The 144,179-nt window shown below is 41.0% G+C and overlaps 1 protein-coding gene across 1 annotated transcript; it reads right to left on the bottom strand.

Moving 5' to 3' along the window:
* Positions 1 to 55,168: 55,168 nt before the first annotated feature.
* On the bottom strand, positions 55,169 to 107,137 carry gfra3 (GDNF family receptor alpha 3). The gene is made up of 8 exons (XM_076739124.1): positions 106,602 to 107,137; positions 82,249 to 82,545; positions 76,337 to 76,408; positions 73,333 to 73,687; positions 72,587 to 72,696; positions 69,323 to 69,457; positions 67,334 to 67,470; positions 55,169 to 58,278 (listed from the first exon to the last, which is right to left on the bottom strand). Exons 1-8 carry the CDS (start codon positions 106,639 to 106,641, stop codon positions 58,063 to 58,065), a joined length of 1,362 nt encoding a protein of 453 aa, XP_076595239.1. The 5' UTR covers positions 106,642 to 107,137; the 3' UTR covers positions 55,169 to 58,062.
* Between the last annotated feature and the right edge of the window lie 37,042 nt (positions 107,138 to 144,179).

The raw sequence follows: 144,179 nt of genomic DNA, 5'->3' as shown, positions 1-144,179 counted from the left end.
GAAATCTTGTGCTCACAGATGAGTCCAGACCTGCTATATTTACCAGGGATGCCGCACTCCAGATTTCTTTTTTTTTTGGCTGTCGTCAAAGTCCTTTACTGCGGTTATAGAGCTGATACTTGTATTTACCTAATGTATATATATGACACATTCAAATAACAGCTGTAGATTCTAATTCTGACACATCTATTTTTTCACAGGCTTCATGATCAAAATGCTTGAGATCCTGATTAAAAAGTATTATAAGCTTTAAGTTTTTATATGATATGAATGAAAGAATGTGACTTCTCAAACTGCAATGCTTTGGAGGGAAGACATGTAATGGGCAGCTCAGGAGGTAGAGCTCAGAGGGTTGGCTGTTCGAACCCCGGCTCCTTAAATCTGCATGTCAAAGTGTCCTGGGGCAAGAGACAGAATGTACGCGGTGTTGTAAAGCTCACAGCCCTTTGAGTGGTTGGTATGTGAGAAACGCATGATATAAATGCAACCATCACTCTGTTGGAGTTGTTGGAACTACAGAAACACTCAGTCCACTCTGATTGTACAGTGGTGTTAGAAAGCAGAGCGTCTTCCCTCACAAATGATCTCTGACAAGTGCAAACACCGGCTGCAGAGAGCACACAAACCCGACAAGTTTAATTTCGCTCTGTTATCGAGTTACTCATGGAATTAAAATGAATTAGTGACAGCTGATATTACCTGCTGCAGGAAACGAGGCGGTCAGCGCCAGCTAAAAATGGGAAGCTGCTACCTGAATGTTCTTTTTGAGTTACTCAAAGATGGCCTCAAATAATTTTTCCCATTCACACAGTCATTTTCACTCACACACACAGCAGGATGCTGCAGTGTAGACCTGGCTGTGGTAGAGGAGAGCAGCACTGCAACACTATAGCAGGCTGAGGTGTACAGAACGCAGAGAGTAAAGACAGGCTTTATTTTAGTCGACATGATCTATCCCTGGATCAACCCAGAGAGCAATTTATCTCTAATATTTATCTGTTGTATCTTGCTAGCTAACAAGATAGTAAGTATGCAATTGCAAAAAACTGCAAAAACTCACAAAGTCACCTGGACTTTGTAGATGTTCTACAGAGGATTTTTCACTTTATGCAGTCACTGCTGAGTCAAGAAGTAGCTCCAACGCTTACCCAGTCTGCATTTCCTTAATACCTTGTCATGGATGAAAGTATTGGTCAGTTGGAATTTCAACCAGACACTGGTAAAGCTACACCAATCAATGTATTTTCATATGAACAATTGATCAAATTACGCGTAATGTGTCATTTTAAAGGTGTGACCTGAAGTGACAAACACAGAACAATCAGCAACTCTGCAGTTCTGCTCTGCTCAAGGGAGCGTTTTAGTGTCTTTCAGCTCATTGTTTTGGTTTCATGGCCTGCAGCTTTAATGTTTAGGTTCATTCTCACCACTCTCAGTTGAATGAATGAAAATACTTTCTGATTGGAGCTGCTCCATTTCAAGTGCTGCAAATGCTGTCCCGGAAGGGAGGATTTCTATAAGGCTTCAGATTCATCAGGTATCCTGTCAGGACCATGTCCAACTATAATCAGTGCGCTAGAGTTATCATCAATAAATATCAAACACTCTACATTTAATTGATGAAATGTGAAATTATGAGAAAACAGGGCTGCTTTACAACAGGACATGGCTTCAGTTTGTGTTGAACAAAGCTGTGTTTGCATGTGGATACAAGGTTGTGGCACTGCAGGCTAAGCTGTGCTGTTGCAGAGGTTATGGTGTAGATACAAGCCCGATGAAATAAACTGTTGCTAAAAACACAAACTATTGTCATCGTGTATTGTATGAGCTTATCTCCATGGACACTACTGTCTGTCTTTCTCTCTGTCTGTCTGCCTGTCATCCTTTAGCCAATCCCCTCCTCTGCTGCTCTTTTTTCATCTCTCCCTCTGTGTCTGTTTGGTGCTTGTTTGTGATGTCAGAGCTCGCCTTGCCTCCTAGTGTGAGGTTTGATTCTGACACAGAAAATGATGCAAGTGAAAGCAAGTAAATAAACCGGTTATATACATTATCTGCTCTCTATTTCACTTCCCCCTCTGTCCCTCTCTGTTTTGGTTGCACACACAGTGGAACAAAGCACGCGGAGACATAAACCCTATGCCTCAGCTTTCCACATAACAAAGTAAAATGAAATACAGAGAGGAGGAAGAGGTGGGAGAGTGTGAAAGATAGAGAGGCTCTTAGGTGAATTGTTTTGTTGGATTAATGTTGAGGATAAATAAAGAGAAATCCGAGGTGTCGGTGAGCTGTGATGAGCTCCATCACTCCGCTGACTTAATGAAATCACCCAGCTCTTCATATTTCACTCAGCTACACAATCTGATTAAGATCTCTTCCAAATATGGACATACATGCACACACACACACACACACACATACACACACACACACACACACACACACACACACACACACACGTGCAAGCAAGAACAACAGATGCATACACACACATTCACACATCAAATATAGAGACATATGGCCTGGAAAGAAGAACGAAGGGGAGGAGGGAGGAAGAGGAGGAGGGAGGAGGCTCGGAGGAGAGGAGCTGAGTGATGGGTTGATCTCCCAGGAAAACACATATGGACCCATCATGCAAACACAACCTTGATTCCAGCCTCCCTGTGATGTGTTTAGTGTACCTTCACAATGTTAGAACTGTGCTGAGAGCTATCACATTACAACAATACTCTTACTTTTGTCAAAGAAAAGTGCTGTTACAAATTTCAGATTGAGTGCTATTATTAGTTGTTAGTCAAGCAGAAAATAAGTCATTAGTTTTGTTTTTACTATCTCGCATCCTTCTCTGAGATCTATTTTGACTCGATTTTCACACTCTCTCAAAGTAAACAGCTGGCCCTTGGACACAGACATAGGTGCCTATTCCTAACTACAAGATAATACCCAACAAGACTGAGGGTTTACATCCATGCTAGTGTCTCTGTGAGGCTGTCTTCATGCACAGGAAGGTTTTGAACTCATTATCACCATCAACATCATTTATCAGCATCCTTGCATCTAACCGTGAAAATGATAAGATACAGATTTTTAAGGGGTAATATTTACAATGCTCATCCTTTGTTTCACATGCTAGCATTTGCTAATTAGCAGTAAACACAAAGTGCAGTTGAGGTTGATAGGAATCAGTCATTGGTCATTAGTTTTGCAGGAATTTGATCCAGAAACAGAAAAATTGGAATTCATCCTGTGGGGAACAACAATTTGGGTACCAAACTTAATGGCAATCCTTCCAATAGTTCTGGACACATATCACTCTGAACCAAAAAATACCAACCTACCACTGCTGCTGCAGGAAAAGTGGGGAGTCTCCAAAGTCATTGGGGAGCGTCATATACAATGCATCTACACAAATGTCTGCATCAGACTTTGTTCCAATCCAGTCACAGGCGCCAGAGGAAAGTATCTTGAGAGGCGTTTGGTTTTTATTGGTGTACCCTGACAAGCAAATATCATTTTGTTTTTGAACTTTTAATGCAACAACAGATTCATATTGAAAAGTTCAATATTATGTAGGTTTACATGTTAATGGAATTTTGTGCTTATTTACTGTATTAATGAGGACACTTAAAATCCAGTACAGTCAACATGAATTAATTATGATCTGAGAGTGCAGCCTGATATTTCTAAGAATGACCAAGTATGCCAAAGTCAAGCAATCTAACCCCACTGCTAAACCTTGCAATTCATACACAAACAGTCTGACGCCTAAGTCAGTTATCAGTGCAAAACAATGCACAGTCCCCAAACAGCTACATTGGAACAGTTGCATCAGTCCCATTTACAAGACTATGACAGCATTCAACTCAAGGGACATTTTATTCTACTTTCTCACATATCTGTGACTCAATATTGGCAAACATACACTGAAAAAGACTGAATATTTTTAACCACCTATAAGCTTGAAAACAATTCAGGAAAGCAACAAAAATGATATGACTTCCCAAAACAATGGAATCTCCTCAGGATACTGTCAACTGTATATGTGTGTGTGTGTGTGTGTGTGTGTGTGTGTGTATGTATATGAATATACACACACATATGTGTGTGTATATATATATACACACACACACATATATATATATATATATACATATATATACATATATATATGCATACATAACACGGGTCTGTACCATTTCATCTAGTAGAAAGCTAAGTGACAAATTTGATCTGAACAACTGAGCCTTTCAACGATGCCCCTTTCAACCATGATACTATCACCTGTTACCAATGAACCTGTTTACCTGGTGTTTAACAGGTGTTTTTGGAGCATTCCACATCTTTCCCAGACTTTTGTTGCTCCTGTCCCAACTTTTGATGAGGTAAATCATGAAATACATTGTCTTTGTACTGTTTTCAATTGAGTATATGTCAAAAAGGTTTAGCAAATTATCATATTTTGTGTTATTTATATTTTACAATGTTCCAACTTCTTTGGAATCGGGGTTGTAGGAGCTGTGGGATGTGGCTGGCGAAAAGAATGTCTGAGCTCCTTTGCTTAGCCTACTTCCACTATCACCCGCACACAGATAAGGAAAATGAATGAATGAATACAGTATTGAATTGCTTAATGAATCCGAATCCTTTGACATGCTTGAATCTAATTAGTGTGAGCTTTTCAAGTAACTAACTTTGCAAACCTCGTTTTTCAAAAGCTACTTCCTCCAAATGCTGGGGTTCTTAAACTATTGATATGATATGAACAAAACTTAAATGGAGGATTCTGCCTAAACTGATGTCACACTTTTAACTAGAGAAAACACTCTGATGGTCTTGCTGAACTACAAACACACACAATACTTTCAAAGAGTGATGGTAGGGTGCTTTCTTGTGACCCCTTTCTGTTTCTGTAAATTACTGTCAAATTGCCTGGAGCATTTTTCCAAGGAATACCCAAAATTAATTGAAGGCTTTTCTTGAGCCATTTGGAGTACATGTATGGTTTTCATCTCTTTTGAAATGTAACACTCTGAAGCTTTGTTCCCAGTGGTCAGAATCATTGCTAATGTTGCTAGCGATGAGTAATAGAAGTTTGAACACACACACACACACACACACACACACACACACACACACACACACAACCAGAACGTTTTTATTATTTTTTTGTAATAGATGCCTGCAGATGACTATGTCTGTGCCTTATTAGCTGGCAAACCTAATGGAACTACAGCAAGAAGCTTTTCCCCAGTTCAAGTTCAATTTAAATTAAAACAATAGCACAGAACATGGACATGAACATGAAATGTTGATAACAGTCACAAGAGGCTCTGTCTTAGGGGCCTGACCCTTTGGGCCTCAGGGCCTGTGCACCTGTTGGCCTATTTGATGATTCAGCCATGCTCTTTGTACATGTATTATCAATACTTAGATGAGAAATGATAGAAAAGCACAAGTTGAAATTTAAGGTTGTCCTCCACCAAGGATAATTCCTCTCCAACCAATCGATTGGTCAGTGAGAAGGAAAAGTCATTGCTGTGTTCTTATTTAACTCTGCATCGATCGCAGTGACTTTTGTGATATTTCTGTTGTATGTGATTCAGTTGAGACAGTTATTATTATTTACAATTATTCACCATAGTTTCTAAGCCACAGCACAAAGGGCAGAGAAAGAGTTACTGTTGATCAGTCCTAAAAATTTTGTAAAGCTCTGAATATAGCAGCTCTTGGTGGAGCCATGTATTTGTACTGCCACTGAAGAGGAATAAATGTCATTCATTTACAGTGTTCTTTTTCTGCACCGTTCATCAAGCTTGTTAATGCTAATGCAACCAGCAGCCAGCCTTTGTGTCAGATCCAAGCACACACACACACACACTCATTTTGAGCAGAAAAAAGTATTTATCACACACAATACGTGTTTTGTTGGATTAAAAAAAAAAAAAAAAAAAAATCACATGTATGATCATGACAACAAGATTGTGTGTGCGGTGGAACAAAATGAGAAAAGAAAATGTGTGGAGGTACTCTTCAAGAGCTGTATCAGGACAGTATTGTCCTCTTAAGCCTGTCCAAAGGACTGAAGTATTCAACAAACAGAGTGGGAGTGGTAGTGTGTGCATGTGTTTGGAAACCTCAAGCTATGGAAATCTTGGAAAATGGTGTCAAACTGCAGATGATGCATTCAAGACCTGTCTGCTGTTTTATTCAAAGGGATGAAATAGGTAAAGTGTGTTTTCCAAAAAAAAAAAAGTGAAAGGTGCTCGTAAAACATGCTTTCCACATTTGTCACTTTATGTTTTTAGATACAGATTTTTTAACAGCATCTCAATTACAGGTTGACTCTTTTTGCCCTTCAGCTCCACATGCTGATTTAGACTGAAAGGACAGGAACATCTGCAAATTAATACCTGCATAACGCAGCTCTAAGATGGAGACAAGTGCTTTCCTCGTGATATTGTTTATTTGTGAGTGTTGGCTCGGCCAGCCAGAAACTCATTACCTGTTTTCAAGTTTAATCCATCCAGTCCAGTCTAGCTGCAGTGCAGACTCCACAAAGCCATTAAAACAACAATAAAACTCATCAAAGAGCAGGATGGGGGGGTAAGCGTGGCGGGGGGTGTTGAAGAGCAGCTGATAGTGGATGGAAGAGGATGAAGACATTGAGATTCAGAAGATTTGCGATTTTTTTTTCTCGATAATTTAGACTTAAAGTATGAAAAAAAAATTAAAATTACCATAAACATCAGTCCTACTGACTGAGTTTTTATAAAATATTGACATCCTGCAATCTACCAGCTTCAGAATTAGTCGTGCAGACTTGAGATGAAGAGGCTGCTGACTGACTGTCCTATCGTAGACGACTGTTAGCTTCACTTAATGAGATGCTCGAGGGCAGAAAAAGACTGCACACAATCCATTTCTGACAGAATGCCATTCTCCATGAATACACGAAATTCCCATCAAAACCAATCCTCAAGATGTCATTCTGGTAAAAAAAAAAACAAGTCCCCAACCACAAAAACATAAGGATATTTTCACAATTTAATTTTGTAGAAATATAGAAATTACCACTCGATTACCAGAAAAAGCCCTTTTCAAAACTTCAAGCAGGTATTGGCTGGAGTGATGAATACATCACCAAAGAAAGAGAAAAAACTTAAAATTTAGTTTTAAATCCAGGTAATTCAAATTCCAAGCAATAAGTAATCTTGGTGGAATAAATGTCTGAAATTGCAATCAACAAGATTTCAGTTTCATTTCAGTTTTAGAACATAGCAAATAGTTCAGCGAGTCCTCATACCATAAATGAGTACTGGATTTTTACCAGGTGGTCAAAAACACGACTGTAAACGAATGCTCTGTGTCTGCTGAATGTGCGCTGAAATCAACAACTGTTAGCTAATATTTACTATATTAACTTTCTAGGTGATAATATGTCGATGCTGTGTTTACAGTTTGTTGCAGTCCCCCAAGGTGGCCAAAAAAAATAAACTGAAGCAGGTTTTTGGATTGTTTAAGTTGGGACAGGCAACTAAAATTACTTGGCTGAGGTTAAGTTAAGGTCATCACCGTTTAAAGAAACCCATATTGACTGTTGATAGGAGGCCATCTTGTGTGAAAAAGATCAGTAGATGAATAGATATAGACAATGGCACAAAGGCAGGATGTGAACTGCAGTTAGACACATACATACATATATTTTGTATGCCTGACCTTGACCTCCATAAAACATTTGAAGATATCAACTACTTGCACCTTTGCTTCTTAAATGTATTTATTTGCAAACTTCTAGAGGATAAAAACAAATAACATAATCACAGTAATCCACTCTGCAAAGTTTTGGCTGGTTCATCTCATGCTCCTGGTATTTAGGACAATTTTTTAGTCTTTTCATGCCTGCTGTGAAGGGACAATCTCCTTTGTTTTCACCAGGATGCGAATCCTGATGAAGATCAGCTAAGGTACCCAAGGAAGCTGAAGATCTGGGCCAAAATCAGGAGGAATTACCACAGCTGACAGAATGGGAGTTAAGTGATGGGCAAAGAAGAGATACAAGCTGTATCGCTGTGCCATCATGATAGGAAATGTGAGATCTCTATCTAATAAGATGGACAAGCTGACTGAATATCAGAATATCAGAAGTGCAACGTCATTCTTTTCACTGACACATGCCTACAAGGGGATATCCCAGAATCTAACGCCACTGTCACCACCTTAGAGACTACACGGGGGGAAAGAAATGGAAAGAAACGGCTTGCCATTTTCATTAGCAACCTCAATTTACTGTTAAAGAACATGTCTGTAGCCTGGACAGTGAACTTTTGGCACTAACTTCCTCCCTCTAGAGATCTCTGGAGACTTTAACCATGTAACCACCTGACACCCTGACACCTGACACCCCGACAAACTTCAAGCAGTGTGAAATGCCCCACCACAGACAATAAAACATACATTTACTGTATGCTAATTTCAAAGACGTGTACAGCTTCATAGTCCTTTTGGCAGGTCTGATCATAATCTGGTTCATCTCCTGCCACAATATAAGCCCCTTATCCAGAGCAACCTGCAACCACCAGAGCAGTCAGGAGATGCTTGCTAGAGACACGCAAGACTGCCTTATCGCAGTCTACTGTTAGCTTCACTTAATGAGATGCTGTAGGACACAAAAAGATTGTTCATAATCAATTTCTGACAGAGTGCCATGAAACTGCCATCAAAAGCAATCCCCAAGATGTCATTCAACATAAAAAAATCACATCCCCAACTACAAAAACATAAGGTAAATCTTCACAATTTAACTTTATAGAAACTGTCATACAGAAACTTGGGTCACAAATTGGTAAGTACTGACTGAATTACCTGGTTTGTACATCCAGCGGCTCATATATTGCATCACAGGACGAATAAATTCCTCATGAATTTATAGGCAGAGTACCATGAACTCTGCCAAGAGCATTCATGCTTCCAAGAAGATGAACCATTTTGAAACCTTATGTTTGTATTAAGATTGTGTTTTTTGGAGCACTGCCGCTATGTCTACAGGAAAACCATAAATAATCATCTCTCCGATGCTTTATATTAAAGGGTGTGGTTAAGTTTGCATCCTCTAGGGGTCGCTAGCCAAGCTCTAGACTTTTCGTCTTGTTTATTTATTATTATTGATCTCCTATTATGAACTGTAATGCATTTTGCGGGTATCAGTCAATTCCATTTCATTGCTTTTTGCAGAGTGGGTCTGAATTAGAATTGGGAAGAGATAGACGGGAAAGGTGGGGGATGAGTGAGTGAGGCTGATGGGGGTGTACAGCTCCATTAAGACAACAGTTAAAGTAGTGGTGACTACAGAGCAGAGAGGAGACAGCTCCGACCAAGAATTATTAGTCAGCAGCACACTACTCAGCACTGAGGACAGGGCCAGGGTCTCTTCGTACTATGCTCCAGTACACGTGACAACGTGCTCATCCCTGTGCCAGAACACCGCTGTAGTTGTTACTGGCAATCACACCTCTACCTGTGGCAGTGGCATTTTTCCAGGACTGATGATGATGACTCGTTTCAGCTGTGGTGAAGAAGCTTCTACCTGCAGTGACGACACTTCTGCCCAGGATGGAGAGGAGACACACTGTGAGAATTACATTTCCACCTGACTGACTCACAATACATGCTGTGTGCATTTAAAGCTTGCATTAACGTCCGTTTTCTTATCCAGATGATATATATTGCCTTACATAGATTACGTATTAATAGCAGGTTAAAAACATAACCTAGCAACTTTTCCCCACTCTCCTCCTAATATCACTTTTCTTTCTTTGTATCTCTTAGGGCTCAAACACAGTAGGCCATCAGCTCTTAATGATGAAAGACAAAACCTACTGCTGTGCACTTCAGCTACTGCTATATTGCTCTGATACTGTAATGAGACTGAACGAGCAGTTTGTTTGTGTGTGTTTGTGTGTGTTGTGTGTGTTGTGTTATCGTTGTCTAATGGTTAGACTTAAGGGCTCAGATGAAGATTCAATTACTGTGGCCTGTTGTTGTTCACAGCCCATGGCTACACACACACACACACACACACACACACACACACACACACACACACACAAAATCAGGCACGCATACACTCACACAAAAGCGTGGATCTATACACTGTCACAAGATTGCCCACACACACTTCATATAATGCCCATAGTTCACTGACTCAATGAAATTTGAATGCCCTCAACACGCAGATAAACAAGCACGCACGTACACACTCACAACACACTCGACAACAAAGTCATTTGAGAACCCTGAAGGAGCAATATCCAAATCTGCCAAAGAGAAAAGAATGATAATTCTATTGAGAGTCAATCTCGGGGCGTTTTGTGATTATGGTTATTTATTTGGAGCCGCGCGGTACAGTCAGCGTCAGAATGAACGCAAATATCGATCTCTTTTAGGATATGAAAACACCTGCAGGCCTCAAATCATTTCTTGCCGTCTCTCTCCACAACACTCATTCATTGGCTCCATCTCAACTTCTCTCACCCTCCTCCTCCACCACCACTTTAGTTTCACTTGGTCTTTACCGCCTTCTCATCTTCTTTTGAGACGGGTCATCTGAGGAAAAAAAGATTTGCCACCTGTGTATGGACAGTTGTTTGTGTGCTGTCTTTGTGGATCACTTTGGGAACTTGCTCTCCCTCCTACCTCCACAGAAAACAGCGACCAAATATGTAGTGTACAAATACCAATAAGTCAGAAGAGTGAACTGGGATGTTTGTCCTTTGTGGACACAGCAACAGAGAAGCCTAAGGACATAGGTCCATCAACCAACGCCAACACAACACATATGCATGTTCTCCAGAGGGTGATTCCCAAAATATTTGCTCACCCCTATAGATTTTTCTAACACCATCATCAGGCCAAAACATAACCTTTGTTCCAGCATGTGGAAAACTAATGAACAAATTACAAACATATTCATGGTCATGTCCTAGAAGATTGACATTTAATTTATCAATAATTCAGTATAAAAATGAATCAAATAAAGACCTGTAATGAAACAAACCCTAGAATTATCACTCAACACTCAACCCAATATCTCTGATAAACCCACTGGACACCACCTGCAGACAGACGCAGTTACCAAAATGCTGATGAACATGGTGGAACATTTAGCAGCCAAAGAGCCAGATAAAGGGACCAAAACGGAGCAAAAAGAGAATGAACTGGATGTTCAGAAACAGCATCTGACCTCTGAAACCTCAGAAAATCCACAATCATGTCCACTTCATGCAACAATTGGCCATGTGTCCAAAAAGGACAATCTATGCATGATTTGAGCTTCTCTCTCCAATCCTCTTTTTCAATTCTTCACACGAGTTCACCCAAATGCAACACCATGAAAATCACTGCGTGCACTGTTGCCACCATTTGACAGCTGATTGTGTTAGTTGTGACAGTTGTTTTTTCTTCTGCCTTTGAGTGTGGCCGTTCAGAACAGTAATATGTACATTGTACATAAAACACCTTTAGACATGCTTGGACTATATTTAGTTTGTCTCAAGCTCCCTGGCCTTAAATCTGCTGTGGATATTAACGGTCTCCAGAAGATGAACTCATTTATTTTGTCCTTTCATTTCGCACCCTCTTTCCACCAAAATTTCTGTTTGCACACAAAGTATTAAAATATACATCCTGATACCCATGTTACCATGGAATTTCTTGAGCACAATTATGCTACTCTCTAACAGCGAGTCTCTAAGAAAATCATCAATATACTGTCACTCTTAAAGCTTGTATTCAACACTGAGGGGTCTATGGGGAGGTAGAGCTGCTTTTGGCTTTTAGCCTTCTTACTGTATAAATAAGATGAAAGTTCACATTTGTTTAGTCAAACCAGGCCAATTCAGTCCAAAATGGTTCTGTTTTTTTGAGATCAGTCTCCAGTTCATTCCTGGCCAACCCAGTCTGGTCCAGTCATGTCTAGTCTGTTCAAGCAGTAGTTTAACCATGTTTGGTCTTGCTGAGCCCAAAACAATAGAAATTCAAAGAGACATGCACAAGAGAAAAGCAGTACATATATAGATCAATAAAACAATAGCAATAAAGTGAGAGCAATAATGAGAGACAGAACTGACAAAGAGGACAGGGTGGGGGTGTGGGGAGGAGGAGGAGGAGGAGGAGGAAGATGTTTGTTGAACAAAAGTGTATTTGTGCTAAACTAAGTTCAGGAGTCAAGTAGATGATCTGTAGTGGACATGAGTGATAAAATAAAAGCGACCATCAGCATGGAAAGAAGTGTCTATGAATTATTTACAGGTTTGAGGGATTTACAGGATACGCCAGCTGACTTAGCTAAGGACCCGCTTCCTCTTCTCTCCATCTCATTATTTACTCATCCCATCTTCCACTCTGACCCACACATCTTTACACACACAATAGCTCTATGTATATAACATTGCTTTTATCTTCATATGGTTTCTGTGCCTTCCCCAATAATTTTTGTCTGGCTTCATCTCTTACTCATCTTTCATCTATCTGTTTGTCCTCCTGTATTTCTTTCTTCTTCCTTTTTTCTTCTGCTTTCTTTTTAATTACCTGTCATCTTTCTGTTTGATAGACTGTTCTCTTGGTCATGTTGGTAATAACAGAACAACCTTACTTCACTGAGAAAATTTGGCTTTTTTCCTCTATGTCTTGCTTTTGTAGTCACCCTACTTGCTTTAGGATTGGCAGTTTCAGTCAGTCCACTAGTTTTGGTCCAGAGTGAAATGTTTCAACAACTACGGTTGTTGACAGAAAGTCATGGTCCTCAGTGGATAAATCCTACAGGTGTTGGTGATCTCCTGACTTTTAGCACCACCATGAGGATGATATGTTTGGTTTTGAGGCCTTTTGATCAGTTTTTGACATTGTTGGAATTTTGTCAGGTCTTGACTGAAGGTGCACTGTTGTCCAGGAAGTAGCACTTTTCTCCAGGTTTCAGTGTTCAAACCATGGTACATTTAAAGTTGAATCAGTTCTTTGATTTTGGCCACTTGGGGGGAGCAGAACAAGATGGAACAGCATCACTGGCATATTACCATTTTACAAGGTTGATATAGCTAACGTGTTGGTAAATAATTTCGTATTTACACATTGAGCAGACAGTAGCATTAATTTGGAGTCATGTTTCTGCCCGGCTGATGAAGGTAAGTCCAAGATTCACTCTTCATCTGGCTTTGATTTGGTCTCCACCAACTCCTGAAAAAAAATATCTGACTCTTTATCTTCTAAATTCTCCTGTCTTCACCGGTTAGTTAAGAACATTGTGTGTCTGCTGTTTGGTATAGAGCAGCTAGTGTATAGTGGAATTAGCAGCTTTAAAGACACACATTGAATTTGAATTCATTGTAGTGCTCAATGGTGCCCACAAGAGTTAGGAATCATGAACAACTTTGCTGATTCAAATCACTTCATTAAGTGCAGTTCAAAGATTCATAGTAAGTGGACACATAACTGTAATGATAATGTCTTGTAGAGGTAGGCATGATTTAGGCAAGCAGAGAAAATGAGTGTCATACTGATGTCACACCTGAGGGGTGGTGGCTCTGAATTTACTGGTGACCAAAGGTTTCACCTGTGGCAGAGAGATTTTGGATATGCTACAAGGAAGACAGGCAAGACATTTGGAGACAAAGAGAGAGAAAACAGAGTTTGTCTGACACACTATCACAAACTGTGTGTAGGTCGAGCTTGCGGACTGTATCACTGGAGTGAGATATCGAGAGACATCACCTGGTTTGGGTGAGCTGGTCGTGATACAGTGATCTGACGTTGAGTTGACCACACACACAACCCCCTCATATAGGTTCCATTCACCTGGGGAACTTTAGATTATATTTTCATGCCTAATGCAGCACACAGGGAGAGGCGCTTGGTGACGGGGTTGCTAGCTTAAGATTTAAGACTTATCATGAGTCTACATTCGTGTAGTGACATTACTATTAATACTGCTGCAATGATCAGCTCTGATGTTTGTTCAAGCTGTCATTTTCAGAGTTATTACACTGATCGTTTCTATGGATTTCAGGGTCTTTTAATACACTTTTAATGAGCAAGTAATGTACGGAAGACCACGACTGAAATGACAAGAATGCTCTTAGAAACCAGTTAGGAGGTCTACTGCTAAAAGCTACTGATTCGATCAGTGTCAGTGGCAACTCAGTGCAAGTCAGTTCACATGTAGATTTGTAGATAAAATTTGTTTGTACATGACTGAACATCTCAAGTGCCCACAAATCCCAATCCCCAAATTCCTCCAAGCTCACTGCTGTCATGTTGGAACCCAACATAGTTAACAGTTGAGTCTCAAAACAGCAATTATGGGAAATGTTGGGTAATTTTATGATTTGGGGGCACAATTTGTACAATAACATAACAGGGGAGTGCTTCTCTAAAATGGATGACTTGCATCGCAGCAAGCAAACAAAGATAATAGAGTGCCAGAGTATGTCTGCTCTAAGCCCCCTGCCACAATGATCCCTTCACACTGCCTCATGATTTAAGACTGGGAGATAACACACCAGATGCTCTCCTGTGGGGGAAAACTCTGCCATGAGAAAGGAATGGCATCAAAGGAATCAGTGAAGTTTGGATTAAATAATGCATTCTGCATGTAACTTTAAATATGCTCAGTATGGTAGTTATTCACATTCAGAATTTAGATTCAGAGAAACTTAATTGTCCATCACAAAGTTGGTGCTTAATGTGACACATAGTACACACATCTTACCAAAACACTAATAGATGTAGAATAGAAGCACATTGAAGAAAATAGTAGCACAATGTAGCAATGAGTGTTCATGTGCTTTATAGTGCTGTTTATAATGCTAATGGAAGTTGAACTTTTTTTAAACAGCCTGACTGTCTTGCTTTGGTTCCTGATATGCTTAATTAGTCCTGTTAATTATTTTTTGTTTCCAAGCAACAGATTATACTTCATTGAGTTGGTATTTGAGTGCACAGCCCTCAGACAATTCTTGTGTGCTAAGATCATAAATTAGGTCTAACAGCCTAAGGTGTCAAACTCAGCTAAAGACAAATCCATGCAGTTTAACCAACCTTGTTCACCCATTCTTTGCCTTTGTCACCAGTAAGCTCAACTGCAAGTCCTCTACAACAATCATGAAGCCAAATTAAGTCTTAGTGATGAGACAACAGGGAATGGTCAAGACTTTTCAAGATGTGGCTGTTGTATACTCATCCTAAAAACACACTATTTTCAGAAACAGGAGCCAAATCTGTTATGTTTGCGGTAAGCTTTGGACCCAATAGTGGACACATAGATGGGAAGTAGGGGAAAATTTTGATTTTTTTTTTTTTTTTTTTAACACAAATAATAAACAATGATCACATGATCACTCACTGATCATGAGCAACTGGTGAGGCACGAGATACAGCAGTGGAGAGCTGATCCGAAGTGTGCTGTGGCATACGGAAAACAATCTGGCAACGAGTCCACTGCAGCCCACCGTCTTTATTCTGTCCAGGATTGTGATTAGCGCCAGCTGTGCTGGAGCCAGCTCCCAAACCACCTGGTGAGCCACGCCCAGCCTCTGCCACAAAACGACACACAGGAAATCAAGCCCCACACATCTCCACAGAAACCAGGAAAGCACAGGAGTATTTCATAAACACCACACAAATCAACGGCTTCAGTGAGAGGAATTGGCGTTGTCAGCATCAGGACTTCAGGTCTTTGGCCAGGCATGTTTTTTGACTAGGGTCAAATCTTTCTGACAGAGGAAAAGATCTATAACCATCGAGAAATATGAAAAATTTAATTCCTTACCACCCCCAACCCTTGCTGCTAACTGCGTGTGTATGGGGGGACTGGCTGTGGCTGAGTAACGTTCTCTAGCATGCAAGCTCAGTCAGTACATCTGCATTGATGCTTCTGCTTGGCTGTTGGGCTCACACAGCACAACTCTGTCTCCTAGAAATTGCATTTGTATATTACCATGTTTTCATAATTACATGGTGGCCACAGTGTAATTGTCTCTTGGATTATGTTCAGAGACAAAGTTTCTTTATTGAATGAAACACTACATTTTATGTACGGTGCTGTGACACCAGAACCCAGGGTTCACATTCAGACTCTTGTGTGTAGTTAGGTTAAGGCAACAAGAGCAACTTGGTTAAGGTTAGGGAAAGATCATGATTTTGGTGAAATGATCTCTATATAATCTACAATCTTTTTTTATATAATGTATTAAAATATTATGTCTCAAGTGACTACTGACTTACTGTGTATTAAGAAGGACCATGATCTTCCCTTAACCTTATCCAAGTACTGTCAATGCCTTAACATAATCATAACATAGCTGAATAATACTATTGTCACTATGAGTGAATAGTCTATTGCCCCAAGATTGCCCCTTTTGGCAGAAAAAATGAAACACATAGTAAGTGAACATTTTCGCATAGGTTCTGTATCAACATTTCTGTGACTTGCCTGGTATGTTAATTAACATCATTTCCTTATTATGTTAATAGAAAATCAAAGTTATATTCAGGAGACAAGGTTGCCCTGCACAAGTTAGGCTACAACATTAAACCAAAAATTTAAGGGACAAACAAAAGTCCCACCAGCAACCATGCTGCTCCCAGATTTGAGAACTACCACTTTATTGATTAATGTAGCTAAGCAAATCCAAAGTGTGATATCTGCTGCTGGTGCATTCTGACATTTTTGTTGGAGAATTGGGGAGTTGGGGATACAATTTGGAAGATGGCCAAAATACCTGATACTCCCTAAATGGTTGCACCTGCCCACTCACCAGATCACACACCTGAGATTCATTCCCAATCTGTCTAGAATTTAAGCTGCTCTCCCACACTCACTCAGGGCCTGTTTTTCGCTACATGCAAGATTCTCGAGCAATTATTGGGCTAATCCTTTGTTGCTGAACCAGCCTGACTTTCTTTTGAGTGCTGTGCACTTCCTGGATCTTTGTTTGCCTGTGACTATTTGGTGTGTGCTGCACCAAACACTTAAAGAGACTCTGAAATTTGATAATTTGATGTTACTTACTGGATCTTTGCCTGACTGTGACTATTTGATGTTTGCATCACCTCCAGTCCCCTGCCAGCTCCAGTTCCCGAGTGGGCTGGCCACCGGCCTGCTAGCTCCCTGCCAACACAAGTCTCTGAGTTGGTCAGCCACCGGCCTGCTAGCCCCCTGCCAGTTGCACTCCCTGAATCGGTTGGCCACATGTCTACTAGCTTCTTGCTAACTCCAGCCAATGAGTTAGCTAGCCAACAGCTAACTCACCCCCTGCTTCCAGTCCAGAGGGGACCCACCTACACAATTGGTCTCCAGTCCGACCTCCTGATTGGCTCAGCCTTCACTGCCAGTCTCGAGGCAGGCCTCTAGAGAGGTTCGACGCCAGCCTCCAGAAGGGTTTTGCTTTTGCCAACAGTCCCCAGAGAGGCTCTGCTTTCACTGCTGGCCTCCAGATGGGTCCCATCTTCTCTGCCGACCTCCAGAGGGGCTCCACTTTCAACGCCTTGCTCCGGAAGGGGCTTCGCCCTTGCCCACAGTCTCCAAAGGGGTTCCACGGCCTTTGCCGGCTTCCTGCCCATCCTCCTGAGAGGTTCAACCTTCACCAGAAGGTGGTCACCTGCCAGACCTCTGGAGGGACTTCACCTTCACCTTTGGCCACCTGCTACACCTCTGGAGGAGTTTTGTCTTTGTCGCCAACCTCCCACCTAACCTCCAGAGAGGATCTGCCTTCGTCTACAGCCACCTGCCAGACCTCCAGAGCAGTTTTGCCTCCGTTGCCAGCATTTGGTTAGATCTCCTGTGCCATCCCCCCATCAGCTCAGCTCTCATCTGCCTGAGGTCTCCTGCACTGTCTCCATTCTGTCCTCAGGCTGCTTGCCTGAGGTTACCTACTCCACCATTGCCCAATACCCAGGCTACGCACTTTAGGTTTCAGCGATATTCATGTTGTGGTGGCACTACATTTGGGTACAACATGTTTATATCACATAGTATTTCATTATTAGTTAAATGTTTATTATTAGCTGTTATTTTTACTGTCATTGCTGTGCACCTCTCTCTCACCTCTGCTTGAGGTTTCTGCCTGTCAAAAGGAAGTTTTTCCTCAACACTGTCATTACGTGTTTGGTCATGGGGGAATCACTGGGTCTCTGTAGATAAAGAGTATGGTCTTGCTCTACATGGAAAGTGTCCTGAGGTGATGTCTGTTGTGATTTGGTGCTATATAAACAAAATTAAATTGAACTAAATTGAATTAATTTGTACAGACGTCTTGCTGATAAACTGACTCACTTCAGATCTTTCATGAGACAAAACAGGCTGAATATACCTCCATCAAAACTTCAGAAAAAAATTCTTGATTGTGGATTACAGTCATCATTTTCCAATGTATACATTGTGTGATGTCTGTATCTGACGCGAGGAATGATGACAGGATGCCGTCATCTATTTCTGTGTTGGCATTTATTGAATGGATGGGCACTGAAAATAGGAACTTATCAGTTGTGCAGTTGGCCAGCCGTATTTGGCATGGACACAGAACCGAACAAAAGTTATTTTAGCACCACAGCTTGCATGTTTGACAAATGCACTATTTAGTATTATATGACCAATTTAGTACTGTAAATTGCATTATATCCACTTGTTACACTTCTTGAACATCTCAAAATGTCACAACGCTAACATGTTCATTTAGAGGACATGATTGATTAATTGATTGATATGAATTTGATACTTTTGTGCAGAGCTCTGAGCTAAACAACCACTGGTATAGCTGTCGTGAATTGGCCATGTTACACAACTACCAGTGGCATTTACCCAGTGAGAAAGGTGCATATGGGCCAGCAAACCTGTACTACTAACTTTATGGCAAATGGAATCACACACTTACTCTCTGAAACTAACGATCTGACAAGTATGTCAACCTCAAGCAGCCAGGACTGTGGAGGTAAATGTGTTCAGTTGACACAGTGGTTGCTTAAACCCTGCCAGCAGACTCTTGAGACATTTACACCAGTATCAAAGCCAAATATACGACAATTCTAGGATCCTTAATTAGTGGACTTAAAAATGCAACCTATTATTTTTCCTAAGGGTGGATTTGGGACCGAAAGAAATAAGAGAATCTCTATTTGGAGGACAGAATCTAAGATGGATTTAAGTTGTGAGAAAGTGATCCGATGTACTGACTCACTTCATGGCTCTAAACAGCTAAATGTAAATGCATCAAAGAAATATTCCAGAGAGATTGAAATTGGATCAAAGTGTTAGTCGAGTTAAGATATTCATATAAGACTGGTAACGACCTGCCAGAATGATGATGGTAAAAGGTACAAGGCCTGAGGTATTGATGAATGAGCGCTAATTGAAAGTTAAGGTGAAAAGGTGAGTTTTTAGTTTAGACTCAAAGGTGACTTTTTAGTTTAGACTCAAAGGCCTTAACAAGTTCAGACTGTCTGATGTCCACAGGAGGATTATTTCGAAGAAAAAGGTTATGAAAGGAAAAAGCCCTGCAGCCAGTTGACTTCTTTTTAACTGTGGACACTGACAGGGCCCTGTATTCTCAACGCATAGACCACTGGATGAGATATAAGGTTTAAAGAGATCAGACAGATGTGAAGGGGCGAGACATTTACAATTTTATAAGCCATGAGAAGCACCTTAAAATCGGATCTGATGTGGATAGGAAGCCATTGAAGTGAAGCTACAATTGGTGTAATGTGGTCAAAATTTTCTCGTAACAAGTTCAGTTCCTGGCTGCAGAATTCTGAACAATTTGAAGACTGGACAAACAAGACATGATTTTAGCTGTGTTGTGTTTGTGGAAGAAGGTGATCTTTTCTTTAATGTGCTGATCATAGGAGAGGGTTGGATCAAACATAACTCTCAAAGCAAGGCGAGGATACAGTAACCTGCATTTCCTTTTGGACATTCTCAGCTATATTCTTAGTCACCTCAATGTCCTGCACTGTGTTCCTTCTATCTTTGTGCTTGCCTTCTGTCCCTGTTTGTTTTTTCTCTGTATTTCACTTTCCTTTTTTATGGTGACATCTGTTTGAAGAGTCACAAATAAAGCATTATAATCCATCATAAATACATTGTGTGGCCCTTATAAGGATCATAATCATAATACATAAAGGAATACCAGTACAGTAAATAATGTAATACCAAATTAAATATAATTTTCTAATCTTTGTCTGATAATTACAGTGTAACGAAAGTCAGCCTGTTTCTAATGGGCCTTAATCTGCTGTTGTCACATCACAGAGCATTTGAGTAAAAGCACTATTTATTTCTTCTTTGAGAAAACAGGGAATCTGAGACAGCTAGTAAGGATACATGCAGCTGCAACATGTGGGGATCCCAGTTATATCTGAGATGAAAAGACAATCCAGCATGAAGATCACAGTAGCCATTTCTTTTGTGTTACTCCAGGCTAATAGAGCTCAGCACTCCTAACACTTGGCAGAGCTTGTAAAAGCACAGCTTGTTGTAAAGTCTTTTTAGACAGCTTTGGAGATGTTGGAAGGTATTTTATTCTCCTTTATCTTAGCTAGGTGAGCAATTTCCTGCTGTTTCCAGTCTCTGTGCTAAACTAAGCTAACCATCTCTGTGCAGTCTTTGGTATCATAAACTCAAGAATGTGAAACTGGGTTTCCTGGTTTGTTGTCCTTTCCCAATACCTGTATCAACATACCAGCACCAACACAGCATGCTAGCAGTGGGGCTTCAGGGACACGAAATGTGGCTGATGTGCGCTGATGTTATTGGGCGAAGGGCAAAGTTAATGTAGTCAATGCCCACTATGACCCCATGGTCCACAATCAAATAACATACACCAGTTCACAACCCTGTAAAAGGAAAGTATAATAAGACAGGGAGGCACCAGCAGCCGAGTGATATTAGACTCGCTCCACACAATAATGCCACTGCATAAAGGTGGGACATTGATTACATACCATTATGGTCTCCTATGCAGCCCGCTAATCTGAGATGATGGGATTAGAACCACAATGTTTGGCATGTGGGTAAAAGCAGTGGATCCAACAACGCATCATCTACCATTTAGCACATTTACAACTGAATTAATCAGGCATGACTCAAAAAAACATTGTGCAGATAAGAATGGATGAAAGGGCACAGAGTAGCCAATGATGCCACTGCACTGTGAATCAGAGGTGAATGGGTTTGTTATTAAGGTAGAAAAGCTCTATATGAATACATAACATAACATTTCCATAATGAACGGGGAGACTGCCATGATACCTTGTGCAGCTGTCCCTTGCCGGAGGATAAAACCTAATAACATTCAGGGCTGATGATTTTTCCTCCAGTGTCACCAGCAGGGGACATTTTTGTCTGGACGACTAATGGATGGGTTGATACAAAGTTAGATACAAATATTCATGTTAAGTTTTCGGTAATACCTCAGGACCCAAAAGTAGAACCAAGATGCAGAGACCATGTAAAGATTTAACCAAGAGCAATTCATTATAGGACAAGTTAGTGGTGATGCGATGATGAAATCTGGATGCGATAGAGTGGGCTGACTGAATTGTGCGTTGTGAATCAGAGGCAAATAGGGGAGCAGATCAAGCAGTGACTGGAACCTTCAAGAAGAACACTGGATGAGGGCGTACCAGACAAAACAGGAAGGCAGGAGACATTGGACCTGAAGCACAGGTAAAATAGGATTATCAGATGAATATCACATAATCTCATTGTTAGTATGCTAACATTATGAGATCTCTATTAGTTTATGTCATCATGCAGCATCAGGTACTGATTTTAGTGCTATGGGGAAAGGTGCAGCTCTCTCATTTTTAAAAATAAAGTCAGTTCTGCAGCGCAGAATTGGTGTTCTGCCATCTGATAATCACATATTCATGGTACATCACTTTGTACTGTAAATGCTGTATTTCTGTTTTTCTGTTTATCTCACAATCTTGACAATAAAAGATAAAATTGTTTTTTGCTGTGATAACCTCCCAGTTGTTAAAGTTGTTGTAGAATTGTAAAATCCTGTCTGTAAGTAATATGAACCATTGTGCTCTGTTTTGGCATCTGATACTGTAAGTCCTCAAATGCAGTAATCTGTTACTCCAATTAGACTTTTAGCATCATATCACCAATACCTCCAACAATGCGACCCACTAACACACCCCCAAGCACTGTTTTAATTCAGGGCTGTTTTCAGTCTGAATGGCCTTTAAAATGTGTTCCCATAATGTTAGACTGTTCCTTTAAGGCAGATTATGTAGCAGGCTTGGATGCAGAGACAAAGTTGAAGAGAAGAGAATGAAACTAATTAAAAGTCTCTGAACCTGACTGAATGGAAGGCAAGCATTTAAAAGTACAAGAGAACCTAAAAATATTCTCGAGGCAAAATAATATGAAACAAATCCAGCTGTGACATCAACCAATAACTATCGACTGCCTTCTAACTGCCCTTAGTGTGGTCTATTCACGAACATTTGATCCATGATGAGCAATCACATTATTATTTCCCGGAAAATAGATGAAAGGCTTTGGCTGTTTTAAGCCTTCATCCATCGGCATCACAGAAATTAAAGTTGTGTCACAGCTGCATTTTCACTCTGAATTTTCTTCACTTGTTTTAGGGGGAAAATGAAAAAAAGAATCTGGGATTGAATACAAGTAGTTCAATCTTTTTTTCTTTTTTTTTCTTTTTTTTTTTTGCAGTGCAGCTAAGATGTCAGGCACGTAGCCAGTCAGTCAGCCAAACAGTGTTATTAAGTTTTCTGCAATGCTTCAGTTCTTCATAAAACCATAATAAAGGATCTGCTTTATGGATTCTCGTCAGGATGCGAAGCCATATCCATATTACAGTTACAATTCAGCTCATTAATTTTTGGCCATTATAATAGTTGCTGCTGGTGTGTGTGAGTGAATGAGTGTGTGTGTGTCTGTGTGGGCATGTATTGCTCTCATTGTGGGGACATAAAGCTGTTTACACAGTCACATTGTGGGACTTGCCTTCCTTATGGGGACAAAATGCAAGTCCCCATAATGTAAATCATAAAATTTTAGGATGTAGACTTGGGTTAAAGTTAAGTTTAGGTTTAGGTTAAGGTTGGGGTAAGGTTAGGGTTAGGGTTAGGGTTAGGCAGGTCCTGGTTATGGTTATGGTTAGGGTAAGTCTCCAGAAATTAATCAATGTAATGTCAATGTAATGTCCTTGGAAGTGAGGCCAACGTGTGTGTGTGCGTGCGTGTATGTGCACATGTGTTCGTCAGGCTGACTGTCCCGTTTTCTTTCAGTGTACAGCTTTAGTTCTGTTCATTTATGATACTAGCTTTGTGTTGTTTGCTGTATCAATATGTAATTAGAAGCTAGGAGCCACTGCAGTCTCAACTGCCTGTGTGTGTGTGTGTGTGTGTGTGTGTGTGTGTGTGTGTGTGTGTGTGTGTGTGTGTGCATGTGTGGGTGTGTGTGTGTCTGTGCGGAATGCCATGAAGTTCCTTTATGTGCCATCATTATACTTATGAGGTACAGACAACAGCCCTGCAGCCACTGGAGTGCACAAACACACACATATCAGATGCACATACACGTGCCCATGCACACATACACACACGCACACACACGGACGGTTTGCTGTTTAATGGAGCTCTTCTCTTCTTTAATGAGCGTTGTAGTCGTTCTTCTCTCTGCTGTCCCCCTCATTACCTCTCTGTCTTCTCTCTCTCCTTCTTCCTCTGCTCTGTTCGTTGTACCTGTGCCTCCCCCTTTCTTCTTCTCTTCCTTCACTTCTTTATTCCATGTCATCTTCTTTCCTTACGTTCATACTTGCTCTTCATTCGTCTGTATGTGTCCTCTACTCTAACTGCTTTCTTGCCTTCTTTCCTTCCTCTCCTGTCTGGTTCCTTCTCTTTCTGCGTTCCCTGGCCTCCTCTCATTTCATCCATGTCTTCCTTCCTTCTTCTCCTCTCTTCTCTTCTTCCCTTCAGTCTTTCTTCTCGCCCCATTCTTCAACAGAACAAATGGCACAGTGTCACAATAACATCTTGTCTTGTCTTGTGATAAGCTGTGGACGACACTTAGCTGGAGGTAGTTTACCTCATATATCTTTGAAAGTACTAATTGACTGGAGCACACTGATTGATGTACAAACATTTATCACGACAACACATTAACAATGAAACGGCAATACACAACAGTCACAACAACACACATATCTAGACCACTGACAATGTGATTATGATTTGATTGGATAATAAATACAACAAGTGGGTGATCTCATTGGAAAATTCTGTGGAAAGTGTCAGTGTCTAGAAACCCCCAAAGAAGGAAAAAGCCAGTGGAGCTTTTACTCTTAAGTATGATAGCGGAACACTAAAGTAGTGAAATAGAGATAACATGAACCTTAAAGCTGCAGTAGGTAACTTGTATAAAAGTAATTTTTTGTCATATTTGCTAAAACTGTCCCTATGCCCAGACAGCAGTACATGAAACTTGTAATGTGTGAAAAAAAATGGCTCCATTGGTCCCACCTACTGCTCCTACTCCGATTTGCAAGAATCCACCGTGCCCTACACAAAACAACCAATCAGAGCCAGAAGAGCGTCTGAGGGAGTGTCTGACATCTGTCAATCACTACTCACATGCTGTGAACCGCCCCCTCCCTCCACTCATGCTGCCGGCTGCCGCTCAGTCAAACAGCTCTGTGAGCGGTGTCAGGAGGCTAGTGAAAGCTTTGGCGGAGCAACAGTCACCCGCAAAGGAGAAACTGCCCAAACCGCCGCTGACAACAGCATATACGGCTAAGACAACAAATAACCATAAGGCTAATATGGTGATTGTTACAGTAACACTCCACAGCACATACGGTATGTTAGCGACTGTGATGTAGCAGCTGGGCAGAGTTAGCTTGTTTCCGATGGTAAGGCTAACATTACTGGTTGTCACGGCAGCCGCACAGACGCCGCAGGGAGGAGGGGCTTGGAGGCAGGGCATGAGTGCAGCGGAGAGGGAGGGGGAGTGACGTGAACTTGTGTTGGTTCAAATTTTCAGGCTAAGTCTGCTCTCTTCTCCATCTTACCTACTGCAGCTTTAAAGGTTAAAGAATATCAATTATGATAACATTATATTACATCACTTCAACAAAGTCAGACAGGGTAAACAGTAAGGTGATCATATAGGATATAAAGAAGCCAACTGTTTAACCATATCATCTAAATCTCTTAATTTGGAAGTCAAAGCAAAAGTGAGCACATCTGAATTTTCATTAATAATCCTTCATTGCAGAGAAAACTGTGAATGCTCGTTTCTTGCCCCATTTGACTTCTTTTTAGGGATGTCAGCAATTAACTGGGTGAAACTATGTTATCATAACTAAACACACACACACACACACACACAAATACACACACTCATATTTAACAGCTTGAGTGTATAAACTGCTGAGGTAGTTCTCTTTGTCTGTTTTGTGGTGATTCAACATTTCAAGATGGCACCCCATGATTGATTCTTGATTGTTACTGCATGAGGTGCACTATGTGTGCTTCCCCATACACATGAATGGAAATGATTTAATAACAGACATATAGGGGGGGTTGTGATACTCACAAAATATATTCACTGTAATACACCTCACCTTTTTCAAATGAATGTGTTTGGGAAAAATTGTTTTTGTGCACATGTGTATCATGTGATGCTGTCAGAAGCTTTAATGCTGAGCATAGCCAACACTATTTCTGGTGGCTTGGGGCACCTATAGCAGTGCTTTAAGCTGCATGGTAACATCAGCCTGCTAATTTGCTCAAAATGACAAGGCTAACAAACTGATGGTTGGCAGATATGTGTACCATGTTCACAATCTTAGAAAGTCCAGCTGATGGGAATATCAGCAGGTATTTGATCACAAACCAAAGTACTGAACAAATTGACAAATTGAAGTCATCAGAATACAATGTCAAAGAAACACTACAATCATTTTAAAAAAGTTAAGATATTTCACTACATAAATGGCAACTGAAGAGTCAGCAGGAGTCATCCTCTGGGGATCATGAATGTCTCTGCAAACATACAGAAGGTAAACTTGATCTGTGATGGACCAACCAACAGATACATCTATCCCTACAGTCATGCCACCAGCATAGCTATAGAGATCATGAATGTGCTCTGTATATTAACAGCTCAACTAAATTATTAATGCATTCTGATTGTACACTCTGCCCCGTGTGTCTTAATTAGAATTACTTACAGTATACAGAAGTAAACCTAACACATGCTACTTGTTCTTTCAGGTCATGGATTAAACAAAATGGAGCACATGTAATGGTCACTGATGCAAAACAAAATTATGCCCACGTTATCACGTTGTTATGCTGTTGTGTATGCTGTATGTACTGTTAGTTTCTTTTTCTGTTTGACAGTCAGCTCTGTTTAAGTTTCAAGGAACTTTTAACAAAGCCATGCTTGCATGATAAAATTATCTCCAGGTTCGTGCTTTCATTTATATATCAAGAAATGATCAGATGAATCATGTGCAGCGTTAGCAAGTGAGAAGAACTCATCTGTGGTTTCTGTGAGGTAAGTTATCGCAGGTCTAGTTTGGGCTATTATGCTCACAGCAGTGACTGCACCCTCCTGCAGACAGGAAAGAAAAGCCTCTCTGAATGGACCCAGAGCACAATGAATAAAGTGATCTATACACAGGTTACAGTCATGTTAGTTTTATTTCAGCTACATGTGAGGACAAAGAAAGCAGCTGGAATGCTTATGTGCTGTTTAGTTGTTGTAATGGATACCATGGCAGTGCACATACATCTTTCCATCTTTACTTGACACATTTAGCTGCAAGGTGCCAAGCAAGAGCAGGTCATGTTGTGTACACTTCTCAGGTACAATTCGGAGCCACTGAGCCATTTTGAGATTGAGCACACTTCTTGTTTGTGTCTTTATTGCAGCTTTGTCCAAAGCAAAACGCTCTGCAATAACTAACCTTCATGTATTAATGCATGCAGTTTTAATCAGTACACGCTATTCACTGAACATTCCTCCTCTCCAAGGGCTTTTAACTTGGAATCCTGTAATGTTGCTTTTGGATTGCACCTCAAAACATACATGGTTTCGAATGTTGTAATGTGCTGAAGGGGATAAGCACAAATGTAAAATAGACCCATTTAACTTGCAACAGTTGTATTTTATCCTATAAACCAGTATAGATCAATACCATATAAGTCAGCTTCATCATGTCATAGCAAAATTGGAAAATCAAAATCCTGATCCACTTGCCAAACAAAGTTCGATACTGTTTAGCACTGTGAACTCCCCTATTTTGTTGACAATTGGCCAGCATGGTTTATGTCAGCGGTTTGATGGTGAGTCCATTGAGTAGAAATGACGGAGTAGCAAGATAATCCGATTCTGTAGAACAGGTGAGCAATGAATTACAAATTCTTTGGCTCATTGCCAGGGGTTGGCAAGCTAATTGGCGATCACTCTAAGGACGGATTGGACCACTGGTGAGTAACATTAGATGCATGCATTTTCTAAATTAATTAATAGCCTGTGAGTTGATGCCAGTTGACAATCACTGTATTGTATGTTTAGGAAACTAAAACTGCTTTTTTTGGTTGGTCTGACATTGGACTTAAGGTTGCAGTTTTCAGACAGGCTTATTGTCTTGGCACACTGAACACTGGCACTGAATATAAGCATGTGCTGCAGATATGAGCATAATTTCTATGAATAATGGGCTGCGAGCCCTCTTGGATAGCTAAAATTACAGATATTATTGAGACAGTGGAATCTGACACACTAAAAAACCCCAAGAGTCAAAAGTTGTGGGCCAAAGGTTTTAGTCTGTTTCTAATGGCATTGTTGAAATCTGCGTACAGGAAGGACCTATGTTTCTGCTGACTAATTGTGATCTTGATCAGGCAGAAGAATTCCGCAATACAGCTCGCTTCCTCTGTTGCCAGATCCATTGGCATGCCACAGCTGACCAGTTTAGGCATCCAAAAATGATTTCTTTCACATATGGTGAAGATTGGATCAAATACATCACAGAAGATGCAAACCGTTTCTTTTTGGCAAAATTCTGAACGACAGCTGAATGATTTGGCTGAAATTGACAATATATGTTGGACTCATCTTGACACAACTTTAGAGTTTTGGGACAAATGAAAGTTGAACATTGTTGAGAGTTTGGACTGATGGCGGAGATTTCTTGTGTTGGCATCAAATTTAGAATGGGACATGTTCTCCACCAGCGATGATGGCTTAGCCTCCTTTCCCTCCTCTCCTTTCTCCCACCACTTCCAGTGGGTTGAGGGGGCCCTCCAGGACATGGCCGATCTTCTTAACCAGTCTATTAAGTCTCCTCATGTCAGCAGTCAAGATGCCACTGCCCCAGCAGACTACTCCATAAAACAGCGGTGGGGAAACCCCAGCCTCCAGGCATGATACAACCCATGAGACCAAAAATAACATAAAATTGTATACTGCATATTCTAGGTCCCTGAATGCAACATGCACATAGTGGTTGATACACATCAATGTATCATGGCAACTGTCCAAAAGAAATGAACAGTTATTTTTTTAGAGAAGTAAAAGGCAAGCCAGTGGGCCTACTTTAGTTTGTGGGGATGCATTCACAGTGATGAAAAAAAGCCAATCTTGAGTGTCATTAGAGCTTGAAACATGCTATGATCACATTCTGACAGAGATAGCGTTATGCAGGCAAGTTTTGTGGTGAGTGAGCCAATAGCTAAGAAGCTTAAACCTCAAGGAGAATTCATGAAGGAGTGCCTTGTTGTGGAGCCTGTAGAGCCACTAGCACCAGCCTAAGTTAAACTGTTCCACAGGTTGCTAGAAAGATGAATGGAAAATCTGTCATGGAAACTTAGTGATGGCAAGTTGCTGTGTGATTTGGCCTTCATGTGGACATTACCAAGTAGAGCTGCTAAGATCACCCTGATAAAATTGCTTAACTCCAAGCAAGCACACCTCTCCTTTCCACCACATAATAAGCATCTCATGTGCTGCCCAATCATCAGAGGAAGGGAGCCAGGACTATTCCCTGCAGGACCCATGCTGCAGACAACCATGTCACACTCACAGTCCTGTATCCTCGTATACTGTGGTTGGTTGGTGAGGCAGTCCATGACCCATGCTGTTAGGTGGTGGTCCACACCTGCGTACTCCAACATGTCCTTCAGAAATGTGGTACCAAGGGCACTGGAGAAAAATAAGTGAGTCTCACAGTTCTCCCAACCTTTTCCAGGTGAGGGAGGATTCTATGTAGAAGGTGGATGTTGGGACTGGCATGGCATTAAGCTGATGCCATGCAAACCCACAGCTTTTCTTGCCTACATCCTCCTGCGTTCACTCCTCACATGGTTTGTTGTTGAGGGACAGATTTGGGGCAGAGGGTTGTGTGTTGAAGGTTGTGGGTGGGGAGATATGGCATTGGACAGGAACTGCAGTAGTTGTACAGGGTCACTGTGAGCTGAAAGTTGTAGGAAGGGGTGTGTAGGTGGTAATGGGGCAGTATACAGGGACTGTAGACTGTGTGTGTCACAGCAGGGAGGACTGAATAGTGGGAGGGGCAGATGACTGATCGAACCTATTGGAGAAAAAGTCCAGATCTTTCACCCACTGTCGGTCCCCCACAAGCTACGAGTTAAAGGTCCCTCCATAGTCCACTGATGTTTTCTGTTCCATCTAATTCTCAATCCTCCTTCTGTAGCTGTTTTTTCTCTCTCTTGTCCTTCTCCTCAGCTCACAGCACATTCTTCAGCTTCACTTTATTTCCTTACCTAAAGACCCTCTTCTTTCCTTGAGGAGAACCTTTATGCGAGGAGTAATTTTGAGTTTATTGGAGGAAAAACACCATATAGTCCTGGTGGGTAAGCATTCTCCACAAAAAAATTGATACAGTCCATTATACTGTGTGTGAAACTGTCAATGCCCCCAGGAGGTGCACCAGGTTGTGATCAGATCTTCCTTGGGGAGAGGGAGGTGATGAGGTATATGCCTCCTTGGTGTTGGCATAAAATAAATGCATTATTTTATTGTCTATAGTGTAGCATGTAACATATTCAGTGAATGTGAAGGTTAAAACCCCCTCCAGATGCCACTGCTGCTTGGTTCTTGTCTTACAGCTCTAAAAGACCATTTGGCCAGCTTTGACCAAACATCAAAACAAATATTGGCATTTATGTTTAAGCAACGAACACTCTCCTGGAGGTGGTAGAGGACAGGGCTGATTAAGTATGCAATCGTTACTAACATTATGCATTTTTTGAATGTCATTTGTTTTTTGGTTTGTTTTGGGTTTTTTGCCATATTGTGAAGTGTGTTTTCTATGAAAGGGGACTTTTGATTTGTTTGAGATAAACAGGACTCCCTGACCCCTGACCAGTTAGACCCCTGTCAGTCATCCAGGTTATTATCCAAGGTGCATTGAATCAAGGGCAACTGGACTTGACTGTAGAAACTTGAAAATGTTTCACCTCCCATCCAAAGGGCTTCTTCAGGTCTAACTGACTGGTGGAGTCAGTATGGGGTCAGCATAAGTATTAAACCTCTGTGGGGTTGTTATCAAGGTCATTGACACTACTTGGATCGCTAGTGCTCCTGGCTGTGCCAAATGTGAATAGTTCAAGATGAAAAGACAGCACAGAAGGAAAGGGATAAGTGGTGTCGTAGCCACCCTCCTCGGCTAAATAGCCTCCTTCACTCCTCTTTCAAAGCATCTTTCCACCCTATACTAAACATGTACATTGCTGTCCTCAAATGAGTGTCATGTATCTTTCAGAATAGTTTCTGTCTTATATTGTTGTTAGATGTGCTGTTTGTGTTCATTTCTGAGATACCCCAGACACGTAAGGAGTGACGATGCTGCATTTATGCTTCTTTCTCACCACCTGCAGTGTTAGCGTTCTTCCTTCTTGTGGTTGTTTTCACAAAGGTCCAGTTAGGGCATCCACAAGCTTTAATTGTATATTTCAGATATTTGTCATGTTTGTCTTGGGCCTGGACACTTGCTGGTATCAGCTCATTGTTGCAGCATTCTTATAACTGCTAACTTATTTTCCAGTGGCTGGTGAGAGTCAAAGAATAAAGTATTGGTTGATGTGTGTCTGTTTTTTGTGTTTCTGTATATTCCAATGTGGAGACTCCTGTTGTCTTTAAATCTGGGTCAGGTTTCAATTCTTGAACCTTGGTCGCAAGGTCTGTGGAGTTTTGAATGTGGTGAGGCATATTGCCAACCAAAGGGGCTAAGATGGTGCATATATGATTGGCGATGTCGCAAGTAATTGAGCAGGCCTGAGAGGGGGTCCTTTTTTGTGAATCTTGGGGAGCCCATACATACATTGGACGCCTTCTCCAGGACACAGGCAATGATAATGTTCACAATTGATGGTATTCTCCTTCTGTACTCCTTCTGTACTCTCAACTCCTGCCAGGCCTGGCTCTGAACACTCAGGACTTTTGTAATGTAATTTCTTGTACATTTCTTCTAATCACAAAATGGGATTAGATGGAAAATAATCCAATTTTACTGCTAGAACAGGATCAAAATGCAACTGAAGCACTACAGGTGTGTCTGACACACAACCTTTCAACCTCTCTGGTACTCCATCATTCTTCTCCTCCCAGACAATGCCACCATTCATGACCAAATGCGCAAGTTAAATGTATGGGAAATCATGTATGGATAACTGTTGTGGATGAGTACTTCATGTTTAGTGTCAGTGTACTACTCTGAGTATCAAAACTCTAGATCTTTACTCATTGTGACTGTCTGGTAATGAGGTACCGTTATTTAAGGAAATTGTCTTGAAAGTAAAATTTTAAAAAATGTGATTATCACCTCTCTGGGATGGCACTAAGGTGAGCCCTGCAAAACCCTCCCCAGGGACAAGCTGCCCTGAGATTAGACAGACACTTGTTGGATCTCCTTGCTGCAGTCTACCAGTATGAAGATCCCTTGTCTCCGCTCTGAACATGAACTCCAACTGCTGAATCTTCACATCAGCACCGCAGATGCTACAGCACCTCCTAGCCTACTCCTGGAGCTACTGAAACAGATATGCCGAAATAGAACAAAATTTTTCCTACACCACTGTCAAGACAATTTTATATTTGCTGACTCACTACTGCTAAGGCTCCAACAGTGATCTAGTGGAAGGTAAACACATATAAATGCTGTTTTGAAATAGCCTTTGAGCAGCCCTGGGATGTTTGCATGGGTAAGTGTGCTGTCTCACATTTTTTTTCTCTTGGGGCATCAACCCACAACCACCACCAAGTGGAGTAAAACAAATCTTCCGTGCAGTACAAGTAATGATTGCTGCTCAGCAAGAGCCCGACAGATAACAAAAATGAGATGGGGATCCATCAGCATTTAACAGTATATTGAACTGTAATTCATTAATTATAATGTATTGAATGAAAGTTCTTGTGTGCTGCTGGCATTTTCCTGATCCATGGTTTTACATACACACACACATATATAGTTTCAACCATTTATCTGCAGCTATTGTTGAGCCTGTTGCAGGTTTGCAGGCATGTTATTATTGTTAACCCCTAACTGCTGGAATTATTTCAATGCACATTTAATTTTGAGGTTATGAGCTTGGCTTTATTCAGTTTCGTTTATGAGTGCAGCTTTGGATCTATAGCTAAATTTGTTGGACGCCAAAACATTTCCAAGAATCACATGTGCACACAAGACAAAAAACACTGAGGTCAGTTAAAAATCACACATGGTTTTCAGCACGTGAGTTCCTTTATGTGTTGAAGACTTTAATCTACCATATTATTCCAAGGTACATGACATTCATGCTTTTCCTCACACCTGAAAATATTTTTTCCTTCTGCATTGTGCAGGTGAGGTGTATGTTTATCCGACCACAGCAATATACAAGATTAATACATTCTGTTGAGATGGAATATATTTGCTGTGCAGCAGGTAGCCATCCAGGAAATGTTCTTAAGCTTTCTGCATTGCCTCAGTTTATCGTAAAACAAGAATAAATGATTGACTTTATAGATTACACTCCAGATGCAGACCTCATATTCATATTATATTTGCAGTTCAGTTCTTTGGTTGGCTGGTTGGTTGAATGATTGGCTAGTTGGCTGGTTGGCTGTAAAAAGCTGCAGATCAGCAGTATTGAGTTAGTTGAATCTGGTAGAATCTATTAGTTCTGGAGAATTTCAAGTGAATGTGCAAATAGAGCCGACACTATCAGCTGGCTGCACACCTGGAGAGAGAGAAAGTGAGGGGGAGAGAGAGAAAGAGGAGAAAGGAGGAGAGAGAGCGGTGAGATGATGCCTAATGTGGTGTGTAATGCTGTTTTTCTGTCTGTGATTGGCTCCATTTAACCCTGAGTAACCCCCCTCCCCACACTCTCAACAGCCACCACCACCACTTCCACATACACTCAAACACACACACACACACACACACACACACATACACACATACACACACACACACCACCACCACCACCACCACCACCACCACCCCATCCCCTCTCCACCTCTCCACCTCTTCGCCAGCCAGCTGGATGACTGGCTGAGCTGCTGCCAAGCTATAGGCTGTACAGATCATATATGAGGAAGTGTACTTTTGCTGCTATCTCCACCTGCTTTTGGAAGGAATTTCGTCTTTATCTGTCCTGACCCAATCACTGTTACCTGGCCTTGCTGTCTCAGCCACATCTACTATGAATCAGCACAAACCAGAACCCATCACTGGTCACATGGAGAGAGATTTGGATAAGGGGAAACAAGTGGAGAAACTGGAGCAAGAGAAGAGGAAGGACCAGAAGAGAGAGATAGAACTTAAGAAATGATTCCAAATGAAGATAATGTGCAGGAAGTGACATATATTCTGATGCACTACATATCTCCAAACACATATATCTAATATTATAAACATGTCATGATCATTAAAATAAACAGTGAGGTGCTGGAGAGGGACTGTTGTGGTGCGGCTGCAGTTCTATTCACTACAGCCATGAGCAAAAAATAATAGTCTGATAAAGTGGATTTCTTCCTAAATGTAGAGTAGCCTACAGTGTCAGCTGTCGTATTCATAGAGGATTAATATTCTGGGGAATGTGGGTGATTAAACATTAGTCATGCTGAACTGATCATTCATCACTAAATTTTAACCGGTCCCAAAAAGAAAGGGATTCCTTTTTACTATCTATCGAGGATGTGTGCAGAGCCAGAGGGCAGAGAACAAATTGGTACCCTGTCAGATACAGTTCTACTTGTTGGAAAAACAATGAAGTGGCATGTTTAGAAGTACATTTCTGGGACACTCATGCCCTGCTTTCCATAGCCTTTTTTTTTAATCATATATATCACTCATTATTTGACAAGTGATGGCCCAGTATGAGGTAGGGAGATCCCTGATGGTGAAAGGCTTGTGCACAATCATGCATAAGAGAACATTTGCAGCCACATGCACTCACACATATATGACATATACAGTTGTCATTAAAATGTGATCGGTATCTCAATAGGGTATTTGGGTAAGACAAAGAGTGTTAATGCCAGCCGTAAACACACACAGAACGTATTAGGATCAGAATGCGATTAGAGCCAGGCCACATTTGGAGGTGGTCAGACTTATGTTGTGATCAGATTCATTCTTAACAAAAACATCCTTTGAAGTAACCCCACCCCTTCCTGCTAGCTTAATCAAGCCTGGCAAAAGCTACAAGTAGTAGCAGTAGTGCAGCGTATTTTATCTTGCCACTTTACAACGTCGCTTTGGGCATCAGGGTAATTTCAGCCACATTTCTCATTGTTTCAGATGCTTGCAAGTTGGAGAATTAACTGGTTAACAGAGAGAATAACCAGCTGATTGATTTATAATGGGAATATTGATTAGTGGATGACTCATGTTAAATGCAATTTGACAACATATGACTCAGCGCTGTCTCATTCCCAGGGTGTCAAATACCAAAGCTTTGTCATGTCTCTCGGTGTCTTATACGGACACAAAGGTACCATTTAATGTCCGTATGAGACACACCGGCCTTTCACCTAACTCCAGTGAAACCCCTTCCACAGCAATATTAAATGCTCAGAGCAAGGTGACGTAGCACAAAGAGCAAGGAAATCCACAGATGGAAAGTTAGGTGCATGGATGGGTCAAACAATACACACAAGGATTCACATTTGTGACAAACTAGTTTTGTTGCCTAAACCTAACCAAACTGTTACTTTGCACATTAACCACATGTTAGAAATGGTTTCTGGCAGGAAGGCTTTGTGCATTGGTGACATGAGAATGTGTTGGACAGCTCGAGCAGTTGGTCTCTAATATTGCCACAGACGTGTTTCCATTGGAGTGAGCTGACAGTCCAGTGTGTCTCATACAGATGGTCAGTGGTGGAAGTATCCTGGGACAAAATACTGAATCCCAAATTGCTCCCGATGCTGTGTCATCAGTGTGTGAGTGTGTGGAAAATGCAGGTGGCTTAGCTGCGGTATGAATGGCTAAATGCAATGTCATAAATACAGTCCATTTACCATTTATCCTTACATGGTTTTACCTAAGAAACACCCCTGATGCAAGAATTTTGCTGGTAATGGTTACTTCTCCAGCATGGTATTGGGTCTCTTATCAAAGACCAATGCCAAAAACCAAAGGTTTGAAATACTTCCTCCTCACGGGTAACACCAAAGGTTAAGGAATGGTTCAGCCAAGTTAACAACATTGAAATTTGTTTCAAGAGTTTTCTTTGGGAGTGGGAGTTAATTACTGAAGCCTTTGAATGCAAAACAAATTCATTGTATTTCTCTTGAGCAAATTGATTAGAAGTTTCTAATGCAAAACATTTTTTATTATTTAAAATTTTTAAAGCAATTTCACAATTACTGAAGTAGTTTGGTGTCAGGACTGATCTGTGTGAGCAGGTCATACATTAATAAAAGGGCTTAGGCTCTCCCCCCAGTAGCCACTCAGCATTCCCGTGTTCATCCTCCATGAATCTTGCCGGTCTCTTCCTTGACCCAGAGGCCATGTGGATGACAACTTCAGGGAGGGTAAATTCATTTATTGATAAAAGATACCAAATGTTCATCAGCATCATTGTTGATTTATGCTACAGTAGCTAGCAAGTTGTATCTCACAAAAAGTAATTGACACTGCTTCCCTTGACTTACAACGCAATATGAAATAGATGTGCAAAGTGTTCTTCTTGACTTCCGAAAGGTTTACTTACTAGTCTTCTTTTCTTGCAGGGCTTTTTTCCGTGTCTCACAGCCTTCTTCAGTGAATTGAACTCATTTGGGTGCCATGTGGGACCTAAGTATGGAACTTAAGTCACATGTTAACAGGTGGTTGTATAATCTGTACACAGGTCACACAACACCTGAGCAAGTTCCATTCTTTGAAGAAGACTATTAGATATGTTGAAAAGCACCAGAAAAATGCAAGTGAACCATTTTAGAATATTGTATTACAGATATGTGTGTGTTTTTCCAAGGTGAGCCTGCATAAATATGTGGGTTCAAATTATTATGACAAAATTTCCACTAAATTGCCATTAAGTGTTTATGTAAATCACACAAGCTGGCCACCATTACTTTTCACATCATTATTGCAAATAAATATTGATAAAATGCAACAAAAATAGACTACAATTATTGATAATGTGGAACTGGTTTATAAGGAGTTCTTAATCTGCATAATAAATTAAGAAGTCAAGACAATAAAGAAAGGAAAAAAACTAACGTTGAAGGTGTTTCAATCAGGAAAGTCAACCAGTGTTCAGGTAAAGATGGAAACCTTCCCACTTTTTGTCCTTCATGAAACATGATTGAACACCACTGTTCTCACACTGCCATATTTAAAACTTATCACAAGGTATAACAGTATAAAACTAACCACAGGCTATTATCTAACTTAATAGCTATCTCAAAATTGTAGCTTGTAAAAACCTATTTTCAGCTGTGAATGTAGCGAGTCATGAATTTCAGTGAACACACTCTGTAAAATGAAAAAAAGAGAGACAGAGGGATGTGTTAAGGGAGAGTGTAATATACATTGTGGTATATTCTCTTTGACAGCAACACGCTGCAGTTTATTTGCACGTTGCAAGATGACTATTTTAAGAGCTAATATATTTTTCTTTGTCTTCTCCCCTTTCTGTCTCTATTTCTCACACTGTCACTCTGTATTCTCCCCTTAATTCCCAGCCTCTCCCCCTTCTATCTCACTCTTTCTCCCTATCCCTCGCTCTTCCGAGTAAAGCCCTATAACCAGCAGTGATTTGATTACTCTGCGCAGCTACGGTCTTTCTTTGTTATCAGCCCTCATAAATGTTTAAGGAGCATTAAGGAGACGCAAACAGAGCAGACAGACAGAGGGGATATCTTAATGCTTAAATGACCATTACCCTTCTCCATTTACAGATTAAAAGCTTTACTTTGTTTCCTCCGCCTACTACTCATCCTCCCCTCGCTCACCATCATCCCTCTCTCTGCATTTGTCCACTGGGGCTTTGGAGAATCATTTTCGTTTAGGTAGATGATGGCAATGAAGAAAGGATGAGACAGAGGAGGAGTAGAAGAAGGACAAAGGGGTGAAACAACACTGTACAATAGTGGAAGAACAAAAACAAAAGTTGTTATACATACCTGTCTGATTTAGTCATTTTATTGAAGGTCAGATCTGGACACATTTACAATTGGTGTGATAAGATACCACAGAAGTACCAATACACTTTGTACAAGTATTGTTTGTGATCGTATTGATTAGTAAAGGTAGTTAAAAGATCCTGGTTTTCAGTGATGAAGTTGTGTGTGTTGGCTGTGTAAATGCTGTTTCAGTTGTTATTTTTAAATCCATCCTGGTCTCTGAGGTGAGTTTAATTTGCAATCTGCAATCAAGTTTACTTTAATTAGCAATTAATCAGTGACAGCTGATATGACCATTCAGTGCAGTCTGGAAATGTGCACCCTTATCCGTATTTGCAGAATTCATCAAGTTGAGACAACAAAGATATTCAAAAGCCATTGAGTTCTTGGAGCAAGATCTGGAGGCAGAGTGATGGACCCAAAGGGAAGGCTAGGATGGCAGGCCTTTTTCCTTGCCTTCCAGTGTGGCCATTTAGAACAGGTATAACTTTTTTTGTCTTTAGTTGTGGCTGAATGACCTAGTGTGTTTCAATCCTTCTAAACTGAGGCCTCAGAATTGGAGTCCTCCACCCTCATCCCAACCTCTTTCCACTCCCTGACAACCACCCCCATGTGCACTGGAGATTACAGTTTGAATCCAGCAGGACTCTGTCATCATCAAAATGCAGAGATGAAATCATGCCACCAGCAAACTGGATGCCCCACACTCCTCCTCTGCAGATACTCTCTTCATACAAATCACAAGTTGATTTGGTGACAAGGCAGAGCCTTAGCAGAGCCAAACATCCATTAGCAATATGGTGGACTGACTGCCCAACCCAGTGTCCCCATGATTTATGTCCATATTGGATTATTCCACACCTCACAATTGCCATGACATCTGAAAACTGAAGATTGTGTCCTTTTCCAGACCTGTAACTAATATTAACTTCAAACTTCAAACTTTATTTATTTATATGGCACTTTTCATACTTAAAAAGCAACACAAAGTGCCTCACAGAGGCTAAAAATGACAGAGAAGAAGACCCAGCCCTCCCGCCCCCATAACCACATACAGAAACACACACACAGACACACACGCACCCATACGGATAAGATAAGTAGTAAGCCACCTGTGGGGGCCATCCACACTGAGAGGGCCCCCGGCTCATGACCGGGGGGCGCCGCCCGAGACCACCCCGACCCAGGCAGACAGAAGGCCCCACACCAGGGTGCGGAGGTCTCCAGCCATCCAGGCCAGAGCCGTCCCCTCAGCAGCGCCCCCATCAGTGGGCCAGAAGCATTTCCCAGTGAGGGGGGCCCCCATGAGGAAACGCTTGACCTAAAAACCAGGGACCCCCATGAGGAAACACTGGAGCTAAAAACCAAGGGACTAAGACATAAACATAAAATTAAATAAAATGAGTAAATGAAATAAATAGCAAATTAAACATGTTGTTAAAACATGCAACTAAAATAACAAAGATAGACATGCTAAGAAACGTGATTAAAGGAATAAGATAAATCAAACAAATCAATTGAAAGCCTGATTAAAAAGGTGGGTCTTGAGCCTCTTTTTAAAAACATCAACAGTCTCTGCGACACTGAGGCTCTCCGGCAGGCTGTTCCACAATCGGGGTCCATAATAACTAAAGGCCGCCTCCCCGTGTGTTTTAGTTCTTACTTTTGGTATGGTTAAGAGGCCAGTACCGGAGGACCTCAGGGTCCGCGAGGGTTGGTAGGGTAACAGTAGGTCAGATAAATAAGAAGGCGCAAGACCATTAAGACATTTAAAAACTAATAAAAGAACCTTAAAATCTATCCTGAAATGCACGGGGAGCCAATGCAGCGATTTTAAAACTGGCGTAATGTGCTCCCGCCCTCTGGTCCTCGTCAGCACTCGTGCGGCTGAATTCTGTAGCAATTGAAGGTTGGAGATACTCTTTTTAGGAAGACCAGAAAGCAGGGCATTACAGTAATCTAAGCGACAGGAGATAAAAGCATGCATCAGCACCTCCGTGCTGGCCTGAGAGAGAAACGGGCGAACTCTGGCTATATTCTTGAGATGGTAAAAACCTATCTTTGTTATGTTTTTGATGTGTGGAATAAAAGTAAACTCAGAGTCAAAAATCACGCCCAGATTTTTTACACAATGTGTTGGTTTAAGATCTTGTAGTTTAGGTAAAAGTTTCTCTCTCTGGCCTTCAGGACCAATGACTAAGACCTCTGTTTTGTCCTGGTTTAGCTGAAGGAAATTTTCTGCCATCCATGACTTTATGTCTAAAATGCAGTTAAAAAGGGCATCAATTGGCCCTGTGTCATCAGGAGACACGGCAATGTACAGTTGCGTATCATCAGCATAACTATGGAAGCTGATGCCGTGCCTCCTGATGACGTCCCCTAGGGGTAGCATGTACAGATTAAAAAGAGTTGGACCTAAAATTGACCCCTGGGGAACCCCACACTTGATCTCATGGGTTCTTGAGGAACATGTATCCCAACTTACAAAGAAGTGTCGGTCAGTGAGGTATGAGACGAACCAGTTAAAAGCAGTACCTGAGAGGCCGACCAGGTGCCTCAGCCTGTCTAATAAAATGCGATGGTCTACTGTATCGAAGGCAGCGGTTAGATCCAGTAGTACCAAGACTGTGAGCTTGTGGTTATCCAAGTTGGACCTGATATCGTTTAAAATCTTTAAGAGGGCTGTCTCGGTACTGTGGTTCATCCTAAAACCAGACTGATGCCTTTCTAAAATGTTATTTTTGTTTAAAAAGTCATTTACTTGGTTAAAAACAAGTTTTTCTAAAATTTTACTTAAAAAAGGTAAGTTGGATACAGGTCGGTAGTTATTTAAAATGTTGGGGTCTGAATTGCTCTTCTTCAGAAGGGGCCTCACCACCGCTGTTTTAAAGGAGGTGGGGAAGACACCCGTCTGAAGAGAGCAATTCACCATGTATAACAGCTGTTCCTCAAAGAATCCATAGAGTGTTTTAAAAAACGGTGTGGGAATTGGATCTAAAAGGCAGGTTGTAGGGTTTACCTGGGAGAAAACTCGACCAAGTGTCCTCGCATCAACCAGGGCAAAACTCTCCAGTGTTTCCTCAGGTAGAACCTGTGATCCAGACATGTTGGTAGTTAAAACCTGTTGAGATAAAAGACTGGATCTGATGTTATCAATTTTGTACCTGAAGTGGTCTGCAAAGTCTTCGCACAGGGTATTTGTTATTGTCATATAAGATCTGTTACAATTAGTGTTTGTTAAAAAATCAATGGTGGAGAAGAGAAATTTGGGATTATTTTTGTGGTCGGAGATTAGTTTTGCGAAGTGAGAGATTCTTGCCTGTTTAATAGTGCTATTGTAAGTTTTGAGGTGTTGACGTAAAACTTCATAGTGGACTGTCAGTTTTGATTTTCTCCATTTCCTTTCAGCACTCCTGCAGTTTCTTTTCAGTTGCTTAATTTCCTCGTTTCTCCACGGAGGTATAGGTTTTTTCTTGATTGTTTTTGTTAAAAGGGGAGCCACTGAGTCCAGTGTTGACTTCAAATTGCTGTTAAAACTGTCAACAATAAAATCACAGGGTGCTGGTAAAATCTCTGCAGGAGTGCTCTGTAAAATCTGGATAAAATTTGCAGCCACTTCAGGAGTTAGGTAGCGTTTCCTCACTGTTCTCACTGGAGCCTCCCGCTGATTAAAACTGGTGATGTTAAAAAACACACAATAGTGGTCAGACACAGCCAGATCCACAACAGAGGACACACCCACGGACAGGCCATAAGTTATGACAAGGTCCAGGGTGTGTCCCCTGTCATGGGTCGGCTGCGTAACGTGCTGTTTAAAATCCAGACAGTTTAAGAGGTTTAAAAATTCTCTGGATACTGGGTCCGAGCTGTTGTCTATGTGTAGATTAAAATCACCAGCTATTAGAATCCTGTTGTAGGTGGTGTGAATGATTGATAAGAATTCGGAGAATTCACTGATAAAACAGGATGAATACTTGGGTGGTCTGTAGACCGTTATGCAGAGAATAGGAGGACTGCTAAAAACAAAGGCATGGTGCTCAAATGATGTAAAACTGTTAAAAGAGACTGCATTTGCACACATTGTAGTTGTTATGATGGATGCCGTTCCGCCTCCTTTTTTGCCCCCCCTAGTAGAGAATAAAAAGTTAAAATTTGGTGGGGAAGCCTCAGTGAGAACAACAGGTGCATCGGTGCCAAGCCATGTCTCTGTAAGGAGAATGCCATCTAGCTTTTTGTCTAAAATCAAATCATTTATGATAAAAGATTTGTTTAAAAGAGAGCGCACATTCAGCACAGCTAATTTAATATCTGTGCTGGACGTGCGCTTATCATGGTGTTTTAAAGGAATATTAAAAACAGTGCTGGATCTAAAAACATTCCTGGGTTTTAACTGTCTGTGAGAAGTGATGGTTCTAATGGAGTGAATGTCCTGGGTTTTTGGTGGTTGAGAGGTGGTTACTGGTGTAAAGGTGTGTGTGGTGTGGGTGAAACATGTGGTGGGCGAGGGCCCGTGTGCGTGAGTCGTACCATTTAGTCAGGAGGTGGCTGAAGTGCAGGACCGGACGGTGAGATCGATGTTGACTGATAAAAGCCGTGAACCCTCCTGGTTGGGGTGGAGACTGTCCCGTTTAAAAAGGCAAGGTCTGTTTAAAAACGCTATAAAATTGTCCACATACGGGATACTTTTACTCAGGCAGTATCCCTTCAGCCACAGGTGCAGCTGGCGAAGCCGGCTGGTGATGACGTCACCGTAGCGTGGTGGGGGAAGCGGGCCGGAGATAATTAGGCGCTTCCCCGTGTCCAACAGGCGGTCGATCAGAGACACGAAGTCCTCCTTCAGGACCTCAGACTAGCCTTTTTATTAACCCTCATCATTGACTGACCTTGACAAATTGTTTGAATTACCCAAGCCTGAACATAAGAATTAAAAAAGGTTTGGCATTGCAGGTCATTAACCCTTTAAACCCTAAGCCTTTTTCTGGATGTCTGGATTTTTTTCTTTTCTTTGGCTGTAGAATTGTCAAAAAAAAAAAAAAAAAAAAAAGTATCCTATATCCCATAGCAGAGAGCTCTCATTCTCTTCTTTCAGGAACGATGTGTATTTTTCCGATAACACCAACAGCCTAGGAGTTAGGGTAAAGAGAAGCGTGAATGCAAATGATGATTTATTCGGTAAACTTGTCTGTGATTGGATGGACACAACTCATGACCCCAAGCAGCTACCATATATGAGCACAAAGCTCTTGTTCTCTGCTCTCAGGAACTGTTGGAATTTTTTTGATAGCACAAAAGTTTGAGGAGTTATGGCAATGAGAAGAATGCATGCAAAATCCTGTCAGGACTGTTTTCAAAGGGTTAAGCAAATTCCAGGGTTTTCTGGAATCATCCAACATCAGTATTCTTATCTGTCACTAGGGTTGGACCAAATGAGTCAAAGAACTGTGTTTTACAACATGTCCTCATAGCTAAATGATTGATTAAGTCGATTGCCAATGATTCCCAAAATGGCATATATGACTGTTGGAAAGTACCAGCAATAGGCCTACAGCACCTTCACTGTCATGTTGGTAACATTGTGCAATGATCATCTTTGCTTTGCTTTTGGTCAAACTGGACCTTCGTGTTACTGAACCTTCATCATCATGTGATGAACATTGCGAAACAGTTGCAGTTTCCTGAGGCTTAGGCACCAAAACTACCTGGTAGGTTTAGGAAAAGACCTGACATCACCTAACTTCTTACTTTGCTTCCATCAAAATTACTACAGCCACCAGGGGTCACAGCCTAACAATGAACATAAATATGGTTCATAATAACCTACTTGCACAGATAACTTCTACAGTTGTTTCTCTGGCGAGGATGAGTTAGTATCTTCCCACAGTACTAGAAGGATGGACTTATTCCCCTGACCCCTACAGTAACTTTGCAAAGATGAAAAGACAGTCTACTGTTCCAAGATCAGGATGGTATCCACATTGCTCCTTCTGATCTTCAATTGGGCTACATCCAGCACCTTGTTTTGTGTTATTTTACATACATGAAAAGAAGCTATTTGCAGTTTCACTGTTCAAGCAACTGTCAAAATTAATATTATCAGTCAATGTAGAAGGAGAGGAGGAGTAAAGGAAAACAACGGAGTGGAAGAGTTTCAAAGTGTACGGTGAGAATGAGCAAGAGATGTCTGTGGGGGGGGGGGGGCGTTGGAGGTATGAGATCAAAGGAATGGAGGTGGATTTGGAGGTAAAGAGGAGCTGAGGCCTGCATTGAAACAGGGTCATTGGTGAGAGATGAGCCATGGAGGCTGAAAATACTCAGCGCTAATTCTGGAGATGCGCCTCAGAGACAGAATGGCAGCGCTGGAGGAGAGACACAGTACACACAGAATCATGCACACACACACACACACACGCACACACACACACACACACACACACAAAAATGACATGGATGTCTGTATTTGTGCATGCACACCTACACACTGACAGATAAAGAATCCTGCCTGCTTTTATAAATGGGGTCCCTCTCTTTCTATCACACACACACACAACACACACACAGCAGTTTGGTGAGGAGCAGCCGATTGGTTCTGATTTTTGCCAGTGGGGAAGAAACCCGTCTGATTATTTAATAGGCCTCAGAATGGACCTCACAGGGAGATCTGTGTGTATGTGCGTGTGCGTGTGTGTGTGTGTGTGTGTGTGTTTGTTCATGTACTTCTATCTTTTGATGATTGTTCATGTTTTAGATCCATGAAATGAGAACTTATTAGCCTGACGTTCAAAAGCTTGTTTGGCATTTGGACTTTAGGCTTTAAAGTTAAGTTAATAACCCATTACATATAAATAAATGTTCACTTTTATACTTTTCAGAACAATTTGCTACAACACGATAGTGATACAAACCAAAAACCCATTTTATGAAAGCTTTTATGTTTGCTCTTCCAAACACCTGGGGCTCTATCATTGTGAATCAATGGCGCACAGCACAAGAGCACAGGGTGTGGCGAGTGATTTGTGGTAATTTTTGTGGCCTGAGGTGCACAGCGTAACTGCAGCAGAGTTGCAAACAGCATGAGATTAGTCAGAATACATTAACAGCTGGTGTGGTGATGACCGATCATGTCATCCCTTTTCCTTCCCTGTAAAAGCAGAACTCTATTGGAGCAGAGTGGAGCCAACTGACAAAGTTGGACACCACCATCCTTGTGCAAAAGAGTATGTAGAATTATCACAGCATAAATTAATTATCTTTTGATGAGACAGAGCATTGAGTTGCTGTGTTGCTATAGTCATAAGACTACTGCTTCGTAATGTAAATGGGAATTAATAGAGGATGAGGTCACTATCGCTCTAGACACATGACTTGCTGGGGACATAGGGGTGATTTCAATGTAATTTTTCGATTAAAAGTCTTGACTGAAATGAAATTGCATGTTTTTTTTTTCTAGTACAGCATACATTTTGCATTGTGAATTACACAGTCCTGTGCTCTCCTTTGAGAGAAAAATGGGGGGGGGTATTAATGTTTTGCATACATGCACACAGATAAACACAGATATATAGGGCTACGCATAACATAGGTATTTGTTTCATAAATTGCCGCTTGAGATTTATTGTGCATTGCAAGTACAGCAGAATTGAAGCAGAGTAGTTATACACAGGTGCAAGGCAATGAGAAAACAACATAAACACCCAGAACACCCCAGTTTCTGCACATGAACTGGAGTGCTCTTCTCTTTTTCCTCTAACTTAATACATCTTTGAATGTGGATGATACAGATTCTGATATATGAGATGATGGATTTGACAGAATGTTTCTGCACTGAATATATGGCTGATATTTTGAAGCATTTTTTTTTTTTCATCTGTGGCTTTATCCATGTCCTCGATTGAACTGTTAATTGTTTTTGAGGTTTTTTTATTTTACCATCCTGATTGGTTTAGATGGTTAACCACATTTGTCGTCATATAAAAAATAAATACAATATGGGTTCATTTATCAAACATTCTGACTTGAGGAGGATCCAAGAGCCATCAAAACAGTGTCATTATTAACCTCTTTTTTGTGGCATGGAGTCCGTCCAAAGGCGTTACCTTTTTTCATTTAAGTATAGCAATACAACCATTTTTCTGCCAGTGTTTGCATGTGTGTGTGTGTGTGTGTGTGTGTGTGTGTGTGCGTGCGTGCGTGTGCGTGTGTGAGTTTGTGCGTGTGTTCTTGTTTTCCTTTGTGCCAACATCAAATGAGTTTTTAGATATCAGTGTGTTTTCATCAGTCCCACACTGACAGGCTCTATTAAAAACACCCTTGGACTCATTCTCATCACAGTTTGACAGGAGTAATTCCCATGGCAAGCAGGATGACAAGATGGAGAGCAGACAGAAGTTAACACATATCCAATTTTAATGTATTTTTATTGAACTTGATTTATTTACTACATCAGGCCAATATTAACATGAAGGTCATGCAGGTTCTCAGCCAGTAAAATAAAAAGCTACGACACAAGTCATTCACAGCAGTGGATTGAACCTGCGAGAACAGCTCGGTAACATCTTAGTTTCTGAGAAGCAGACTTTTTAGTGGGTTGAATGCAGGAATCAAGGTATTGTTACGGAGGCTTGGATCCTGCTGTATCAGGCCATTTGTGTGGGCTGCAATCTGTCCTGTACTTAAAACTACTGCCTGAAGGAAAATCAATCTGCCTGTAAAGTCGATTCAAATTATAGCGATCCCTGCTTGTAGTACGTGTGCATCATTATGTATGTGCATGCCTATTACTGTGGCCATATGTTGGAGCAAATGCCCTCCCCAGTGAGTGTGACTATCACTCTGTTGTTTGCAGACTTGATTAATGCAGACTTTTGCAGATGCATAGGATTCTTTACTGCTGGTCATTCATCTGCATGCACCATGTGCACCCTAAAATGTTCAAAGCAACAGTTAGAGTGGCTGTCAATATCATTATACCGCCGGTGTTATATGTCATCGTTCATCACTGAAATCTTTGTATATCCAAATTTCTCAGGAAGAAAATCAGCTTTACTGTGTAACACTCTGATGTAACACACTTCAGAGTTCAGAGCCATTTTCTCAACAATAGAGGAGCCACCTTTCCCTTCAGCTCACTATTGATACAGTAACAGGTGAATTTCAACAGCATGGGATAAATAAAGTCTTATCTTATCTTATCTTTATCTTTATTTGACATATATTGTTATAAACAAGATGACCATGGAATAATCACTTTTAGTGAAAAAAACACAAATAGAAAATGAACAAGACTTTACAGATAAACTTAAGAAATTACGAATTAAAAAAATGAAATGTTTTTGTCACTTTGTATATGCCGATTGTGCATTTTTAATAGCTGTTTTAGTAGCCAAGGTGTTTTGTTGCATGCTGAGACGTAGTTTTGATTTTTTTTTGTCTCAAAAAAGTATTTCTTAAGTCTTATTTTTGAACACCTGCATTAATTCATTTTTGGCAACACAATAACAAGCTGTAAACCCAAACATGACATAGTATCACCCTAACACGGTGAGCGAGTTAGCAAACATTAGTCTATGTAAACATCCTGCAGCCGCGCACTGACTTCGACATTCATTTGGAATCGTGTTTCTGATTGCAATAGTGCAATATTCACTTTCCTTTTAGCTCTGCTTTGTTCGCCAGCTAGCCTCTAGCTGTGTCTGCCTGTCGTTTGGTGCTGAGGAGGTAGTTTTCAATGGGGTTTTCACTGGAAACAGCTGCCGACAGCTGCTGAAAACAAGACTGATAAGAGCGGTGAGACCGAACTAGAAGAAGCTGTGACCAGAAAGATGTTAAAATGTCATTTCACTGGCCAAGCTCAAGTATAACAGTTTTATAGCAGGTGGCAGCCTTGACTAAACCTGCACAGCCAAAGCCGAAATGAAATTAAAGTAAATGAAAATTTGGATTTTTCTTGCAAAACCAAAATACAGCCAATAAATGTTTCCACAGTTACAGTTTTTGTTATGTTGGCTTTGTGCTCCAGCACTTTGGACCTGAAATGAAACTGCTACCCCTTTTACACCTTACATTAAAATTCACTTTGGGTGCTCTCGTTGCAATCGGATAGTGCTTCACCACATGAAAGTACAGGTGTAAATGGACCCAAGGCTGATTATGATCTGATTCGCAAAACCACCACCAGTGGTGGCCGGCGACACATTTGTAACCACATTGAACATAAGTAGAAATGCAATACTGTCCCGCCCCACCATTCTGACTGTGCTGCTGCATCCAGGTCATCCTCTGAACAGTGGCGGCTCTGAATTAAAAGTGGAAGATGCCTTCTTCCCCCGGTTTGAAAAGCCATCAAAAGTCCATACAATAGTGCCATGCAAATGAGGGGAGGGTGTAAGAAGAAAAAAGAAGAAGAACGATTAGCTGGACAGAGTGATCGGACATTGGACACATATTGATACCAGGTGTAAATGCAGTCAGGCTCAATCATATCTAGATACAATCTGGATGTGAGATACATTTGAATGTAAGAGACTGTGAAGTTAGTGTGTTGAGTCACCTGTAATCTGAAGGCGTTAATCACATTAGATGAACAGCGCAGGAATTGTAGACCTATTTCTACATAATCCCTCAATTTTAGTGGACATAAATGGACCAACTAAGATAAACTTCAGAATATAAATGTCATCATATTATTTTTTGTAGAATCCAATGAATAAAGTTTATGATCCTCATTATGATGTTTATGATGACATTAGCATGTGCCTCTCCTCCACCACACTGGAAATGGAGATTTCATAACTTGCATCAGTCTTGATTTCAGTACACAGAAGATGGAGAAAAGTTGTGTAAAAATGTGTCCATCTGATGTAGGTGTGAAGAGCCTCAAATGAAGCTAAAAGCGACACTTATAGTTACAGTTACTTTCAAATCCAATGCTGGAGTTCCATCGATGCCCCAGTGCAGAGTACAGAGCCGAAACAACAACAAAAAGATATGTAAATCTGCACTGCACGATCTAGAGTAGAGGAAGTCATTAGAGAAGAACAGACACACTGGAAGTCAAGATAAGGAAATGTCAGCTTGTACATTTATTTTATTATTCACAGGTGAACACAGCAGAGGCATGGAGTGTTTCACATCCCCTCGGGGGCACATTCAGCAGGGCGAAATGTCAACGATTGAATCAGAAATAGAAATATTTCATGCGGGGCTGCATATATGCCCCCCGGAGATACATCATGTTTCACCAACACAGTTTAAAACCAATCAACCACTGATCTCTATCGACTGGAGTCAATGTTTACTTCTTTTTTGTTGTTTTTTTTTTTTTATTTGTGTGCAGGACAGCCCAGTTGGAGATAAAAGTTTCACCAACAGTCCAACAGGCAGAAAGCACAGGACCAAAGGAGCGTTAAGATGAATCACACACTAAAATGAGAGAGAGTGGGGAAAGCCCTGTGGTGATATGCCTTCTTCACTCTAGTACTGTACACTGACATGCTTTAGACAGGAAGCAGAGGGGAAGGTGGGGGTGACGGGAGCGTTTTCAGCCTCGGCCAACGCTCTTTAAATGGAGTACATTTATCTCCACCTGCTTGTCTCCCGAGCCCGGGCTTTAGTTTGGAATTACCCAAAGGAAAGGTTTACATTTGACAGAATGAAAGAGAAAGAGGAATCCGTCCGTTTCCACACAGAGGGATGAAAGAGCAGAGCAGAGTTCCCTTCAAGTGACAGCTCAATCCGTGCGGCTGTCTTCCCTTTAGAGAGACAACTTTTCATCGAGTCAGACTGTGCAGCCGCTCGCTCATGAAAGCCAGTCTCATTTCCGAGTCCATGACTCTGTGTGTGTGTGTGTGTGCGTGTTTGTGTGTGTGTGTGCTTGCGTGTGCGAGTGTCATCGCCTCAATCTCCATGGCGATGATGTCCCATTCAGCCAAGCACCTGCCGGGATAAGAGGTGGGGGAGGAGGGGGGGTTTCAGTCAGTCAGTCAAGCAGGGGAAAAAAGCATTAAAATGGCTGCCGTGCCCTCGCCAGGTGTTGGTGTATTGAAAAGAATCAGACTTCCGAAGATCATTCAGCTCCATTTACCTTTTGGGATCACCTGGGGTGCAGCAACCAAGGTGAGACCGAGGTAACCATAGCAACGCATGACGACTACATCTGTGTCGGCTCAAAAAAACATTCAGCTAAAGACCAAAACACGTCGCAAAAACACATCTGAGATATTATTTCATGTGCAGTGCGGTACAGTGGTTCTCAAAGAGTCCAGGAAGTCCCAGGAGTCCATGAGGGGATACCTGCGGGGTCATAGAGGAAGCTCCAGGAAGTCCCAAACAATTCATTCACTAGATATTTAATTGTACAGAAATTTTCTCAGTCAGAGTGTACAAGGACAAGACAATTATACAACTGAATACTAAATCAACAGCATAAATATTGTCTCATGGGTCTGGAAATTCAGTGAAATTATACAAAGCAATGCTAATGAACTGTCAAATGAGAAGACATTGCACACAATTCCCTTATTACACACATTATGACAGTTTAATAAAAAGTGCAAGGCTGGTTGACAAACACTGCTGCCTCAAACTGAACACCACAGAGTTTCAAAAGAAATGAGAGGTTTTGTGCTTGTTGAGGGATTATTATTGTCCCTCATTATTTGGATCAAGTGATACTTTAAGTAGATCTTGGCCTGCAACTGTGGTCTACCTCCAAAATGACAGAGGTCCCTCTCTGACCACAAATGCTGAGTTTTCTTTTGGGGTGATGCCAGATGTCCAAACCTGCTTCATCTTTCCTTCAGGAGCTGATAACCCACTTAAAGTGAGACTGTGTTCCCTTTTAATAGATATTCTCCACATGCAAATAACAAGTTGAATTCCTAAGAAATAAAAAGCACCCTTGCTCAATTCAATGCACTCAAGGACATTCGCTGCTGCAGCCTTACTTGATCTGATATGAGCAGTAGCTTTAGGTGGCTAATGTTTGCTAAGGCTAATGTTTGCTAATGAATTGTTGTGTAACTAAAATTACTAATATAATTCCTCTCTATTTGTGCTACTGTGTTTTAGCACTTGTCCTTCTCCCATAAATGTTACCTTTGGCCAAAGTGACCACTGTTCAGCAAAAGTTACATCGTCTCATTTAAAGGAATGTGACTAGCATGGCTTTCAGTGGAGTCTTTCAGTGTCCCATGATAGTCGAAATGCTTTTTCAGAGGCATTAATATTCTGGTTCATCTTACAGGCCCAACATTTAGCAAAGCCCTCTTATTTACCATCTTACCCAGAGTCAGATGAGAAGATGGATGTCACTTTAATCTGTGCATGTAGTGCACAGATACAGTAGGTCCAGGAGTGTTTAGTCCGGCTTCGCACAAAGACTGGAAGCTGGGGGAAATACTAAATATAATCAGAAGTGTAAAACACCTTTCAACAGTTCCACAGTTGTCTTTTTAACATGCTGCATTTTGCTCATGCAACTCTAGTAACACTAATGACTGCTTACTAAACAGACCAGTATCTGAAATGCTCAGAGGGAACAGGTCAATAGAGATAGATAGTGTAGCACTTGAATTTTTAGAACAGAAAATTGGATAAACATTACAGTGAGCCATTATGTTCCATCCAACAATCTGGATGTGGTAACTCCACTCTGAGGACAGTAGGCTACTTATGAGAAGCTGCGTGCAATCACTTTGCTCAGCTGTTGTTGGTCAAGCGAGAGCTCCATTGCCAACTGCTCCTAAAACCACAATGTCTCACTTCCTCTGTTCAGTAAACAAAACATTTGATGATGAGTCAGCTGTGTGGTTATTCCAAGCTGTGTTTAAGATAGCATTTCCCCAGCTTTCAGTCTTTTTTACGAAGCTAGAATAAACATGTCAAAAGACACAAACATGAAATTTCTATTGTGTCCATGACAGCAAGAAAGTTAAGATAGATACAAAGTTAAGAAGATAAGATACAAACACTTCTAATCTGAAACATCAAGATTAATGTCTTTCAGGGTCAATCAACCCCCCCCCCCCAAAAAAAAAAAATAATAATAATAATAAAATAGTGCTACTGTTAGCAAAACATATCAACATTTTAAGAATAATGTGATGAAAAGCTTTTGTTTTATTTCCTCATGTTATAAGATATCTGTCACCCAGTCAAATGTTTTCATAACTATAGTTATAAATCTGAGGATTATCAGCACTTCATCTCTGAAAAGATACACTGCTGTTGCATTTTTAAGTGTAACTGTTCAATGTCACAGTGAAACATATATTCCCCTCCATGCTGCTGGAGTGAGGAGTCTCAGAGACGCATGTCTCAAAATATGGGCAAATAAAGCCAAAATTATCTGTATTCCACATAAATAGTTCAGGTGACTGGAGGTATTTTGAGGAAAAAAGCTAACCCCCACAGTCTTCTGTCAGCACATTCTGTTATACTGTGATGTTTTTTAATTAACTTTTTAGTTGTATCAGCTCTGCATCAGTCGAAGCATCTTTGACCTGACTTGTATCTGTGCTGCTCTTACAGATTTTTCACTGGATAGAGTTGGTCACTGGTGCGAAATAGCAGCTCTGGGAAGAAGCAACAAACTAAATGCTCCATGAAACATGACCAAAGCTGAAAAAAAAAAAAAAAACATTGAAATGTTTTAGAGGGGACTTTTCCTTTAATATTTCTTGAATCCAGTGTAATAGATTGAAAGCAGGCATCCAAGAAGCAGAGAGAGTCAAGGGCAAAAGCTGCAGGAATTTCCGTTTAGTGACTGTGACTGTGTGTTTGTGCATCTTTGTTTATCTGCGTGCATGACTGAGAAATGGCGGCGAACGAGTGTGTGTTTGTGAATTACAAATCGAAAAAAGAAGGACAGACCCCTGTGTGTCTATGTGTGTGACTGCGTGTGTGTATGTGTGTCTTTGAGCACCGATGCGTCTGGACCTACAGAGTGTGAAATGGAGCAGGGAGGTTCAGGCTTCAGCCACGACACACACACACACACACACACACACACACACACACACACACACACACACACACACACACGTCTCTCTCACTATGTTTCTATCTCTTGCTCTCTCGCCTATCCCACCAACCCTTCATCCTCCTCTTCTCTCTGCTTTCATTTTCCTCTCCTTCCCTGCTTTTCCCACCCCCACCCCCCTTTTCCTCCGACTCCTTTTCACACTCTTCCCTTCAACTTGCTCTATATCTCTCTGTCGCTGCTTTATTCCGCCTCTTTATCTCTCTGGATAAAGCTCTCCCTGCTGTGGAGTTTGTTTTTCCCCCTGCTCTGCCTTTATCTTCCGTTTGGATGCTGTGTATGTGTAGTAGCATAGAGAGAGAGAGAGAGAGACATAGACAGAGAGAGAAAGGAGAGAGACATGTCAGGCCAATGATGGATTAGAATACTAAAATACTGGAGAGAGAAAGCAGACACACTAGACTCTCAAATCTGACATGCTGTGTATGAGTGTGTGCGTGCGTGCGTGCGCTTCTGTACGTGTAAATCTACTGCACGGTAATAGAACAATAAAAAGAACGCTTCTTTCCAAGCACACACACACATCCTCCTTCTCTATTCCTCTCTCACCCTGGAGGCTCTCTTTCTCTATCGCTCTCTCTCCCTGAGTTGATTTAACGCATGGCTTCTCCGCTTGTTTATTTCAGTACATATTAATGTAAATCACCGATGTCCACTCCCTCCTCTCCCTCCCTCCGCTGTCTCTCTTTCTCCCTCTGTCCATCCCTCTTGTCGTCCTGCCACAGAGTGTCGGCCCTAATGACAAACAGCCGAGACAACAATTAAAACGAACAACGGGGCCTGGTAAAAGGCCGTCACTCTGGCCCCCGCCGGCCACGTCAATCAGACACCAGCCCACCCTTGCTGACCTCAATTAACCCCCACTATTGGGTGGTAGGAGGTGGGGGTGTTGGGGGGGGGTTCTGACCTCGCTATCTAATTCTGTGTAACGGAGGAGAGGATGGAGGGAGGGAGTGATTCTGAGGTCAGAGGAAGCTGCTCATCGCTTTTTGAGGTAATTTGCTGCACAGTATATGCTCACTTTTGTCAAATTTACAGAAGAATTGTCTTGTTGTTCCAGACAAAGCACAGTAGCCAGTAGATGGTCACACCAGAGAGCCGCACAGCCAAAATCATCTGTACATACATGTAAAGTGGGTGGCGCTAGAAGCTTGGTGACTCCTCGCAGGGCTAGTTAGCTAACACAGTAGCTAATGAGCCAGCCAGCCCAGAACATGCTAGCGCTAGCCATTCACAGTAGCTGTCCAAGATGGCTGGCTTGTTAACTTGAGTCAGCCTGTGAACAGGTACAGGCAAATCCATTCAGATGAATTTATATAGCTTGAAAATGTTGCAGCATTCTCAATGTTACTGTATATACTTCTACACTACTAAAACACCGTCTTTACACTAACTGGTGTGAGGCCACATGAAAAAGAAATGTCAGACGGAGCTTATTCTCTGGCTGAGCATGACCTCCAACAAGCAGCACTAGTTGAAATCTTAGCAAACTATCTCTAACAACTTTTCTAGACTACAGTGTGTGTGTGTGTGTGTGTGTTCGTGGTACTGAGGGGACACGTCACCCAGTGCAACAGTGTGGCTCACTGATGTGTTTCTAACAGAAGAAGATATATGAGGCTTTGATGCAAACACATACAACACTTGTTAGTAGGATACATTCGTTGTTGGCTTGGGTCTCTTCATGGGATTTACTTTGTTTTTCTTTAACCTTTCCAAAGCTGTCCTGACCTGCAGCTCTCTGATGATTCCCCGTAAAGCTGCTTAATGAAAACACTTCACAGAAACATTTGCAGTTATTACAATGAATGAATGTTTCATTGATCTGTTAGATTCCAGGGCCTGATCGCTGTTTATGACTCTTTATTCAGACTTTGGCAAACTGCTCTCAGAACATCAGGTTTTACTGTTCAGCCTGTTAAATGTTTACAGAAGTATCTCAGGTGAGCCAACGGAGCTTTACTGTCTCTCATCGCTGTCCGCTGACTGACAGACGCTTTGTCTGAGGGGTGTGTTCACACAGAAGGGCCTTTGTGATTGTGTGTTTGTGTGTGCGTGTGTGTGTGTGTATTTCTCAGCAAACACATGCAACAGCAGGGCCCAAGGAAAGAAAAGGAAAGGTTAAAGTGCACTGCAGCCCCGTCACCTCCCTCTGTCTCCCTCCTTTCACTCCCGGTGTGGTTTGTTTCCTCAGAGGCTTCACAAAGCACCGAGCACCTTTCTTCCTCTGTCATTCTTTTCTCCTCCTTTATTCTGCCCGTCCTCCCTTCTCTTTTTCTTCTTTTCTCTTTTTATTTTTGGTTATTCTCCTTTTCATCCTCATCTTCTGTCCATTTTAATCTTTGCTGTTCTTATTTTGTCCTTTGTCCCCCGAATCTCTGTCCATCTCGTCTTCCCTCTTTTCATTCTCTCAGTTCCATCCTTCCTTTTCTCTGATTTCTAAATATCTCCTCTTTCCCCTTCTTTGTTTCAGCCTCTCTTCTGTCAGTTTTCTTCTCCTCTTTTCCTCCTCTCCTTCCTTCCTCTTCCCATTCCTACTCTTTTCCTCTCCTTTCATCCCCTGCTCCCTTCTTCCACAACTTTTTCCTTGCTGCTTTCTTCAGTATCTTTTCTTTTTTCTTCATATCATCCATTCTTTCCTTCCTCTTTTTTCATCCTCTCCCTCCGATTTGTGTCCTCTTTTTTCTCCTCTCCTCTCCATGCTTTCCTTTCTCCTTGTTTTCCCTCCTTCCCCCTCTCACCAACCTCTTCCTCTCTCTTATTTCCTGTTTTTGTCCTCTCTTCACCATCTTCTTTCTATTTCTGTCTTCCCATTCCCTCTATCTCATCTTTTCCGTCCCTTCTCTTCCTTCCCTCCCTCTCTCCCTCCTTGCCCTCCACCATCACTGGTGCCCCTGCAGATGGAAGTTAATTTTACACACTCCCAAGAAATAGGAAAGGAACAAGGAAAAAAAAATTAGTGTCAGCAAAAGATTTATAAGACATAGAAAATCAAGAGCCGGCGATTCTCTCTGCTATGTTTGTGCTCCAGGGTCCTTTCTGTTCTCGCTATAGCACACTATTTCTATCACTATAACCCCCCCACACACACAACACACACGCACACAAAGAGACACAGACACTCCTCTCCCCCAGGAGCCTGTCAGATGATAAAGAGATGTTGTCAGGGACTGATTATCAGCCTCCCAACTAAAAACAAGTAACACATCAAACGCACAAAGACCACACAGGGACTTGGCCTTATTTTTTTTCTTAATTTCTCCTTCATACGCATCTCTCTCCCACTCGTTCTCCAACTCTTTTCATTTTGTCTCTGTGTCGGTGTCAGAAGTAGCGTGTGTTTTTCGCCTGCTGGGGAGCTATTTGATTTGTTCTGCCGTTTTAGAGCTCATATTGTTTCTGGTGTGTTGTTTTTATTATGACGGCTTTATTCATATCGGTGCCTGTGGCAGCTCAGGTCCCGGTCCTGAGTCACCGGGGAGGGAGATAGGGACGGGGATAGAGCAATAAAGCAAGAAAGAGCTGCATCGGCTCAAAACATGGCAGGCAGTATGAGTGCAAATGCATGTGTGTGTGTGTGTGAATCTATACAGGATGTGTGCCTATGCTGACGTGGGTGGGAACGATGAAGTACAGGACTCAAATTATAACAAAAAGCTTTACCCAATTTTCTTTGCAATCTCTCCGCCTGAACCCTGCACGAGCGCGCACAGACACACACATCACACACTTGGCACTTGATGTTCATTAAACAATGAGAGACAAGTGTGTAATTTGTCATTCACCATGGCTGCAGAATAGGGACAGTGGCAGGGAGAAGAGGATCGCTTCATTCATCACCATAATAAAGTTTGACTGATGCATCGTACATCAATGCCACTTCCCCCTTCAGTCATTGTTAGGATGACCCATAGACAGGTGAGTCACAACCAGTAGGACAAATCATAATCCATCAAAAAAAAAAAAAAAAGCAAAAAAATAACAAGGTCCAACTGCAGCCGCAGGGTATTTCTGTATGTGTGTGGTGTTCATTAACACCCAGCGTTTTCACTCCAAATTATCTGTCGGCCAAATGAAGGAGCTGTTCTAGAGCTACTGATTGATTCTCGAGTAGTAATGAATAAAAAAAAGTCTATATCATAAAAGTCATGTTTGTTTACACATTGTATCACGCTAAAACACTTGTTAGCAATATCACATGATCCAACCTTTTCACATTCTCATTGTCTATGTTGTAAAAAACCAAATGAAAGAGTTTGGAGCACACCACTGTGTATCTAATTGTGTTGTTAGCTAACTTGGTAACAGTAGCTAGTTCACTTGTCAGCTTAGGACTGAGCCCATTCACATAGAACCTAGTCACTGTTCTATTGATGAATAAATTAAATGAAATTACATTTTAAATAACAGATTCCAACCGTGCACAACATCATAGTTGTTGCGTTTGTGTAGTCTCAGCCTGAAATGCTAACAATTGTTTTATAAAATATGCATGCTACGGTAAAGTGATTCATGGATTGTACGCTACGCAGAATGGGAAGAATAGGAAAGTGTGCCATTGTTGGGACTTGGGAAAGTTTACACCTTATTCTAAAATGATCACCTCCTCTGCATCTTTGTAACCAGATAAATGGAAACACTACATTTATTGTGGTACATATAGCATCTTAATAACAAGTCAAATGAACTGTGTTCGCATTGCAGCTCCTTTTTAAATAGTTGCGTTGAGTTGAATCATTAATATTGTGTCACTTATTGTTGTTGAACTGCCAGCAATGGTGGCTTTGAAGTTTGTGGACACTTGGCTGTTTTTTTTTTTTCCACCAACTGAGAAATATCCTAGCTGTCAGAAATTCATATGTACTGTTGATGACTGAAAATTAGGAGGCTGACATGAACAGTCTCCTCAGCTGCTCTCAGATACTCAGTATGATATAAACCTATAAGCCAGTGTTTTATCGTGCTGACACACGTTGGCCTGCTAATATTTATACACTTTATACACAACTGAGACAAGCCCCTCAAACTAACAGAATTCATCTGGATTGGTTGATGGCAGTATGTGAACATGCTACCACGACTAGGTGTCCTGTGCTCCCAGCACATTAATACACTGCAGCTGCAGTCAGCCCATGTTGAACAAAGTGCCATTTTCAGTGGAGGAATGGAGGGAAGAAAGGACAGAAGTAAGGACTCAAGGGGATGCTACTGACAAAATGTGAAGTCCATTTCTTCACTATGCTTTCCATTCCTTTACAGCCATCAGTCCAGGTTTGCAGGTCCATTATATGTGAGTGTGTGCATGTGCATGTGTATGTGTGTGTGCGTGTGTGTCTACTCTGTATCCTTCGTTCTACCCCCAGCTGAGGGAGGCAGACAGAAGCAGGAGGAGCAGTAGTATGGCTTTAGGAGGGCCAGTGGGGATGGAAGCAGCCCCCCCTGTGCCGGAGGAGCCCAGGTTGGAGACAGTGGCCCTCTCTGAGTACAGCGGGATGACGTCAAACTGGCCACCATCATCAGCCTCTTCCTCTGTCTGTGTCAGTTCCTCCTCTTCTTCACTCTCCACCACCTGGCAGGAAAGAAACAGGGTAGGTAAAAATGTCTCAGCGTCTACATCCTCACATTTCAGAACGCTCCAAAGCCAGCAGCATTTAGTGAAGACCAAGCTTCATATCTCTGCATTCTTTGGCCACATGTTTGTGGAAGGGACTTCCAATCTGGTAATTCACCATTTGTTTGACATCATTTCAAACAGGATATTAAGTTTTATCACTTATGTTTCATCAGGCACATTTTTGTGCTAGTAAACACCAAAGAACAAATTAAGTCTTATTTTGTCTTAAAAAGCTAAGTCTTATTTCATATTTTATAATTTGAAATTGTATGTTGGGTTTTGAGATTGAATTTGATCAAACACAATTCATTTGTATTCCATAATCTGAATTTCAAATGGACTTTGATCCAAACACATAATCAAAACATTAATTAATTAAAGGTGGTGTATAGTCTTTCTGAAACACTGAGTTGAAGGACTTAAAAAGAACAGACAAGCACAGATTCAACCAATTCTAAATTCTTAATAATACATGAACTCAAAGTGGGTTGCATAGCGTGAAGCCATTTTCCAGAGCCGGTCACAACATTTTTTGGGGCCCTAAGCAGAAATGATTTCCCCCAACATACCCTCACTCCAATACTGAATCACTGATAGAAAGATAATAAATTATGCTAAAAACAAGCAATCAGTGCACTTTTTTGCATATCATTTGTAATTTTTTTGCATGTCATTTGTAATTTGCATGGAAAGTGCATTAAAAGAGAAAGGCATAAATTAATTTTTAAGGCAGCTGCTAAGGAATCTGAGCAGCTACAAGGATTCTGCTGAGAGATCTTAGTTAGAGCAACAATACCGAAACTTCATCACATTTAGGAGGGAGCTGCGGTGGGTGAGGGAGCCACAGCAATGAACAGCATTGGCAAAGTACCAGTTGAGTTCGTGTATAAAATCTTATAGACAGTAGGATTATCCAGATAATTGACCTTGTTTGCTTTTCTCACACGAAACGATTCCAAGTTTACAGTATAGTGTGAGATCACTTGCTAAACGAAGGCCAAATGGCAGATCTCCAAACCCTTTTTTTCAGTTGAGTTTGTGTTTCTGTTGGATGAATGAGAACGGACAGTTTGCTAATGGACCAGCTACAACCAGCTAGCTAAGCTGCCTGTTCACTCTTTGCATTATAGTTCATCAGATAATAATTTGCTTCATTTTGAGACCCCACTACAATTGGATTTTCATTTTTGAGGGATTCCAGGTCTTAATTCAGGGGTCAGAGGCCACCATATTTCACACACTGACTATCGTGAGAGAGGGATTCATCAGGCTATACTGGCCGTGCTGTACACCTGCATGAATAAGATTGGATGTTACTCATCAGCTAGTAGTCAAGCAGCTGATAAATCAAGCCTGAATGAAGCAGCTGATGCAACCCAGGAAATGCAAGCATGACGTTAGTGCCCTGCCTGTACTCATGCTATTGTCTATTAGGCCCTCTATTAGCAAAACAAAAAGAAGAGGTGATGGGGGTCGTGGAGTTGCGATATGTTGCACATTCAGCTTGTAAGCTGGAGGCTGAAGTTCTTGATCCCTCACGGACCACCAACAATGAACTCTGTGATTTGTAATAGTTCTTAAGGCACAGACAAATGATGTCATCCTGCTGTTATGGGCACCAGATAAGAATATGTAAACATATTTTGCAGTATGCAATTTGGATGACTTGTGTAGCTGCCATGCACAGATATTAGAAAGAACTCAATTAAAAAATGTAGGTTTGATTCTTAAAAACATCATCATGTAATTTTGGGGTTTTACACATTTGCCCAGAATCAATGATCTGTCTGATGAGGGTTGAGGTCTGAAATAACACAATCGGGATATGAAGAACTGAATTGTAAGGCAACACTGCAACACACATTATATGTTTTCAAACAGACAGACTGGCAGACTTTCAGAAGCATATAAAAGAGTCACAATACAGAATCCAGATTGTTGTTCAATATCTGCTTGTTCTAATGTGCCAACAGAAATCTAACGTCACGCAATTTATTACACATAAGTTTGGTTCATGCTTGAAATTATAATGTTTGTTTTGCAATTAAACAGGAAGTTAAATGTATCGTGTGTTCCATGTGTGAACGCCTTGATCAACAAGTCTTTACTTAAAACTTTAAAGCTGTTGATGAATATGATTCACTGCAGCGTAATGAGTGTTAAGTGTTGGGGACACCCAGCTGCTCATTCTCAATGATATGCACCAACATCTGGGGCTGCCCAAGGCTGATGCTAGGTTATTGTTTTTCTACTCATGATAATACACTCCTCTGTCATTTCGTTGAAATACTGTCTCTGATACCTGCTCATGTCATGGTGTTTAGAGCTTTTGACTGGCAATTTTTGATTCAACTTCATCATCTCGTCTGACAGTTGCAGAAGCTGTGAACAAGGCAGTCATTTAGGTCTGCTTCAGGCTGCAGAAAGGGATCATGGTGAGGTTCTTCTCACTTTTGTGGAGTGATGTGACAATAATTCTGTTCATTAGCAGTGAAATAGATTCTAATAAGTATTGTGTACTGTGTTTGAGATGGGATGTTAAAAATATTAAGCCTCACCAGCAGAGAGAGCGCCCTCATTCTAAGCTTCATCTGCAGAGTTATTCTTAGTCACTATCTTTTATTGAGAGTCTTTGTGACCTTTCCTTTGATCTGCTATTTTATAACACATTGGTAGGGGACAGAACAAGCCTGAAGAATATAGTTAATATTTCTTTGAAGATAATTGGAGTGAAGATGACAGACTTGGGTTTTTTTTTTTTTTAGGACCAGCACATGTCTAGTGAACTTACACATATACTTATTATATACAGTGTTGTTACAATATGTGTATATTGCTGCTTGTTGAGAGGTGTCATGTGAAGTTGCTGTGTATAGGATAATTATTGTATAGTGTTGTATTGTATTATGTTGTAGACCCCATTTCCCCTTAGAATTAATATGAGATCTGTGTCTGGATGTCTTAATTCAGGTGTAAATGCATGCAGAACAAACTGCAGTCACAATGTGCCTGGATCTGCCAGGCCACATCTTGAGGTGGTCTGACTTGAATTATGGTCTGGCCTTAGTCAGTCACATTCTTACCTGCCCAACAAGTTGAAAGATCACCTAACCTCTCCTCTTAGTGCTATTTGAAACTTCCTATCAAAAAGCTGCAAATGAGAAGCCTGCAGAGCGAAGCTCTCAAGGGACCGCTACATTATATGAGAGAGTCACATGACCAACAGGGGGCAGAGCTAATATTATCGCAAGCCAGCTGGATTAAAACAACTGGACACTGCATTCCAAGATAGCAACCCATTCAGTCCAATGGAGGTTGCTCACAAAGTCAACACAACAAAAAAATATCTGGGCTTCCATTTTTAGAACACGCATGCACATCCTTAATGACAAAATAATTTACTGAGATTTTACATTTTTATTAGCCTTAATGGATCAAATTAAGACATACATAGAAACACTTTGGAGTGTTTATTCATCGTTTTACAGACGATGAGGGTGAGGGTTCCTGGCAGGTCATTCTGATTAGATGGGGATACGCTTGAAACAAACTGGTTCATACAAAGTCTGGACTGACCATGTCTAAAGGCAAAAGTCTTTGTTGCTGTTGGCCACACTCGAGGGGACCATTCATGGAGGTGAACACATGACAAAGGGGCAAACACAGTCATAAAGAAACAAAAAACGAGCTACTTTCACACCTCCTCACAGCAGGGCCTGGGATTGTTGGAGCAATGCTCTCGGAAAGTTACACAGTCCCTTCACTTCAATGTTGGAAAGGTGTGAGGGAAAAGTCACACTGCTGGACGACTTGCCAAGAACTTCACTAAGCATACTGACACCTTTACCGTCTTAGTAAGACACTTAGTAAATAGCCTAAATGAAAAGTATCCCATTGATGCTCATCAATGAACAGAAATGGACATGCCCTAAGTGGGAGTAGTAAAGTGCAAAGCTTAATTTAATTTAACGAAGTTGCACATTATATTTCTGAAAGAACAAGTTATTATATATATTCTATATATCACAGAACACAATCTGTGTCTGATTATGACATTTATCATTTTTTTCTACTATGACTTGAATGCCCCTTAACTTGTCTTTATTAAAATGCATTAATAAAAAAGGCTAGCATGCTATATCCTCAAAATTACATAATATTCTTAAAGTCAGTAAAGCTTTCAGCTATGTCAAAACAAAAATGAATATCTCTACGAATGAGAATATGAACAGGCTACTGGTATTCACACTCACATTAAAATCCCGCCTCGCTACACATTTGATTGCATTCCTTGTGGAAATGTAACATTTAAAACAAAGAGCAGTAATCTATGTCTCTAAGTGTGACATTTTTTTCCACTGCTGGAGCGGATAGTCAGCTTTTTGAAGTGAAACCTTTCAAATTCTTGAAAAATCACTTTAGAGAAACAAGCCAAAGCTCCTCAGAAAGACAAGACAAGCAGCAGAGTGACGGACGGATGAAGAGATTTGGAGCAGGTATGGATGAAGGGGGGAAGGGTACAGTGAAAGACTGAGCATGCAAGACTGAATGAAATGAGAACAGAAAGAAAAGGGTCAATGAGTAAAAGAAGAAAAAGGAAGGATACAGAAACTTAGGAAAGGACAGAAGGAAGGAAGAAGGAGGGAAGAGGGGGATTTGGGGAAGGAAGAGAAAGGGGGAGACATATGGGCATGAATAAATTCATACTAATGAAGCCTGACTGATGCACTGCTTCCAACCAACACCTCATCTAATCCGCTCAGTGGGAGAGAGACACAGACGGACACAGAGAGGAAGAGAGAGAGAGAGCGAGCGGAGGAGGGCAACCGAAGAAGAGAGAGAGTTGGAATCCCCTCTTGTCTGGCGGCCCAGATTATCTTTGGCAATGAGGCATGCTGGGAGCCAGGGAGCCACAGCCACGGCAGATTGTGGTCTGGCCAAAGTTACAGTAGCCAGGACCATGACTGAATTGGACCACGTTTAATGGTCAGTATTGGACAAGGGCAGCCAGGAGCTGTGAAAGGAGGAACTCTCAGAACATATGTGTTAACAGCACATTTCAGCATGTCTGTGTGTCTGTTACTGTCTGCACATGATGAGCTGGCAGACTCAGACATGATCCAACAGGACTGAAATCAAAACACTTCAGGCCAAGACTTGTCTATGTGCCACAGACTGTGTGTAGCCTTATGGGCTGGGAGAGACAAATTAAACAGACACAGTCAGGACAGTTAAAACATTTGTTTGGCTATAGTTGAGGTCTGACCCTGATCCCCTCACCACCCACCTGCTAAGCAGCATACAGCAGGGAAATGTATGTCGAATATAAACTGAGCAATCACTTGGCTGAGATTGGAACATACTCACACCTGAACTGGCCCAATCAGTGGCAGTAACCTCATATGCATCAAAGTTCATAGTCCGTCTCTGAGTCGTAACTCAGCCAAATCTGAACTTACAGATTTGTTGATTCAGTGTGACTTCCTAACCTTCCTCATCGTAAATAACTGTTCAGAAATCCGCTTAGAAATCAGAGATCATCATAAAGACGCCCCTTAAAACTCCAGAATTTGCCTGAGAACCATCATGTATAACAGACTGTATAACAGTGCACAATAACATCAACTCAAATGCAAGCCGTACTGATCACATCTCACATTTTTCCCATTTTCATGTGCAATCGTCATTTTTAAATGAGTAATACATATAAGTAAATCAGGGTGTACGTATTGTATATATTGTAAATTCCATAGGGTATATGATACTGTGCAATATTTTTCTTGTTCTCTTGTCCTCTGACTTCTTGTATTCTGTCCTGTTGCTGCTGTAACATGTGAATTTCCCCCCATTGTGGGATAGATAAAGTCTATCTTATCTTATCTTATCTTATCTTATCTTATGTTTTTACATTTTCTTCAGTATCAAAGTAATCCAGTAATCTGTACATCCATGATTACTTACATGATTGCAAACACAAGCTGCTGATCCGTAATTCAGCGTATTTTCAAGTGTGCCAGTTTCCCAAAATGTAAACCAATATAGGCTAAAAATGGGGCTCAATTGTAGCCCATAGTTAACTGACTGACTCCATGGCAACGTGATACTTCCCATTTCAACTTCCAAAGCCCCAAATTATGAAGCATGGCTCAGAGCACTTACAGCATGAATATCACCCAAACAGAAGTAAGAGAAAGTACAATAAGAAGAATGACAAAATCCATTCTTCTACCATCCATATATTTTGAAAGGATATTCCATCAACATGGTTCTTACGTTCCTGGAACACTGATACTCTCCTCTATTCATTTAGAAACAGATATTAGAGTGTTGAAAACACAGTGCACGGGGGTGTTAGGGGGCACAGTTGTCTCAGTTTTGTCTGAGGGGGGACTTTGAATCCCCCTGGTCCATACTATTGTTTTCAGGTTGTTGTCGACCATACAGGAATGTGTAAACAATAGGAAAACAGCTAAATCTCCTCTTTTCTTTTAGTCATCAAGCAACAAAATTACACATTACAGCCAGCATCTGGTACAGAGTGGGACAGCTGACAAGTCCTCCAAATTAGACAGCAAAATATGCTGTTGTTCATGCCCTCTCAAACAACACATAAGCCTGATTCAGATGGGATTAACATCACAAGGGGAGGTAGGAGAATGAAATCTTCCCTGCGCTCCTCAGTAGTACACCCGTTGATCTGGACACCGTTTTAACCATGATGAAATTACAGGATGCGATCTGTCACAGACATGAACATTCAGCAGCACAAAGCCGAAACAGAAAACCAAAACCTCTCTGGGGGGTGCGTGAGAGGAATTTGAGCCAAAAATCATAACTCATATCTAAATTGTAACTCAGTCAATTCTGAAGACACACACATGAACCACATATTGATCATTCATATCAGTCAGTGTGATTTACACTTCCTTAGGACATCATTATCTTTGATGTCCATCATGACATAAGGTCCATAAAGGTCCATAAATCCCCTAAGAAGTGACAGAAAAATGGCCAAAAACATTTGAGGAAATAGCAAACTAGTATCGTATGTAGTATAGTATATAGTATAGTATTTGTATTTACTCTACAGTATATGCTCCTCTCTCACTGTCAGGACTAAACAATCATGTAGGTTGATGGAAATAGTTGTCGTATAGTATTGAATACCATTACCTACATTTTACCTTAGGCCTCAGTCTTTGACCAGGTCTTGACAGTTGACCAAATGTGAAAATATTTGGGCCCAGGCTTAAAGCAAATGTGTTCAAACAAAAGATCCTGCCAAGCTTCTCTCAGCTGTTGTGGAGAGATTCTCAAATAATCAAGATGGAGAATCATTTTTGTATTTCTAAATCAGGCATTCCCCAGGTTTACCAGTGAATTTCTTATATCTCTTCTTAGTTCTGAATAACCCAAACTGTATCCACGCGGTCTCATCTGGACCTCAGCAGTCCTACAAACACAGCTTCAGTTGGATCATAGACACCCTGTAGAATCTTTTGATGGCTTGCCAACATGCTTTGATAACTTCTGCCCCAAAGCTACTCCTTTAATCTTCAACCCAAATGCTGACTCATATTGTGTTCTACTACCACTGATGAGAGGTTTGACCTTCTCATCAGGATGGCAACTGTCAGTGAGAGCTTATCAAACAAAAGTATTACTGAATGCATAATCCAAAATAAATACATTTAACCCTTAAACTTCCCTCAAAGCATTTAGCATTTTTCTATTCATATGATCAGTGCTATTCTTGAGTAAAATGTCTACATTAGTGCTCTTGTACAGATGTTAGTATCTATGAAAGTAAACCAACCATTATATTGAATTACGCCTGCTGACTACTTTATCTTCTAAATGTTTTTACATCCATGTTATTAGCTAGCAGAGGCCACTTTGGGCTCTGAAAGACTTGTGACAGCTATTTTTTAGCGATGTTATCAGCCTGGTTCAAGGGATGGCAATGTTGGTCTGATGGTCAGTCAGTTGGTTGGTTCACATTAACATCTACTGAACGCATTGCCATTAAATTTGGTTTCAACATTCATGCTCCCCTCAGAATGAACTATAATAAACTTTTGTGATTCTCTAACTTTTCATCAAGCATCATCGTCAGGTCAAAACTATAGCCGTGGTTTATGACCAAACACCTGGTAATCTGATGACAATCTCATCAGTCTCAGCTGCACTTTGTGCTTGAATTTTAACTTTCTCAAACAGGAAACTGAGATGCTGAACATGCTCATGTCAACATATTAGGGTTGTCATGCGAGCATGTTAGCATGCTGACGTTTGAATTTACCTCAAGGCACCTCTGAGCCAAAGGACAGCCTCGCAGTGCTACTGCAGGACTGCAGACTCTTATAATATTGTTCTTTGTCATTTTGTTGTCTTTATGATTACGGACTGGGAACATGATCAGTGCCTGTAGCCTCTGATTGGAAAATTCCCTGGTGTTAGTGCTACAGTATACAATGATCAACATTTTGAAACTTAAAATTTGTTAAAGTCTGATGTACCTGCAAGAAACTTGAAACTTTCACCAAAATCTATGCCAAAGTAGAAGCCATAAAATTCCAAACAATAAAAGTTAAAAACTTATAACACACAAAACATTAAAACACTTGTGTGGTTAGTTAAAATTGACCAAAACATCCAAAGATAACCTCCTTTGATGATTTTGTCAACTTGCGGAAAATTGACTCAATATATCTTGAAAGATACAGCAAATATATCTGGAAACACAAGCTCCATTTTGTGTTGTCACAATCAAAAAGGAGTGAGGGAAGCTCATAGGTTTGAGCTTACAAGAATCAAACGGGGAAACAGTGGAAATAATAAACCTGATAAAATGCCCCAGCAATGGAGATAAAACAAATACCACAAACATACTGTGACAAGTGACAAGATGAGCTCAAACCAAAGATAATAGAGAAGGCCTTAGGATAACAGCCTGAAAGGTAATTTAAAATGTGAAGGCGGTGCGCGTGATGAGCTGAGGTGTACTCACGATGTTGTTGTGTTCAGGCAGGTGGTTGTTGCTCAGCAGCTCATCCTCCTGAACTAGCGGGGAGGGTCTGGGAGCAGGAGGGGGGGTGATGTCTGCAGGCAGGGAGCCGGGGCTCCCCATCCAAGTGATAGAGTTACCTGCATGGAAACACAGCCCGATCACCACCTCCGTGTGTGTTTGTGTGTGTGCACTCAGCTGGCCTGTGTGCTGCCACGTTGCATCTGAGTGGGTGTGAACCCACATATCTATTTGGCAGCTTTATTGTTTGAGCTGTCGGCAGATAGATAAATCACCAAGCTTTATGGGAAGTGCATTGACGCATCGATCCAAGCTTTAGTGTTTGGACAGGCTCAGTGTGTATCGACAGCCTTATTGACAGCTGCTGTGATTGAGTGACACCTGGAGGGCTTTACCCTCCAGCTCCTATCCTCACACCTCTGAGCCCTGCAGAAGCCTAATGCTGCAGATACACACTATAAGACTCTTATGAATGCTAGGGCTGTAGCATGTAGCCGACATATAAAGAGGAAGAGTTCAATTCATGCTGTGAACATCACTGTAGGAGGGAGCCACCCAGAGAGATTCAGCAGACATCATGTTGAAGACATTTTTTCATGTATTCCCTTTGAGTTGTTCTTCAGAGTATATTTGATGGTGACACATTAATTCTGTTTTCATAATTCCAGTCGTCAGATATATTATTTAAATCAGGATTTGTAAAAACAATATGGATAGGAGTATTTTTGGCTACTCTTTTAAATGTGCCTCTATTCCAAACAATGCCTAAAATTCTAAATACTCAAGTGCTCTTGGGTAGAAAGTGTTAAAAACATACAGAGTATCATGAGATGGTAACACATGCCATAAAACCATAAGACATCCTTTCTTTATAAATTTTTGGGGGTTTTTTTATTCGAATGCACAATCAGGAAATTTCTTCAGAGTAAATAAAATCCCTACATGCAGTGAGGCATGAAGGAATAGTTACAAACCAGTTTGCATTTTCCCCTCTGCGTGTTAAATACAGACCTGAAGGATGTTGTTATCTTAGCTTAGCATAAAGAGTGGAAGCAGGGGGAAACAGCTAGCCTGGCTCTGTCCAAAGTTCAAAAACACACCCACCCACAGCTTTAAGCTCACTAACTGACATGTCGTATCTCTTTTATTTAATCTGTACAAAAAATGAAATGTTAGAAAAAAAAAAAAAACAGCCAGCACTTCTGTGCAGTGTCTCCAGCTACTGTGAAAGATAAGGTTGTCGAGCAAACCTGGCAACCTGACTGTGACAACATGACCCAGGGTCTGTGCACAGTCACTGTGACACTGACACTAACCAAGGCTGGGATAACGTGATACGGAGCCCTTTCAAAAAGAACTGAGGGCCCTTATTGGGGGCCTTATCCCTATCCTTCCTTCTCTATGTGAGTTAGTGTACACAAGTATCCATAATTTCATTAAATGAAGATTTATATGGATTTATATTGATCTTCATGGTAAAAATGTTAACTGAAATAATCAAGATCTTAACTACATTTTCAAACTACACTTTGGCTGATCAACAGGAGCCCCCAGATACTGTAGGACCTACCTTAAGGCAATTTCAAGTGATACTGTATGCTATAATGGCGCATGCTGACCAACAAATTAGCAATTAATAAAATCATCAAAATCAAACTGACGCTCTATGAACCATGGGCTTTGGTTGCTCCTGGTTGCCCACTTTGCCCATTGGGTAACCCAGCCTTGACACTTTGGATTAGAATCAGGATTTATTTAGCCTGAACAAGAAAGGTATTATTTTCCTGCAGGACATTGTGGAAAATGTTTTATGTAGCCAACAAATCAACTACTAATACTAGTCATACTGAAAACACCAAAAAATAAGAAACTGTCCGAAATCTGATCAAAATGTCATCAATGAATCAATCAGTTCCATTCAGCTCAAGATCCAACAGTCAACAAATAAAGTCATCACAAGTGCAGACTCACGCAGGCAGGTGTTGTGGGTGAACATGCGCTGCAGTCGCAGACAGTCCTGCCACTGGTTGCCACTGCCTTCACAGTTGCACCACAGTGACACATCTGCAGAGCTGTTACTGATGTAGTTGGGCGTCATGATGGTACCTGCAGGTCAGAGGGGTCAGAGTTAAGTGTTAGCTTTAGATAAGTCAAAGGACCTACATGATTTACTTTCATATTAATAAATAGAAATCTTTACCACAGTAATTCATCCAGATTTCCGGATGTAAACAAAATCACCACAAAGAAATTCAGCCGAGGCTAAAAAGACTGGAAGCCTCCACTTGCTTCCACATTGTGTTTTACTTTGAGCAATTTGGAAGGAATTGAGATAAACTGTTTTTTGGCACAAACCAGAAACAGGACACTGGTGTTTTATTTCAGACAAAGCTGAAGCAGAGTCTGTAGCACAACATGATGTAGACCAGGGCTCCTCAAAGTCCAGACCCACCAGCAACTCCCATACCTCCTGTTCTGAATAGGTTACAATATGTTATGTTTTTTCTATTTTGAAATGCATTTTCTATTGATCAATAAATTCTTGATGACGTTGAATATACAATGTAGCTAGAGTAGCTCATTAACAGTGATCCTGTTCCCTGATGAATGTGGTTTAATGTAGCAGCTTCCTCCATGATTGACGTCGTTGTTATGGCGAGTTGTATGGTGTTGCTGCCGAGCTCACACATTAACGTTACATTGGAGATATAATCTCTGTGACTTGTCCTAAGGGAGCTGCAGGGACATTTTGAAGCACAGAGGTAGTGTTTTCTGGTCACTGCCCCTCAGCCAGAAAGGCCAAATTTTGACAATAAACTGAGGTAGTAATCACCATAGCTGAGTGTGACACACACCCACTCCGAAAACATTGATTGGTAAAAGTTTAGCATAAAGACTGGAAGCAGAAATGTGTGGTTTTAGTGGGAGTTCCATGCATTTTAACAACTGCTGGTTGCGGTGATTTTGAGATTTGCCATCACAGTGACATTGCCAGACAACTTTTGCTTTAGCTAAAACCAATGGATAGTGCTGTTCACCAAGAAATAATTACAACAGTAACTTCACCTAAAACCACAAAATCTGTTCTTGAACATTTTGTTTGTGTTTGGATTACACACAGGAAATATAATGTGTTAATCAGTGAGCTTTACAGGCGTTAGTTGGCAAATCTTTTGACTTTGGTCAAAGACATGGTTGGTTGTTTCCCCCTGCTTCCAGTCTTCATGGTAATCTAGACTCACCATGTCCAGACTCAACTCCAGACTTATTGCTTATCTCATATGAAAAGCGAATAAGCTTATTCAATAAATTTTCTACAATCTATGTATAAATTAAATTGCTTTTTAGATTAATTAATGCATTTTTCTACCATAGTGGCTAACCTCATCTTCAAGAATACATATTTATATAATGCTAATTTGTTTTCCCCATTATGTTGTATCAGGAAACATAACTGCTTCCTGAATTTTGTTCACAGGCAACAGTTTTTTCCAGTGTAAGAAGTGCTACAATAAGCAGTTGGAAGATGATCAGGGTGGACTTACAAATTAGAAGACTTTAACATCAGAGACAGGGGTTCACATCCTGACTCCTATGAGGCAAGTTTAGTAAACAAAAGTGCTTTGGTTGAGGTTAGGGAAAGATTGTGGTTTTGGTTAAATGCTAAGACAGTGAACACGTCCTGTCTTGTACTTCAAGTCACTGTGGACTTCTTCTGTATTAAACCAAAATCTACCCTTGATCACATTTTTGAACAAGATTGGAAAAAATGTGTTTTCAATAAATATATTATTGATTTATTTATAATTAACATCTTGGTAGTTTCCTCATCATACCGTAATAAGAAAAAAAAAAAGTACTCTGGCGGCATTAAGTTTCCTCAAAATGCTGTTGTAAATATGGAGTATATAGGTACAATTTCTAGGACCAGCACAGGCAGCCACTGGTGTCATTTCATATCAGTCATATATGAAAATAAACTTCATCCGTCATGGCCATAATTATGAATAACTTTAAGCCTTCATATAATTTCTATGAGTTATATAAAAGTTCACCCCCATACATTTGTCATGAACGTGAAAACCAGCTATAGAGACCAAAACACTTTTTCCTACCAGACTGAACATGTTTATTTCTGCTGTATAGTTAGGCATTTTTATATGGGGGTCTATGGGGATCGACTCACTTTTGAAGTAAGCCTCATTTGGCCATTCAAGGAACTGCAGTTTTTACCGCTTCATGTTGGCTTCAGTTGTCAGCCCTGGAGGCTGCTGCTTGTTGAGCACTAAAAAATAAAACTATGAACAATATGAGTTCTTTTTCTTCAGGGAAACAATACACTGCATTCATGTTGTTTGGTTATCTCTGACGGGCTGCCCTTTAGTAATAATGAGGATTATGCTGGTTGTGCATTTAAGACAGCTATGGGCCTCATAGAAAAGTCATCCATCACTGTCAGAGTGAGCAGAAAGCCACTCAACACTTCTCTATCCACATCTCTTGTCAGCTGTCATGCGTCCTTACTTTTTATCTCGCTGCCTCTTCTCCTCCACTTCAGCTGTTTGATCACTTTGTTCATACACTTTCTGCCTCTCTACCCATTACTCTCCTGTTCCAGCCATCTACTCACATTACTGTGAGCCGCACTTCAACTCTCATTTATTTCATGACTCAGCTACATTAGTTTACACAAGACAATTTTCAATTTGATACATATGAGTACTGTCTATATTTTTTACCTCAGAACAATTCTGTCTGTTTCACTTGTATTAAGGTATACTTTTCATAGCCCTATTTATTGAATGGGTAGATGACAGCATTAACAAAGGGACTGACATACTTGGATTAGGATTTGAAATGCTGAGACGATTTCACAGGTTGTAAAGGACATGAGCTGTGTTTAGAATTCTTTACTCTCTTGCACTTCTTTCAAGCTTAAATCTGTCCTTGCATGCTCTGAAATCTTGACTTTTACATTAGCTACCATTCTGTTTTCTCTGTGCTTGCTCAGTAGTTTAATTAATCCAATTTCATGCATAAGTTTTAGATACCATACATTTCATCACTGACAATGAAAAAAATGTGAGAATGAATTTGGCTACCTGGGAAATCTGTATTGTGATCTTTAAAAAGACAAACTTGATAATGTGCCAACACTTAATCTCCTGGAAGTTATGTCCTGGTGAAGCTATAATTCTGCCCTCTATTTTATGTAATTCCCCCCGCACCCCGTACCGATCAGTCCAGCGTAGGCTCGGAGGCACAGTCCTGCTGAGTCTTTCAGACAGCCGCTGGCCGTCAGAGGAGATGGCTGGCAGTTATTAAGAAAATCAGCCAGTCTGGACCTGGCAACAACACAAACAACAACACAAACTCAGACACAAGCAGTAGGCAGGAAACCTGGGTGTGTGTATATTGGGATTTTAGGTCCAATCCCAATGCTTTTTTTTTTAAGTACTGACACATTTTTGTACTTGTACAGTCTTTTTTCTGTTCTTTCCTTATTACTTTCTTCTTGCATTATTTAATTATTTCTTCTTACTTTGGATCCACTGTTCCTTCAGGATCTTTCTCCTTAAATAGGACTGAGGGATATGCATTTTTGATGGCTAATACCATCTTGGTATTTTGTCCCAATTCTTAATATCCTTCAGTTTGTATCAAGTATTACTATTTCCTTGAACATTAGACATTGCAGAGTTGAAAGCCTTTAAAACAGCAAGGAAACCGTCATGGCACGCACGCACACACACACACACACACACACACACACACACACACACACACACAAAATAAATTATTATTATTATTATTATCATTACATCAATTATATATTATATACTGAATGCAAGCAATGCTATATAACATTGCTATCAATTCTATAGTGAATATGCAATAAAACCCATATGATGCCATTTTATAGTCATTTCATACTTTAGAATGAACAGTACCAGTCTCATACGTTTGTTTGGGTTTCTAACCTGCAGAGGTCATCTCGGCGACAGAAGCTCTGCTGGTGGAGGCAGTTAGGTTGCAGACCCTCCATCTCCTGGTAGGAGCAGGAGGGTACGATGGTTTTCCTCCTCCTCTCACCACACAGGGTGTTGGTGCAGGGGCAGAACAGGACACCCAGGCTGTACTCCTCCGGCACCCGCTCTAGGAAGCGCCGCAGGGCCCTGTGGCACTTGTGTTGGTTGCATCGGTTGGTCCCTGGCACCCGCTTGGTGCAGGCCAGGACATACTCTGATCGCAGAGAGCCACACTTCTCATACAACCCACAGTCCTGTGCTGCCTTCAGGCATTGGTTCTCACCATCCAGCTGCATGAAAGATGAGGCTGTGGGGGTGAGGAGAAGTCAAATTAGTCTGACACAAAACACCAGTGAGAGCAGAAAGTTGGGGAGAGTGAAATGGAAGTGCAGAGCCTCACACAATAATTGCTCAAAAAGTACATCTTATAGCTATTAGTATGCATGTGTGAGAAGCAGCAGGAGTAGAGGATTATGATGGTATACTTTATGTGTACACAGTGTTTAAGGGAGGACCAAAAAAAACTGTAAAAAAAAAATGGAAAGTGTCCAAGCATTTGAAAATGCACTCCCATACAGTTCCAAGTTCCAAAACTATAATTCCTGCTGGTTAGATTTCACATTTTTGACAGATAAGAGGTTTGTGAAGACATTATGATGTATACTTTGTGTGTGAGGAGTGACAATTGTGGGACTGTTTGGGACTGGGAGTGTTTGTTTCAGCTTTGTTTTTCAAGTCACATTGAATCCTAAAATATTAAAGCTAAATAACTCACAAATTTAAAGATTAAACTAAAATAAACTCAAAAACTATCCTAAAGGAGGATACACTAAAGAAAGGTAAGATTTGTAAGACTGCCAAACTGCAGGAATCCCAGAAGGAGAGCCTCTTAAGTAAAGTGAGGCAGTAATTGAAGTGACAAAATTAAGTCCTAGTTCCAGTTCCAGACACAGGCACCACCCCAAACACAAGTATGTGAGTTATTTTGAGAAGCTTACTAGTAATGGGGCAAAAAATGTAGAGTTGACATTGTCCTGAAGGGTGGTGGTAAAAGAGACCTCACATGGTCTCCAAAATGGAAATGGGTTCATCCTCTAACGCGCATGAATATGCTCAGTAAACTTTATGACCACTCAGTGAGAAAGAAAGGGCCAAATGAAGGGCCAAAATTTTGACTAAATGGCCATCATTCTGCCACAAACTGTATGATTAAGCCTCCTGAGATAATGACTATCCACAGCAAAACGTAAGAGAAATAGAACAACCCAAAAAAATAATTTGTCAACACACCTGCCATGGTAAGAAGTACTAATCAAAGGGAACTTTTGGAGTGAGGGTTGAGGAAGAAATAAGACAGCCATAACAATAAATAGCCGTCATTCTTCTGGAGTCTGTGAATGTCCATAAAATTGTGTCATTAGTAATATGGGTGATCTGGCCAGCAGTGGTCTACATTTGCTCTGAATGGGGTCCACTCCCAGTAGGGCATAATAATATAATGACTGGAACCTGGTAGCTCAGTGGTCAATAGCCAAGGGCATGCATCATTGTCCTTGAGAATTTCACCAATATTTTAATATTCTCTGACCCCACATCTCAAAAACAAGCTGGTTAACAAATCAGCAATTTCAGAACAAAATGAAATAGCTTGTGGAAAAGTCTGGCAGGCGTAGCCAATCTAGCCCAGGTCAGAGCGAGTGAGCAGAGTGGAGCGCTGAGGATTTCCGCTCCTTGCTCACAGAGCTATTTGTTCCTCCAGTCTCCTGCTCCAGGCTGCTCCGCTCAATATCGCTCCACGCTCAACTCAGATGTCACCCAGCTCCACCAAAAAACTCACCGCTTCCTCCAAAAGAGAGAAAAGCTACATTGGACTTTCATTTTAACTTAAACATAAGCCAGGTTAATGGCTCTTTTTTCAGTTATTAAAATCGTCCAGGCCATAGTTTAATAATTGAAAATGTTTATTCCAGCATGTTTAAACAACCAAATTGTCCTTCCCGTCAGGAGTTCTCTCTCTCTCTCTTGTGTGCCTCTTTCAGACTTCTCTCAGTCTCAGACTCTCCCACAAACTGAATGCATAAAAATAAATGAAAAATAAAATATTACCCTATACAACCCAAACAAGTCCAAACTGCTCGCATGATCAGCAACACAATGAAAGAGGTTTTGGTAATACTGCAGCAACTGCAGCAGCTTCAAAAGTTAGAGAGGCTGTTATTCACTTCGAACTCATGGTGTGAGCGGTACTGGAGCTAAACCGGAGCAGGGTGGAGCGGGATGGAGCACAAGATAAGACAACACGCCAACTTTTTAAAAAATCCACTCTGCACTCCATCCAAAATCCTTCCATTCTGCTCACACGCTCTGGCCCAGGTTACCCAGCACCACCAATATCAATGAACACAGACAATATCTGAGGGTGTGAATAGGTGGAGGAGAGGAGGCAAATGAAAAGGGCTAGCCACTTGTTACTATATCTTTATTGATTGATACATATTGACTAACATGTCTGAGGGTTAGTGATTCATTGAGCTGCTTCACTGGCATGTACTTGTATAACTGGTAAGACAGAGCTGTAGGGCTGTCTGTCATTGTATACTCCATTAATGGACCCTGACTACCTAATCATAACAAAGACTGCATGAGTGGCTCTCTGTGTGTGTGGATGTGAATTACTTATGTTGTGGGGACATAAATCTCTTTGCACAGTAACAGTGTGATGATTTGCCTTCCTTATAGGGACGAAAGGTAAGTCCAATAACGGAAATCATTAAATTTTAGGGTGAGGCCTTGAGTTAAGGTTAGGTTTAGGTTAAGGTTTAGGTAAAGTTTAGGGTTAGGCAAGTAGTGGTTATGGTTAGGGTTAGTCGATATGAAATTAATGTAAGTTTATGTAATGTCCTCTGAAGTAATGGAAATGTGATTGTGTGTGTGTGTGTGTCAGAGTGTGTTTTACCTGCCACTAAGGATGCCATGCGACTATCCATTAGTGTGTCGTCATAGGGAGATATTTCCAGCTCATCCTCAGCTGGAAAAAAGGAAAACACAAAAATTGGCAAAGAATAAAGTGATCATTTACACTGTGACCCACAGTGGGTTGGAAAGAACAAATGTAAGACAAACACTAACATAAAGACAGCAAACAGTCATTTAAAAACATCACTGAAAAACAAGGTGACCTCCCTCAAATGCACTGAAAGCAATGTAGTCTGGAATGAGGCCATGAAATGATCTGAAAAGTGTCTGAATAGAAGAATTCATAGATCGTTTTTCATAGTTGTCCCATGAAAGACATGGTGTTATGCTAGTATTTATTGAGGCCATGTCCACTCTGAGGCTGCCAAATTTGATAATGCAGATAAGATGTGACCTCCAGGTCATTTGGAGAAGTTGTTTGGCCCAAATAATAGAAAAAAGCTACATGTCCACTTAAAGCAGATAAAAATGGGGCCCAGGCTTGATCCTTGGGGTATAACACAAGACCTATTTATTATTATTATTATTATTATTATTATTATTATTATTATTATTATTATTATTATTAGCCTTAAACAGAACTTCCCAGGGACAGAAGGCAGACGGCTAAAAACCAGTCTAGAAATAAAACCTTAGCCACAGTTCAAACTTCCAAATAAATTAAGAGATTGTGACTGAATGTTTTTTTTTTTTTTTTTTTTGCAGCCAAAGATAAACCTCAGGTTTTTGTTTTTTCTTTCAAAAACTTGAAGTGCACAATTGATTGGCTGTATATCTGACCTGATGTACTGTAAGTTATGTTGTTTCTAAAATAAAAACTTCCCTTTAAGTCAACAAGGTGATTCTGGTTGGTGATGTCAAAGAGTCAAGGTCACATTTTAGGTAAGGTAAAGAGTCAATAAAGCAACCATAGACAGCGCTACAGGAAAGAAATAAGAAAGTGGTGGTAAGTCCTCCAATGATAAGAAGATCGTGTGTTAGGAGTCATAAAACATTGCTAACAGATCAAAACCAGTTTAGAGTTACTGGCCTCATTGTCACGCTGTGCACAAAGTAAATGAATATGTGATACATATTATGTTCTATCTCTAAATTAAGCTGTGCTGTGTATTTTATGACAGCTCACTGTACTGAATTGACATTTACTTTACAAAAGCTAATTAGAAGAGCAGTGCAGAAGGGTCCCTGTAGTAAAACCAACCCTGTGCTCATTTCAAAATATTAACCTCCTTACTTGCCTCTATGAGTCTCCCTTCTTACCTTAGTGGAGATTGCACAACCTCCCCCCTCCACCCCCACTTTCTGCCACCCTCTACTGTCTACGTCAATACCCCAGATATCCACATATCCACTGTGCAGGTTTTAAATGTATAGTTCAGTACTGGGTGTCAACTTCTGACCGCAGCACAGCAACACTAGACGGATTAATTGTACATGATCAAGCTGTATTGTGCTTTAATTATCTCCTCTTTAAATTCATTCATTGTGATACAAAGCAAATTGTTCACTTTGTCTGAATAGCAGATCTCTGCAAATCACCATATTTACATTATTTCATGCACTGTGATAGACAGAGATGATCACTGTGCTTTGCAGAGGCAGTAGTTTTACAGCTTAGTGAGCCTTTCTTTAACTTGCTTGGTGTTGTCTCAACAGACACCTGTAGGAAAAAAGATGCCCAAGCTGATGGATGACAGCTTGTGTTCTTCACATGGTATCTCCATAGTCGCAGTACCCTCGGTATGTAGTTACATTTTTGGGGAGGCATGCATCATCAATGCGTAGCTATGCCGCCTACATGCATGAGCTCTGTAGCAGTGCTGTAAGCCCAAAAGGCAGAACTGTAAATCCAACTTAGGAGTCTACAGCCTTGCCAGCAGATCTGTGAGGTGGTACCTAAGCACAGTGGGGCTTTGGTAATGCTAATGTCAGTTTTCTAACATACTCGGAATGACGATATTAACGGGCTGATGTTTAGCAGGTTTGAAGTAATATCTGATGTTGGTCATTTCCCTTCATGAGGCTGCACTTTTGATATATTTTTATTATTCTTATTAGAGAGGGCTTTATATAACAACATTATAACAATAAACTGAGTATGCAGAGTCCCTCTGTCATTCAAATCTGATCAACATGGCCAAAATGAGGATTAGGAAGACGGGAGGGCAAACCTACTGCTTTGTCCAATAGTGACATCCATTAGCGGATTCTTGATTGACTAGTGGACGAGCTGTTTGTTCCTGCAAATTATTTAAACACACTGCAAAGTACAAACTCAATAAAGAATGTAATGGCATGTAAAGTGTTTATTTATGTAAATCCTATTCTAGGCTATATATTTATGGTAATGATACGCTAGAGCAGCCTAGCAGCGTTAGGAACTGAAGAGTGTGTAATTACACTAATGCTCCGCTGACTAATAGGCCACAGGGGAGGAGGAGTCCGCTGGCTAGTGTTAGCTCACTTACCGATACACACATCACACCAGCACTCCAGATAAGCCTCTGTTGCTGTGAGTGTGTGTGTGCGTGCATGTGTGTGTGTGTGTGTGTGTGTGTGTGTGTGTGTGTGTGTGTGTGTGTGTGTGTGTGTGTGTGTGTGTGTGCATTTGTATGTGTCTGTGCGTGGTCAGAGTGAGGTCTTTTTGACTGGACCTCTGGATTTTTATATAAATGACTCCACATAATTATTTTTTATGCACACAAAAATGGTTATTGTGCCAAAAAATGGAGTAGAAACCCACAAATACTGTACATGTATTTCAAAGTATTCACATTTTTCATCAGAAATCTATTTGGATGTTGTTCCATTTATACACAAACTGTTGAACCTGCATCTACAGACATCTTATCATGTGGTCATTGCATTTGTGTGTGGGTTTTTGGAGAATCCCCTGCTACTGCCAATGCATTTTTTCCAACTGGAATTTATCTATCTGTAGCAGATAGATCCACCTCAGCCAATCATGTTGCATAGATTTGAGGGTGTGATTTAATGTGATCACTAAGCGTTTCATTTGCAATTATGAAAAGAAACCAGAAAATGAAGGACAAATGGCTGCTGTCGCTGCGGTCGCTGCTCTCCACAGGCATTCCTCCAGTTTGTCTGCTAGCATTATATAGATGGCTTGTTTGCTAACATAACTGTTAAAAGCCACTCACTGACTTAGCAAGCATTCATAAGTCAAACACATTTTAACAGGCACAGTGAGAGAGAGTCATCCCTACCTGTGGAGAGCACAGGTAGTGAATAGTTGGTAGTTAAATCTATGGTTGTATGATTGGCTGAATACTCAGGAGGATGAAGGCAAGGAGAGCTACAGGCCCCGGATGGCATCGGTTCCAGACTCCTCAGGGACAGCGCAGATCAGCTCTGTGGAGTCCTCCTACACATCTTCAACATGAGCCTCAGTCTGGAGAGAGTTCCAGCCCTTTGGAAAACTTCCTGTGTGATTCTGTCCCAAAGACCGCACATCCCAGGGAGCACAACCACTTCAGGCTAGTAGCCTTAACCTCCCACCTGATGAAGACCTTGGAGAGGATTATACTGAACCATCTCCGTCATCTGGTCAGCAGCGAGCTGGACCCCTTACAGTTTGCATATCGTCCAAACATCGGTGTGGAGGACACGGTGATTTATCTGCTCCATCGATCTCTTTCCCATCTGGAGCATACTGGAAGCACAGTGAGGGTCATGTTCTTCAACTTCTCCAGTGCTTTCAGCACAATCCAACCATCACTGCTCAGGGGGAAGCTGGAAGGAGCCGATGTAGACTGCCACCTGGCTGCATGGACCACTGACTACCTCACCAACAGACCACAGTATGTGAGGCTTCGCGACTGCCTGTCCAATGTGGTAGTTTGCAGAATGGGGGCTCCACAGGGGACAGTGCTCTCTCCTTTCCTCTTCACCTGCTACACATCGGACTTCAGACACAACACCAAAAGCTGTCACATCCAGAAGTTCTTCGATGATACAGCCATCATTGGACATATATCACAGGGGAACGAACTGGAATGCAGGGAGGTCATAACCAACTTTGTCAACTGGTGTGACCTGAACCACCTGCACATAAATGCCAGCAAGGCGATGGAGATGGTGGTTGATTTCCAAAGGAAGGTACCACAGACCACACTGATGAACATCCGGGACTCAGACATTGAGATTGTGGGGGATTAAAGATACCTGGGTGTTCACCTAAACAACAATCTGGACTGGACAAACAACACAGATGTCCTGTACAGGAGGGGCCAAAGTTGTCTGCACCTGCTAAGAAGACTGAGGTCCTTTGGAGTATGTGGGACACTGTTAAAAACTTTTTATGACTCTGTGGTGGCATCTGCAGTTTTCTATGGTGGTCAGCTGGAGTTGTGGAAGACTAAACAAACTGGTCAGGAGAGCTGGTTCTGCCCTGGACTCCCCTCTGGACACCATCGAAGAGGTGGGTGAGAGGAGGATGTTAGCTAAGCTGACATCGATCACGGACAACCCATCCCACCCCCTGCATGAGACGATGGGGGGCTTAAGCAGCTCCTTCAGGAACAGACCAGCATCCAGTGTACATCCTGTTTTTGATTTTGCAATACCCACATCGGCAACTGTATTCTTATAAACTGTATATATTGTGCATGTACATAGACCCAGTATTTTCCAAGTGAAATAGTATTTTTCTCAGGTGCAATACAATACATTTCATGTCAGTAGTTAGTTTTTTTCTCTCAGTAAGACTACTAGCAACAGTACTTTTTTATGGCAGTAGAATTCTTTGGTATTTGCTTCTTTTTTTTTTTTTTTTTTAAATAATGTACAAATGTACACAGACAGTTGTTTTTCTATTCTGTATCTTGTATTTTTTGACCTCTTATGCCACTGTGCCTGCTTTTTGCAACCTGCTTGCTGTGACGACTAAATTTCCCACGGTTTGGGATCAATAAAATCCTATCTTATCTTGTCTTGTGTTATTTGTGAATGAGGTTTGGCACAGGAATCTCAAAACACCCACACACGAAGGCAGTGAAGGTCACACATGACAAGCAGTTTGTAAATGCATGGTCAATACTCAAATATGTTTTTGGTGCAAATTGAAAATACTTTGAAATACATATTTGTGGATTTCTACTTATTATTTAACTGTTACTTTATTATTATTTACTTATTTATTCAAAATAATTATGTTAATAAAATATTTGTGCATCAAAAATACATTTGTGAACCTTATTTTTGTAGGTGTGGATTTCTTCGACATTTACATACAATGATGAATATCTTTGTGTGCATTAAAAACATTGTGAGTTCTTCCTTGTAACAAAGACAAGAGTCTCTTGTCTAACCTCACATCAAGGCGTCACACTGCTACACTGCGTTACATGTTCCTTCATTACATACACACTGTAGTTTTGTAGTTTGTAGTTGAATTTGGGCTGAATTCAAATGTGGATGAATCCACCACTGAAAGGAGCCTCAAACAAATGGACTATTTCTTCACATTTACACAACATCTTTAATTACTGAGGCCTTCTTTAATTGGTTGAGAGCCACAAACAGGGTCAGGAATATTGACAGGTGGAGTACAACACTGTAGGTTTTTGGTATTATATATAGGATTTTTTTTGACAATTTGAAAAAAGAAGAGAATACGCATAGCTTTATCCTTTAAAGGTAGCCTAACTTCTACTGAACAGCAGCCATTTATGGTTTGGTGAACTGTCCAGACTGTACCTTACCTCTCACAGTCCCACAAGATTTAGCTGTAGCCCTACACAGTCTTGCAGTGAATAAGCTGGCATGGCAGGTAATGAATGGATGGAGGGGAACCCATCTTTACAAGTACACCCACACACAGATTTGCATGCATGCGCCTCACACACCAGCCCCGACAGAGGCCTGACTGACCTGGCAGCAGGCGAACCCTCCAATATATGCGCAGACACTGCTCCTCCTTGCGGAAGCCACGCTGGCACTTGCAGGACAACAGAGCTGGGTGTTTATCCAGCAAAGCATCCTGTCTCTCCAGGCACTCGGCAGCTGCCTGCTCCCCCAGTGGGGACACCGCTGCATCGGCCGCACACAGCTCCAAGCCCCGGTACAATGCCTCGCACTGTAGGTCAGCGGAGCACACTCGATGAGCTTCAACACAGTCAGTGGGGGAAGGAGGGAAGGGGAAGATGGGTGTTGACGCTGGCAACACACCTAGGAGAGGACAAAAGAGATGGAGAGAGACATGTTCACAGCTTGACAGAGACAGAAGCAGTTATAAAGGTCAAACACGTTTTATTACTGTAGCATGAACTCTGGTTGTGGTGAACACAGTAACCAGGTAACAAAGCAGAGAGCTTCATGCTACGGTACCGGACACTCAGCCATCCAGGCAACATCTCTACACAACCACGTATTAAGGACACCAGAAACTGATTTGGAGAAATGAATCTGTGCCTCTTTGCCTTTGGTGATGTACTGACGATATTCGCAGGCCTAACTGCTGTAGTTGGTAGCAAGGTAAATGCTAATTAGCTAACTCAGCTAGGCTGGTGCAAGCAAATCACATTATCTCCTGGAGATGCTCCTTTTTCTCTCTGCTGTTTTGTTTGTTGGCATTTTGTACGTTTGAATCCATCAAAAGTTGTTAAAGAGGGAAAATAAGGCCCTCAGGGCTAAAACCTTGCAAACGGTCAGTGAGCAAACTCATGAGGTGTGTGACTCACTTAATTGACACTTTTGACATGCTCTCACACCACAGATCTATTTTTTTTTTGTGCAGTGAAAAAAAAAAAAGAAAAGTGATAATGTCGTGGGCTCTGACAGCACATGCAGAGACAAGACAGAGCAGCACAGCTCAACAGCAGCACTGTGCAGCAGTGAGTTATTCAGACCATCAGAGGGAAAGTGAGCAATAAACACAAACGTATTATATTGTAGTTATTCCCATGCATGCAGTAATCTCAGTCAGCGGCTCTTCGGGCTGCAGCATCTCTCCCTCTCCTCTCACAGGCAGGCGTGACAGGGAGTTAATATGGTTAAAGGACGCTCCGTGTCTCTGTCGCTCTGAAACTTCCCATGATTCACAATAAGAGCTTTTTAGGTTAGTATAATGAAAAATCATCAATGTAGTTGTGCACAAATAGTGAAATTTAGTGATATAACATCATTTTGCACATTATACAGGGTTGCCAACACACTCTCACACTGCCCGAACAAATCTCATGCCAAATAAGTAAAAGCCTCAAAGTAAATTCTTTCTGAAAAAGTATTATATTTTAAATAGGCTTTCTGTGCACGCAGGACAAAGTCTGAACACCAGGCTTTTTTCCACAGCCAACGCACACAGTCTGTGTGGCTTTAGTTGAAAGAGGTGCACGCACACACCGCTTCAACATCAAAAAACACCTTTCATATATGCAGAGTTTTGCCTCACTTTGCGCTTCAGTTTCACATCTATGACAAATGAAAATGTTCAGAAAATATAAACTTTCAATGTGAAAGACAGGCTTGTTTAGTTTAATTAGGCTCACCAATAATGTGATGCTAGAGGCAAGTACTACAAATCTTATCAAATGATCATTATGCATTGGTATTTATCCCAGCTCCAATTCATCAGACAGTACCTTTGGCTAACAGCTTCATGTAGATGCCGAGGTGTCAGAAGATGAATCACCTTTGTAGTCTTATCAGTCGGTATGTGTGAAAGCACCTCTGACATAATCAATGAGAAAAATGTGATAAATCCAAACAAAATAGTTGAACTAAGAACTCTTTGCCTCTCATTTTTCTCGGCTGGCTTTCTACATAAAATCTAGTTCGATTGTTTTCAAAATCATCCTGCTGGATCTACTGTCTTTGAACAATTAGTTTTTCTCCATTTACTCTTCATGCAATCTTACTGTTTATTGCAACTCCAGACTCTGCCTTGTTCATCAAGTCCTGTCTGTCTGCAAACCTCATCTCTGTTATGGAGCAGTTTATACTGCTGTGAATGGTGCAAAAAAGGCTGATAGACTATGCTAGTTTCCTCCAATCAGGATTCAGGTCTCTATCCCCTCAAAGGTCAGGACTTTCAAGACGGCTCATCAATGCCGCAAATGTATTTAACCGCTGTGGGTGAATTCACTAATCGCACTGATTCCTTTGAAATTAATTGAACTTGTTTTGAACTTTTTTCTGATGTGACCAGGCATTTAGTCAGAAATGTGCAACAATAAATCCTAGGATGATTTTACCAGTGAGTGTATGTAACTGTGTGGCCGCTGTGCCATATAACAGGATAACGGTCGGTGCTAGCACATAGTGTAAAGGTGTGTTCAGGCATGTAAAGGTAAGCAAATTTTAGATGTGACTCAATTCCATACAAACTCAATGGAAAGATGCGAGTACAAATTCTCCTAAGGAGGCACAAAATGACATACATACACACCCGCGTGCAAGCTTGAAATGCTGAGTGAAACTTCTCCTCTGGCTTTATGAATCCACTTCATACCCACACAGAGAGGAGAGGAAAACAACTGAAAGAGTTTCCGGTGAGATCTGAGATCAGTCAACTGTCACACAACCACACACTCGCTATGTTGTGATCACACATTTGGCCTTAGTGTTTTTCTTCCAGCATCAAAAACAAACACTTGCTCGCCTGGTCTCTCTCTCTCAGGTAGAAAATCAAGCTGCTCCTTCCTCTTAGCACTCCCCCTAGAGGCCTGGAGAACCTCCGTTGTGTTGACTGGATGTGCAACATTCTTCTGTTGATGTATTTGTTCTGGCATTCAGCAGCACATTTTTTCATTTGCAGCACATTTCCATTTTTGGATTTGTTTTGGATTTTCATAAGTGTTTTTGAATTGGAATCATGTCTGAAGCTGCAGTAACTTTCTCCTAATGGAAATGTTTGGGGCCGTAAAACAAGGTCACTTACAGCACTTACAAAAAAAAACTTAGAATTGGACGAGTTTTTACTTTTGTGTCATTGGAGGGTTTCATTTTTGGTTATTTTCTTCACAACTCAGGTTGCTTGTTACAGCACTTGCTGGATGAAAGTATGTATCAAAACGCCTTCATGTTTTGTGAGATTACTCAGTAAATGGGTTTCATAGTGTAATAGCCTTGCTGACTACCTTAATGGTAACACATTGTAGATTGTGGCAGTGAGTGTAGATTGTTTTGATTGCTGCCTTAAGTGGTTTTGTAATTGTTCATCTCCATTAGGACCAGTTACAGTAACCCTATGAGGAGCTCTGCTCTGTGGTAGTCATTCCTTCTGTCACTCAGTGGTTGATGTAATGATGAGTCAAAAAGACGTCTGCATGTTCGAATTTACTGCTGCAGAGTCATGTCAAAGCAGACGTAGTTGGTCCGTTTGAATGCCGGCAACGTAGGCAGAAAAAAAACACACATGCTTGACTTTTAATTCTGCTCCACTTCATGTTCCCATTGTCTATCTCCAAATGAACATGACAGGTAACTCATTCATTGGACCGTTGTACTTGATGTCATCCTCTATCATCAGCTCTCCATAGACCCATGGGTGGAAATCAAATGCTGGTGACTGACAGCAGGTTATGCTACACTTCACTGTGCAAAAAATTTAAATAACATCTCATTTATTATTTTTTCTGATGTCTCAAAAGAACTAAATCATTTTGAGCCTCATTAGTACAGACAGCAACCGGATCTCATACATCATGAACACAGAGCCAAAGACCTGACATTACGTTCAGGCTGGCCTCAGCTCAGGTGGCTTCTGGAATTCAATGCGATCTCTCACTCAGCATCTTCCTCACTGATCTTTTCAGAAAAAAATGAAGCATGTATATTCTACAACAGATCAGCAGCCACCACAGCACTTGTTTTTAGAAATTAAAACATTAGTGATTTTAACAAACTAAAACAATGCTAGGAAGCCTCGGCCTCCTCCTCCCTTTGCATGTGTGTCCCAGTGTCTTCCCCTGTCCCTTTGTGCCATGTGAGTCCTCTCCTTGGGTCTATCACTGAATGTGTGTGTGTGTGTGTGTGTGTGTGTGTGTGTGTGTGTGTGGAGTGGGCACTTCCCTGCAATCATGGATCACCTACACCTGATTCTTGTGCCAATCATTCACCACAGCTGAAGCAATCCATAATCACCAGCCACAGGATACATACCTGGTTCCTGGTAACGCATCGTGCTCATTTTGCTCTTCTCATGCTTTGATCTTTGCTCACATTTTGCCTCATTTTTTCCTCGTGATTTATGTCTCAGGATCGTCTCCCTCGTGTATCTACCTGCCATGTCTGCCCAGCTCCAATTCACCACCTGAAATCCTGCTGACTCACCTCACCGACCTGCCCGCTCCTTCTGGATCTGCACAGATCGTCTCCCGGTGATCAATCTACCTTTTTTGTGACAGTAAATCCTTTTTTTTAATTCAAACCAGCTGAATCTGTCCTGCATTTGGAGTCCAGCCATTTACTCAGTCTAAACAATTACTTTGCAGAAAAAATACTACATCTCCTATGAAAATGTACAAGGAGGTTTCGTCCATAGCCATAAAATTCATCAATTTCAGCAGTCTTCTTTTTTTGGCTTTTGGCCTTTACTTGATAGTTCAGCTCAAGAGAAACAGGACAGGGGGAAGGAAGTGGGGATGACATGACATCTCAAGTCTTTTTTTATTTATTAAATTCTGCCATCTGAAAATGTCTACAGCTTTCCCTCCTCTCTGTCCCACTGTCATTACAGACATGTCTGAACTAACCTGGAGCCTCGATGTATAGCCGAAAATGGCAAGAGCTTAACTGAAATGTTTATTAAAGTCACCTAAAAACAGAAATATTAAATGAACAATAGATCATCCTTCTGTTCCAAGGTTGGATTTTTTTGCTTCAAACAAATGTTAATGGGACTTTGAATGAGGATTTCTTACTTGTGGACAGAACCAGAACCTGAAAGTTCCAAATTCACTTCAGCTCTCTATTAGGATACATCTTTTCCACGATGTTAAGAGGGCATTTTGTACTGTAATGTGATCTTGCAGAATAGATCCCTAACATAAATCAAGCTTAGGAATCACTTTCAATAGTCCACATGCTTAGAAAGAGATTGCACTCATCTAATATCAGTTTAAATAAGAATTCATGCTGTGATAGAGCTTCATAACATGTCAGAATTCGGTATTTGGTTTGTTCTGTGGGCAAACTAACGCAGGCAGGCAAGCGGGCAAACTAAACAGGACCAGAGTCCTCTGTTCAAACTGCTCCAAAGTGTGAAAGCACCTGAACAGGTCAGAGAACACTGTGGACCAGACATCATGCCAAAAGTCACGGACAAAGTTGCTTCCACTGAGTCAAACTTTCAACAAGGAACATTCCATTTTCACTCTCCTTTCAACCATCTACAGCTTTCTGTTTCCTTTTCTTTTGTAGCCAACTACAGTAGATGCTCTTCAGCCAGGATACTGTCAGGCGTCATTTATTACAGACAGCATTTGGGTTGTATGGAACCCAAAGTTTCCCCAAGAGGAACTGTTGTTTTCTGAAGTGTGGCTACTTCGATTTGCAATAGCAAAAAAGAGAGGCTCCCCTGGTAAAATCCAATAGCTGATACGCACAAGGGAAGTGCAGAGAAGTTGTCTGAGGACAGCAGAAATGTCATACGGGGAGGAGAAATAGGGGAATGGAAAGATAGATAGAAAAAGGGAGAGAGAAGGAGCGAGTGAGAGAGATAGAGACAGAGAGCGAGTGAACCTTGATTGGTTGGACACGCGCACAGTATGAGGCACAATCAGCATGCACCACCGAAAATGATGTTCTTAGAATCACACAAAGATGCGCACATGGACACACACACACACATATACAATTGCAAAAAACAACACATAGACACACGGCATGGCTGCCCTGAGAAGGACCCTTTTATGTGTGTGTCCTGCTGGGAGGGAGACTGGGAGGCACAGAACCCATCATTACTACCAGAACACAATACTGCACAACCACAGGGGAGGGGGCGGAGGGGGCAAAGCAATCTGTCTAAGACGCACACACACAGGGATCCACACACACATCTTGGTGTCAGAATAAAGTGGCTGAGAGAGCATAAACAGCTTAACATTCAGTGCCGGATCAGTAGACAGTATGTAAATTGAATACTGAGTGTGTTGATGAAAGACTAACCACATACATAAAACATTGTTGGTTGAACAAACAGCCTTTGTGCAGCATCGCATCCCGACACTCCGCCACAACTCACTTTGTCCACACATCAGACTAACTGCTCAGCCCCACCAGCTTGATCCTGACCACGTCTCCGACCAGAGGCTGTCCTCACTCATGCCAGGGTCACACCATCAAACTTTACAAACAAATTCAGTTCCATCTCTGCTGTACAGGAAACACTGCATTTTCCCCTTAAAGCCAGTGTCCTCCAATGTTAGCAGCTCCCTGTGGAGTCATGCCAGTAGCACACACACAACAGGGCAGGGAAGATTTGCTGGACGTATTCTTCCTAAGTAATGGGTGAACCACGTTCAAAGCAGCATGTGGTCTTATTGTAATGTGTATGCTCATGTCAGTCATCCAGGTAGTACAATGCCAGTTCCAATTGAAGCAAACACTGCTCCACAATTTCAGATAAACTGCAAAATGTGTTGGATTTCACAAAAAAAAAAAAATGCATTCACTTCAGTGGTTTGGCTCCAACAGAGTCTATTCATCTGTCATTCCCATCATGCATTACAGCCAACAAAAATAAGGGTATTGTTGATCAAGAACGCAAGTACGTTTTGGGTCCTCTGTCATTCAAGCAGCAGATCTGCTTCACACTACTTGCCACATGCGTTTTGTGTGAGTGCTAGAGAGAGAAAGAGTGCACCATTTACAGGGTTTGTCATTGTCATATTGTCATATTGCCAGCATTACATGGTGGTAGCTAGCAAGCTAATTCACTGAGGCAAGACTTGAAGCTCATGAATACAAGAAGCTTTTTCAAAAAGAAAGAGGATGAAGGCAATGAGGCACAGGCGAGGCTAGAGGAGGTGGAGGAGAGTTACCTCATGTTACTGAAGCAGCACGTGAGGCAGGATGTGAGAGTGCCACTGCATCAAGCTCAGGTTGGTGAAGAAGACAGCTCTTCTCGAATGTTTTCAACACAAGGCACATCATTCATGATAAATATTTCAAAGGCACACCTTTACATAGGGTTAGAGCCAGGTAAATGATCATAAATGAGACTATTTCCAAAGGACACCTGGTGTTTATGATCCAATCACAGACCTGTCAAATCTCATGTTTTTCCCAGGATTTTCTTGTATTTTAACCTTCCCTCCCGCTGCCCTCCTGTTGAAATATTTTCCTGTAAATGTCACGCATTTTTAATCCTTCTTTTTTAAAAAAGACCAAAAAGTTAGCTCTCATGTTGACGGAAGGTGTAACCGCCTGTTTGATGTAGCAGTATGTAGAACAGCAGGTGGCAGTATGTAGATCATTAACTGTAACATCTATTGGCAAGGAGTCACTTACTCAAACGGCACCTGCCAATAAACCAGGTAGAAGACGAAGGGAAAAAAAAAACAGAAATGTGAAAGGGATGGAGTATCTGCCAAAAGGCAAAGTTTGTGCAAGTATCTCACCTGGATTTTAGTGTATCACACGGAGGAAAAAGGGAAAATTTGCCAGGCATAAACGCCACCCAAGAGGTGCAGAAACGTGCTGCACCGATGACTACATTTATACTATATCTGCCATCCATTTTCATAATCACCCTCTGCTACCAACTGTCTCTCTTGCCAGCAGCCTCTCTCAAAGTCACACCTGAAGCATAATGTGTGAGTGATGTGTACATATCCTTTGACACATGGCACATGATTCTGAAACGCTAATGAAACCTATCTGTAATCACTTAATGTAGGAACTAGTTAACCCAATCCTTGTTGCTCTGATATTTTAAAGCAAGTGGTTGCCTGGTAGTGATTTTAGGATTCACTTGTCTAAATGTGAGGTCTGTGTGGACAGTGGGAAGGGGGTGGGACAGCACAGGATTAAATAATTACACATGCCCCAAGGCATAAATAATAAAATCATGAAATATAGAAACTGCTGTTTTACCATTATTTATTAATTTTTCTGCCACATAGGATCAATTTTCATGTATTGCATGTTAGTTTGCAACACAGTAATCCAGTAGAGACCTCATTTATTAATTATTTCAGTATTAATCTACCTTACTGATAGCTATGGCTAAAGCTATGGCGCACTTTACGTCCAAACTAGTTTGGCTAAGTCCCAAAAATCATGGTGCAACCAATTTTAGCAGCTGATTTAGTTAAAAATAAAATAGTAGTTGCTTAGCCTCGAGTGTCGACTTTACACCCTAACTCAGGAGAAAACTTACACATACCTGCTGCAAATCAGTGCTGGAGAGGTGAAGAAGAGTAGGCAGACAGGTAGGACACAGAGGTGACAGTCTGTCACAGTTTATATTCGTCACAGATCAAAAGTGCCCTTGTCTCACAATACAAGCAGAAGCTATGACACTGAATTGAAATCAAACAAAGCATTAGTTACATACAATCAAGCATGACTGCTGCATCAGTGTCAAGGCTCTTATTTTATCTGAGGGTTTTACTCCTGTTCCAGTAAATAAAAATAATAACATAGTTGAATAGCACAGAGTCTCACATCTTATATTCATTTTAAACTTGAAAATGGTGCAATTATCAGGTGAAAATCTACAGATTTCTGGGCTGGGATAAGCCCTCAGTGATTCAAGGTCCTAACAACACCTCGGGGAATAGAGATCAGTGCCCCCGATCTCTGCAGCATTAATCATCATACCAGATAATTAAAGGAACAGGCTACCGTTGTCTGGTGAGATCACCTCTCTGAACTCCACACCCACTGATGTTTTTTCAAACTTGTAGTCTTCACTGATATGATGACATTTATCCACACAGCTTCATCCGGAGACGCTTTGCGCTGTACCTCTTTTTTTTACACATGTAGTAGCATCAAATATTATATATCTCATTTGTTTAACCAGTCAACAATAAAAGGAAAATCTAAAAACATTAATTTCAAGCACAGAGACGACAAGATAAGAAACTGGATTACTGAGAAATCTAACCCAGAGGAAAAAAGTCAAGCAAAGCCAACACTGTGTCATTCATTCACGAATATTTTCCTCAACAGATCATGTAATATTTCAATATTTATTTTTCTATATTGTGACACTAATCAAAACAGCTTTATTTCACGCTACACAGACGAGTGAATCCAGCATAAGCAGACCACTCTGGCTCTGTGTCAGTGCTCCAGACAGCCTAATACCACATCAAAAACACTGTGCTGTCTGCTGGCCTTTGCTGTGCTTTCTGATAGAATATACAGAAGAAAATACAAGAAATGTAAGGGGACACCCTCGACAGCACATTCACTGCAGAGAACCTAAGCCTTGACTTCTCACCACTAATGGCGGGGATCGCACTTTGATTTTCTGCAGTAATTCCAAGTGACACTTGTTATAACTACATTTTCAGCATGTGGCAGATGTTCTCATCCAGAGCAAGTTTCAACAGGGGTAAAATACACCAAGTACAACATAGCCTGCAACTGCCAGTGTCATCTGATCAGTTGCAGCTCATATGCTTTTTGTCATCTTTATGTCCTTCATATGACATGGACGCATGTGAACGAACACTTCTGGAGCTGCCTTGAGCATTCATCAGTGTTTGTCCAGGGCTTCACACAGACACAGACACACACACATAGAGACAGTTTGACAACACATCAATTTCAACTTAGATGAACAAAATGTTCCAAATTAGACCGCACACACTAAAGCATCACTTTACTGTTTGCCAAAAATGCCATATGAACAACATATGCTTGCATTTAACTGACAAAGACCTGAAGGGGCCATGTGAATTATGACCCTCATCTGTCAGCAGCAAAGCTGTTGGACGTGCAGCACCAATATTGCACAAATATTGTAGAGACAAGGTCAGGGCACATGGATGTGTCCACACCATAGGAAGCTGTTTTTCGCATTCTGTTTTCTAACAACAGTAAAAATTGCTCACCATGACCACGGTCTTCTTTTTGATGCTCAATCAGCAGGACAACATCATTTGTCTGTGCCTTGGAAAACCATTTCAAATTTGTGCTGAAAAAGAAATCTGTTTTTACGCTATGGTAAGGCACAAAAGACTGACGTTTAGGCACAAAAACAACCTGGTTAGGTTTAGAGACTGGTCATGGCTGCAGCCAGGGCACAGCCTCAGCACATGGGGCGTGTGCTCCACCAGGGGAGCAACTAAGGCTCCATTCTCATTAATTCTGCCTTTAAATTGCTTCCATACTACTAACTAGACAAGAGGATGTGTCGTTGCATGGCCTGTTGCTATAGGCTACAGGTGAAGAATATGAAATCTTAACCAGCAAGTCTAGTTTGAAGGCTTGTTAAAGCCAAGACATTGTACAGCACGTGATGTCTCTGTACACATTTTTGGTGAGATGAACTCTGATAAATCCATCATGGGAACAATGTCAAGCTGGTGGTGTTTAAACCACGAAGGCCTGTCAGAAACGGTGCATGTTGAAGACCACTAAATACAGAAATATCACGTGAACAACATTATTATTAATACATATTTTTTTATGCCACATTCTTATCTTTACAAGTGTGGTGAACCACATAACATCCCATTGAGTACAGTCAGTAATTTGCATAATTACAAATGTCAATGTGTTTTTGAATGAGGCTTTCTTACTTTTGGAGAGAACAGAACCCATAATTTATGGTTTTTCATTGCAAGATGTTCTTCACAATATCATTGCTGCGGAAGTAAGAAGCAAATTGATACTATAGTAGCAAACAAACTGCCAACTAAAGCCAGGACCAAGTTTTTGTTTCCATTCTGCTCTGCTCTGTGCAAAGACCCCCCTCACTGAACCAAAGTAGCTCCCACTGAAATGAATAAGGTGCCAGTGTTTTTGCTGCTTTGTTATTGTAGTGTAGGCTCCTTTTGGAGTTTCTCAAGAGGTGTTCCCACAGGAAGTACAAGTCACAGTGTGTGTACATTGCCAAGTCAGAAGGGCAACGTGGACAACACATAGGGCCAAGCCTGGAAGTGAAATTGTTTAGCTAACCCTAACTTTGGCAGTAAGCCTGTTTTTTTCCTTTCAGGCTCCAAAATGCTCAGTCAGGGGAAGACTAATTCATCTTCACTAATTCATCTTCACTGCAAAACTACAAGGGGTACATGTTGATAAATAAATATATGTGCCACCATTTTGGTAGAATTTCCAAAACCTGTTTGTCATCACTAGACAGCAGAAGGGAAGATTAAACTTTTGTTGCCACACTGTGTCTGCAGGCAGCAAGCAGCACTTTCCATCAGTGCTGGTAGAGTTTATCATTGTTTTCCCACAGAAAACAATGAACATCCAGTATGCCATCTGTTGCATACCAGCACTGTGTGAAAACACAGAAGAGAGTGGAGAGCTGCTTCAAAGGAAGATGATAATTCAGACTAAGCATTGTTTGCTGAACATTCAGTCAATCTAGAAACCACAGGTCACGTTTCTTACCAAGTGTTCAAGGTTTTGACGGGAATGTTCGAACTCACACCCAAGAGAAACACAACCCATTTGGAGTACACTTTCCCATTTAAACAGATTTACTTGCCATACAGACAGGGTCAGCTATGTGTTACATTGTTGATCAATCTACAGAATACAAATAAAGACTGTAGAGCTAGGATAGTGTTCTATCCATTATTTGATCAAGGACAATGTTAGATCAGAACTACAGTTAGATCCCCATGCTGTGAGAACAGATAAATCTTATGCCTATCACGCTTTATTGCCCCCATGTGGAAATTTGTTTTGGAACCAGACATTATGTTAAAGGAAATAAGCATAGGTTTCAAAAAGTTGCAAATTTGGCATACAGTGGCATAAAAAATGCAGACATGAATGGACTGAAGTCAATGCACTGCACTAACTTTCACCATTTGCTTAAATTTCCGACAAATATTCAACACATTCTCGAGGGTTATCATACATGCTAGATCATTTCACAAGTCACTGCTCTGCACCAATAAATAGTGTAGCACAAAAACCCCCTGAGACACAAAACATTTTAAATCATGAGGAGCACATCAAAACTTAGATGTCAGCAGTATTTAAGTGCAATTGAAGTATCCTGTTTGTTCAATCCACACTGACTTTGACCTTCATTTGGCTGTCTTGGCAATATTCAAAAAGCAGCTGTTTCTCAGCAGTGGGTCTTGGGGTGCTGGAAGGACAGTGGTCCACACCCTAAATGTATAGGAAATGTACAATATCAAAATCCTCTCAAATTTGTAAATGGGGTTTTTTGGTCAAATGCAGATGGAATGTTACACAACCTAACTCCAGATTCTATGAGTATAGGGGCAGCCTGATCTATGCCCACCTGTGGGATGGGCACCGCTCATCATCTCATCTCCAGAATGTTTCTTATGCCATTTTACAGAGCCATTGGGGCCCAAACAGGCTACGCCTATACTCATAGAATCTGGAGTACATTCTATTTCCTATATGCTTCATTCTCGAAAGCTATCGTTAGTGGGATAAAGGTGAAGTAGCATATGGTCAGAGTTGTGAGGAGAAGGAAAAAACCCATCCAAGGTTATCACTCTTGATCTGAAGAAGCTAGTGATGCTTTTAGCCAAACTGCTGTTTGGCAAACATTCTAAGATATGAAGGAGCCACATGGAGAGCAGATCAGTCACCAGCCCTCTTTGCAAATGTCATAGACAAAAGCAAAGCCATTTTGGCTGACAGAAACGTGAGCAGAACCTGATCCAATGGCTCAAATTCAGCCTTAAACAGTGCACATAAAACCAGCATTAAATTCCACTGCAGGGCAACAGAGCATGACACTGGCCTGCCTCTATGCACGCTGTCAGAAAACACTTCTTCAGAGGGTGGCTGAACACTGATCTGTCCCCAAACGCATTGTGATGTGATGACATAGCAAAAGCATAAGTTTTAACTGTACCGAAGGCCAGATTCCTTTTGACTAACAGCTGGAGAAATTAAAGCACATGAGGCAAGGGATACACAGTGGGGTCCAGTCCCCTTTCCACACACCAAGGCTGGAAAGCTGTCCATTTGACTGTGTAAGATGCTCTACTACAAGCAGCCCTTGCATAGTGCGGACAACATCCTGAGAGTCCCAAACCCTCTAAATGTTCCTGTTCAGTGGCCAAGCCCTCCAATGCTGGACTATTACCAAGTAGTTTTTGATCTGTCCCCCTGCCTGAGATGTGTCTCTGCACGCCTTGAGCTGCCACAGCTGGCCTGACAGCAGCTGCTGCAGGCATGGAAACCATGATGTTCTCATACACTCCGGAGCAATCAGTATTATTGCCAGTCAGTCTACCCACACTTGGCCAGAATCAGAGGGAAGGTATACAAACCATCCAGGGCCATGGCCAATGCACAAACATGTCCACCTCTTGCACGTTTCTGTGTGACACAGACAGATCCATCTCCACTCTGCAGAACCTGCCTCAAACCTAACAGACAAATCAGGATGGAGGCTCCAGTCCCCCCGACACAGACTTCCTGTTGACTTTATGTCTGCCCATCCTGTTCAATTTTTTGGGGATGTACACCACTCTGAGAGACAGTAGGTGTGTGTGCCCAGCATATCAGCCGTCCAGTCATGAAGCTGTGATGAGCACACTCTGCAGTTTATGGCTGTCATTGCCCTGTTGTCTATACAAACAGACACATGCTAATTCTGCAGCAACAGGACAAAATGTCTGCTCAACCCACTTCGCAGAGTCATTCAACTTTGGCTGATCCAACAGGTACAGAATGTCCAGCGGGTTCCTCGACCGAATATGAGTCCTGTACTGGCCACACCTCCTCAGCTGCAGCAGTTAAAATGTCCACTCTCTGCTGCTTCTCTGCCTGAGGCAGGCGAGGGTGGTAAGGACACAGCGAGTGAGAAGTCAGAGCCAGCCCGGCATGCTCTGGACGCAGGCAATACTTGCAGAGGCTGTGCAGATCAAAGGACATGATGTGGCTGGTCTGGCATGCAGGACAGATCCAAACCGCACTCCTGAAAAATGGGAGGTGATTGTCTGGTCTCAAAGCAATCATACTCAAGGTGAGACCATGAGTGGTGCCCATGCTGCAGGAGGCTGTGGATGCACGTTTTTCTGCACTGCGCAGGTGCAACAGGGATAAAGCGACAGCCTTAGAGGAACCATGTGATTCTGAAGAAGAAGAAGAACTGAAAGAAGACAGTAAATGCTTCGTGCTGCGTCTTGGTCGCGTGACTGGCCAGACTACATGAGATGAGACGTGCTGTGATCGATTGGGGTCACAACTCGATCACAGCACGTCTCATCTCATGATCACGCATGAGTTTAGATGTAATTGGGGAGGCAGGTGAAGCAACTGTCAATCAAACTGACAGAAGCATGGTGTGTGATGCTGGTGGTCCCGTGTACCATATAAAATCCACGACTGTGGATGCGCTATAACATTAAAAGCAAATGCAAGACTTCAGCCCATTCAGTCATTCAGTTATTTATTCATCTACTGTGTAACATCCAGATAACAATTAGGACAGGTACAATGAGTTTCACATGTAGTCATTTTATTTCCATGGTTATTCTACAAGGAGTGGGCTTGGCTGTGTTGGCTGCATCAAACAGGCTACTTTAACATTCGATCTGGAATTAGCAATAAGCGTATTCGCATGTGACAGCACAGCCAGCTGCTCGGCAGACTGATGAAGTGCTTCCGCTATTTCTCGGCAACGTTTCTCTTTTTTGACTCAGTCATGGTACTTCCTTGAGGAAACAAACTCTTCCTCTCTTTCGCTGTCCCACCTGACAGCAACAACCTCTGCATCCCCCCTCCTCTTCCTCGTTGCCATGGTCACCGGACTGTGCTCTGTAGAGAGCACCTGACCCTAATTTGTTGGCTGCAACAAAATCATCTGAAAGATTCACTAGATTCATGTAGGCAGGCATTAGCGTTCAACGTACTCTAGCTCACACTCCACTCTTTGCATAAGTTGCTAGCTAGTTTACAATTCTGTACAAGTCTGCACAGTTGATACATTAGCAAATTAAAACAGACTGAAAAAAAACAATCTGGGAGTCCACCGCTGACAAATAATGCAGATTATGCCTTGGATCTTTTTTTTTTCTCAAATAAATCTAGCAGCCTTTATGGGTCAGTGAAATTCTGAAAATAAATAATAAATGATAAATTATATAGACTATCCCTTAATGTCATCGTAATTCTCTCATCACTCTGATTTATTGTGTGTGAAGGTAAAATAAACAGACAAACACAAAAACAAATCAATCATTAGTCGCCCTTTGGCAATGAAGTGTGATACAGAGGTCAATACAACAATCACCTGAGGCTACTTCACCTATCACACACAAATCATATCACGAACATCAGCTTATCATCGATTAATGATGCACCTCAATATCAATAAATCAACCAAAAAAAATCGGAGGTGCTAATACAATTATCAGAAACAAATAGCACCAGCGCCTCCTGGCATTTACAGGGTTGGATTTAATTTAAACCTGCTGAATGAGTTTACAGCCCAATTGAAGCTAATACACAATGTGATTCCACTTCCACAACTGCACAGTCTCAATCACTTACCTGGTCAGAATATAGCCGCTGTTATCAGGTCTCATCCGGCTGTGTGTACACAATCTGGCACAGAAAGACTCAGTGCTAGCTGCGGTGAACAAGTGTTACTCCAGGTGAAAAAGTGGAAGTGATGTGTTTCACATTTCTGGTTTGTTTAGAACAAAGGGAGGAATAACTGGTTGGTTAGAATGAGAAGTGATGCAACCACAGCCGAAGGAACAGACAAAACATCAGAAAAAGAAAATTTGTGGTGAGTGACTGATGAAATAAGTGATGCCTTGTATAAATGCAACTGTTTTACTTCTAGAACAAATCTGAAGTCACCTGATAGCTTCTCACTTCAGTGAGGAAGCAGATGCACTACAAATGGACCGAATGTCAACTCCTCAATTCCCTTAACTCAACTTCACTTAACAGCTTTTTCCTGGATCTTCCAAAAACATGCACAACATCACAGGATCAAAAAGGAACTTTCCTCATCAACAAATTAGTTTCTCTTCTCTTTGAAAAACTGGCAAGGGTCTTCATGAAATGGCAGCCCGGATATGGTCAAGTCTTAACTAAAAAGCAGCTAACGAGGGCTTTCAGTTATCCTGTGACAAGGAATATCAGCCTTGTTTCATTGCACGACATGTGTTTGACAGCATGACAACCATCGAGAATTTAACACCACCTCAGATGCTCAAACCTCAATGATTCAGTGGAGCATCTTTCATGATGTCAAACGAAGGACCTGTTCATGGCTGATGGCTGAAGTTTGAGGGGCTCATAATGGAGACACAGAGTGGAACAGAGTGACGACAGACTGTGTGTTTGCAGCCTGTGATTAGAGGACATCTAAGGGTGGCTGCATGGACTTTGGCTCACTATTCTGTGCTTCCTTAGTAACAGCTTAAATTGAGAGCCAATAATTGGAGTCTGAGTGACCTTTTAACAGAGCAAAAACTTCATCATATTGGTAAAATTAGTTCCACAGCACCAGGGTGGGTCAACCAATCTAATAAAAAAAAATGTGGGAGCAAGAGCATGTGGAGCAGTTTGCAGGAAATCAACGATATGAGCTGAGCTTTGGTTCCCCTCTCTGCCGCTTAATGCCAGCAACCCAGCACTCTTCCCTCTCCTACATTAACCAGAATAATTCGTACAGAAGTCAGCGTGTCACCTGCAAATTTCTAATCACATTTCACAGACACTCAGAGACTCTGAATCACTAAGCCTCGACATTCTCATTTCCCTCTCTTCCTTGTTTATTAACCACTGAGGTAATAAAGGGGCCATAATTAGTGTAATTGTGATCAAAGAGCAAAATAATGAATAATGTCTGAATGACTGCAAAGGTCTCAGACAGTGATGAATGCTTCCAATTTTTCTTTACATTTTCAAAAGGATCTCCTGCCGTGTCACTGTGCATTAAAGAAGCCACCACCTCTAGTACATGGGTTTGGGAGGACGACTGTGTGTTTTCACAAGAAAATGGCTGGAAAAGAGTGAGTCAGCTGAGGCGTACAGGATAATTGTTCGGGGGTCGTGATGCCAGGCTTTAAGACAGGCAGTGACGCTCTACTCACACAAACAAACCCATACACTTAAGACTCAACAGGATGCCAATTGTTGTGAATTAAATCATGCTAGCTGTGCCCACCACCACTCAAAAACTCAAAGGGCAGAATAAACACATTTTGATTAAGTGTGTTTCCAAACATATTTTGGATTCGAAGAAACAAACGAATGTCTGACAGAGGTTTCTCCCTGCCAACAGGGAGGGCAGTCTGTCAGAAAGACTAACTGGGGATTGTGGGTCCAGCCACAGATCTGAAGCCAGTCTCTGACACATCTGTCATCATGATAGCAGATGGGCCTGAGGTCAGGCCGCGGCTGACCTGGGATCAGCCCAGGCTCTGACCACAGAGAGCAGCGGTACCTTCAGGGACCGCCGACTCGAGTCCGACACTGAGTTTGAGTAAGGACAACCCAACACACACACACTCAATCTAATGCCTGCTCACACACTCCACGGAAGCAGAAGCCAACACACCATCTGCCGCCCCTGTGTTTGAGTTCCAAATCCCAGTTATCAACAAAACACACAGAAGACCTCCAAACTACCCCCTTGGATACGCCATTCCCTTTGAGAAGAACGCTATCACACACACAAACACACACACACACACGCATGCACACACACACACACACACAAACACATACCTCGGAACCCGGATCAGATGGAACCAGGTGGATGGAGGCCAGGTAAGTTACTCATTTTTCATTAAATGTGACAGAAGAAGGAAGATGGATTTCCTCACTTCTTTCACCAAGTTCATTCACCTCACACACTTCTAAACCTCTTCATCTCTCTCTCTCTCTCTCTCTCTCTCTCTCTCTCTCCTCTGACCAAGGATGATCACCTCTCTTATTCCGAGCTTTTTACACTTATCATCAAAGTAGGTTTATGATGCTCATTTCTCTGGCCTCATTGCTCATCATAGACGTCATCGTCTGTCACTGGAGATCAACCCAGATAAGACATCCTCTCTCTCTCTCTCTCTCTCTCTATATATATATATATATATATATATATATATATATACACACACACACACACACACACACACACACACACACAGATATATATATACACACACACACACACACACACACACACACACATATATACACATATATATGTGTGTGTGTGTGTGTGTGTGTGTGTGTGTACACATAGATGTGTGTGTGTATGTAGATCTAGTTATCTCTCTATCTATATATACATACATATATATGTATATATAGATAGATAAAGATATAGATATATATATGTTCTCCCGTTGTTCAAAGCACACACCCCTGCAGCACTGTGGAATCATCTGTAAAAGGTGTGTTAGCAGAGTTAGATATAAAATTTTCAAACATCTGTCACCTGTGTCTGCCTGTGTTTAATGCTTTAAGCGGAGGTGAGGTGTTTAGACTCTAAAGTTAGACCAAATAACGCTTACATATGTACCAATGTATCAGTTTGCCAATGTTTTCCTTTTATTTTAAGCATTTCATGCATTTTTCACGTGGAGGTTAGTTCACGGATAATGTTGACTGCCACTCAAAAGGTAAAACAGTTGTATTTTGTGTAGCATTAAAAACTGAAGAGAAATTGTGACTAAATCCATCATTCAAAAGGAATGAACATGGTTAGTGGATTAACTTGCAAAGTTGAAGATCTGTACACATTTTTAGTGCCAATTGGGGTGAACTTGACTGCCAGTTGACCAACAGCTAGCTGTCTTAACAGTGCTTAAACAGACAGCTGAAGTGTCCAAAATGGAGGATACTGTCGTAGCTTATTAGCTGTGTTGCAGCATTCACTTTTATTCAACTTCCCCTATCAGGATCTAAGCTATTCCACAATAGAGCAATGGCTTGCAGATAGTTATGAGTCAGGAGTCAGTGGTACAAATACAACAATCTAAGTATTTGATCTTACTGTCCCATTAGCACCGGAGCTAAGCTAATGAGCTAACTAACCATCAGCAAGCTTGCTAGCTCAGAGAGGTTTGTCTCCCCCCTTCAATAACTTTTTTATTGAATGAATGAATGAATGAAAGTGCTATGGTAGTGTAAGGAGAACAGGAGAGAAAACAGTATGAAGCTCAGCGAGCTCTTAGCTGTTCGAGCTGATTAGCAGTCGTCCAGCTGGTTACCTCACCAGCTGCAGCAGTTCACCGCTTATCCCAGCCAGCAGTCAGTACGCCGCCAAGCCTCCACAGTCAAACATGTTGTGAAGAGCTCTGAATTAACTTCTTTGCTGTGTCACCAGGCTTTAAGACAATAACCCTGATGATGTCCTCGTGATGTCATCAGGGACAGAGATTATACATTTTTAACAGAAAGCTGTAATGAAAGTTGCTAATGGTTGCATTATGGCGTAGGATGCAGAGTTGTTGGAGCTTGTCCCATGCTAAAGACCAAAAGTCATGATGCATTTTGGCCTCCGCTGCTTTCATTTTAACCATTCCCTTTTCAATGTGTCTCTTGCAAGTTCCCCAAATTCATGGAAATGCAACACTAATTCACTAGTTTACTCTGAAACACATATTTAAATGGACCTAATTAGCATCACTACTGTCATGTTTTCTTGATAGATTTTTATGTGGATTAAATGTGTTTGAGTGTTGTCCATCTGGCAAAGGACAAAATTGTGTAACAAACACTGATTACTGCTAAAAGATTTTTATTGACAGGAAATCAGTCAAAATGAAAGTTTCCAAATATACCCAATATTTCAAGATAAATTAATTAATATAAAATGATGCACAAGACATGTAGAATATTTCCATTTGATGGAATGGTGTAGCCATTTGCCGGTTTTGAATATTTTACTCAACGTAAAGATCAAACAGTTTAAATGAAGAGCTGATACAGAACATACATATATGTGAGAGTGTGGAATAAGATCATTTTAATGACCTTAAAGCTGCCTCTGAAAACTTAGTTTCAAATCTTAATGTTTTTCCCTATAACAAGAAATGGTCAAGAATAAATAAGATATAATCAAATTCAAATTTAGGAGAAACTACTTTCGGTATTGTCACAGACACTGGGCGTAGTCTGACTACAGATGATGCTAAATTCTGATTAGTGCTTGGGAATGTGTGACGTAACTGCATGTTTAAAACCAGACAACACACACACAAAACAAGACAGATTCCTCTCAATTTATAATAACCACATCTGTTCTAACTTTGAATCCATCACTCTAGGAATCTGAGTGAGAGTTATGATCTAAAAGAGAGGGTAAATATTCCCTTTGGGCAGCTTCACCCCAAAAGTATCAGTATCAGTATAGGTCTTCAAAAAGCTCCGAGTGGTGTCTAGGAAAAGTGAGCCCTGTCACGCACCCTCCCACCCCTAAAAATACACACAAGCATGCACACCTGCCTGCACACCGATAAGACGTCAACCACCGCGGCTCCAAATGTGTTTGCACACTGGTGTCGGTTGACTGCACTTCCTCATTGAACGACTTGAACAATTTATTCTGACGCGCCGCTGAATCCAAGGGGGAATTTAGATTGAGATTGAAAAAAAGGAAAATCAGACACGACCTGAAAGCCTTGAGGGAGGAAGACAAGGGGGGAGGGCGCGTAAACCTGAGGCCGAGAGACAGGGAGATATATGAGACTGTCACTCAACATTACAGTGTCACTACAAGCGGACAATCATTAACACGGCTAATGAACACAGCGGGGCCATGCTGCAGACCATGCTCACATAAAGCCACTGTGGGGGAATTTCATTAGTCCTGCTGCAGCAGAGATAATCCACTGATTCCCAACCAGGGGTCCTTGTACGCCAGGGGTTCTTCTGCTGTTACCAGGCGGTACCTGGCAGGGCTGCAGTAGCTCAACTAATTTTAAAAACTGAAAATCTAGAAATGATGATTTGTTACATCCACATTTGCATTTTAGGAGGAACATAAACAGACAAATATGCATTTAAAATAGGAGTGAGGCTGATCTTTCCGAGATTTATTATCACAGTAACCTATCAACTATGGTAGTCTGACTGCATAAGACACACCTCAGTCTTCCACTGACCTTAGTGCATGAAAAGTAGCCAGAAAAATGGTAAAAAGGTTAAGAAATGGATAAATAATTAAAACGTCAAGTTCCTGCCACTCCAAGTGCTAAAAGTGAATGCAAACTAAACCAAAACTAATGTGAAAAAGACCAAAAAAAACCCACCAAATATGTCCTGTATGAAATCACACACAGCCAATAATCAGCCACAATCACTGGGTTGATATACTGTCAAACAATGATGATGAGGGGATACTTCAGCCATCTGATTGGGCTACGGAGGTTTGTCAGAAAAAAGAGGGTTGGGAACCACTCATATAATCTTAATACAACCAGCGTAACGACTACTCAACAAAAACTCAGTCATTCATTTTAATAATAACAGCAAAAACATCAGGAAGACACATATCCAACTAATGTGGTGTATGAAAATGAAAAGCTTAAAATTATTTGTAGATATCCAATCTTACACATGTATGAATGTACATTAAATAAAAACACAGTGTGAGGAAAATACAGTCCACATCTGAGGGTGCAGGTCTGGCATGCGCAGTCTAACTGAAACTAAAACTGATTTGTCATCCTCCAGATTTTAAGAACCATCAGGTGACTTCCCAGTGTGCTCTGTCAGCTTTTGTCTTGTTTGTCAGACTTAAATTATGACAAACCTCCAACATCAGCCAGACATGGGCGTGTCCTGTTGAAGCACAGACGCTCAGAATCTGACCAAACAAGCAGTTCAGAGAAAGGCCAAACTTTTAACGCACAAAACGTAGATTCTACACGCAAAATTCGTTTTATGTTTTCAGATCTCTCCCTGGGTGCTCCCAAATTTTAAAGGTTAAATCAGTTCCATACTGCTGTCAGTAACAAACCTCCGTATTTACCGACAGTGTGTAGAATGTGTTGTGTTTTACAGCCGTTATCTAATCTTCATGTCTTCAAAAGATTTCCATAACCTCTTTATTGTACGTGACGTGGCCCATTGACCTGGACTCTTCAGACTTCTGCTCCCACGTTTATTGACCGTTATGATTTCCAGTAAAAGAATTTAACAGTAGCGTTTTTGATCTATTTAGTATAATCATTCCTAGTGACAGGAAGCACTTGTTTCTTTGTCCAGCTTTGGCAGACCTGCCTCTGTACAGTGACCCGCACATGTCTAATGTAATAAAGATGGACATGGACACTCCAGATTCTTATTTTCTTTGATGCTAAAACTCTCCTTCAGCTCTTGAACACAATCCACTGTTGTCTTATTAACAACCCTTTGGAGAAGTTCTCTAAGAGTGTGTTTATGGTGTTGTAAAGATGCCTTTTTTCCTTGGGCTTTCTTTTCATTTACAAGCTTTTAGTGCCCACACAGAGACCCCTAAACACATCGCTGCTTTATAAAACACACAAAGAGAAAAAGGAATAAATTTGACAGAGTCACCATGAGGACAATGACACGCTCAAATCCAACAACAAGCTCATTAGTTACAAAGAGATCATCAAAAAGTCACATTGATGACAATGTGAGAGCGGATATTCAACCCCGCAAATATGAGAAGGAGGCCCAAAACACATAAGGTCTGAGATTCTCAACTTCTTGAGAAAAGTGTTCCTGTGCCTGTTTGAGACGGCAAATGATGCCACCATTCATGGCATCAAGATTCTGAGCTGAAACCATGCATTATCAATGTTATTTATGCACATGAAAGAAGAATTGTTTTCACAACATCATGAAATAGTCACGACAGGGTGGATAGCCTTCATTAGAAATTAATCAATGGAAAAGAAGAGAGTGTTTTTAAAAAGTCTACTGTAGGTTTAGTTACTGTTCAGGGATGTAAAAAAGCTTGTTAGAAATTATTTATAATGGATCTTTATTTACAACAAGGAAGAAAAATGATCTCGGAATAACACCGTATAAACTGGCACAATGATCTTTAAAATGCCTTAATTAAATGCCTTCGTTAAGGTACATGCCAATATAAACTATGGGTCCTTAAAATGAATCTGAATCTTTTCTTTAATTTGTTCACACCTGAAATAAGGTAACTGAACACCTTAAGCACAAAAACTGGTTCTGCATTTACAGCTTCTCTGGTAATCTCTTCGTCTATATGACACATTTAAGGAGATTTTAATGTATAAATGAAGGTTTTCTGACATTCCTTGTTTTCTATTTATCATGAATATTTTGTGGTGTGTTTGGTTTTTCCCCTGATTTATTTATTTTATTTATTTATTTTTAGTTTTTGTTTTTGTCCCTTTCTCTTCTGCAAATGTGTAAAACGTGGCTTTTTTTATTGCATGTGGAAAATTTTATTTTGAGATTTTATCACAAGGAATCAGAGCATTCAGTAAGCATCTACATGAATTTAGACTGAAACAGAAAGAATTCCTGCTGTCCTCGCTGGGACCCACATGATAAAATGCAGCCATGTGTTGCTGAGGTGCGGACGGCTGTCAGTCACCATGTGCCTGTTCACTCATTGCTGAAAGTTTCAGCTCAGGCTTGGAGCTGGAAGGGCGTAGCCTAGTGGCGTTTTGGACGAAAGCGCAGCGGAGAGATCTATTGTCTGAACTCAGTCAGAGCACAGGACCACAGCAAAAAATAAAAATGGAATGATTAAAAATGAATTACTGAGACCAAAAAATTATACGTGAGAATTTAAAGTCAGGAACAGCCAAATGCAATATTCTTACTCTGCTGAAAAGTTGAGAGGAAAAACACACCTCTTTACATCCCCGTGGCTCCAAGACCGTGAAATTGACCGAATGAGTCCCCCCCCCCCCCGGCCCACCCCCTCCAAAAAAAAAAAAAAAAGATGAACCTCGGGGTAATGGGAGAAATGGAAGTAGGTAACAAAAAGAAGCAGAAATGTCTTTACTTTAGAGCAAAATGAAGTGTGACTTTCCTCTCTCCATCTGCTCATCTCAATCTAACTTAAGAGTCACGCACCATCCGGACAAAGACTGTGATTCTTCTCCAGGAGGTGCACCAAAAAACATTTCTCTCTTTAATCCTAAGAAACAAATCACCGAACGTACCTGAGAAGAAAAGAGCAAGCACAGTTCCGAGGAGAAACATCTCAGCCGTGTTCGGGACACCGGTGGGTGAAACGGGGATGTGGGACGGGACTTGGTGCGTTCTCGGCTCTCCAGCAGCACCGCTGTGCGCCCCGCAGAAAGACACCCAGCCGCCCGCTACATTCACCGCACCGACACTGCCCGTCCGGCGGCCTTTTGTTCTCTGCCTCGACGGTAAAGTCCTTCAAGTTTCAAATCCCCAGACGGAAGGAAGGAGAAGCTTCGGAGGAATGTGTCGGAGCAAAGTACGCGCCAGAGAGGCAGCCTCTGAGTGTGTGTGTGTGTGTGTGTGCGTGTGTATGTGTGTGTGCCAAGGCTGGCGCTTCACACCGGGCTGCCTGGAGAAATCAACGAGCCCTCTGGCTGGAGGAAATGTCAAGCGTCACCGGGTTGCAGCTCTGACCGCGGACAGTCATCACGACGCGCCTCCGCTGGTGAAGGGGTCCCGGTACATTCTGCGATCTTAATGCTGACAGCAGGAGGCTGGGGTTATTACTAGTGATATCCCTCCCCTCCTCTCCCTCCTCCTCCTCTTCCTCCTCAGAAAATCATCATCATCATCATCACTTATAGGGACCGTATACAAAGGGATGACAATCTATAACTACATATATTTTAAGTTGAATGTTTGAATTAGTTTACATTCCTGGAAAGCAAAAGACCCCAGTGTTTGAAATCTGTAAACAAGAGCAAAAAAAACTACTAAACCTCAAATATTTTGGAATGCTAATAACAGGAATTTGGTGAGAAACTGAACACCATTCATCCAAAAGTTCAATGGATTTTCCCCAAGAATTTGATGCCTCCCCAGCAGTCGGTTGGAACAGCACCTTTGATGGTTTACAATGCGTCTACACTGCAACAAAATCAGTGATGTGTGAAAGTCTCAGTCGCTATATAGTTAAAGTATATAGTTATAGTTCCTAATGAGCCTTTTCAAAAAGTGCATGATGAAACACTTTGGCATCTTCTAATTTAATGAATAGAAAGATTTTGCAGACATCTATGGCTTCATGCTATGCTTGGAACTTTTTGAAAAAAGTTTGCTGGATCTGCACAACTGAACTGTGATCATTTGTTGCAGATCAACTGGTTACAGTAGTGTTGTATCAGTAAATCAGTATTAATGTATTGTAATTTAACAAAGCAGAATTAGTTTTAATCACTTTACTCATTTAAAGCTGTACTATAATCAATATTTTTATTTTCACAGTAGGTCACAGTTTATTTTTCTGCCCCCAAGTGGCCAAAAAAAGTAAATCAATCAGTCATTATTGCTGCTACATCTTTGTCTTCTTGAAGGTATGTATTGTTATCATGCTACTTCAACTAAATGGAAAAATATTTAATTTCCATTAAAAACTTCACGGCTAGCTTTCACACACATCATTTAATCATTTATATTACATACTAAACATTAATGTGTGGGGTTGGAGGGCATTCACTTAAAAGAGAGCTGCTCTTAGTCTAGTCATCATCATAAAAAAAATGCAAATTACATTAAAAATTAATTAAACAGGTAGCAGAGTAACATTCTGTTAAAACTGGAAGTTTGCATTACCAGAAATGTGTGGAAAAAATAGAGATATTGCAGTACAGTCTGCCACATGGTTATTATCATTTGATGGAAATGTTGTGAGCATTTCACTGGTAACTTTGTATCCAATGATTTAATACCACCGTTAGTATTAGTTAATTTTCCAGTGATATATCCAGATTTTCTCTGTTACGATACTTATCAATGTCTGTGGATTTCTTCTTGCAGGACATGTTTTTTTTTTTGTTTGTTTGGTTGTTTGTTTGTTTGTTTTTCTATTACCACAATCCACAGTCTTTTCCTCACCAAATTGTTTTTGTACCATAAATGTAACCACACACAGAAACCCTGCTCTGTGGTCTCAAAGCCTGTGCTCTGCATGACAACCCCCCACTCCAACCATCTTGGTATGACTTCTGTATAGTACAAGAATATAACATTTCATGAACAGGATGAAACTTTGCCAGTGAACATAATCCAGCCAGCAATTATTTTTCCTCCTAAAAGGGTTTGGCATTTTCTGGAGTCAGGGACATTGTCAGTTTTGGGAGGTCATGTTGAGAAGGCGATTTGTAGGAATATACCATTTAAAAAAATGGATTATGGATTATAAGGCATATTTTCCTTCCTCGTTTTTACGAAATAAAATACACTTTTAAAGAATTCAGAGAGAGGAAATCTGTGTAAAACACATGTAATTGCATGCATATAAAACAAAATACCTTTACAAAGTAAGGCATTCATGTAAAACTACAGCATGTCAAAGAATATGCCAAACCCCATCAGGGGTTTTTTAAATCTCACAGTGCAAGTCAGTAAGTAAAATTTATTTTTAAAGCACATTTATAACAGTTCACACTGACCAAAGTGCCATACACAGTGCAGTTGAATAAATAAAAAAATAAAGTAAGAGCAGTATTAAAATAAGAAGACAGAATTCACAAACATCCACAAAATGAAGTTGCAGAAGACAAACAACAGAAGGTAAGATAATTTGATGGGGGGGGGGGGCAGGGTGTAAAGATGGGTTTTAAGCCTTGATTTAAAGGTAGATATGGAGGAGGCGTCACGTATGTGTAGTGGGAGCTGGTTCCACAAGCATGGAGCCGCAACAGCAAAGGCACGGTCGCCTTTCTGTCTGAGTCTGGAGTGGGGGATATGAAGAAGGCCCTTGTTGCAAGATCTTAGGGACCTAGGGGCTGAATGGGGTTGTAAAAGATCAGAAATGTAGGATGGGGCCAGGCCATTGAGGACTTTGTACACCATTAAAACAGTTTTAAAATGGATCCTTTAGTGTACTGGCAGCAAGTGAAGGGATGACAGAACAGGTGTGATATGATCCTGTTTTTTCAATCCAGTCAACAGTCTAGCTGCCGCATTCTGGACCATTTGGAGGCGTGATATGAGGGACTGGGGGAGACCAAGGCATAGGGAATTACAATTATCCAGCCAAGATGTAATAAAAGCATGAATATTTTTTTCCAGATCCTGGTATGACAGTGAGGGTTTGATTTTGGAGGTGATTCTGAGCTGATAGAAGCTGTTCTTAACTACAGATGAGATTTGTTTGCTCAAATCAAAGATGACACCCAAATTCCTTGCTGAAGGTTTAATGAACAGCGTGAGACTATCCAGATTGGTTGTGGTGAATTTGTTGGCTTTGGAGGGGTTAAAGATGATTACATCAGTTTTGTCATTGTTGAAATTGTCCCCTATCCAAGCGTTTATGTCCTTGAGACACTCTAGGAGTGTTTGGATGGAGTCCCTAGATCTTAATGGGAGGTATAGTTGGGAATCATCGGCATAAAAGTGAAAGGCAAGTGAAATTTTAATTATATTACCTAAAGGGGGCATATACAGGTAGAATAAGACTGGGCCTAGGATGGACCCCTGAGGGACTCCACAGGACAGAGGGGCAGAGGATGAAGAGTGCTGACCGAGAGAAACAGAAAACAATCTATGGTTGAGATAGGAGGAGAACCACTGCAGAGCTGAGCCCCTAAAACCAACCCACTGATGGAGACGGGCCAGAAGAGTGGGGTGGTCAACAATGTTGAAGGCAGCGCTGAGATCTAAAAGAACAAGGATGGCATTCTCACCTGAGTCCAGTGTAAGGAGGAGGTCATTAGGCACTTTCAGCAAAGCTGTTTCAGTGCTGTGGTGTGCTTTAAAGCCAGACTGAAAGGGTTCTAAGGTATAAGAAGAATTAAGAAATTCCAGGATTTTTGAGATGAATGGTAATTTGGATATGGGACGGTAGTTTTTTGGACAACTGACATCAAGGTTGTGTTTTTTAAGCAGTGGCTGGACAACCGCATGTTTAAAACATGAGGGGACAGTACCAGAGATAAGGCATGCGTTTATGATGGTTAAAATGCTTGGACCTACAGTCCCAACGGTGTCTTTGATGATCTGAGAGGGGACAGCATCATTGGGGGACGTAGAGGGTTTCATGTGCTTGACAGTATCTCTCAGCTCATCAAGGGTCATTGGTGAAAAATGATCAAAGCTCGCTGTAGCAACGATTTTATCATAAAGATTTTATCATGAAGATTTTATCAATAAAGAATTTCAAAAAAAGTTTCACATATATCTGTGGATGTTTCAACCTCAGGGGAGACTTGGGGGTTAATAATTGAGTTAATTGTACTGAAAAGGATTTGGGGTCTGTGGGAGTGTTTATTAATGATATCAGAGAAATGTTTGGCTCTGGCTTTTTTAGCTGCTGCCTGGAAAGCTGTTAGTGCATTTCTGAAAATATTAAGAGAAAAAAAGAGCTTATCTTTGTTCCATTTCCGCTCAGCTCTCCGACAAGCCCGCCTGAGAGAGCGGGTTGAGTCGTCAAGGCAGGGTTGTGACTTAGGCTTGGATTGTCTAAGTTTAAGGGGAGCAATGGAATCTAAAATGTTAGAGCAAGAGGTCTTAAATAGAGACACTAGGTCATCTATGCTGTCAGGGAGGTCATTGGCAGTAGAAATGGAACTAGCCACATCATAACCCAGAAAACATTCAAAAAATTGGCTAGCAGTCTGAGCATTAATAAAACGGGAAAAATGACCTTGGGATTTAACCACAGACAGAGTGTTAGGCAGGTTTACATTGAACACAATGGGTTTATGATCTGAGCCTCCTCGATATTCACATTGTCCACAGAAAAACCATAGGTTAGAATTAAGTCCAGGTTATGACCAAGTATATGAGTAGGTTGATTAATATGTTGAACCAGCCCAAATGAATCTATGACAAGACAGAAATCCTTAACCAAGGGTTTATCTGGGCAACAAGATAGAAGTCCCCTAGAATCAACAAGCGGTCGTAAGATGTAATATAGTGAGATAAAAAGTCTGAGAACTCTTTAATGAAGTCTTTGTTTGGTTTGGGGGGCCTGTAAACCAAGGCACACACTAAGGGGGGTGTAATGGATTCCACTTTTACGCACTGAATTTCAAAAGCGGAATAAGTCCCAACAGGCAGCGTCCGTAATTTAAAAATCTTCTTAAAAATCATTGCAATGCCGCCATGCTAATGAATGAGCAGATAACTCCATTACTAACTATTCTATCAATATTTAGTGCAATGGTGTTCCTTACCTCTCACAATTAATGGTTCAATTAGGATAGTTTACTTGTTCTTCATTAAAAAAAAAATACATGTTCAAACTTTTTTTTAATGCTTCACCACTTTATTGCTTTTGAAAGACCAACATATAAAACACAATAGTTTTACATAACATTGAAACATAACATTTAAATTTTGTTTTACATACATGCACTGCTTGTGAACCAGAAATGAACAAAATACGTGTGTGTGTGTGTGTGTGTGTGTCTGTCTGTCTGTCTGTCTGTCTGTCTGTACATCTACACAGCACACGAGTGGCATGCCACCACCCACATTTCAGACAGGTCATGCTTGTGTTGATCATCAGATGGCCTGCAGACCTGGCACCTCTTCCTCTTCCTTTTTCCCCCAGCAGCAACCTTGAAACAAGAGGACCATGATTACTTTACTATGATGTCTTTTTGCTGGTCCCAAGATACACACAACGCGCGCTCATACACTTATACATACACACACACACACACACGCTCACACAAACACACACACTTACTTACCTCACACACTGGTGTACTAGGTGCAGTCCTCTCCTGGATCTCCCTCACTGTGGCTGCAGCGGCTGGGGTCCTTGGCAGGTGGTGCCTCCGTTGGATGTGCGGTGTCACAAATACGCGTCTGAATGTGTTTTGTCCAGCTCCTTCCACTTCTCCCCCAAAACACGCCTCCCTTCGAGATTAGTCATTTCCAGAGTGATTTTCTGGATTGAATTAGGCATGACCAGCTCAAAAGCTGACTTGATGTCTGTCACAGGAGTCACTGCCATCCTAGTGGGCCCTGGCACTGTCTTTATTATGTTTTCTGCAGACAGTTTTGCCTGATGCATATTTGGGGATGAAGACCACTGTATTTCACCATTTTTTGACATGAATGTCTTGTTTGGAGGAATTGGAATAGCAATTCCCTCATCTGGTTCAAAATCAGAATCATTAGAGTCAGAGTTGAGCTCAAGATAATCTTTGTCTTCAGACACATCCTCCTCATGATCTAAGATGACTTCCAGAGCCTCCTGGACTGTCATCTGTTTGCTTCTGCTGCTCATTTTGTAAAGTTCTGAGTGTAATGTTGGTAGGACTCCCATGCAGAGAATCTTTTCTATGTTATCTCAGGTCCCACGATCATCGGGCCAGGTGGAGGTCTCTGCGCCCAGAACAGGAAGGCTGCCAGCGCCATAGTTGCGCAGCGAAAACACCTGCTTCCCTCCTAATCCTCACTCGAAAGCCACCGCGTCTGCCTCTCTTCCTGCGTCGCTTCTTGCGGTAAGAGATACAGCAGGGTAGCCGGTGTACGCATTCTGCATCAGGGAGGATAAACGTCGGGTGGCCTCTGTCAAATGATCCAGGGCATCCGCTGTTTTGGATCACCAGTGACCCTTGAATTTGCAAAAGCAGTTGGCGACCCTAAGTCTGACGCAGTTCCACGGGAAGAGCAAAAAAACGCAGACGGATAGAACAACGATCTGACAGGTAGGAGCTGAACAGGTAGGAGCTGACGGCAGGCCGACCACCACACTGGCGCCATCTTGCTCCTGCTCCTTCATGTAACATGTAACTGCAAGATTTGGTTTGAATTAAAATACTTATTCACCACCGGATGAGACCCACCAGAACATGGAAATCCCGGGATATGGCCATGACGTCATCAAGGATGTAAGAATCAACATGCCTTGCTCTACCTAGCCTTTACACTGCTATGTCAAGTTGCTACAGGGGGTGTGTTGTTCCTAATCAAATGTTTGTACTTCAAGTAGCCTGGGCGACAGTCCTTTATCTCACAGGACATGAACTTCGTCTGGGCAGAGATGCGTTAATGATGTAAGCTTTACTGCTCTATAAGCTTTACTGTATTGTCGTGATATTAAACTGAGTCCTGTTCTTCCTGTTTGAGATACCGCAATCATTGCATTTACTGCTTTGTTCTGTGTGCTTAGCATGTTATATTGATTATGTCGTCACACTTTGTTTTGTGTGTTTCTGCCACTGCAGTAAAGCCAGTAAGATACATTTAATCATTTAAAAGACCAGAGCCAGGGCTGATGAACTCTGAGGCCTTGAACTTTGCATGATGTAGCCACTGAAGCAGGCATGTCCACCATTTTCCCTTCTATTTCCCATTTCCCTCTCCCCTTCACACACACACACACACACACACACACACACGCACACACACACATATGCAACAGACTTGCGGTCTTTACACTCGTTAGTGGAGTTAATTGTGTTATAGCTGCTTTTCTTGTAGTTGTAGTTGGACAACAGATGTTTATTTATTACAGATGACGGATTACTGATTGTCGATCAGTATTGCTGAAGCTAAATAAACACTATCGATTATTTAAAGAGCAGTTGTCTGTGATTTGTGCATATGTGTTGGGGTAACAGCTGGTTGAGAGGGTCAGTGTTCGCATTCAACCCTTCACAGGCATTTTAGACGGCATCCATGCGTTGGTTTTTGGTCCCTGACCTCAGGGTGGTGTCCTGCTTTTATTAATTCTTATTAACCGTTTTATTGATATTAATACAGTTCTGGTAACAATAACTAATAACCAAACTGGCTCCTACCAACAAAACACACATTTTTGTTTTCAAACTTAAGATCATCCCTTGATCATGTTGAAACACATGGGGCACGGACAGAGCAACACAGCTGCCACAGCTTGCCACACACAAGTGAGTGTGTGCATTATAATCAACAGAAGCCGCTACACTAACTGGTTCTCATTTCCAACTCATCACATAAAGACGCTTGGTCAGGACCCCTTGATGTCACTATTTAAGGCACTGGGTATCCCTTTAGTCATCATTTTTTATTGCCCAGGGTAGTCCAATAGACAGCTTAAGACAGCCCATTCTCACTCCCAACATGTCAAATGATGTCCAAAAAGTCCACTGGTGGAGGAGGTTGGGTTGGTTGTATGGGTCAAGCACAGGGCCTCCACCCAGGAGACCAGGGTTTGTGTTCCCTGTAAAACCAAAAGTGAAGGTTGATTTCATTTCTAAATGAAACCTTAACTACTGTGGTACCTTAAATAACTATGAGGTCTACCTGTACTTTTAATTTGGAACAAAGGTCCAGGGCACAGTGGATTGTCATATATACTGTCGGCTTCTGTAAACTGTCTCAGCTGTTGTGCTCTACCAGCAAAGTTACTGGATGATCGTTTATGGCCTCATGCCTCCGCCTGCCGTTGGTGGACAGAATTCACCCACCTCAGATGTCACTTGTCTTTCAGTATATCTATTATGTTAAAGTAACACAGGTGTAATTTTAGCCAGCTTTTGTTATTGCCACTTTTAATCAAAACTGTGTTACGTCCACTTTATGATGGTCAGTTTGTGTACAAATACAGTGGAAGGAGGCACCACAGGCTCAGGTTGTAGCTGTGGCAGCCTGTGGGGGCCAGCTGCCCACTCTCTGCACTTACTAGCCTCAAATCACCTGTCTGTGTGATATTCTCCTGCTCGGTGCAGGAGAATGGGATTCTCCCATGTACTGTCCTCCTGTTTAAATATTTTTCTGTAAATCCCACTAAAAAAAAACTACATTGACAGGAGGTATATTCGCTGACTCTTCCAGTAATGCAGCTGACATTATAGCATTTGTTGTAACAACTTGTGACAAGAAGTCATTCACTAAAAACCACCCATCAAAAAAACAAGAAAAGGAAAAGAAGAAGAAGCTGGATGAACTTGAGTGGGATGGAGTGCCTGCCAAGAAGGCTAAAATAAGTATCTTACCAAACAGGAGGATGCTAACCCGTACTTAATGAAGAGCAACGTCAGTCAAAATCATGTTGTTGTTGTTGTTGTTGTTTTTCTTTTAAATATCACACAGATTTAAGCACAGAGCAAAAAGTAACAAATCTGCCAAGTATAAGTTCGCGCAGAAGGCACAGAAACATGCTCCATGTGGAGATCTGCAGTCTCCCCTCCTTTAGTCCCACTGTATTCCGGTGTTTCCCCTTCCTGGTGTCTCCTGTCTGTCTCTCCCCTGTCTGTCTAATCAGTGTCTGTGTTGCTGCAGGGCGTGACCAGCAGGTTGGGACCAGCCTCCTGAACTCACCTGCACACTATCATTAATCAAGACCCACCAGCTCACTCAGTATATAAGCACCTGGATTACAACCAGTATTCGTCGTATCGGCTGCCTTGCTGGATGGTAATGACCAAATCTGAAGCTCATGCTAAGTATGCTGTCAGTTTTTGTGTTGTCTACCTTCAGTAAACCTAATCACTTGTGTTTTCTCTGTTGTGCTCAGAGCCCACACCTGCCCGTCTGCTCTCACAGAAGAACTTGGATCAGTTAGTTGCTCCCACAGACCACTTGGACCTGTCTACCTACTCTCACCAAGGGACTGGATCCATCTACCATTCAGCTCAGTACAAGAACTTGGCTTTGCTTGAACTCAGTCATTGCCTTTCATTCATGAAAATACGTAAACTGTTTTCCCGCCTTCTGCCTCATTTGTCCAAGCCTGTAATTCTGTAAATTCAGTCAAAACGGTCCACCAATGATTGTATTTATTCTCTCTCTGCCATCCATTTTCATAATCACCCAGGTCTAACAGTTGTCTCATCTCAAAATCACAACTGAAGCATAATGTGTAAGTGATGCATACATATCCTTCAAGTAATACATAAATAAACTAAGTACTGAGTTTATCTGCACTTTTGTGTTTTTATTTATATAATGCAGAGATGTTCGCAGCGTTTCAATTTCAACCAGGTGTCTGATTCTGACCACCAAACTGTAGTCACTTCATGTAGGAATGAGTTCACCCAATCCTTGTTGCTCTGATATTTTGAAAAAAGGTGGTTGTCAAGTGATGATTTTAGGATTCACTGTGTGTCTCCTTGTCTAAATGTAAGGGTTTTGTGGACAGTAGTAAGGTTGGTGGGACAGTCCAGGGTGGGGCACTGGAAAATTTCCCTTATTTTCAAATCCCAGTGTGGACAGGTATGGCTAGGTGAGCTTTCATCCATTCACATTTGTCCTATGGTAGTTTGTTACCTAACTACCAAATAAGTGTCTTGCTAATCACTAATTGGGCTTTTAGCTAATTGCTAATTAGCCACCATACTAGGTGGATTTTTGTAACATATTTGTTCAAGTTACCTCTACCTCTGATCGTACATTGCATATTTATTCTCGCTAACTTAACTGCAGAGCTGCATGTAAAATGAAATGACACTTAAAGGTTACCTAGGGCCTTAAAAAATGATGCCAAGGGGTCCTGAACAAGTGTCCGTATGTGACAAGCTGAGAATGAAAATGTGGTAAATACCCATGTGGACATCACGCTGCTCATCTCTATTTTTACATGGCTGGTCTATAGTTTTTCTCTGGAAACTGCTACAGGTAAAAACTGCATGTAAGTGAGTGGAAAATGAGTACACATTGTTGAAAAAATTATAAGAATAAATACCTCATCATACCAAAGACAATGTGTTGCAACAGAGTACCGTGTGGATCTCTCTACATTTCACATTAAAATAAATCAATCAGATCAATGTGTATCCATGATTATGTAAGTAAAACAATCCAGTTAATTAATTGTGTACTATAGTTAATATCAGGGGCGGGGCTTGCAGAGAGGCAAGCCAGGCAGTTGCTTGGCACCCCTGGTCACTAGGGGGGCCCCAGTCACTCATTTACAGCAACGATTATTGATAGGCCTGGACTTTCACGGACCTCTGTTGGTCCCTGGACCTCATGTTGAGAACCACTAATCTATTTTTTCAGAATTCATCTCAAATGTCCCAGAAATTGTGCATTTATGTGTGCAAAAACCAAATTTTTGCAGCATGCACGGGTGGGGTGGGGGCCCCAGGGACTTCTTGCTTGGAGCCCCAGGAGACCCGAGCAACGCCACTGGTTAATATAGCCTACGCCTCCAAACACTGCATAACCAGCTGCATTATTATTTGGCAAAACTCATTATGCACACAGTGAAGCTGGCACGCAACCACATGTTACAAAGATGGAGTGTGTGTTGCAGATAAAAAACAATGCTCCCTCACTCCTACGTGACGCGTCACATCTGTGCATCATGTTTTTTGACTGTTATAATAGCACTAAAATTAGCAAAATGAACATCATTGGGAAATATATTGTGGATTGAATCTAACCCCAACCATTACATGCAACAAATATAATGTCATATATTTTTGGTCTTCATTGCTCACAGCATGTGTATTTTGTATTGTGCTTACTGCTCTCCAGTGATTTTGGTGCTGGAAGTGTGGATAGTGTGTAGATGTGGTGCAGAGCAGGTGTGGAGCAGAGCGCTGTGGCTGTGCTGCTCATCATCCACAGTGCTGTGGTGTGGGCTGCACTGCTGGACTGGATGATTGTATAAATGGAGGGAGAGGGGAGCTGGAGGACACACTTTTGTGTCTGGCCAACCATAAATAGCAGTAACACAGAAGAAAACACACATATATGCAACACTCACACACTCACTACCATCATGTGTGCTTAAATTTCCTCACATGCAGTTTCTATAATTGGTGATGGAAGCAGCTGAGATGGCACACAGTTTTTATGTGTGAGCATCTGCAAAACGTTGATGCCTGAATGTCACAGATTAGTCTCACTGACAACAGGAGAAACAAGATAACAGAATTAGAATTTTCCAAACTGTCTGGTTTTGTTTTTCACAGAATTATAAACATGAGGTCAGGCTGCTCTATAGACAGCAGAGCAACACGGAGGACAAAGAGACAATGACTGACAGAATGCTTTTGTTCATGTATTGACAGCTTGTTTAGCCTCTCTTACAAATTGCTAGCCTAAATCAGTGATCAGCCCATTTTGATGCACATGCACACATACAGTACACACAGTCACGCACACACAAAAGTGTTACAACCTTGTCCCATCAAGCAAATTACATGCCTCTCTGTTCACCCCCAGAGGTCATTCAACCTCATGGCCTGTTGGGCAACAAGCTGTTCAGCTAATCAGTGGAGAGCCTCTTCTCTCCAGGGAGTGACATATGGTGAACAGCACTGTGACATCATAACAAATAACAACTACTGTGACATCACAGGAGGCTTTGCAGTGGTGTCATAAATCTCTTTGTGACCACATCTGTCTCCACCATGGAGGTCTACTGCCAAACAGGCTGGAGGGTCTATATACAACTACAAGGCTCGAAGGATGTGTGATAATGATGGTCCTGGACATTTTTAGTAATGTTATAGACTATGAAATGATGTCATATATAAAAAGTTAGTCAGCATCTGCAACCTCCTCACTCCTGGTCTCTCTTAAAAGATCTGCCCTCATATTCTGACATCCTTTACCAACCAGCCAGACTGGATAACTGCTGCAGGACCACTTGAGTTCTGGGGGCTCGAAAACTCCACAGCTTAACATTGGATGGATTCAGAACTCAAAGCGTGTCTGTCCTGAATGGAAAAAAGGAAATGCACTGCGTCTCTTCAGACTGCATAATACTACTGCATAATAATACTGCATAAGACTTTGAAAGCCATTAATATGTGACTTTATTAAGTTTTAATATTTTTTTTCAAGTGAGAAAGTAAGCATTTACATTGCCAATATGTGGTCAGTTTATCCAAATAACCCCTGCTTGGAAGTTTGGTTTTATGTTTTCAGAAATATGAGAGAACTGCTGGCTGGGTGAAACCAGCTGTCAGTGATGTAACACAGTCATCTGACTGCATCACATAACTGTCTTGCTTAAGTATATTTCAGTGTGAACAGGTTGCTGGTAATGTCATACATAATTGTTCATTTAGTAGCCTAGGCAGTATGCAGTGCATACTGAGTGTGTAGGAGGGAGTATGTTAGTATGCAATTTTGAATGCAGCCTTAGTCTTGTTTTATTTGTAATTTTAGGTTTTATTACTTAACATTCTGGAGTCTTACATGTTTTTCAGAAAAAAAAAAAAAAAAACATAGGTTAAACAAATGAAGTAATGCCAAGTTTATAATTTGATCTCACTTGACCAGTCCTGAGGGTGATTGTTGATTAGCTTGCCAACCCATGGCAACCAGCCAAAAAGTCTGGAATTCATAGTTCAACAGCTATACAAAACTCAATCCTCCTTTTTCTTTGGACCTACCATCAAACTGCTTGGCCTGTGGCTACTGTCAGTCGGAGAAACACTAAACTTGTCTACTAGACACAAGATGCATCACTTGGGTTTATTTTTATTGGCTAACTGTTGTATTGAGGTTCAAACTCTGTCTTGAGGGTCCCTGTGTCAAATGTTTAAAGGCCTTTTATATATAAGTTTTGAATTTATACAGTAATGTTGCAGTACAGTAATTACTGTGATGCATAATGTTACAGTAATTACTGTGTTATCGTCCAGGGCCACGTAATATAGATAGACAGACTGTAAATGGCGCATTGTTCAGAGAGTGGGAGGAACAGGGTTTTGTTTGTTTGTTTGTTTGTTTGTTTACTTTATTACAGTCTTAGTTAATTAGGCAATGAATTAAATCCTTGTGCTTCGAGCATTATCACAGCATCCCTTGCTTTTTTTAGGTTTACACTTGTGGCGATGAAGCTATTCAACTTTCTTCAGCATTAAGAAATGTATCCTTTAAATACATTGAATTTCTTGGCACATCCTCTTATGTGTATTTGTTTGTTTTTGCTCTTTTCCAAGTAAAACAGAAAAGAGGGTGTGAAAAACCCTGGTGAAAAGTGTGGGTGAATGTAGTTCTGTTTACACTGCTTGGCATAAGCCACACACAATACACAAAAGATATATTTCTAAATTGCTAATTTAATTTTAACTTAAGTTTCCTGACAAACATGAAACTTAGTCTTAATTGAAATTGGTGTAAATGTATGAGGGTTATCTCATGCTAACGACCTTTGTTGTGTGGTGTACTCAAGTGTACAGCAGCCTTGGCATGTACGCTGCCTGGCTAATACACACAGTGTAACAAAGTATCCATTAACACAAAGGATGCAATCATCTGCAATCATTTTAATGCAATTATTTTAATGGATTTTCCATATTTATGAATGCTGATGATGTTGCTGTCCTCAAAAAATGTTATATTTAGCTGCCTATCACGTCGGTGAGCACGACTGGCTGGTGAAAAGAGACTTCACAGGCTAAATTGAACTTGTGTCAGGTCCTTCAATAAACCTGCTGCAAATACTACTGCTGATGATTAACCTAATCTTCATACAACTTAAATTTTATGTATATTCCAAAACCATAGAAATGCAGAGATTAAAGTAAACTGGAGGTGAGCCTCCCAAATGTTTCCTCCTTTGCTTTTACATTTCCAACAGAATAATAAAAGGGAGGATGTGAGGGACCACATTCCTTCCCACTTACCACTGAGCAGATCTAATAATGGTAATTATTGAGTTTGCCATTATTAAATTTCATTGTTATTATTGTTATTATGGAAGACATTCATTATGTGACTTTCTGTTGTTCACATTAAAAGTGGCAGAAATAGTTGTGGGTGTGAATATCAGGTCATCAGTTCAGTAAGTTACACAGTGGTTGGACACAGAACACCCCTGCTCCCACCGCTAAACAAGACTGGATGACTGAATATCCAATCCGTCATTTTTCATTCATTCTCAGGCTCTTGCTGATAATCTATTATGTCAGTTGCTTACATTGGTCTCATCACAGGATACAGCCTAATTACAGATCACTCATTTGAACTGCCTCCTGAATGAAAACCATGTACAGCGAAATTCAGCAAGTTTTCATTTGATAAGCAAACAGATATGGAGGGAGGAGAGCAGTTCATTAGGCTGGATCCAGGCTATGGCAGATTGCTTCAGTAAGTGAATCCCTGGATTGCCGTTGGAGTGAATGCAACTCAATAAGCCTGAATGGGGGAGATCTGACATCAAAGTCAAAATTCTCCACATCATTGAGGAACATCAGCTGGGTCACTGAAAGACAAGTTACATAACTCGTGTGCTAATATTTAGTCATTTCATGTGCTTCATCTATAAAACATGCTGCTCTCTCAAAACTTCTAAACAAAAATGTAAATTCCCAACTGCTGTGACATTGCTTCACGGTTTCTTGCTTTCTGCTCGTTGTCAAGCCTTCTGTCTGATGATTCTGATCAAATGGATGGTGCCTCTGGTGTGGAGAATCAGCCTGACAAAGTTATCAACGTTAGATACGCTGTGTTGTTGTTGTTTTTTTTTTATTTCAAATTCATTTTGTAGCATTGTCTGTTTGTTTTGGGAGTCCATGACGGGCCCTACAAAACAATGGTGAAGTTTTACAAAAACTTAGCACTTTAATGGAGTTCAGTCAAAGAAATGTGGGTAGAATTTTTGGGTTCAGCAACACCACCATCAGTCCAAATTTCTACCTTCATATCTGTGAGTGCATTTAGCAGTTTTTTGTTTTGTTTTGTTTTGTTTTTTTTCTTTAAGTTTTCTTCCTTATTTTGTGGCCTTCAGCCAATTGAACTCATATTATGATGTATGTTCACTGAATGGAATATAGCTGAATGCTCTAGAAAAAGCTAGTCAGGGAACTGTGATTTAAGAATATTTTATTGCATATAATTAGTCCCAAAGTGAGGTATCTTTTGATTATTTCAGCCTTTTGTATACCATGGTCATGGTGAATACTCATTTCTGATTGGCTGCAGGGTGTCCATTAATTCCTGTAATAGACAACTACTATGTAGGCCCAATGAAACTCTCTATTCATCATTCTAAATCAATGTGCTGGCTACATAGTTATAGCCTATATCTTAAAATGAGTAACCCGTAGCAACAGGGAAAGCCTCCATTTACATTTTATTGCAACACGTTAGGCTAACATCAATGTTAGCAACTGGAGCTACTACAGTTTATGTATCAACCAGGCATTGTTGTGGATGACACAGTCATCTACCTGCTCCACAGTAGGTACCTGGACCTTTCCCACCTGGAGAACCCTGGGAGCACAGCAAGGGTCATGTTTTTTTATTTCTCCAGTGCTTTGAACACAATCCAACTATCACTGCTTAGGGGGAAGCTGGAGGGAGCTGGAGTAGACTGCAACCTGGCCACATGGACCATCGACTACCTCACCAACAGACCACAGTATGTGAGGCTTCACAACTGTGTGTCTGATGTGGTAGTTTGTGGCACGGGGGGCTCCACAGGATACAGTGCTCTCTCCTTTTCCTCTTCACACTGTACACAATGTATTTCAGAAACAACACTGTCACATCCAGAAGTTCTCCATCGTTGGATGTGTATCACAGGGGAATGAACTGGAATACCACCTGCACATAAATGGCAGCAAGACAAAGGAGACACTAGTGGTAGACAGATTTCCAAAGGAAGGTACCACAGGCTACACCGGTGAACATCCAGGGCTCAGACCTGGGTGTTCACCTTAACAACAAACTGGACTGGACCAACAATACAGATGTCCTGGAAGGACAGGAGGGGCCAAAGTCGTCTCCACCTGCTAAGAAGACTGAGGTCCTTTAGAATATGTAGGACACTGTTAAAAAAATTTTATGACTCTGGTGGCATCTCCAATTTTCTACGCAGTGGTCTGCTGGGACTGCGGAAGCTCTGAGAGGGACAGAAAAAGACTGAACAAACTGGTCAGGGGAGCTGGCTCTGCTTGGACTTGCTTGTGGTTCTAGAAGATGTTTCACCTCTCACCCAAAGAAGAAGAACTGAAGAAGCCTTTTGGATCCCAATGAATAGTGAGACAGTGAGAAAAATGCTGTCTTAACATCACTTAAACTATTTTTCCAAACTACAGAGGACTGATAAAGAGCTTCATCACAGGGTGCAACGACAATCACCTGAAGCTCAGTATCAGCAGAACCAATGAGCTTGTGGTGGACTACAATGCTTCAAATATGAATGTTGCTGTAAAGATGCTACAAACTGTAAAATGTGGATGCTTCATACACATCTTCAACCCAACAGCACAGAAGATCTAAACATTCAGTACAGTTTCAAGGTGGACACCCAAGATTAGTGTCACCAATTCAGTATCTAACCAAATGTGAAATCTGTTCCTGGGTTATGGAGTTGAATAATGGCCAGAAAAATGTTTTTGCAAAACTTTATGATGTTACAGTGAAGTTGATCTCTCCAAGTGGACATTTTAGCCAAATGTAATGGAGGTCACCCTAGGCATTCCTGAGATATTGCGTTGATGAGAATAGCAGACGTAAGGTCACTTTGACCTTTGACCACCAAAATCTACTCAGGTCATCGAGGTCCAATTGAACATTTCATCCAAATTTGAAGAAATTCCTTCAAGGTGCTCCTGAGATATAACCTTCAGGACAATTGGAGGGATGTGAGATCACAGTGACCTTGACATTTGAACACCAAAATCTCAATTGATCCTTCAGTTCAACTTTTGTGCAGAATTTGAAGAAATTCCCTCAAATTTTTCCTGAGATATTATTCACAGGAATGGTCCTGAAATGAGTCCAAGTGACCATTTCTGCCAAGTTCAAAGAAATTCCCTCAAGGTGTTCCTCAGATATTGTGTTCACGAGGATGGGATGTCAGAGTGACCTTCACCTTTGAATACCAAAATCTAATCAATTCATCCTGGAGTTCAAGGGTTCTTATCAATTTCCATTTCCAATTCTCATATGGAAAACAAAAAGAGGCCAAATGTTTCGATGTTTATTATGTTATGTAACATCTTGTCCAGTGCTTTCTATACCTTTGCCACCAGGTACAACATTGGTGAACTGCATGTGAAATGTAACTGACTGTGACTATCATGTAGTATATACACAAAATGGTCACAAGATCATTGTTGATGAGGGTCACCCAAGTTCATCATTAATCAAGTGACAGAATGACGGAGGGATCCAGAATCTGAGGGTTACCCAGTCATGCTCCTCTGGCCTGTATTCCTCCACAACCCTAGTTTGGTTGCCATTTAAGTCTAATTAAAAACATTTTTTAACTTCTCCTTTAAAAATGCATCAATCAAGCTGTTTTGGCTACTTGAGAGCAGGACTCAGCAACAAGTTAAAATGACACATTTGGAGCATTTATTTGCTTTATTTCAGTTCAGTTAAAAAACTCACTCTTCTTTTTTAGCTCTGTTTTGTTCTCCACCAAAATCATCTGTGTGTCTTGTTATCTGCTAAATGTTCTCCAGGTAGTCTCAAACTTTGTGTGTCTGCTCTTTGTTGCAGGGTTGGTTGTGTGCAGTATCAAAGCTTTTGCATTGAAAACAGGTCCCTCTGCTTCTAGACATACAGGTTGATGATGAATCTTTTTCCCCTGCAAAGCATCACAACAGTTCATTTGAAACAAAGAAATGCTAGATGCAATTTATAGTGCACTTTATCGCCTTGAATACTGCACACCACAGAGACCGCATGGAGTGTGTGGAGTGATGTGTAGACAATAGGACCTATTATCCGAATCACAGTTGAAGGCCATACAGTAGGTGAGCAGGAAATATTAATTACAATTAATTGCATTAATTACAATAATTTACTTGCTCTGGACTCACAGTATAAGACAGCTTCATATTGTAGTCAATAAATGCTTTGAACATTCCTGCAGTTATGTCACCTCAGGTCAGTTATTGCAGAGCATTCTGGCTTTGACAAAGTTGACAGCAAAGACACAAACAGGAAGTGCACTGTATCTCAAAATTGCTCAATGGGTAGACAAGCCCTAATTGTACCTGTATGAAGTGTACACGGCTTGACACATTGTTTTATTGCTGGAGCAGCAGCTTGCAGTTATGTTTGTCTATATTCTTTATCTTTTATTTGCACTGTTTGACAAATCTTCATTTATCTTTTGCTTTTTTTTTTTTTATATTAGGTCAGCTTGCAGGAGGTTGAGCATTGTCGACATTGTGACAACAGTAAAATTATAGCATTCAAACTAGGACTATTGAGTTCCAGCCTAAAGACTACTTTTCTGACAATTTCATCTTTTCACTTGGAACTGTCTTGTTCTTGCTCACAGCTGAAAGTTGACTCGCCTTTTTCCAACCTCTTGAAACATTCTAAAGTTGCATTCTTCCTAACTTTGTTCCCATTTATATACTTTCTCCACAGCATAACAAACAATGTAAGGGATGTTACTGCTGAAAAAAGGATTTGGTGATTCTTCTGACTTTTCATTTACTGGATTTGTGTTCTGAGTTGGCATGAACTTTCCAGTCTTTTCGCTGAGATCTTTATCAATAATCACTACCAAAGAATGCATGTAAGTAATGTATACGTATCTAAGGATCTATGTGTCAAATTCCAGATGTATACATGGATATTTACATGACTAATTACTATACAAAATGAGTTTGATGAGAGAAAGCAGTGGAAATGCTTAAATGGTACTTGGGTGAATGTAATTTCCCTTAAAAAAAAAAAAAAAAAAGTGTGTCCGTATTTTCACTATGCTGCTTCAACCCTATACCTATATCAATGTATTTCATAGTAAGCTTTAGCAAAGAATCACACAGCAGACTTTTGTTTATTTCTGATCTCTGAAAACATTTCAGTCCACATAAAGACTTAATGGTAAAAATGTTTCCATTAGATTTTATGAAAAATGTTTTTGTTGTACAAGCATGTCCAGATTAAGTATATTCAGGCACCATGTTGTAAAATGAAAATCATTTTTGTGTTTGGAACGGACTGAGTGTCTGTGCACATGTGTGGAAGGCCAGTAGAGACTTTTCTGAAAGATTCATTGTATAGATTTAGCTCCAATATAATATACTTTTCTCAATTATATATGTTAATTTTATTCGTAACCAAAAATAATGTATTTGACAATTTAGACAACTTTGTGTTCTTTTGTGGTTTATGTTCCTGACTGAAAAAAGAAGAGAAAGAGAAAGGAGAAGTAGCAGACAGAAAAGAAGTTGCAAAAGGAGAGAAGAGAAAGGAGACAAGGAAAAAAGAGAAAAGATACAGGAGAAAAGAGACAGAAGGAGAAAAAAAATCATGAAGAAGAGACAGTGAGAAAATAAGAAAGGTCAGCAAGGTATGTGTGTGAGAGAGAGAAAGAGAGAGTGTATGTCTGAGAGAGAGAGAGAGAGAGAGAGAGAGAACTTGAGGGGTTTTTTTTTATTTTATTTTCTTAACAGGAGCACCAAGACATTTAAAGATCTGCTGGATATAGATATTGTGATGCTGCTTTGGTTTAAGGTAAACATATTTGTGTCTATGCGTGGTGAAAATACATGTCATGTATGCATGATGATATTGCAATTTATTTAATTATTTATTTACAATTGAGGACATGAAATGTGCCTTTAAAACTGATTTTGATCTTATTTCTGTTTGCCAGATCAGGAGAAGGAAAAGGAAGACCAAGCGGATCACAGAGGCCATGGGACAGGCTATACAGGAGGTGGATGTAGGCAGGCAACCAAACATTTTGGCCGTCCCACAATCCAGCCTGAGTGACCGAGTCAGTGGAAGGGTGGCATCTGGCTGATTATTGTCAGACGGAACTTCTCACCCCTGAAAATGAAAATTGCCCGGTCGAGTATATTCTTCTAGTCATGGGTTTCCCCATGAATGATCTGGTCTTGGCTCACACTCTATATCTATAATCACCAACACCCAGATACATCAGACTGTGCTTGGCCAGGCATGGTGGATCAGCCTCATGGAGTAGCACCACCACTGTCTAGACCCCAGACATAAATCCATCCTGTCCCAGTGAGGGTCCTCACTGCCACCTAGGAGAAGCAAAGGTTTAGGGAGAGGTACTGTCAGATCTACAACTGCAACAAGAGAAGATTTCAGTGGGACCATCAGGTGAAAAGTCATCATGCCCTGGGGGACCAAGGCCCAGGAAATCACTGGTGACAGAGGTATTCAGTGTTTCATGGGCATCTAAGCCTATACCAGAATAACTAGGGGCTGGTCCAAAGCAGGCCTGAGCCAACCTTAACTATTAGCTCTATCAAAAAGGAAAGTTTTAAGTCTTAAATGTAGAGAGGGTTTCTGCCTCCCAGACTGAAACGGGAAGATGGTTCCACAGGAGAGGGCCTTGACAGCTGAAAGCTCCGGCTCCCAATCTGCTTTGGGAGAATTTAGAAACCATAAGCTTGTATTCTGAAAGTGCAGTGCTCCAGTGGGGTAATAGGGTACTATGACCTCTTTAAAATATGATGGTGGCTGACCATTTAGGGATTTGTAGGTAAGGAGAAGGATCTAAAATCTGTTTTGGACATTATGGGGAGCCAATGCAGAAAAGCTAATATGGAATAAATATTACCTCTTTATCTAGTTTTTGGCAAAACATGTGTCACAGTGTTTAGGGGCAGCCAGACAATCAGGAATTGCAATAATCAAGATTGGAAGTAATAAATACATAGATTAGTTTTTCTGCATTGTTGTGAGACAGTAAGTGCCTGATTTTTGCAATGTTACAGAGATGAAAAGTCCTTGTAGTAGTCCTTGAATTTGATTTACATGGAAAGGATGTTGAATGACATATCCTGATGAAAGACAACTCCCAGATTTCTTGCTGCTGGATGACATTGCCCTTGACTCTTGGTACTTGAGGCCTGGGCAATGGCATCTAAAGTACCTATATCATTAAAAATAAGTTTCTAAGGTGTTTAGGGCCAAGTACTATAACTCCAGTTCTCTCCAAGTTCAGTAGCATAAAATTCAATAAAAAGTCATCCAGGACTTTATGTCCTTCAGACATGCTTGGAGTTTAGTTATTTGATTGGCTTCATTTGGCTTAATTGAGAAATATAACTGGATGTCATCTGCCTAGAAATGAACATTTATGTCTGTTATATTATATTATAGGAAGTATATGTACACTTAACAGAATTGGGCCAAGCACAGAACCTTGTGGAACTCTGATTGATTTTGAATGCATGGGGAGATCATGTTGTGGCCTCTGCAATTTTCTATGCAGTGGTCTGCTGGGGTTGTGGAACCTGGACTGCCCTGAGGACACCATGGAGGAGGTGGATGAGAGGAGGATGTTAGCCAAGCTGACATGGACAACCCCTCTCAGCCCCTGCATGAGACAGTGGGGGCTTTAAGCAGCTTCTTCAGCAACAGACTGCTGTGTCCACTGTGTGGGACAGAACTCTACCACAGGTCCTTCATTCCAACAGCTGTCAGCCTATTGAACTCCAGCATTATTTAACATAGCACTGTGTTGATGTTGTTTCCCATTTCAACATCACAAACCTACTGTTTGCACTACTGTCATTGTTAGCATGTGCGCAAATCCATTAAATATTTGCAACATTCCACATTTTTTACTGTGTTTTTCTACTGTGCAATAGTACAAACTCTATTTATTATCCAAATCTGACTCATGTGTAATTCAATATGGCAATAGTATTTTTTAATCGTAACAGTATTCTTATACTCTTGCATATAATATACATATATATAGTTGATTTTTATTTTACAATGTTTCCATTTTTATTGTCTTTTTGATCTTTCTATGTCTCTCTTTTATTCTTTGCTGTCTGCAATTTAATTTGGGGTTAATAAAGTTGTAAATTATCTTATCCTATCTTACTGAGGTTGACTGCTAAATATGGCTCCATCTTTCACTCAGTAGAACCACGATTTAATAAATCAGCAGTGTGTAATGTATAAGCTGCATCGTTTAAGGCAGACAAGTATTATCTGGGTAACATCACCTTTATTCACTTGACATGCAGCTAAAATTAATAACGAATTATGTTAAATGTTTGCCGAATGAATTAGTGTCTGTTATTCAGTTGTAAGAAATCATAAATGATCTTTTAGAAGGAGGAGATATTTATAGTAAGGTTGGTTCCTTTAAATATAACAAAATCTTAACAGGGCAAGGCAAGCTAATTGTTAATGCATCCTGGATCCATAAATAACTGATCCATACTATCATTAGATTTAGTCCTATTAACATAGATTATAGAATCAATCAGCATACATAATTCATACCATGACAGACACTGTGACATGGTGTGTCTTCAATTGTCTTTTCCAATTGGTTATTTTTTCTCCACCCATCTTGAATCCACAAGGCACTCCATCCTCATTGGGAACGATGACTGTTACACTCAGTTTGAAGATAACAGAAATGTGTCCACAGGTCATCTCCACTCCATCCCACAGGCAGCTGGTGAAGATAAGGCATTCGCCATTTGAGATGCCAGCTGCCGGCAGCAGCTAATAGTTTTGTTTCAGCTCTTTAAGCTAACTGTGCTAGAACACTAGAAGCTGGTATTTGCACAATCACCACACATGCAACGAGCAGGAAATAAAATCATCGATTGACAAAGATGCATGGAGGAAATGAGACCTTGTACTTTGAACTGTGATTTAACTCTCTTTCAAGTTCTCCTTCTTTTTCGACGTTAATTTTTGTTGTCAATACTTTTTTTTATTTATGTTGTCAAACAAAAGGACATTAAATTTTTATCATCAAAATTTTAATTGACAAAACTCACAGCGCCTGGCTGGCACCCAGGTGCAAAGGAAATTCATGAGTTAGACTGGACTGGACTACTCGGTATTCTTTGTTTACTTTTACTGTGTAAAGTTTTTTCCTTGGAATCATCAAATAAATGTTTTATTCGCTGCTTTTTTATTCATGAAATCATGTGTTTTAAAGAGATTTATTAATTCACAAAAAACTTTTATACATATATGTGTGTCCTTCTCACTGTGTTGCTGTGTCTAGAAATCTGAACCTAAAATGAACTGATGTTAGTGGCCTTAAAGCTGTCGCACAGACTCTCGGTCTTGTTGTTGAAGTGAAATGAAAATCCTTTTTTGTGTGGTGTGGTCCTTGTGGTGTGGTTCTCCCTTTCCTTCCTCTTTACATTCTCTGATGTAGTTCATAGTTTGCTGTCTTGCTCTGTGTCCACAGCAGAATTTACGACACGTGCCTTGTGGACGGAGTAGCAATGCAGATGCCAATGGCACTTTCAGTGCGTCGTCATGGAATCAGCAAGTCATATTACACAGTGGATTTTCGGATGTGCCCGATGTGATTAAACGTTCTATAAAACACCACAAATGTATCAAAAGCTGCATAAGGTACAGTGTATTAGGACACAGTGAGCTGTATTTTTCGCATCCTTTTGGCATGATATTTGCATCGAATGAGACAGAGTGTAGGTGGCAACTCCATATACAACTCTATATGCAGTCACACAATGCAGTCCAAAAAACAGTGTACTAAAAGTAGCTTAACAAACATAGAGTCCTAGCATTGAAAACATTGTCAGTGGATTTGGTCAATTTAACTTTCACATTGCACAGTTATGATATAATGTTATTAGTATCAAAACATTGCTTAACAGAGCTTTAATAATACTCAGTTTGTCTGGTCTGAGACTCGACTTGGTGCTGAGGGACTCCAAGGATGCCCTGGAGTATTTTTTGCCTTGGTACATCTACGATCCACACAGGTCTCTAATGGCTGCAGGTTTCTGTTTCTTGGAAGGTTTGTTTCACGCAGAAACCCTTCTGACCCTTCCAGCTTTGGCTTCAACAACCAACTGCATCCTATCACTGCTGCTCCGGTGAAAAAGGAGAAATAATCAGAGAGGAGTGAGAGGAGGGGTGCAGATCCATGCGAGCATGAAATAACCAGATATTGTTACCAAATCTCACAAACAATTTCACATGAAATTTTTCCCACTCAACCTCTTCCAATCTTTCATACATACACCTCTCATTTTCTCTCATACCCTTTGTCTCTACCCATCCATCTCTTGTTCCTCTCTTCACCTCTTCTTTCCTTCCTCTCTCGCTCTCTCTTCTTCCTCCCACCTCCTCTGAATATCTCTCTCTTCTCCAGGTTGCCCTCCGCCTCCTCCTGTCTTCCTCTCGTTACCATTTTATAGGCTTGTTAGTTCCACTTGAAATGCCAAATGACAAACAATCTAAACCCAGTGAGCCGCTACCTTGCTGCCCTCATAGAGCTGCAGAGTCTAAACAAACAGGATATGAGCCGAAACACTCACACAGTCCGCCCCCACACGCCCACCATAAATCCTCATATAGGGTTTAGACACTTAAACACATACATGAACTGTGTAATGACGAACGCAAACTCATTTTTAACCTTTGAATTCGCATTGTGAAGAGGTAGTGAGCAGAGTCAAGTCAGCTACTTTGGGAGTTTTCACTCTTTTCATGGGTTCTCAAGAACATCTAAGTTCCATCTCAGGAACCCTAAAAATACATACATAAATAACAATAATAATACTAGCAATAATAATAATAGCATTTTTAGCCCTCTCTAATGTTTGCAAACTTATCTGAGGGCTCAAATGCTTGGAAATTCAAAATCAGCATTTCCTATCCATCCTACCCCTAGCTTCAAACTGAGCTAACAAGATGTGGCTAGGTAGTAACTTTAGGATTTCATGGCACAGAAAAACACAAGTTGAAATGTTAGCAAATAAAATTGCTGAATGTTCTGACAGAATACATTGCATCAAAGCAGTATTACTGTGCAGTTGATTTGATGGCGATGTATCAGCCTTTTTAGCTATTATGGCTAACATGCTATCATCGATCATCTCTGAATTAGCTCGCTTACAAATTTGCTAATTTCAGGTGTTAAACATGTTGTTTGTGTGGATACTATTAAGAAATTTTAGTGAGTTATAGCAAAGTCAAGCTAAGACTTAGAAAAGTATCTGGTTATAGTTCCATGGCGTGAATAGTGTCAGAGAACGTTAGCTGTTGTTAAAGCTAGCTTCAGATGATCGGATAATTTTATCTCACTGAGCTACTCTGCTTGCATTGCACACTTGCATGCTAACAAGCTGACTGATGTACCTCATTATTTTAATTTGTCACAAAATTTCTTATTCTGATGGAACTGGGCCTCATGGTATACAGGCCTATTGACGTTACATTTATGGATAGTAAATTGAAGCATTGGAACTTTACACATCTTTCCATTAAGATGCAGCATGAATTTACTGATGCAGTAAAAATGTTGGCTATGCTCTTTTTGCAATTTCATATATGATCCTAAAGAAATGTCTATTTTTACATAAATGGATATAAAAAAAATAATAATAAAAATTCTCAGCAAAACAGCCATGTTCAGGTGAGGGTGTGAGGTCAAAATGATACAGTGCCCACAGCAACAACACAGCAATTCTGGGGGTGGTGTGTGTCTTTTTCCTCAAGCTCAGGACCTCTGGGTGCAATTTCTAAGGACTCTTCTAGACAGAGATGTTGTTCCTAGAATCTGCTACTGCCCCCAGTGCTCCGATTACCAGTGGTACCACTGTTGCCTTTACTTCCCACATCATCAACTCCATACTTATTATGGATAGGGAAGACACTTGGCTTGAAAAAGGAATAAGGAAGGCTAATTATGTAAAATCTAAAATTTTAAGTACAATCTAAAAATAGAGAACAAAAGTTATGTTTACAGTCAGTGTCACTCACCAAATGCATTCTATGTATCCTTTAGCTCTAACTAATGTGATCAATGTATTTGTTCGTAAAACATTTGTAAGATTGGCTTTTAGGTTGGTTTTTTTAAATAGATGCATTTTTTGCATCCTCATGTATGTGGTTGCAAACTTCCTCTTTAATATCTTTGCTGGCACATTACAGCATAACTTGCCGTGTTACCACCTGTAGAACAGTGGAGTACTGTGACACTATTGGCAGGACTATGTGCATCCTTGTACACATGCCCAAGCTAAACAAGGGCCCATGCCAAGAAAAACAGCTCCATAACACTGCTAGAAGTCAAAACTCCACAGTAAACCTTTAAGCATCAGCATGAAGCGCGAGGTACACTGTATCAACTGCTCTACTCGAAACCTAATGTCATCCTAGACACCTGTCAGAAGCAATACTGCCTAAGATTTGTCTTCATTGAGATGAAGCAGTGATGAATAAACATTGAAGTTTTTACTTAAATGAGCAATCTACTGATTTTAGATCACTTAGAAATCATTTAGTTTTCACTTAGTTTAAACATCTGAGTCACATTGCTACGTATTTGAAATGGTGTGTCTTGACAAACATTTCCGAGCAAAATCGTTTCACCCTACAATGTTAAAGACATATTTGTCTTTTTTATTTGAGAAAGATTGATTTTCAAGGCCGCAGTAGATTCCTTGGATATCAATATCAAACCTTTATTAAATATAATTCACAATTAATAACACTGACACTCCGCTGAGGGTTGGTGGTAAGTGATATTAATATCATCAGGGAGGGACTATGGAATTAATGTGATTCTCCTAATTTTTCCTCTGAGAGACTGATTAAATTTCCTGCATCGTAATGTATTAATAATGCTGTTGAAGAGCTTGAAATGTATCGTTTGTTTACTTCTATTTATTCTTCACATAGGAGACTCAAGAGAACTGGGTAGGGATGTTTCTCTGGGGTCAGTGGTGTATATACATACAATATACAATGCAAAATGACAAGAGAAGGTGCCTTAAAAAAAAAAAAAAAAGTCAAGTGCAAACCAGTGCAAAAGACAGGACAAGTCAAACCAGCCAATAAACCACAAACCACTGACCCCTGAGGTAGAGTGACTGTAGTAAAGTGCACGTGTGTGTGTGTGTGTGTGTGTGTGTGTGTGTGTGTGTGTCAGAAAAAAGCAGAAGTCTCCATAGACCCCCATATTAAAATCTTTAATGCAGAAGTAACCTAGTAGAAAAAACCCTTTTCGTCTCGATAGCTAATTTCTTCATTCATGACAACTGTAGGGGGGCTGAGTTCTTTATCACTCATTTAAAATATAACTTGATTAACTTATATTGAGGCAACTTATGCACAATTATGGGCATGGCAACTTTGAGTGACTAATCACAAGGTTTCAGCCAGGAGTTTGCCATTGTGAAGCCACTGTCACTGAGCTTCACAATGGCTTATCAGAAACCTGTGCGTGATATCATGGAAACTATGTCCGCATGATTTATACAGTCTATAGAGTATGTAAATGTGTGTGTATGTGCATTTGAAATAGCTGTGAGGATATGTCCTCTTTATTATGTGTATGTTGGTGTTTAGGATGTACATTTTAGATTTGTTTGTTTGATGGATGTAATGTTGCATCATCGAGAAATGACGCAGTAGTAATGTCCAGTCAGTTCAGCATGGTATGAAATGTTGGATATTGGATAGGAAGTATGATAAAAAAAAAAAATCCCATGTGTCCCGTAAAAATGTGTCAATGCAGCTACACCACGAAAAGTACTTACCCTTTATCAAACATCTGCTGTGGCTGTGTTTTGCTGTTGGTTCGGGGCCTTGGTGAGTGACTGTTCCATACTATTATCAGAGCCATCACCACGCTGTGTGTGTGCCGGTGTGTGAGTGTGTATTGAAAAGTGTGTGTTTGTTTTCTGTTGTGGGGGAAGGTGCAGGGTGAACAAACATGTCCTTTGGAGTCAGTAGATGCAGAGCTAATATTGACCAGCTCGCTCGGCGACATGCAGCAGGTCAAATTAAGCACAGTAGCCACAGTCACAGGGCACAAAGAGCCAATGACACGTCTTATCACCTGGATGAATTAGCCTCCGTCTGTCAGGCTGATCACCAACACAACACACAGTGAAAGAGGGAGGCACACACAGGGCTGCACATATACACATGCTGTGGCTGAGCAAAATGAATATATGGATCTGCGGCTTGTGCTGTGTTTTAAAGGATACTCATTTCCCTCTTTAGGCGTTTATTCTTTTCTAGCACCCCATGTTCAGATAAGAAGATCCGGAAAAGGGGATTAGCATGTCATATGGTAGCTAACCAAAGAAATGCTGCTCGGCTGTTTTCTCTCTTTTTCTTTCTTTCTTTCTTTTTTTTTTTTTTTTGTTACTTATGGAACAAGAATACTTAATTTACCGCTGAAAACACACTGAACACATCTCTACATTAGGGTGTTGAGTCTAACATTTGATTTGAAATATTTGAAACATCATTTGATTATAAATTAAGTGTCATTAAATGAAATTATGGGGTTTGGCTTTTGCCTTTTTAAATTACAATTACAAAAAAATTGATACATATCTCTTTGGTCGTTGTTTTGACTCGTGTCATTAGTTGGTCAAAATGCAGTATCTGTGATTTCAGCACTCCTTACCCAGTGACCCTGAACATTACACCTTATGATGATTCAAGTCACGCAGTTACATGCAGAGTGCTGAGGTCACAGGACGACCCATTGCAGTAATCTTTCATAGCAGAGGTGTAAATGATGAATCACCGCTGATTCGACTAATTTCCTTCGGTTCAGTTTAAAGATTCATTGTCACTGGCTTTGCAGTTTGTTCACCTTTTTCTAAGCTAAGCAATATCGCATCATAGGTGTATTGTTCATGCCAGTGCAAAATTCAGCTCAGTCAGTTCGAAGATTGTGTCTAAAAGATTTGTTTGAACAGCTCTATTTGACAGTCCACATCTGGCCCCACAAGAGTAAGACAGCTAATGAGAGCCCCCTCCTTTCTACGCTGGAGGAACACAACAGAGAACACTCAGATGTTGAAATGAAATTAACAGAAAGTTGTTTGTAGCATATACAGTATATATGTGTGTGTGTGTGTGTATATATATATATATATATATATATATGCATGCATATACTGTATATGGTTGCACTACATGGCCATGGTTTCTGACTTCTGACTGAAGACCAAAATCAGTATCCTGTTTTGAAAACAAAACAAAAAAATGAGAATTGCAATTCCTTTCATCTGCTTCATAATGCATAAATGTATATTATTGTAGTATGCAAATGTAAAAAAACGGAGACTGAGTATTTGTCTACGAAATCATTGGCAGTCAGGGTCATGTTCATTATAAATCTCAGTGCTTTTTAAAACATGAAGTGGGTGAAATTTCTCCACAATATATTTTAATTATGTAAAATAGCTTCATATATATGTGGCCTATTTCGTAGGAGGAAAGGTTGTTTATGTCTACTGTTGCACTGTAACCTCAAAACATTCAAGAGTGAAACAACATATCATCAAGTCAGCTCGCAATAACTGCACACATAGAGAGATTTTATTTTCAGTCAGTCATCAGCAGTGCATGCAGCACATGCATGCTGTGAACAGCACAAAAGGCTCACAGGTGAAAGAATGTGAGAAAATGATGGGCAATGAAAGTCACAGTAGTGAGCCAATCTTATTAGTTTTTTACAGTTACTCCAGGCAATTTCTTGTTTGCAATATTTTGCACATGTACATGATGCTGACAGACAGTGAGTGTATGTTTATTGCTATAAGGGTTGTACTGATCGCTGCCTGGGGTCTACACACTGATGTCACACCTCCATTTTCCAGAGTCGCTTTACTTAGGGAAGACATTTGTCTGAATCATTGTCACTACTTTTGTGGTATAAGTCTCCTTTTGAGGACTGAAACCTGACCTGTGTTACAACAACAACAACAACATCTGCCCTCAATAAAACTACAGCAGAGGTATAAAGATTTTTGTCTGGTGTTCTTCCATTCTGCTCTATCGACTCCCTGGAGATCACCGGCATCTCCACAGGGTGCAACAGATACAAGGCGGAAAGGTTCCTGCAAATATATTGACCAATATATAATGAGAACATGTGATTTTAATGATGTAAAACAAAGCTTGAAATGCTACAGGTTAAAAAAGGAGCTTTTCATTTAAATCACACAGTAAATCACAAATAGAAGGAATGACCAGATCACCTCTGCTACCTTTAGAACCAGCACATCTTTTCTTGTTCCTGCAGGAAAAGTATGTCACACTCCTTTCACATTCCATTTATGTAGGTGATGCCTTCATCTATAGCGACTTACAATAGGTGCATTCAGCCATGTGGATACAACCTAGAAATTGCAAGATCCATGCAAGTACATCAGCTTCATCAAATATGCTGAACTGCTTCAAGTGCGTTTAGAAACAATACTGTGAGAGATAGTGAAAGAGGGTCTTTTTGACTAAGGAGCTTGTTCCAGCATTGTCGAGCCTGACAGCAAATACTCTGGATTTTGTTGAGTGGATGGTGGACCCTCTCCATAGTGGACACGAAGCAAGCTGATTGGCTGTAGCAGAGCACACTAGGGTGTATGGTTCCACCATGTCCTGGATGTGGGATGGGCCAGAGCCATTTGGACCAACTACCAGTGTCTGCAATGGGATTCAAGCAGCCCGTGCAGGGTGCGGAGGAGCAGTGCAGTGTGGGAGAACCAGTCAGGCTGCCTCAGTGCGGATGAACTGCAGAGGTTGGATGACACATGCAGGTACACCAGCCACAGGCGAGTTGCAGCAGTCCAGCCTGGACCAGAAACTGTGCCGTCTTCTGGGTGAAAACCTGACGAATCCTCCTGATGTTGTGGAGAACTCACCTGCAGGACTGATGCTCATGGGTGTCTTATGTTGTGACTCTGCAGCTGTTGATAGACCCAGATGAAGAAAGCTGACAGACTCTGGGTGTGTCTCATTTACTGCAAACACAGAAGACCACAGTGACACCACATGTGTCGCCTGCATCATTCTGTGATGTTCTTTGGATCACCTCAAAACAGCTTCCAAATGAGCTTCCAGATGAGGCTGTACTGTGCCATAACATAATGCTGTGAAAACTTTATTGCTCCTGTGGTTTGATTTTGAATTTCCTGGGATGTCATGCGGTGCTAGCAACATTTAAACCATTCCCTCAACATCAAAATGCACATTGTGCTGTGGGCTTAGTATGTGTATGAACATGTCATTTGACTGGATTTATTGAGCTTAATATCATTTTAGCCAGTGTCTTGACACAGAGAGACAGCTGTTAAGTGGCTAAATGACTGGAGAGAGATATCTGAAATGAAAGGAGCAAAGGTAAGAACTGTAGAAATAAAATATGGTGCTGTGGGAATTCATATGCACAGTGTGAAGTGGAACATACATGGAGAAAAGGTCACTACCATGGAGAGAGAACAAAAGGAAGAGTAGCCTAAAATACAAACAGCACATACCATAAGTCAAACATTACCCGTATGTCTCCACATTGATTAGAAAGATAAAGTAAAATGGGAGAGACATTTTCTAAGACTGTGTTTGTTTGTCTGTTTGTTTGTTTGTTTTTGTTTTTCAACCAAGAAAAAGAAGAAAAGTAGACTTTGATTTATGCATTGGCCACTTTTTTCTGAAAACAGTAATAAATGAGAAAATGAAACAACCAGGTAGTGTGAGTGTGCACACCCTCATGACTGCTGCTGCTGCTGCTGCGGCCTAATTGTATTTTAAAAGATTGAACTAATTACATTACAAAGGAAACAAAAGCCAATTTACCTTTTCCTGAAACCGACTTGAGGGTTCTTAATTAGATCAGTGAAAAGCAGGATTTCAGAGGAATGCCTCAGTTTTAAGTATTTAAAGCTGAAGGTGATTATAACACTTTACAGAAAAGCTGCGTTTCTAAACCAACAGGAAGAAAAAAAAAAACTGCAGCAGAATTTCAATTTCAAACTGCTATTTGAAAATCCTGTGGGCAGCATGTGATAACCTCTGCTCCGTGAGCTGAATGAGCCAGTCTTCTTAGTTACCTGGTAACATGACTAATTTCTAAATTCCACACATTACACATCTCCTTCAGATCATAATGAAAAAGCGCTGTCAGACATTTCAAATCTTTTCTCTTCTGATATTATAATGAGCATGTCAAAGCAATAAAACCTGTCAAAGAAGAAAAAATATTTTGAAAATATGAAACAAAGTGCATCTGCTTGTTCCAACAGTTCATTTCAACTGTTGATGCTCACTCTGTAGTATATCCACAACATATGTTTAATGGCTGCCCATTCTGTTAAGGGGAATTATCTTAGATGTCCTCAGTGACTCGATAGAAAGTGAGATATAATAATAATATAATATCTGTTTGTTGTCCGTAGGTGTGAGTGTGAGTGTGTGAGTTGTCTGTCTGTGTGTCTGTGTATGTAGCCCTGCGATCGGCTGGCGACCGGTTCAGGGTGTACCCCGCCTCTCGCCCATTGCTAGCTGGGATAGGCTCCAGCCCCCCGCAACCCCGAAATGGGATGCGCGGGTAAAGAAGATGAATGAATGAATGAATGAATAATATCTGTTTGGTCATCAATCAGAGGGTTGTAATGAAGGCTCTTCATGAGTCTGAGTCAGAGATGTTTGTGTGAAATCATGTCTTGTATCCTGTACTCAAACATGAAAAAAGAAGACTGTAAAGCTTCACTAATTCATGTTGTATCTAAACAATGGGATGGATGGAATGTGAAAAAGATGGCTTGTAATGTCAACCCTATAGATAATTATCACCACCTATGCAGTTCTCCTCAGCTCTAGAGGTTTTTAGCATTTCTTAGTGAGGTTTAAACCCATTTTGATGGCCAGGCTGAAAAGCAGCGTTTGACTGCTGACAGTTTCCCGCCTGTCTCACCTCAGAACACGCTCTGCATTCATGGCTGATGTCATGTTGTACTGGCACACCTGTAAGCACACATGTACATCACTGCCCACAGAAATTAACCCTGGAAAAAGGGATATTCGAGTGGTGTTCAGTGACTGTTTTTTGGCCACTTGGGAGCAGCAGAAACAAGCTGTGAACACAGCATTGACATATCATCACCTTCCATGTTGATATGGGGGAGTTGTTAGCAAACTGTTGCTTTTTTACACATCCAGCTATTACAGAGCAAAATTATCATTCATCCGGAGTCGGTTTTTTTTTGTGTGTGCCCACCTGATGATTGTCCAATTTTCCTCTTTTAGCTCTGTTTTTAGTCTCCACCAACTCTGCAGACAAATATCTGTCTCTTTAGCTGCAAAATGCTCCACTATGATCCCCAGCTGGTCTCTAACTGCGTCTGCCTGCTGTTTGGTGCTGAAAAGGTAGCATACAGTGTGTTTATCAGAGTTTTTTCACTGAAAACAGCTGCCTGCTGCGGCCAAAAGCAACGCCAGAGCTGTGAGAGTGAACCAAAACAGTTGCAGCTGGACAGGCAAACAAGGGGCTGAAACACACCACAAATCTCTAGAAACAGAGGGGGGCTGCACATTCAGGTGATAATTCTCTGTAGGTTCATCATTACCACAGACCCCTTTTACAATGCCACCCTTTTTTTTTTTTTTTTTTTGCATTGATATTTTCCATTTGTGACATTGTTATTATAAAATAAAATTGGATTGTAGCCACTTGAGGTTGAGGTTTACTGGTCATTTCAACTGAAAAACACAGTAAAATAAATATACAGTCACCCATCGTACAGTGCTGCCCCTGAGCTTTAGTTTGTGATACATAGACCTGTTGCACATGTCACCTGTTTACATACCGTGTTGCACATGTTTTTATGGTTTCATAGAAATTACTCGCACCACCTGCACCTACCTCATACTGTTTATACCTCATGTCATTTGCACTATTTACATGTATTAATATTTTTGGGATATTATGGCTATTTGCACTTCTGGTTAGATGCTAAACTGCATCTCCTTGTCTCTGTGTTGCACTTTGATGATGACAATAAAGTTGAATCCAATCTAAAATAGTAGGTAGCAGAGTGATCTTGTGAGCAGACATGTATTTGGATACATTTTTAAAAGATCATGCTTGGAAGTTAGTTACATAGGAGCTTCATTGTCTGCATTGTTGTGGAAAATTGTCTTTGGCTTCAGCATATAGAGTTAGAAACAATATAAGGATGAAGACAAAAGTCTGGGACACATTATCGATATACATGATTTAAAATACATAATTATAGTACAAATTAAAGTACTATATCATCAAAGAAAATGGAGAGGGGCCAGATTTTTGTAAAATTCAATTAACTTGTCTATAGCACCTCCCTAAGGGTAAAAGCTCAAAGTGTGAGTCCAAAGGGTCACTTCTTTAAATTACGCATGCCTTTTTTTGCAGTCTCATTTATTTATTTCTGCCTCATCCTTCACCTCCTAATCTATGTAACACCACAAAAGAAGAAGGTGTGCGTGGAGCTGAATGGTCCGTCAACTCTACAGCGCCATATCGTCTCCTGAGACTCCATCTTTGTGAAGTCACACCCACTTCTGAATCATCAAATCAAATCCTTAAACGTTTTCATCAAACCCCCGTTGAAATGATCCCTTATTGGCCTCTTTTTCGCTCAGAAACACAATATGTCACATTACAGGAGCTAAAGATGTTCCGACTACAACTTCACTGCCTGTTTGTAAACTAACTTAAACCAATTCAGACGCCCACGATTTCTCAGAGCACAAAGGTTTTACATAAAAAAAACTGTTTAAAAAAGGGAAAAGATAATAACAAAAATTAAAAAGGAGAAAAAAGATGGAGAGCAAGCAGGGCTGGGCCTCCCAACATCAAGGTCCTGTCATTACCAAGCAGCTGTTGAACTGCAGTCAGATGACTCAAGTTGATTTCAAAGTCTTTAAAGAGTTGTCACAGCCGGGCTCTGGTTTGTGTGTATCGGAGGGGAATGAGGATTGAAAAGTGATGGAGAGTGACAGCCGACAGATTGCTGGCGCTCGCAGCTCGCCCTCAGGTGAGACTGGGGAAGACAGATCACCCCTGCTGATGTTTAGGCGAGGGAGGCGGAGAGCACAGCTGTGTGTGTGTGTGTCTGTGTGTGTGTGTGTGTGTGTGTGTGTGTGTGTGTGTGTGTGTGTGGGCGGTGGGGAAGCAAGAGAGAGCAAAAGAATGAGCGTACAGTATAAGCATGTACACACACACACAATCTTAAGTGCCTACATGGCAGATCGTGTGTGTTTCTGACAGTTTTGGCCTGTGTGTGTGTGTGTGTGTGTGTGTGTTTGCATAAGGGTGCGCGTGTGTGTGTGTGTGTGTGTGTGTGTGTGTGTGTGTGTGTGTGTGTGTGTCAGACAAGACCCCGCGGCTCAGGATCTGCTGTCGCTAAGCAGCTGACACTTCTTAGCGACAGACTGACAGATTTTCACAAACTAATTTGACTCTGAGGAAGACGACACGAGACGCTCATGCAAGTTTTCACATCCTGCCAGTGGAAAATATACTGCAGCACTGATGATGAGGGCAAAGATGATGATGATGACGATGATGATGATGATGATGAGTACACACTCACACACACACACACAAAGAGAGTGATTGTGTAGGAGTTGCAGAGAAATGCAGGATAGCACACCTTATTGACAGAGCAGGTGACAGGGTGAGAGAGGGTTGGATCAGCTGCAGACACGGCCGCTCGGTCACTGACCACCTGATCAGGACCTTCCATCACAGTTTAGCATGCATTATTAAAGTCGGCTGATTTAAACATCATAGGCAGTATGTTTGTGACTAACAAGACAAGCTTCCCATCGCTCTGAATGTGGTGTGAGTCAACCTGCTTTCACACTTCAGTTCAGTGCTGATAAATTCCAGCCCATTTGCCCGTTTAGTTTGGTTCTTTTAGGCTCGTCTGAAATCAATCAAGTCAAACTCTTATATAGAAAAAAACAATCACACCAAGAATGCTTAAAAAGCATGTCTTAGTCAATTGTGGTGTGAGAGCAAAGCACAACCATTGTGCTGTGTTATAGCAGATATGTGATTATAGAATAAATTCAATCCATGTGCTTATCATGGGAACTGCCAAGAAAGCAATATTCAAAACTACTGACCTTGTGTGTTTCAACAAGGAAGTGCACAACTCCAGGTTTTTCTCCTGTTGCTTCCTGTCTATGGTAGTGGATGTGGGAGTGTGTCCTTTTGTGTAGGTTGACCTCTGCTGCTTGGAAGTGGCTTGCACCTGCCTCTGATCAAATATCTGATCAGTTTTATAATCTGCAGTACAGCAGGAAGGACTGACAGAGCTGGAAGACTTTCTTTTACAGCAGTCTGGCAAACAGCCACTGCTGTTTACATAGCATCACTAATTAGATCAGTTCTCCAGCACTGCACTGGGATCAGTTACCGCTATAATAGTCATGTTGATTTTGTGTTTTATGTTTCTAACAATATGATATCAAAACAGAGGCTGTCTGAGTGTTCAAACTGTGTCACTACACTATTTCTTCATCCAAAACACAGAGTTACTGTGGAGAAGGATTTGGGTAGTTACACTGTTACACACAGTCCAATGTGTCTGTGACATACAAGGTTCAACTGAAGTCTCAGCTATTAATACTCATAATCAATTATTACTGTAGAAGCTCATCATGATACCAGAGAAGATAAGCATACACACACAGTAATAATGGATGGAATGAATCTTTCCTCCACTGGTTCATGTAGTGGTGATGATGTAGGGTGACTTCACCAAAACTGTCCAGTGAATGAGTTTCCAGTCAGTCCATATTGAATCAGATCAACTTTATTTATACTGCACATTTCATACAAAGTAGGCTCAATGTGCTGTTCAGATATGAACAAAATAAAAGAGAACATGAATACATATTGAATACATATAAATGAAAAATTTCCTAAAAATTATTCATCCCCTGCCCATCTACTAACATAAACAATAGATTCACACATA

The sequence above is a fragment of the Chaetodon auriga genome, chromosome 9, assembly GCF_051107435.1.
Source record: "Chaetodon auriga isolate fChaAug3 chromosome 9, fChaAug3.hap1, whole genome shotgun sequence".
NCBI classification, from domain to species: domain Eukaryota; kingdom Metazoa; phylum Chordata; class Actinopteri; order Chaetodontiformes; family Chaetodontidae; genus Chaetodon; species Chaetodon auriga.
This window is presented reverse-complemented; position numbering and strand designations above follow the sequence as displayed.

Coding starts and splice junctions, on each gene's coding strand:
- gfra3 (XM_076739124.1), bottom strand. CDS start 106,641: ATGTTTCTCCTCGGAACTGTGCTTGCTCTTTTCTTCTCAG. Junction 76,409..82,248: donor GAGGGTTCGCCTGCTGCCAG/GTCAGTCAGGCC, acceptor CCTTTTTTCCAG/CTGAGGATGAGCTGGAAATA. Junction 72,697..73,332: donor CGCCGAGATGACCTCTGCAG/GTTAGAAACCCA, acceptor TGTTGTTGCCAG/GTCCAGACTGGCTGATTTTC.